This window comes from Maylandia zebra, linkage group LG5, assembly GCF_041146795.1.
Source record: "Maylandia zebra isolate NMK-2024a linkage group LG5, Mzebra_GT3a, whole genome shotgun sequence".
Classification (NCBI taxonomy): Eukaryota; Metazoa; Chordata; class Actinopteri; order Cichliformes; family Cichlidae; genus Maylandia; species Maylandia zebra.
In genome coordinates, this window is record NC_135171.1 from 9004662 (window position 1) to 9148840 (window position 144179).

The 144179-nt window shown below is 40.2% G+C and overlaps 5 protein-coding genes across 5 annotated transcripts in view; 2 read left to right on the forward strand and 3 right to left on the reverse strand.

Annotated features, from left to right (window-relative positions):
- The first annotated feature begins 51094 nt into the window (after positions 1-51094).
- On the forward strand, positions 51095-54035 carry svbp (small vasohibin binding protein). The gene is made up of 3 exons (XM_004559913.5): positions 51095-51253; positions 52255-52380; positions 52478-54035. The coding sequence occupies exons 2-3, from the start codon at positions 52267-52269 to the stop codon at positions 52562-52564; spliced, it is 201 nt and encodes a 66-aa protein (XP_004559970.1). The 5' UTR covers positions 51095-51253; positions 52255-52266; the 3' UTR covers positions 52565-54035.
- A 367-nt stretch (positions 54036-54402) lies between these two features.
- fbxo2 (F-box protein 2) lies at positions 54403-58906 on the reverse strand. The gene is made up of 6 exons (XM_004559914.4): positions 58753-58906; positions 57734-57799; positions 56774-56900; positions 56042-56134; positions 55822-55960; positions 54403-54940 (listed from the first exon to the last, which is right to left on the reverse strand). The coding sequence occupies exons 2-6, from the start codon at positions 57768-57770 to the stop codon at positions 54806-54808; spliced, it is 531 nt and encodes a 176-aa protein (XP_004559971.1). The 5' UTR covers positions 57771-57799; positions 58753-58906; the 3' UTR covers positions 54403-54805.
- Positions 58907-61544: 2638 nt separating this feature from the next.
- LOC101474604 (integrin alpha-5) lies at positions 61545-113109 on the reverse strand. Its single transcript, XM_004559917.2, has 30 exons — positions 112725-113109; positions 105051-105175; positions 103098-103198; positions 102488-102611; positions 101941-102002; positions 101730-101775; positions 101447-101572; positions 100374-100418; positions 100143-100186; positions 99971-100027; positions 96196-96248; positions 94232-94440; positions 92522-92713; positions 92384-92429; positions 92193-92306; positions 89133-89188; positions 88456-88613; positions 84254-84391; positions 78128-78195; positions 73874-74024; positions 73252-73344; positions 72882-72961; positions 70126-70206; positions 69930-70035; positions 67576-67734; positions 67371-67478; positions 63592-63705; positions 63055-63156; positions 62817-62939; positions 61545-62273 (listed from the first exon to the last, which is right to left on the reverse strand). Exons 1-30 carry the CDS (start codon positions 112922-112924, stop codon positions 62190-62192), a joined length of 3165 nt encoding a protein of 1054 aa, XP_004559974.1. The 5' UTR covers positions 112925-113109; the 3' UTR covers positions 61545-62189.
- A 9473-nt stretch (positions 113110-122582) lies between these two features.
- On the reverse strand, positions 122583-135860 carry bin2b (bridging integrator 2b). Its single transcript, XM_076883690.1, has 12 exons — positions 135488-135860; positions 133167-133247; positions 132198-132252; positions 131683-131777; positions 129639-129734; positions 129407-129514; positions 129218-129303; positions 128400-128475; positions 128232-128314; positions 125757-126378; positions 125507-125599; positions 122583-122701 (listed from the first exon to the last, which is right to left on the reverse strand). Exons 1-12 carry the CDS (start codon positions 135578-135580, stop codon positions 122588-122590), a joined length of 1602 nt encoding a protein of 533 aa, XP_076739805.1. The 5' UTR covers positions 135581-135860; the 3' UTR covers positions 122583-122587.
- Positions 135861-141929: 6069 nt separating this feature from the next.
- txnrd3 (thioredoxin reductase 3) overlaps positions 141930-144179 on the forward strand; it is an 11058-nt gene continuing 8808 nt past the window's right edge. The window contains exons 1-3 of the mRNA XM_004559918.4: positions 141930-142294; positions 142886-142946; positions 143925-144034. Coding sequence (XP_004559975.1) covers positions 142178-142294; positions 142886-142946; positions 143925-144034 — 288 coding nt within the window. The 5' untranslated portion in view covers positions 141930-142177. The remainder of the gene's footprint in view (positions 142295-142885; positions 142947-143924; positions 144035-144179) is intronic.

The following is a 144179-nucleotide window of genomic DNA, read 5'->3' on the forward strand; positions in this document are numbered from 1 at the left end:
TTTTTTCTCACTGTAATGCTGTTTTCTCTCTTTGTTGCTGCTTCCATGCCTCTTAACTATTTTTCTTGTCAACGGCCCCCACCTTCATTGCCTTGTTGTAAAATAAACTAACTAACCCCGCTTGTGAAACTCAATCCTCCACAGCACAACACGGAGAGAGGTACACCTCATAAAAGTCCGGAGGGGGGGAAGGGTTTACGCACTTCAAACAGAGGCTGGGATTAAAAGGCCATGTCTGTTTACTTACAACCCTCTCTGCAGCTCTCTAGATTCCCACCACTTCCTAATTCAATTACAGAGGCAAAGCTGTAGACAAGGCTGAATCTTCAAGGAACACTCTGACGTGGAATTTCCCTCCACCCTACTGACTCACATTTCAGGGTCGCTGTTGGTTTTGTGGGAGTCGTGAAGGGCCATGACAGGAAGATTTGGCGCCAACATCTAGAAGAGCACAATCGTGGATGTTTTAACTCCATAAATTTAGGAAATAAGCAGAATAACAGCGATTAAATCTGTATCTGCTTTACGAAGTACTTGGCTTTCCAAGCACCTGGTGTCTGGTCGACCATTCCAAGGAATAATCATCTGGTACGCAGGAGGTGATTTGTTATACATTTCTTGGTTGTATTGGAAAGACAGGGAAAGAATGGGACTGTTCATGAGCACCGACAGTTACAATAATTGAACACACGAGAAACAGACTGCCACCTACAGAAACATCTGGAAACAGAAAATCCATGGCAACGATATCGCTGTACGATACTTGAGACCTCTTTGGCTCTCTGCATATAAGCATATGTTCGTGCATGTTTGTCAGCACAGTTATAAATTTCGGGCTGCACACAGATGTTTGTAGACATTTGGACCTGAAAAGTATAAATTAGGATGACATTGCCCACCTCATCGTACAGATGAAACCCACAAGAACAATTACAGTGTTTAAGATGAGCAAATGTTTAGAGTGAAAACACCAATTCCAAAGCTGGTCCTGCAAGAGTTAAGCATAGCGTATACTGATAGATTCATCTGTATTAAATAAAATAAAGGGCCAAGGTTTTGAGTAGACACGTAGCTAAGACTCTTGGCAATATCGTGTATCTTTTATATAAAGCATTCACTATCACATGCAAATCATTGAATCCAGGTGTTCAAATCACTTCTATGGCCAAAGGTGTATAAAATCAAGTACCTAGGCATGCAGACTGCTTCTACAAGACCTTTGAAACAATGGGTTGATCTCAGGACCTGATAGGATGCCACTTATGGTGTCAGGCAGTTTTTAGGACTTGGGCTTGGCCCCTTAGTTACAGTGAAAGGAACTCCTAATGCAAGACATTTTGGACATTTTTGATGCTTCCTACTTTGTGGGAACAGATTGGGGATGGGCTTCTTCCAAATGACTGTGAACCATTGAGAACCATTTATTGAACCATGTGACAAATTTCATTGAAAAATTAATTACATTTTCACTTCCACGTATGATTTTTATTTTGTATCATATTTGCATCTGACATTTTTTCTTAGAAATTGCTTCAAAATGTACTGTGCAATTTATTTAAGTTTTCCAGGGAGGAAAAATTCACCCAGCTAGAAAATGAAAACCTGTTTATGTTCACACTGGCCAGTGACAACAGTCATGACCTATACAGTAATCTTAATCATTTTTTTTTATAATCTTTTTGACATGTGCTTTAAACGTTCACACAAAATTCACGGTCCGATATGTATCTGTGTTTCTTTAAAGTACATTTTAAAACAATAATACTGCTATTTGTGTTAATAAAACATTTGAGAGTTTACATTTCAAAATGACCTCAAATTAGCCATGACACACACTGGGTCCCCATATGGGCCGTCCCCAGTGTGGCTGGCAGGTCCCACTGATCTCTCTCTGTATAGAGATAGTGGTAACATTTTTTAAGTAGACTAAATCACCAAATTTACTGTCCCTATGAGGCCTTTTAATTAAACATCTCCATTGGCCACTGGATTTTTCAAAACGGTCATGTTTACAAGATGACCATGATTTCCCTACGAGAAAACTATTTTGCCACAGAATTTCAGCCACTCTCAAAAACATAAAAATGAGAGCAAGTCATATTTACAGCTAGATATTTTTTTTTCAGATTTGTTGCATCTTCTTTAACAAAAGAAATCAAACACCATATATCATACCAAGAAACCAACACTGAAGGAAATTTGATCTTACTTTCATCTTTTATAAAATTCTTTAGCTTGGCCACATAACAGAAAAGTGTTAAAAATAAATAAATAAATAAAAATAACATGTAAAGTAACATGGTCTCTCTTTCAGTCAATACTTCTTAACACAGTTCTATTCTGAAAATGTTAATGAAGATAAAGAAAGATCCACAAGTTACTGAAATGCTCAAACTTTTTTTCAGCAACCGGTCCAAATGCAGAGCTGTTTGCCTGCATTCAAGCTGTCCTTTGTTGTACAGCAACAGGCCAAACTGAGTGGCCACATTGTGGGTAGAATTCAGAGTCGTGGCAGCCCGCAGCAGCTGAGAAAACAGTACTCATGTAGCTTGGTAGGACGCTCATACAGAGATTAGCATAGCTGCTGTTTACTCTGTACTGCCATGGAGTCAGCCACATGCATACACACAGCAACTCTGCTGCACATCCTTTGTTATACAATATTAGAGCTAAACCCAAAAGATTTACCAGTGCATGAAAATTAGCCCACAAGCTGTTAACCTTTGAAAATGCTCATTTCACGCACACACTTACACAGCTAATTGTTCAGGTCAATCAGCAGCTCAGTGATGCATAGTTGTGACAATTGTGTAAAGTGAAACTGACGTCAACAGTAAAAGGTTAAACTAAACTAATGACCTACACACAGCTCAGGACTGTAGGTTAGCTGAAGATGGTTGAAGATAGTTAGCTTAACCTCATGATAATAGCCCATCTTACTACAGATTAATACTGCAAAACAACGAGTTCACTTTAATGCCAGAACTTGACATTTGTAGTCAAAAGATAGTGAAAAAAGGAAAATGAAAAAAATGAATCCACCCCGGCTTAAAAGTTTGGACCACCTCTTTGCAACCAACGCAATCAATGCTGTGCAGGTCCGCTAAACAAACTGTTGGCTCCACATGAGTGTGTCCATGTCAGTGAAATGAAAAAAGATTTAATGTTTGTTTAAACATGTTTTTCTTATAACAATTTATATTTTTTGACAGCTGAATATTACTCGATGAGTTAAGTGTTATGTGAGTGAATCATAAATTATTGTAAATGAATGTCTGCACAGGCTTACAGAACACCAATACTAATGCTTTTCAACTTAATTCAAATAACAGTTCAGTGACTAACTAGAACAGATAGAGTGAAAAAACTGAGCATGAACACTGTTTGTTGAGATGCCTACAACATTCTTACCTGTCAGTTTTATAAAACAGAATTACAAACACCAGTCCAAAGTCCTTCTAGAAGCAAGTCTTATGAATCAGCAACTATCTTAAAACCTGTAGGTACTTATTTGGGCAGTAACTGTTTAATGGCAAAGCAATGTAGACAATGTACTGAGGAAGATTTGAAGAAAGCGTAAAGATAGATAGATTCTAAGTTTGAGTCGTAAAACCTCTGTGGAGGCACAGAACAACAATAGTCATATAACAGAACATATCAAAGGACTTGATGTAACTTGCCATATCCACTGAATGCTGTTTGACTGGAGCTAATTTTCACAAAAATAAGGGCCAAGACCCAAAGCACAGCTCCAAACCAAGCAAGCAGTCAGTTGGTGTTCAGTCTACAATGGAGTGGTCACTCGTCTCAGCCCCATTGTGGTGTGCGGGAACAGTTTGACTTTACAGTTTGGATGACATGTCTCCAGATTACCCCAACAAACTGACAGCTAGTGCAACAAAAGGCTGCAAGGCTGTGGCTCTTTCACAACGCGTTCTCAGGCTTCAAGCTACATCCCATACTGCATTCTTAGGTGCACAACAGGATACATATTTATACGATCCCAGTTTTCTCTGGTCCAGTAATAATTCTAAAAAGCAGTAACTAACAGTAACAGTTACTGCCATTCAGTGTTGTACAGTTTTTTCAGTGTTTCATACATTTGATTTTGTATTGAAATTACTTTTTATGTGTTGAAGAACATTCATAAGCATTTGATAACTTTCAAAAGGTTTGGTAGTGGTGCCAGTGGAAGTTTTGGAAACAACTGGTTAGTCTTAGTGAGGCTCAAAATTTTGTATTATTAGGAATGGTAGCTGCAGACACAGGTGGCCATAACTGGTGGCTCTCTGGTAGGTTAACACTCTACTCACTGCCTTACTGATAATATGGCTGGTTGTGTGATTAACTGTACTAACAAACCAACCAAGAGGTCTTAGCTTTTGGTGAGGGAGTTTCTTTTATTATATGTTTATATAAGCTACAGTTGCACCTCCCATAATTTTGTTGTACATGTACTAGGGCTGTGCGATATGACCAAAATCTCATATCCCGATATAATACATTTATCGTCCTGACAACGATATAAATCACCAAAATGTAACATTTTCTGTAAATTCTGTGAATCTCGGGCAGCTCACCTTGCGTGAAGTGTTTCCAGCTGGGCGTCATGTAGCTGGAGTCGAGTGTTGTAACCGATGCATGAAACTATACATTTTTAGACATAAGTTGTAACGGCTACCATTTTCTTTCAAAGTTTGAGTCTAAGGTTTGTTTTTTAGGACCTGACGGCTCTTTTTTGCTTCTCATCCGTAAACTCTCTGCATACTCTTTCCCATGATTCAGTTTATTTTGAAAAGTCTCAACAGGATCTTGAGCTTTATTGTGAAAGGTTTACGTGGAAAACAAACAAGCGGACAGCGGAGCCACGCAATGGTTTTACCGTCGTTGTTGCTAACGACAACGCATAAAAACAGGTGCTTGTCCGTCCGTAGTGTGGTTATATTAAATATAAGAGAAAGAGAGAACTTTAAGAAATTAATTTAGCCACTACAGTGACCATCAAAACGATGAAAAAATATTGCTGTAAACTGTTTATTTTACGACACCCCGAAACAAGCATAGCGTCATAGGAAACAATAGATGTTTTTATATCGTCATCCGATATATATCGTTATATCGAACAGCCCTAGCTTGTACAATAACAATAAAGGGCTATTCTACTCTGTTCTATTCTTACTAAGTAACATAGCACTCTTCAGGCCACTAAGCCAAGTTCGGCAGATTCTGTCTAAAAGACAAACAGAAAAACATATTTTTTTGGAAACTATGGGATGAACTTATGACAGCTTTACTGATCATTAAATCGATCAAACCCAGTTGTCTACTCCATTCACAGTGGCAGTAACGTTCCGTGAAGTCCCAACCAAAATGCATTTTTGTGGCTCATTCGTAAAACCATTTATGTAATCCACTTTGTATTTTTGTGGGCCTTACGTGGTGTCGGCCATCACTGCTGTCAACAGACAGTAAAAGAGAGAGAATGCTGCTGCTGACGTCTGCGATGACCAAAAGCGCACCGAGAGACCACCGTGAATGTGCACTGGAAAACGCCAGAAATAATGGAAAAGAATGCTAATTGTTAGTTCTTCTTTGGCTTAAACTGATACGTGTGAATTACGCACCAGTTTACTGTGCAGAGCACGTGCATGCACGAGACCCAGAGAAAAGAAAGCAGCGTGAAAACATGGATTAGTTTTCAGGAGCTCAGCCTTAATTTGCCTGATGCTGCTCTTACGATGTGGTACTTGTGGCCGGCGTGTGCGTGCCGGTGCACGTGCGTCTGTGTCTGTCTGTTGATGGTGACGGTGGATATTCTTAGTTTGTCGTGCAAAAAAAACCAACTCTCACTGGAAATCTACTTACACGCATTTAAATCTTCATTCTGGTTTGTGAATAATGTTAAGATAATAGACTCGCTCACGTAGACACACAATCTCACACTCAAACTTTTAGTTACTCCGTATCCTGCTGAGATGCTGTTGCTGTCAAATATGTGTGTGTGTAACCAGTGTGTTCCACTACTGGTTAACTGTAATTTCATGTCGGTTTTAATCCAGGAGCTTCAATCTTCATTCCTGGATAATACTGACTGGAAACTCATAAAGTCAGCACATAGCTTTTTCAGTAATCACCTTCTCAATGTGTGTGTGTGTGTGTGTGTGTGTGTGTGTGTGTGTGTGTGTGTGTGTGTGTGTGTGTGTGTGTGTGTGTGTGTAGGTGGACGGGTATTAACATCTTTGTGGGGACCAAAAATTGTACGTTTGCTACAGGGCTGGACTGGGACAAAAAATTGGGCATTTTGACTAGAGACCGGCCCACCAGGTATTAAAGCCATAAAGCCTTTGAATGAAAACGAACGCTGTGGTGACAGTGATGTCTGCTGTCTTGTTGGTATATGTATGATGTCTATAGATTTTACATCAGATAAAAACTTTGGTTGTAAGATTCAGATAATTACTTAATAAAAGCGAGACATTTTAAATGAGAATAAGAAAGAAAAGTATTTCTTTGTGCCCCCCTCTCCCTGTTAATGCCCTACCTGGCCCCCTGGCAAAAGCTTTGCTAGATCCGCCCCTGCACAGTTACCAGCTGTCAGCTACCTAAAAAAGGATCCTGGTGTTATTTGTCTCTCAGAAACAGTTCATAACTTCCCTTCAACTCATTCATGTCACCTGAAAGGTAAACCTGTTTCTCCATCACCTGTTCAGCTCTGATGATTCAGTAAGGACATCTCCTGGTTTCATCTTCATGTTTCCCTCTCACCACATATCCAAACCGATACCATGACCAGCAGCTTTTACAGCTGTGGCTCCAGCAAACATCAGCTGATACTAGAAAGTAATATTAAATATATTCTAATAACAGCTGATCAAGCTTAAATGTGCTGCTGTTGTTTAGCGCAACATCTGCCGGTTTCTTCTTTCCGGTGCAAACCGATCAGCTGATCATTGATCAGTTTCATGATTGAAGTAGCAACAGGAGAGGGAGGGGGGAGAATGAGAGGAGAAGAAGAGACAGCTGCAGCGTAAAGACACAGAATAACTCCACCTTTGTGTCTTTTTCCATTCTAGCTGAAGTACAGGACAAACTGTGTTTCTTTTCAGCTCAATGCGAAACGAGTAATATTTTCTCTGAATACGGGACGATTGCGATTTTTACAGGACGGTTGGATACTCTACTAACTAACCTTATGAATAAAATAAAGTTCACTATCAGTAACATCATAGCACCCACCCAGCTGTATAGAAACTCCGTCTTGCTAGCTGGTACGCAGTACGAGTTATAGTAACTGAAGGTAAAAAGTCAGCATAACGAAAATAAACTCCAACTAAACTTGGTTTATATCTGATTCAGATAGACTGCAGGCCATAACTTCTTACCTGAAGTTCAGTTCACCTGACACTCGGACCAGCAGCTGCCTCGGGTCTCTCCTCTTGCCTCTCCTTTCCCTCATCCACCTGCTGGTCTCTGTGGAAGCTCCGCCATAGAATAATAATAATAATGGATTGGATTTATATAGCGCTTTTCAAGGCACCCAAAGTGCTTTACAATGCCACTATTCATTCACTCTCACATTCATACACTGGTGGAGGCAGCTACAGTTGTAGCCACAGCTGCCCTGGGGCAGACTGACAGAAGCGAGGCTGCCATATCGCGCCATCGGCCCCTCTGGCCAACACCAGTAGGCAAGTAGGGTAAAGTGTCTTGCCCAGGGACACAACGACCAGGACAGAGAGCCCAGGAATCGAACAGGCAACCTTCCGGTTACAGATGCGATTCCCAACCACCTGAGCCACGGTCGCCCACAAGAAACCACCAAACAACTGAGTTATTTTTACGCATCGGCCAATCCACCAGCTTTCATTGTTTATACCATTACAACAACAACGACAACAAAAAAAAAAAAAAAAAAAAACACCCATAAAAACGAAAAATCACCATCGGCCCACCCAAATGCCCGGTATGCCCAATGGCCAGTCCAGCTCTGGTTTGCTATACTTGTGGGGACAGACAGCCTTCGTGGGGACCAGAATTTGAAGGCATTTTTAAGACTCAAAATGTGGTTTTAGTGTCAGGGTCACAATAAGGTGATGGTTAGGTTTAGGCTAAGGGTCAGGGTTAGGCATTCATTTTTGATGGTTAGGGTTGGGGTAAGCGGCTAGGGAAAGCATTATGTCAATGAGATGTCCCCACAAGGATATAAATACAAGCATGTTTCCTATTGTTGCTTTAGTGTCTGACCAGAAATCTGAGGCCTTAATTAGCCTATCGCTGATTAAACTAGTGAACCTGATAGCCGATGTACACAGCATCCAGATATGAATATGATGTAAGAAGCAGCATGTTGTGAAACATGAACATTAATGAGGCTTGTCGTCTGTGGACAACATGGTATTCAAAGGTATTAGAGGGTGCTGATGAACAAGGACACACCCTGATAATTAATGTTTCATCAATGAGTATTTACTGAACGCAATGTCAAGCTGGTCGAACTGTGCATCCCGATGATTAATGGCAACTGACTCTACTAGACATTTACCGTACCTCCTAAATTTGCTTGAAGAAAATAAAACTGGACCCAGAATGAAATTACTTATCAAACTTCATGGCACATTTATTATCAAGATCCCAGGAAGCACCTGCTGCATGTATATTTACACTTTATTATGTTAGCAGTTATTGCATTATGGATGTGTTTTTTTGTGCTGGCTGCTTAGTGCACTTCTTGTCGCTGACTTATGATGAATGCAAAGTCCCTTGGTAGCACCAAGTGACAGCAAGAGGTGAGTTATTGTACTCATTTCAGGATTGCTGTTAGTGTGTGTGTGTGTGTGTGTGTGTGTGTGTGTGTGTGTGTGTGTGTGTGTGTGTGTGTGTGTGTGTGTGTGTGTGTGTGTGTGTGTGTGTGTGTGTGTGGGTGAGTGGGTGGGTGTTTGTGTGTCCATCCTGAACCTGACTCACTAAGACAAATGACCTGACGTCATCGCAGAGGTCTGAGGAGTGTCGGCTTGTCTGGTTCACATTCATCTTTTACAAGGTGAAAATGGAAACTTGTTTTCTGAGAAACAGACACACTTGTTTAAATAATGATGTCTGAGCACTCTGGTGTCAGCTGCAATGACTCTGTTCAGCAATTTAGAAAATGCTTCATCGGTTGTCTTCCTTAAACCCAATTAAGTGGAATAAAAAAGAGCCTGCTGCACTTTTTAATGTATTCTGACACGGGTTGCTTAATATCTTTTGTTCCGGCACCCAAACCTTTTTTCCAGACCTCGTCCAATAGAGGCTTTGTCTCAAAGAGCCACAACAAAATGCCCACAATGATTTGTACTTTGCTGTCACTGCTGACATTGTACTTCAGCAAAGCATGAGGTCTGCATTACGCTGCGTCCTCTCTTTTAATTATCAAGAAGGACAAAAAACAAAACAAAGGCTCCTTTTGGGCTTTTTTCGGTTCCTTCTAAGATTTGTATAATCTATCAGACCAGATCAAATATCAGATTATCTGTTATGAATTTAATTTTTAGTACTTGGGCTACCCCAATTGTTCATTTTCAATACGGTTTGATTACTTGTTCACATTAAATATATAGTGTTGAGTTAGTTGGTCCACTCCAAAAACACCTAAAACACCGATAGGCCGCCGTTACATACAGACAGTATGATGATGTTGTTGATCATCTCATTTTTCTTTTGGTAAATTTGGACTCAACTAGAGCAGAATGATACACAGTACACACAGTTATTTGCTTTAGTCCTTCAGATCAACCACTGTTTAAAACAATCTTCTGAATTGTTCATCTCTCAGCTTCTTCTTTGCTAATTTCCATCAATAATGGTGGACATTTAAATGCTGATGTGCATAAATCAGTGCATACAGATCAGTATTTAAGGTTTCACTCTCATCATCCACTGGAACACAAACTAGGTGTCATCAGGATGCCACAACACAAAGCGAACACAGACACAACAGCCAGGGAAGCATCATATCAGGATTAGGAAACAAAAGAACCTCTGGCTAAGCAGATCCCTCAACACAGAGGTGACATCTTGTCAGGAGAGGACTCTGCAGTCTATTTACACCTACAGGCCAGTGGACGCTCTTTCGGTGCATGGGGAGGAATCCTGGTTTGAGCGAGGAGTCAAGGAGGTCATTTAGAGAAGGAAATAGTATCTTTCAACTGAGAAGCGGGTACTTCGCATGTCTTGGCATAAACTGGGCGAATGGAGGATAGAGGAAGAAATGGCAGGCAGATGAACAGGGAAAGGTTGCTGCCAAGAAGCTATTCTTAAGGAACGGGGTTAAAGGCTGAGATATGCCACAAACACAAGACCTGGACTGGAAATCAGAAGAAAACTGAGAGGCAGCTCTAGTTTTGAGTTAGTTCAACTGTGGGTAACAATGTTCTAGACTGTGTGTGATACATTTTAATATGCTACTTACTGGCTTCATGGTTCACGGGTATTGCAGTATCCAAAGCTGTCTGCCAAGTCGAAATATGGAACAAAATGTTTTCAGAAATAAAAGCAGTGATTAGAGCTAGTGGCCATAACTTAGGTGATCTATAAAGACAGTTTTTCTTAGGAAGTAAATTAAGAAAGAATGAATAGGTGCAGACTTAACAGTAAAAGCACATAAAACACAAAATTTTAGTTTCTACAATACTTTGACCAACATAAATGTTACATCTGTTGAACATTTGCTTGATACCACTGTTCTTTTGAAGATATAAGCATGCTAAACTCACTAAATGTATAGAAATGCCACATTACATATTGAGTGATGTGTTTCTACGCTCTGTCAGGCACACACAAGAAGGATGCGAAGGTTGTTGCAACTTATCCCCTACTATGGCTTAAACAGTGTTCGGCTTTGTGTCTTTAAATTCAGATGAAATGAACTATAAATAAAATGGCCAAGTTTTTAAATTTAAACATGTCGCACAAGGAGTCCATGCAAGGAAACAAGATGTCACCAAAATAGAGCTGAAGGGATTCACTCTGAGGGGCTCAGTGGAACGTGTCGCTGAACATGATGTGGTGCGGAGGAATCTCATTCCCACCGTAAAGCATAAATACCTCAGCATACCACGGTTCACCAAGGCTGTTTGTCTGGCAGTGGGACAAGTGTTTATGTGTATGTGTGTGCGGAAGGTCAACACTACAAGCCGAGAAAATGGGGACTCTGTTATGACACTCGGTCCATGTTCGACTTCATTTCAAGAATGCCAAATTCACAGCAAACTAACACGTGAAACCTACTGTTTTCTACATGCAGGGAGTTAATCTAGTGCATAATTTCTTCCATATATTGAGCACATCCACACACACCAAACCAGACTGAGGGCAAAGCTGAGTGGTTCATTCATGAGGCGGTCCTGTGGGAGAGAGGTTGTGCCCTGTTACCTTATAAAGGAGGGTTTATAGAGGCCTGTAGCCTGTTTCACTCCCCTCTGACAGCACACGACCTGTCTTACATGTTTTGTCTATCTCTTTATCTCAACTCTAAATATCAGATGGAATAACTATTACTTGAAATAGTGTTTTTAGAGTAATATGCCCAACAGGAAGCCCTACTTTTTTTCTTTCTAAACAGACTTGGTTCAGCATCGATTATTTAGGTTGCACGTTTGATTTTTAATAACTCTGACTGCTGTTTGAGAGCAAATTGCTTCATTGCGCTTTAAAAGTTTCACTTATCAGCCATGCTTCCTTTAATAATATCGGTACATTTTGATTTCTTAAAGCGAAAGTGGTCATTCAAATATTTGATGTAGACAGAGAAAAAAAATAACATTTGGCAAATCTCTGTGGCAAAGCAGGAAAAGATAAAGAGTCATTTAAGTAGCTCGACCATTTTAAGCAAGTACATCAAGCTGGGTACGCTGCACACAGGTACAATGAGGTCTTGTCTAGCCAGCAATGCTGATCAGGGCTGAAAGCTTTGCAGAGATGTGGCCAACTTTCTGTTTGTGTCTCTGCTGCCAACTTCTTGACAGCCAAATGTTCTGCAGTAACTTTAATAAGTGTTTCAGGGAGAAGTGCAGGAATGTAAAAACTCCTCAGTCACCACGATGCTGTCACTGATAAGCTTTTTTTTTTTTACTGTAGTTGCCTTATGCTTAGACTCAAGAACAGATTGATTAGTAACATTTCACCTCTGTTGAGCCTGTGTTCTAATAATAATAATATCATTTTCGACCTGTAACCTGCTTTGTAAGTCGCTAACCCCAAACCCATCATCATCAACTTTTTAATGACTCATGTTTTGCTGTTAGAATAAGTCCTGAGGTCCATGCAAAGACTGGATCAATGTTGTAGAAAAATTAGAATTGGCTCCATTTACAGTAACTATAATTTAAGCTACATGCTACCAATAGCATGTTAGTATGCAACATTTTCTTAAAAACAAAAAAACCCTGATTTACAATCATGTTTTCAAAAATGTTGGGATACTGTATTAACCATTAATAAAAACAGAGAGCATTGATTTCTTTATGTAACGCATTTTTACATAAAGGCCACACTTTTTCCATCCAGCCACCAGACTGCTGAACAGTGACACTTCATAGACACCTCACTCTCACCAACACTATGCACTCCATATTGGACATATATGCTATTCCTTTTGTACGATATTCAAACTGCTGACCTCTGTGTATTTTACATATGTATACACGCCCTCACACACATATGCATATATATACATATATATGAGTCATGTGCATACATTCTTATAATTATAATTGTGCATAGGTGTATTCTTCTCACATTCCTGCTCTTATATTTCGCTTGTTTCTTATGTTCTTGTATTTTTTCACCGCTGTTGCTTATAAAACTTGCACACAAGTATCTCACTCACATGTGCTGTACCAGTGTACCAGTAATATGATGTAATAATAATAGTGATTTGAAATGAGGTTCAGGCAGCATGTTTCAAAAGAAGGCACTCTGTTAAAACCGCTTTTATTTTAATAGCCTTTGCAGTTAGCAGTTAGGAACCAAGTGGACATGTTTAGATGTCCTTGTAAATATTGTAAATAATGCACTTTGTTTTATAAGAGTTTAATAAGTTTGTGTGATCAGAGAATTTTGTAATCAATCAAACTGATTACAAAAGTTTCATGGCCTGATCACGGGAAGAGACAGTGACATATAAAATAGTGTCATCTGCAAAAAGAGGTACATCACAATTTTAAGTGGCAGAGATAACACTGTTTATGTACAGAGTGATTAAGAGAGGTTCAAATATAGAACCCAAGGAACATCCATACAAACAGATTTGACCTACAAACTTGCAAAACTACTAACTAAGAAAGGACATTCATCCAAACCAAGTGACAATATTTTTTTTAAATACAATGCCATTCTGCTGAATTAAATACTTTTAGTAGATCTATGAAAACTGCAGCACAATGCTGATAATTATCAAGGGCTTATATAATTACTGAATACAGATACAGCAGCTGTTGTTGTGATGTGACTTTAACTATAATGTGACTGTGCTGCCTGTAAACTCAGGCAAGACAGTTTTGAAATAATCACCAGAACTGTTAGAGTGTTGCCAGTTTTGGTCATCATGCAAACTGTTTATAAGGTTGGTGAAACCTGCAGTCGGCTGAGAATGAAGACGTTACATTATAGGTGACAAACGTTTCTCAGACTGGAAAAACAACGTCCAGATGAAGACGTTGCTTTTCCTTTCCTCACCTGGACAATTGAGAATGCATCATGAGACTTGTAGGTGCAGTGATCAGATTAGCTCTGTGTTGAAGGAGTGATGGGTCTAAACTGTCCACACCCTTAGATTTCTTTGGGTTTAAGGTAATTTTAGTTTAAGGGTAACTATAGACCTCCCCACAGGTCTATAGTTACCCTACAGACCTAATAAGTAATACATGAGGGGGGGTTGTTTGCTTTTGCATATTTCATAGAAAATTTATAGAATTAGGGATACTATGTTGATCAGATAACAAATTTTCAAGTCCAAGTCAAAATGAAGTGACGATGAAAGTCGCACAGACATCTGACTTACTAGTTGTTTTTCCATTTTCAAAGAAGATTTTTGAAGGAAGTGATGCATATTTGCAACCTTATTATATAAATTTAATAGTTACCACAAAACCACTTTTTATTGTAAAGTAGAGACCCTCCAATAATACAGAGAAACTCCAACACTCAGCTGGGCATCTATGAGCAAGAGCTTGGCGACAGTGGGAAGGAAAAACTCCCTTTTGCTATTTCTGCATTTAACAAATGAAGCCCCCAAAAAAGCATGTTATCCAAGAAGTTTGACTAAATAAAATTCAATAAAACATTGATTTTAATCAAAAACTGACAAAATATGCAAATACAAATATTAAAATTAATAATAATAATAAAATAAAACCATTTGCACCAGAGCATATAATAAGGGTGCTATTTTGCTTTGGTGCCTGGGCACGTAATAAGAAAAGAGTTCTTTCTTTAACACCAGCCTACTGCAGCCTGCTGTCATTACGGCATACTTATCAAAATGACACAGACTCATTACAGTGAGCAGAGACATGATGACTGATCAGCATGTGTTTGGGTCTGCATCTGTGTGCCAGTGGTCAGGTGAAAGAGGTCGCTGTGACCAACACACACTCATTATGGCACTACCTGAAAGTTTGTGTGTGTGTGTGTGTGTGTGTGTGTGTGTGTGTGTGTGTGTGTGTGTGGATGTAAGGTCACAAGGTCATGGTCTGAGTCCTGTCCTAACAACATAGCGTCTGTGTCCTCCACCTTCAATAAATAGAGACAGTCATTCATACATACCACCCATCCATCAGAGCTCTCAACATATCACCACAGAAAAAGGGAGCACTTATTGAATGAGACTGAGACACCTAAATGAAGAAAATGTATGTCCTAAATAAAAATTGGTTTTAACCCCAAGTAATTCTTTTCAAAGCCAATAGAGATTAACCAACAAAGAATTTTAAAAGTTATAAACCTTTGTAGATCACTGTGATCACACAAGAATGTGACATAGCGTCTGACTCAGACTTTTACAAGAGTCAAGATGTAAACCAAAAACTGTGTATACAGAGATAAAAACTATTTCAGATGAGGTCAGTGTAATCTGCCTGCCTGTAATGTGTCAGGATACCGCTGTTAACAAGACTGTAAGACAGACTGATTGTGATACCAATGTGCAGCCTGTAAATCACTGCATGGGAGACGAGGGAGGAGTGGACTGAGTCAAAACGAAAGACAATTAAAAATGGGAGAAGGAGAGCAGAATCACATGTTTCTGTGAATGTGCTCGTGGACATGGTGTTCACCTCACTTGGACATCTGGCCAGTGTTTTAACCCTCTGGGGTTTAATTTGTCATCAGCAAACACCTTGAAGAAGCTATTGCTGTAAATTAGCACTATTTAAATAAAACTGAATTAAATGGAACTGAGCTGTAATTGCAAACCTCAACTAATTCTGTCGACAAGACTGAGAAGGTACTCGATTAAGGATTCAAAGGCAAGTTGGAAGTTCAGAAGTACATATTATATTATTAAATGAAAAGTACAGAAGAGTAATATCAGTACATAAGCCTCAAATACTTGTATGTATAAAGTTAAATTAAGTGTAGGTAACGGTGGGAGCTTAATTCGTATCCTTTCCACTAATGCTGCCAGCTGGTCAGTAGTTGTCCAGAGGACATTGTTCCAGAAGTCTTATTGTTCCGATGCAACTTTCCAAAGCGAAGCTTTGCAGCAATTTTTTTTTTTAAGAAAAGTCTTTCTCCTGACCATTCGCAAACTGCCAGATTGAATCTGCTTTTATAGCTGTGCTCACACTTGCTGCTAATCAGTTAAACAAGTGCATGTAATTACCGGCACCTGGCTGTTACTTACCCTCTTAATTCCTGTGGAAGCAGTAACAGTGTACTCGTGTTTTCACAGAACTGTAGCTCCTAGCTACACCCCTGCACGCACTGCCATTAACCATATTACCTTAAAAAATTTTGATATGAAACTGAAAACATCTTGTGGTTATGAACTGTGCACTAGGCACTCTCTATTAAACTCTTGGAAACAGCCACACACCGTCGCATTCACACACTTGCACTCGCACAGCAGATACACACTCGGCATCTAGCAGACGGGTCATAATTCAAAAGGCTAATGTTTGTCATGGCTGCCTGCTTAGTTTAGATATATTGAGATCTGATCCCCCTGGGATGTAACAGTAAAGTTACACACAGGGACACTCACACACACACACACATGTGCCCACACACATTTGTGACGTAGCAGTGATGGAATCGATTCTTCACGACTCGAGACAGATGAATGGAAATGATCCACATGAACACCTCTGTGCTTTCTGCCCTGCTCACACACAAGGTGAAGGTTATTGGACGTGAAGGAGAATGAGAAAGGCTGAGAGAGAGCTGTTCCAAGATTGTGTGTGTGTGTGTGTGTGTGTGTGTGTGTGTGTGTGTGTGTGTGTGTGTGTGTGTGTGTGTGTGTGTGTGTGTGTGTGTGTGTGTGTGTGTGTGTGTAGGTGTGCGTGAGTAACTCCTCCAGGAGTCCCACTTTAAATCAGGGCTTATTAAAGCCGCCTTATTTCAGCCACACTGAACCACTGCTGGACTCCCAGGTTATCACAATAACAATAAATCCCATTCACTCTGGCTCTACAGGCCGCTGTGTGTGTGGGCGTGTGTGAGAGCGTGTGTGCATGTGTGTAAGTGATATAGTGTTTCTGGCCTTGGAAACTCATTAGGAGTTTCCCAATGCTGTCCACTGGAGGGAGGAGACTGGGGTTGTCACGGAAACATGTCAATCGGTTAACTCTCCCATCAACAGAGTTCCCCCACTGTACATGCATGTGTGTGTGTGTGTGTTTAAAACTGATCATCTGAGAAGAATTAGGCCTCATAACAGTGACAAGCTTCTGTGATCGGAACCAATCCTTTAGGGCTGAATGCAATAGAAAATCTTTAATAGGACGCACATTGTTAATATGTTCCCCATTGTGTAATAATTGCCACCTGAACTCCAACACAGGCACGCTAACAGGATGATACACACTTCAAAGATAAAGCAGAGTACCTGTTTGTAACAATGAAATATTAATTCAATTACATTCATCTTGAACCGGATGAAAGGATGAGGGTATCTTTTGAAACCTCCATGCAAAACGTTTACACTGATGTTTGTTTGCCAGCACTCTTCTTCACTTTTCTTGGACTGATTGCTACAACTATCCCTCATTAGAAAAGCAAGAACTGAACTTATCTGGATGTTATGTATACTATACACTATATATTTAAAAAATAAAGTTGGTTAGTAGAAACATTTAGAATAAATACCATCTATTCTTGGCTGTATTTTCATGGCAGGATGAAGAAGTCTGTCTAGACGTTCTCATGCCACTACGTCATGGCTGTGATTGCCATGCCTTAAAAGAAATGAGAGGAGCTGATTTGATTGGATGTGATTGATAACCCTTGCACATTCTCTGATAATGTATTCTGCTTGATTTATCCTCTTTCAAAACACCAGTCCCAGTGTATCTGAACTGTGCCAACACCTCTTGTCGTTACTAACTTAAAGACTGTTGGACATTGTCCACTTTATTTGCTTCTGGCACCTGCAGCATGCTAACCAATTTTTCTTGTCCCAAATGATTAATGTAGACTCACGGGTCAGGCAGCATGGCTCAGTAGCCCTCACCACATATGTCATATGTCAGCGGGTTGAAAGGTGATTTTGAGATAGAGGTGAGTACATTATCTTAGCATCAAACATGCCAAAATGACTTAACACATGCACGTGTGCCCTGTAAAATCTGGCAAGCCCAGAAGAGCCATATAATTCTTAGTTTTTATAAGTGCCTTGAGATTACAAATTCCTCATAGCTCTGCTTACATCACTCTGCCATATATTAGCTCGCTTTGACAACAACAAGTCTGGTTGGCCACAAGACTTCATCGTGTACAGAACTTTGAGTTCAAAAGGCGAGGGAGCTCTTTTTTTTAACCTCTGTGCCCATTTGAAGCCTTTCATATAATGAATAGAAGTCTCTCAATGGAACTATTTTAAGGCGAGGACTAAAGCTTTACTGCAGAATAACAAACACAAAATCTTGGGGGGGAAAAGGCAAAAAAAAGAAACAAGAAAGACTGACGAATGACCATTGACACTGTAGCTATTAGACAACCACAGTGTATTTTCATGTCCTATTGTCCTTTTGTGATCAATAAGGTGGAGGAGCTTGGTGAGCTGATTACGACCGAGAGGAAACACCCTGGGTGTAGCATGATGTGTTTCATGAAGACGTTGCTACATCCACACTTCCTGGTCCACAGTGTTACCACCATGCTTGGCTTTGTGACTGCACTAGCTGTGATCGAAAACTAATGCAATCCCAGATATTACTGCAAAGAACAAATTTTGTGGCCTGAATGTTGAAAGTCGAGCTGTGGACCACATCAGTACCATCAGCTGAGGGATTCTCTTTAATTATTGATGTTTCTGATCAGTTTGAATCAATGCAATCAAATGCAATCAAATCTATCAGCTGACATAGAAGTGATTAGGGGGACCAACCGTCCTCTTTTCCCCGGACATGTCTACTTTTCACATTTTGTCTGGGGCGCCTGGAGGATTTTCGAGATTGATGAAAATGTCCGGGTTTTCCTACAGGCCTACAGAGGACAGATACGTGGGACGTCATCCCCGAACTGCTGCTTTGTGAGTGGTTGTTCTGCGCTCACAGAAAGTCTATATGGCATTTTGTATTTCACAATTCATTAACCGCACAGAGAAGGCATTGTTTAAATATGTTAAATATGTTTATTTAAGCAAACAGTATTATTAAAGTTCTTCATGACTGGGCCAAGTGTCGTGTTTTTTGGAAATCAAAATAGGGTATTCATGATGATCATAGCTATTCAATTTTTTTCATTTTATTTATTTATTGCCAAATCACAATAACAGTTGCCTCAACGCATTTTATATTATAAGGTAAGGATCCTTCGATAAAAGCGAGAAAACCCAAACAGTCAAACAACTCATTATGAGAAAGGGCTTGGCAACAGTGGGAAAGAAAAATTCACTTTGAACAGGACAAAACCTCCAGCAGAACCAGGCTCAACAATCAGCACATCGGCAGCAATCTGCCACAACCAGTTGGGGGGTGAGGGGAGGGGGGAGACAGGACAAAGACACACCGTGGAAGAGAGCCAGAGGTTAACAGTAACTAATGATTAAATGCAGAGGGGTGTATAAACATATAATGAAAATTAAACGCTCAGTTAAGCCATAGAAATTAAAGTTACTGCACTGCAGTGGTTTGCTTCATACCTAAGACTCCAGTTTGTTCATGTAAATGGGAAGTCATTTTCACACTCCACGCTTTAATTCCACAGGATTCTATGCTAGGACCAATTCTCTTTACATTACATTTTTAAGCTGTGATGTATCGAGCTCTTCATGTTTTCTATTTTGTATTTTGCTGACCTGTTTTTGTGTAATATACCTTCTTGTGCTGTTTTATTTTGTGACATAGTGTTCATCTTATTAAGCTAGTTTGTTTTCAAGTTTTAGCTACTGTGATACAACCCTTTCCCATCTTTGGGATAAATTAAGTAATTTTATGCCAAGAGCCTACCGAGCGGACAGTATCTATGGCAACATGCCACTCAGGCACCTTCACATAAACATTGTGTAGCCTATTAGAGTTCTCTGTGGCGCCCACCTTTCAGTTGTGTTTCGGCTGGTTTTGTGATATAGACATAAACACCCTGACTGCGTGAGGAGAAAAGTAAATGTAAGAGACTTCTAACTTTCTGAGTGATCATTTTACATCCAAATCACAGCACAGCCGTTATCTCAAATGTGTGTGTGATTAAATCACACACATTTTAGCTTGTTCTTGAGATTGGATTATATTTATGGATTATTAGCTGCTATTTATGTTGGTGATGGTGTAGCTGTTCATTGGAGTTTTTGATCTGATTATAAAAACTTAATTAAATCTTTTTGTACAAGTTTTTCCACCTTAGCATACTTTGAAAAGTATTAATTGCAATGTGAGCTCTTAGCTTGTTGCAGACTTCTGCCTTTTTCTGTCATATTTACAACACTTGCAATTTTAGAGATGATTTGATAAACGACTTTTCCTAAACAGTTACAGAAAGTATAAAAACATGTGTGTGTTTATGAGTATGACATGTAGTAGTTTACTTTTACAGTATGCATGTGATGAATATGCATGTTTACATGTTTTACTTTATATGTGTGGGCGTCGATGTGTTTGATCAAGTGATTTTCCATACAATATTGTGTGTGTGTGTGTGTGTGTGTGTGTGTGTGTGTGTGTGTGTGTGTGTGTGTGTGTGTGTGTGTGTGTGTGTTGTGCCAGTGGAAACCATCAAATCTATTTTCAGAAGAGACGTTCATTTGTTCCATCTGGAGCCAATTAGATAACCTGAAAGCAGCACAGACGCTGTGTTTTGATATAGTGATGCTCCATCTTTTTGGTTTCAGTGACGAGATTGCTGAAGAATGTCCACACACACACAGACGCACACACCCACACACAAAGGCAAATGATTGCAAATTCCTCATAACTTTGTCTCTATCATTCTGTCATGCGTTAGCCCTTTTTGTCCCGTTCCACCCATCTGCACACAGACTTATAAATGTGCTGTTGGCAATATCACGGGTGATGTTATTTGACAGAGTTCTGATCAGTGTGTGCCGCACGCAAATGTCATGGTCCAAATCAAGTAATGTATCAAACATGTGTTCTTTACACAAATCACATCAGAGAACAAGGCATCGCTCTCTCTCTCACACACACACACAGAGACCAGAGTCTTCAACATAGATGATATCAATCACTTCATTGGCATTCATACTCAGTAACATGCTCTCCCACAGTAAAACTGTGTGCGGCTGACCACAGATTCTGTTGGCCAGCGACTCAGTGGAATGTGACAATATCCCAGGGAAGTAGATTCAGCACTGAAACTCTTAGTCAGCCAGCAACACCAGTTAACCCCTCTATTATGATAAGGGCCGTTTCTGCTGTTTTGAGCTGTCTGAATTACTGCATCTCTTTTTCTTTCTCATTTTATTTTACATAATGCATGTTAATTTAGTTCTATTAAAATGGCCTAAATCAGTGCAAAATGTGAACTTGTGCTGTGTCTGATTTAAAAAGATGGTGAAAGTACCACTGCATGTGTGGAAAAAAGTGTATAAACACCTTGCTAGGTTCTAAAGAACAGTGTGAAATCTGTTAGTACTTGGACCACCGTCATATGGGAATGAAGGAGGTCTGAAAAAGTTGGAATCAAGTTAGCTTTGCACCACCTTAGGGCCAATTTATTGTTTCTGTAACCACAAGGGGCCACGTGGAAACTTTGATAAGCTCCTTTGTTTTTATTCAGAATTTTAGATGCCATAGTGTTTCCTAGCTTCCTAGAGAATAAAGTTGCTGAAACTATAATCTGATCTTTTCAAGATAACACAGAAGCAGTTACATGTTTAGAAAATCTGAAGAGTTTAATATAAGATCTAAGAAGGTAAATAGATGTTTCGATAAACGCTCCAAGACTTTATACTGGGGTTCATTTTAGCTTCTTCTGTAAATGTGTGGCATAACATATTCATCCAATTAAGTTATTACTTTAGTTTGAGCCTGAAGCCTATCCAGGTCAATTGCAAATACATCCTGCTACTTTTTGAGCCCTTTTAATTCTCTCTCTTTTTTAAGGGTGTAAAGGGTTTGCGGGTGAGCAGGATTGATTTTGTGAGTATTTCTTCATTTTTTTTCTTTCCTTTAGTGTTTTCAGGATTTTTGCATAAACAGTCATGTGAAAATGAAACGGAAACAAATTCTTACTGCTTCTATAGCAATTAAAATGTTCAATAGCAGCCAGGTGCTACTAATTAAAAAGAAATTGATCTATTGATCATCAGCAAGTGTGAGCACTTCAATGAAAGCAGACGTACGCTAACAATAAAACTCAACTTGACTCGACATGACTCAGGTAGATCGTTACAGTTCAATATTGTACAGCTAGTGACGCTACAAGTATAAAAAGATTGCTTGTTCTCTTTAATGAAACATGGCTGCACAGCTTAGGTTTGTTAAATTTCATCTGAACAAACCTCAAGACTTCTGGAACAATGTCCTTCGAACAGGCAGGACCAACGTAGAGATATGTGGCCATAATACACAGAGACACCCGAGGGTCCTGTAAAAAGCTAACAACTCATGCACATAGTTAATATGGTAACCCACTTCAGGTCTGGTCACACACTTAAGGACACACAACTTACAGTTTTACATTTAAAAAATCGAGAGCTTGAATGCAGTTCAAAAGATCTTTGTTTTTTTCCTTAAATTCAAAATCAGTGTGATGTTTTTCGTTGTGCATGCAGACAGGATGTAGATAACGCTGTATGATGTTACCTGTATAATCAGAAAAGTAAACAGGAAAAGTGACCTTGCAGCAATGACGATTATTTTATTTCATTAATACATGTACAGATTTTTCAGGCTTTCCAAAATCTTAAATAATAATAATAAATAATGATAATAAATTTTATTTATAAAGCACCTTTCAAGACACCCAAGGACACTGTACAATAGGATAAAACACATAACAGAATAATGACACAAGGGAGAACAATAAAACAAAAGCACAAGATAAATAAACTGATACTGTATTTTCTTAACAATAACTGACATGGATGATAATCATTTTACCTAAATCCTTATCTCATGTGAGGCCAACAAAATGGCTAGATCCGTCCCTGGGCATGCAGAAATAAAACTGAAGGGAATAAAAGCAACCATATGTCTGGCTCTGTTGCATCTTTTTTTTTAATCTTTTTTAGTCCATCGTGGGTTACTTTTATAGGAGGGCAGTGCTGTATGGGTGGAGTGTTTTTAATAAAATTGCCATTGCAACCAAAACCATAATCTTTCCCTAATCATTTCCCAAGATTGTTTTTGTGTATAAAGTTACCTAACTTTAACCAGCATTAACTAAATCAGCACATGTCAGTACTACATGTTTAAAAACCATCTCTTATTCTTTTGAATGACTTTTTGAATCATTTTTAATCAAATGTCCTGTTACATGAGCATCAAATAACATTATGTTGAAAAGCTAAGTTATCAGTAAATATAATCATGTCTGTCATAAGTCTGCAGAAGCTCCTAATCTGAAGTTAATATCCTGTGATTACTCCATTACACTCCTCTCAAACCACTCGTGTGCACGTACATACACGTGTAATCCCGCTCACACAGATACCAGCATTTACCTCCGAGGAAAACTGTAGCTGCTTATTACGTCAGAGGTGTTTATGCTGGCATGATTGGTGCCCACAGAGCCACAAGCCCTTACTGCTGTTTCTCCACCCAATAAAACACAAATCTGTTGACAAGGATCCGGGACTTAAGTGCCTCAATGGAATGTATACAAATCCTCTCTATACGGATTACTCGTGGAAATCATAGAGGAGTTTCTGTTAATGTTGTTCCACATATGAACACACTGCACAAACTGACAGAGAGGAAAAATAATAATAGGTCATATATTGATTGATATTAAAAATCTTGCTCAAAATGTAAATAGCTTTTGTTAAGGTTTCTATGGGCACCTCACTGCATACTTGTGCTTCTGAAACTTCATAATGGACCTCAATCAGCTTTATTCTGAGTTCCCTTATTGATGACAAGAGGCGTGTCTTCAGCTGTGACTAAACAGTGCACTGTCCAAACCTCACACTGTATATCAGGTCAGGTTTGTTGCTTTTTCTTCCACGTTTACTGGGTGAGCCGACATCATATTAAACCCAATGGATTAAGAATGGTATGTCAAGTTCACGTGCGTGTGAAGGCAGACAAGCGAATACTTTTGGCAATAAAGTGTAAGTCAAATACACTGTGTATCGGCAGGGGCAGGAACTAAAGCTGCCTGCAGTCTTAACTGATGCAAGTTAATTGCTGTCTGTCTCCAGTTTCTTCAAATACAAGTTAAGGACGAGTAATCTGAATACACTTTTAACCAGCCATTGAACCTGGAGATAAGCCTTCAGAAAGTGGCAAAGTGACTGGTTTTTCCTCTTAAAACCACGAGTTATGCTTAGAGCTTATATCTTGGTTGCTTCCATTCACCAGAGGATCAATCGTTTAAACATAGACTGTCACTGCTGCTGCCTCCATTGTCCTGCTGTGTTTATAGACTTTGAGGTGTTCCAGAACTCTCTAATATCCTACTCTTAGGGAGGCCATACAGGCATTATCCTTATTCCTCATATACACCCTAAGAGTTAGTTTTATTAGCACACGGTGAAGAAGGTAAAGCCTTCCATTTCAAACATGAAAGACTGAGGAAACAAGACAAAGGCGTTTTCGGAATTTTAGGTTGTATGCTAATAAAGATGTTAGGAAGCTGCAAACGCTCAACTGTCACGATGGATTATGCAGGAATTTTGGGCTAATGTGGTTTTAAAAAAGCAAATAGAAGCTGCCCTTTTGAGAATAATCAGCATGGAGACATCACATTTTCCCTCCAAACCAACCTCTGCAATGTTTCAGCTGTCTGTTCTGCCTGGACCTCGTGACTTCACTTTGAGCTCAAGGCTAACTACTCGGCTCTTTGCAGTGACTGATTCAACTGTTTGTAAAAACGAAAATGAGCAAAACATACAAAAAAGACAATATAATGTTAGATTTAACATGCTCAAATGAATGTATGCTTGTTTTGTTTTTGGTGTTTTTTAAAGGACCCTAGCTTTGCAGTAATAGTCAGTAAGAATCAAGATTACTCAATAGCTTGTTGGATTATCCCATTTCCTATGAAGAGATGGGTTCAACTCCACTTGACGAACATCGTTATCAACATTACTGATACAGCAAAGCATTCGATAATGTTTCTTACTAACACTTAGCTTGTGCTGCAGCTTTTAGCATTAAACGTCATCCAAACTGTACTAGAAGCAAACAGTTTGAAGGAATTTTAAGAGTACCTGTTACATCCTGCTTCATTTTGGGCATCAGTTCCTTACGTGCTTGTGTTTTAACTTTTCTCTGTTGTTGTTGTTCTTTCCTCCATTATTATCTGATTGTGTTCACCTGTTCCCTGTTAGCCGTCTGTACCTGGTGTCTGTTCCTACCTTAGTCTTCCTCATTTTTGAGCTCACCTACTTTGTCTGCCTGTATTATTTTCTGTCTCCATGTAACCAGGTAATAGCAAACCCAAGTTCTAGAGGGTATCAGCCATTGATGTAGCACTGGGGGCAGGGGGTGGGGGTGGTGTCAGTGGAGAACTTTGTTCAGAGTCTTTACAAAAAAAACAATCCACTTTAGGATGACCCAAAGTCAAAACAAATAGTGCGAAAACTTGAAGGCTCTGTAAACTTTAGGAATTCACTATTTGCAAAGTATTACCTACATGGCACAACCTTATCATTTGTACTGACTTATATTCATTATTTAAAACATCTGTTCATGTTTCCCTTTTTTCTCTGTCAGAAGTTCAGCTTGAGTGCTCAAATCCATTACAAACATCAGTGGTTCTGCTATTTACTTAAATTTGTGCAATGTAAATGGAAGCTAAAATGGTCTGAAAGAAATCATTTTGCCGTGTTGTTATGTTTTCCAGGCACTGCAAAGCAGATGGGAAGTAAGGACAGAATACGAGGTACAAAAACAAGCGATGAGAGGATGGATGTTGAGAGATGCTGTGTGCGTGTCGCGGTCCCAAAGCGTGGTGAATTTAACCCAGCAGGGAGACCAAATGCTGGCTTTGGAGTACTTTGAAGGAACAGAACCAGATGTTGCAAAAGAGACATGAAGAAATTAGATTTTTTTTTTTTTTTAAAGAACCTACTGTACAGATCTGAGGGTTACAGAGGTAAATTTAAAAGTTTCAAAGACAAAGATCTGCAAGGCTGCATAACTTCATCAAGGCCACAAACAGACAGCACTAAATACTGTGTGTTTTTGTATGTGTGTGACATTCACAGCCCATTAAGCCTGTCCCCCATCCCACCTCTATCTACATATAGACGTGCAAATCATTCTCTCTGGAGCACGACCTGCTGTCACCATGGTTTGAGCAGCGTGATTGGACACAGACCAGGAAGTACTCAGAAAGGCCATTAGCATAACATCGTTCATGGGAACACTTAAAAATGAGCATGGTGTCGTGAGATCGGCAAAACCTCACTGGAACCGGTTTCCTCCCATCTGCACGACTGTTCCCAGTTAGTCTTCATAATTTGTTATTCATCCTAAATCTCTGTTGCCTTCAGTGATGACAAGAAAAGCCACAGTAAGAATAAATAATCCCAGGCGACTAGAAACAAACACAAAGGCAACACGTACACACACGCGCATACGTACTAAAGCATGAAACATCAGTTGTGTGGAAATCTGTGTAGCCATAATATAATTAGCCACTGAAAACAAGTGTCAGTGTGATATACTCATAAAGCACATTGGAGTGGTGGCTAAGACTAGAAAAACACCATATAAATGCAGCCCACTCATACACACATTTGCATTGGAGATCGCTCCCCCAAAGAAGCTGAGATACAGCTTTAAAACTGCTGTAACTTCATTTCTCCAAAAAAGCAGCTCAGTAGGAGCAGTAGCTCAGTATGGCTCACAAGTGATTAAGTTACTCATGATGTGAAACAGGACAGTTTTAAGAATTCTAAGAAGGAATCATGGTTGATGAAAATGGTATCATGAAAGGTGCCTTTCATATTTGTTTTGACATGAATGATAAACATGGAATTTTGCTGTTGAAGCTATGATATATTCCACCATACAGTTTTTAAAAAATCTTTTGAATTCAAAGGTTATGGAGTTGGAGTTAGCATTAAAGTTATTTTTTCATCCCTGAGACGTTCAAGAAACTAACTCTTGTATGTAAAAAGTATGTAATTCCAAGGGCTATAACTTGGAAATATTATTGGAAGTATTAAGGAAAAAATGTTCATAGCTTCGTTGGATATGTTGAAATTACTCGAGGAGGTCGGGTTTCAAATTCTTCTCATACATTGGATGTTTGCATGTTTTTAAATATTAAAGAATATCTTTTTCTGAATTTCTGTTGGACTCTGAATTTAATGTAAGTAATTAATAAAACTTAAGTAATTAAGTTTGTTTAAGATAAATTTCTCTGTGTGTAGAGGGAAACAGATTTGCGATTTTTTCTTTTTTATTTATTACAAGTAATTGGTGTTGTATTATCACAACAACAAAAAAAAGATTAATGTAACTGCCAATTTAACTCCATTGAAGCACAACAGAAGATTGACTCCAGCTTATTCCTGTTATATCACAGGCTTGATACAGGTGAGGTTGCAACTCAGACCTGGCTCCCATATTCAAAGCAGCCATTCCAAAGGTAATGAAACTACTAGTTCATTGCACACAGTTGCAATAATTTTGGTCGAGCCGCAGTCTTCAACCCCTTTTGTGTGACTATCGCGCTAGGTGTTCCTCAGGGAACAGGACAACCTGCCTACCAGCAGTTCAGCACACCATTAAGAAAGATTATGTGCAAACATGGGTGATTCTGCTAGATATAACTGTTATAACACAAATAATCGCTGAAGTGAAGATATGAAGTCCGCTATGACAACTTACTGAAGGAGCAAATGAGCTGCAGGGTGGCGATCTATCACAGTACCCACAGCTGACTGCAAGCTGCGGAGAGCTCTTTATCGCAGCCCAGCTGTGCAGTTGAGATGTTTTATAAACTAATAATCCTCTTATCTGGGTCATCTACTGTGCTGCTCTGCTCTCTTCACGCTACATCACACCTAGGATATACACACATCTCACCTGGGTATAACCGTGCATGGTCCACCACCTTCGTTATCTGATGCTTTCGCTCTGCCAGCAGCAGGACCAGCACAGGAGAAGCCCATATGGAGCACTTTGCCAAAATACCAAAATCTTCTCCTTTATGACTGTATTTAAAATGCAAAGCAAAGATCAAGGCTGATACCTACAATGATTATAGTGGAATTGTGATTGAAACTAACAGGAATAAAAGTATTCCCCCGCCCCTGTAGTCTGCACACATGTTGGGTAGGTGTATAGTGTTTGTTGCAATTTACCCAACAGTACCAAAACCACTGTAACCAGTACTTTGTGCAATATTGTACCAGTATCAGCCGATGATTCAAAGAAAGATAATTTTGGAAACTAATATTCAGAGCACCATCAAGGCTTCACTTTTGACTCATAGGGACTACCTTTGCCTCATTATTTGGCTATTATGAATGTAATATTAAACGGTATATATGGCGGCAAAAAGGTATAACTGAGCCAAAAAAAAAAGTTATGGGGTGATGTGCATGAACACAGTCTGGTTAGTCATGTGACTATTAAGCGAAACTTAAGACTCGAGATGGGGATATCAGATTTTCTGGGAACAATGAATTTCCAAAGCTGACTCACTCTTATGGAAAAGATTAAAAAACAATGAACATACAGAATTGGGTCAGGACACTTTATGGTAGAAAGCTATGATAAAGAAATGTCTAGGACACAAGACAGTGTTACTTCTGTGTTACAGATGGTCTTCTTCTGTAACAAACTAGTGGAGAGAGCTGCAATAACATTGATGCCTTCCATGTCTTACCTCAGTGTGCTGCTCTTAACCTGACCTGGAAGAAAATGAGTGGTGAAAGGAAAGGTGGAAAAGGCCCGAAGCTCTGTACATTATCACACTCATCAAGATTCTCTGTGATTTGTAGTGGACCTGCGCATGAGGTACGTAGCCCTTGTGATGAATATCACCTTACTGTAAACTACATGATAAATGCACAGAAGTGCAGAGGGGGTTCTGTTATTCAGAACAGGTTGCCATGCGTGCTAAGGCCAAAATGACAAACAGCTGTGGTGCTGTGCTCGTGCCAGCGCACACGTGCATTCCCACTGTTTCTCTGTACTTTTGAATTGATTAATGCGAGCCCTTTAAGCTATAACCAGTAAGGCTGACTAGTAGCAATTGGAGGACAAGTTAAAATTACATTTGATGGTACTAGAAAAAATGTTGGCATATTGAATAGCTAAAAAATGATCTTTAATTATCAGTAATTCTTTTTTGCTAGTGAGGCTAACAATAACAGGTCTACCCAAAAGGATTTTCATGTGTTGCAAAATGATTGAGACTAATGAAAATGCAAAAAATCATTCACATTAATGCCATGACCCAGTTTTTATTGTTTTGTATATTGTTATGATCAATAACATTAATATTTCTGATAGATGTTTTAAAGTTGTTGTTGATTTGTTAATGTGGAGTCAAACTATGCACAGGCTGAAGAGTTGACCTGGACACACCCTCCTGTGGACGCACATCCCACATGAAGTCTGTGTGTTGTGCCACGGGTCTCCCTGCTCGTCCAATCCCCAGCTGCTGAGGCTAGATATAGGGACATGGAACATCACCGCTTGGGTGGGATGGGGAGTAATGCCGTTTTAGTCCTGGTGTTGGAATGCTGGACAGGTCTTTATCCTCTTAAGGATATTCAAGTGTGCATGGGAATTTGCCCAATCAGTCTGCATTTGCTTTATGGGCTCGGAGCAGGTATTTGACCTCATCCCTTGAGGAATTCTGTGGGAGGTGCTTCAGGAGCATGGGGAATTTCGCCCATTGTTATGTCCTTGTACATCTGCAATAAGAGCTTGGGCCACTTTACCAGCAATAAATCTGACTTGTTCCCAGTGGGTGGTGGACTTTACTGGGGAAAAGATACAGAGCTATTGAGTTAACAAGATGCTTATTGTAACAAATCGCACAAATCTCAACAATAGTTTAGAAAATGGAAATGTATACTGAAAGAACGTTGTTTTTATGGAGGGCTGGTGTTTTTTTCTAAAGTTTCTGTTAACCATATCCTTCTTTCTAAGTAGATAAACTATGAGTGCTCTGGCAACTTTCACTGGTGTTTATGTTTATCTTCTTTTTATCTTCCTGGTATGTATTTTATAAATCTGTTAGGGTATGCTTGTATAATTTGTCTCTTAAGTGACTGACATCCCCTACTGTGAGCCAAGTAGTCATGTTGCAGTCACCTATGGTTTTTGGAGATCTGAGGGGTGTTATCTCCAATGCAGCTGGAGCATGGCACTAGGGGCTAAGGGCACGCATTGATGCCAAGTTGCTTTCTCTTGTGCCAAGTCTCTGAAGGTGTATGAGTGTTTACGATGTTCACACTGGATGAGAGGCATGCCCTCTTGCATGAAGGACCTCTGAGTGCCAGTTTCACGCTAAAGACTTTTCCAATGTCAGTTCACTTTGTCACTCAGTTTGCTTAATGGGCCTCCTAACCTTTCATGTGGAGCTTTTTATCAATCAACTCTATTGTTCTGTTTTTATTATTGTTCAGAGAGAAGCAGGCTTTTTTGCCTTTATTTAGATGGGACAGAGGAGATGAGACAAGAGCACTGATAAAAAGAGCAGGGGGAAAACATGCAGCAAATAACCTCAAAAGCTTGTGCTATACCTTTAGAGCATATAGATCACCTCTGCAAGCTAGCAAACTATGCCAACATCCCTTATTTGTATTTCAAATGAAGTTGTTATTGGTACTGAAACTGAAACAACAGGTACAAAAACTCAGCATCTGGAAGTAAACCATTCCATGGAGTGATTGAATATGTATGTAGTAAAGTAGAAACAAATAAGCCATCAGTTTTATGAATGCATGTCCAAAGACTTGATATCCGGCTGGCGTCCTAAGCGTCCACTCAGGTCCCAGCTGAAGCTGGGCCAAGAGTAACTCTCTGAGGCTGCTCTGAAGGAGCCAAGCCGTGACTAACATGAACCACCATCACCAATGCTGAACTGCCAGCCAGGAAATAAATACAGCTGGAGAAGCCTTGGACCAACACGCCTTCCAGTCATGTTTGGTCCCAGGTGAGAGCAGAGAGCTAGTAGATGGGCATAAAAAAGTCATCACAGGCTTTTTGAGCAACACATTATGTCCGTCAGTGATAATGTTAACATAACATTAAAAATTAGCATGCTGTGCTAAGATAAACTGAAGCAAATGTATATACAAGACTTGACTGTATGACAGTTTGGAGCTGCCACATGTAATCAGTCAAAATCACAGGTTCCAATCATACTGCGATAGAGTATAATTGCACCCTGTCCATCCCTAAATACCCCACATGCTGTTTTATGAGAATTAGTAGAACCAGAAGGCCTAACAAAAAATGCAAGTCAGCTGCAGTGCAGTGTCATAAGCAAAGTTTTTACCCAGATTACAGTCATGGTAAAAAGAAAGCACAGCTTCTTTCGGTTCTAGGGTTCTAGGGTTGAATGCCCACAACTTAAAGTGAGAGACTAAATGATACAGAAAAGGATTACTTCACATTATTTCGGCTAAAGGTGGTTTTACAAGCTGTGTTGTTGTTCATCTCAGGTTATATTTGTACAATTTTAAGGACATGGCCATTTTTTATTTTGTCCTAATATGTAAAACCACAGAAGTGACAGAGGGTTTGCTTTCTTTACCTTGACTCTATGTTACAAAGTTTAGCACTTGATTGTGTTGAACATGCATCTGTTTTTCTTTCCTGCCATCAGTTTACCCATTAAAGGATAAATGAAGTAGTTTTAGCAAGCAGATTCATGGTCTGAATGCCTTGTTGTGCCAAGAGGAGCACTATAGACTCTCTGTCTCCTCTTGTTAGTCTTTTTGTATTGTTTTTATTTTATTTTATTATTCACATTGTTATCAGAGTGGGTTTTATGCTGCAGTGGACATGAGGTGAAGGCCACAAACAAACATACAGTTTTGCTGTGTGTGTGTGTGTGTGTGTGTGTGTGTGTGTGTGTGTGTGTGTGTGTGTGTGTGTGTGTGTGTGTGTGTGTGTGTGTGTGTGTGTGTGTGAGGGAGAGAATTTGAGTGTCTATGTCTGAGCGTTTGTCATGAAGCTTACTTGATAATGAGGGTGAGAGATTGAAACAGGAGCCAGGGGCAGACAGGGAAAGACCCCAGGCTGTCCAAGGATGCTGAAGAACCAAAGCCACACATCTCCATCCCAACAAAGGGAACAGGAAGGCTCCGGACAAGGCACCAACAACCAAAGGCCCCACCAAGCAATGAAGAGGTCCAAGCAACTCCGACCCACAGCTTCCAGGGAGCACCCAAGCAACCACACCAAAATGCCCATCCAGGCACCAACAAGTACCCATGCCCAGGGATGGCAGCAACAACCGGTGGGGAGTGGCAGGGAGGGGAACTCCCCCACCCACAAGAACAATGTCCCACAGGGGCCATGGCTTAGCGAGCCCCCGACCCAGGCATAGCCATACACACACCCACACATACACTCACACAGAGAAATTGCATGAAGACAGACATCCATCCACATCCACCCCACACTCTGAAGTGCAGAAGAACAGATGCCCCCCAAAGCCAGCGACTTAGAAATATGGTATCCAACCAGATACAAACTCTGGATGGCATAACTTTGGCCTCCAGTAATATTACGAGAAATCTCATTTTTGACCAGGTCATGCATTTATTACTTCCAGGCTGGACGACTGTAATTCATTATTATCAGGATGTCCTAAAAACTCGCTAAAAAGCCTTCAGTTAATCCAAAATGCTGCAGCAAGAGTGCTGACAGGGACTAGAAAGAGAGAGCAGATTTCTCCTGTTTTGGCTTCCCTTCATTGGCTTCCTGTTAAGTCCAGAATTCAAAATCCTGCTCCTCACATACAAGGTCTTAAATAATCAGACCCCATCTTATCTTAATGACCTTGTAGTACCATATCACCCTATTAGAGCACTTCGCTCTCGCTCTGCAGGCCTACTTGTTGTTCCTAGAGTATTTAAAAGTAGAATGGGAGGGAGAGCCTTCAGTTTTCAGGCCCCTCTTCTGTGGAACCAGCTTCCAGTTTGGATTCAGAAGGTAGACACTATCTCTACTTTTAAGATTAAGCTTAAAACTTTCCTTTTTGATAAAGCATATAGTTAGGGCTGGACCAGGTGACCATGAATCCTTCCTTAGTTATGCTGCAATAGGTGTAGACTGCTGGGGGATTCCCATGATGCACTGGGTGTTTCTTCTTCAGTCACCTTTCTCACTCTCTATGTGTTACAGTTTTTCTCAAATGCTAAAACACATTTCACAAACGTTACCACCAGGTCCCCCAATGTCCAAACACAACACCCTTCTCTAAAGCTACATAAACACAACCACACCTTCCCACTGCAAAACTCAAACTCCCACACCAAGAGAGCAGCTCGAAGCTGTCAAAACTGTAAACACTATACACAGCATTACACACTACAGCAAAACAATTGAAAACACAATGCTCAATTTGTGAGAAGGTTCTTTGTTTCATAACTGCCAATGCATATTTTAGAAGCTATACAGTAACGGATCGTCGTAGATCCCTGCAGAGGATTAGGCATTTAGATTTGTGAGTTTCATATGAGTAGTATAAATCTATAGAAAATCCTGCATGTACGTACACTACTGTAACACAACTCAATGCAAAAACAGAATCTATTGCACACAACAGTAATCTTGAAAACATGAACAGGGTGTGAAGTGTATTTACGTTATTCACACCACACACACACCACAATCACTGTGCGGCATCATGTCGCTGAGCTGTTGCTCGCATCTCGTCAGTAATGATGGTGCGAGGTTGTCTTGCTCTCCCTCCTGGACCTTCTCCTCTCCCATGTTGGCCTTCTCCTCTTCCTCGTTGGTCGCTCCTCTTCCTCCTCTCATTTGAACTCCTCTTCCTCATTGGCCTGCTCCTCTTCTTCCAGGGCCAGCTCTTCTCCCTCCTCTGCATCAGATTCCTCTTCCCCTGACTCTGCCTTCATCCATTGTGTTTGTTTGGACTCTTCAGCATACTGTGCACTCTGAACTTGCTTTTACATGTGGGTACAGCATTAGCAACAAGTGTCTTCAATTTTGAGTCATTGTGTGTAGTGAATGACGCCAGGTGTGTTCCCTGTGTTCAAAGATTGGTGACTGTGGCAAGCATTTTGCATCACATGGGCTTTCATTTGAGGATATGAGCAGAGTTGTTTTGCAACATGTGTTTTAGCAAGGAAAAATGTGTTTAGATTTATGAGTACAGAGGGTTGTGTTTTGTGAATTGTGTCTTCATGTGACATGTGTTTATGGTACTGGAATATGGTGGCTACATTTGGTAAATGTGTTTAGACTACTGGTCATTTGGGTTACAGGATTGGCTTTTGTGTTTTAACATTTGAGAAAAACTGTAATAGACCTCTCTGCATTTAATCATTAGTTATTATTAATCTCTGTCTCTCTTCCACAGCATGTCTTTTGTCCTGTCTTCCTTCTCTCACCCCAACATATCCCCAAATTTTTGTTCCCCAAAGTACAAATTATTCATGCCCAAAAGCAACAGGCATCTAACAACAGCATTATTGAACATTCTTTCTTGGAGAACAGTCAAAGAATGAAATCAAAGAATGTTTATTTAGAAAACCTGCAAAAAACGTGTAAAGGTTAAGGACAGATGTAAACGTTCTGCAGGACATTTACAATATACAATCCATGGCAGCATCTGTAGTTGGGAAGGAGCCCCTCTGATCCACGGCCCATTAGACCTGCCTGGTGGAACTGTGCTGCCTGGGCCTGTGTAGCCATAGTGTTGGTGTGACCCATGTCCTGTTCTCTGTGGGCAGAGCGCAGGCATTCCAGCAGCTGTCACGCTCCCATCCCTAAGTAAACCCTGCTGGCGTAGTCGTCCAAGGGAAGCAGCCAGAGGAGTTGCTAAAACACTGGAATCACGCACTAACTTAACAGTGCCCGTATTGAACATGGCTGGGAGAGCGAGGCAGGCCAGAGTAGAACTGCAACACCTGCAGCACCTGCCCCGTTTAATGCACCATTCGTTTCATGTGGGAGAGCCGGCAGGTATTGTAGAGTTCGGCTTGTAGGAGCTGTTCACATCAGATTATAGCCAAGAAAAATCTTTGAAGTCCATTTTCTGTTTGTGACTACTGCAAGTTGGATTTGGCAACAGGCCCGGACCTCTTTGATTTGACTGAATGTGACAAGACTTAGTGAAAACGTGGAAGGAAATATTCAGTTTAAAAAAGGAAATCGTATGTTTGTTTCAAATAAGAGCAACAAAAGTGGAGATCTTTCACACATATGTATTATTATAGCAAGATTTTATTGGGGTTCTCATAGTAATGTTTAATTTGCTGTGGAATATATGAGCATGCAATGTGACACTGACTGAAGAACACAAGTAAATAGTATATGCGCCTTCACAAAATATATTGATTAACTTCATAACATCCAACCAGTTATCACTGACGTGTGAACTGCTCTTTAAATTGTTTTATTAGCAAATCTTTTTCTATATTTATTATAAAACTGAAAAAATCTGAATACAGGTGCAAGTTCAAGTTAAGTTAACAAATATATACTCACAACCGTATCAATTATTTTCAGGGATGATGGGGCTTTCCTAGTATTTGCAAACAAATACTCCAGCTTATATTTGAGTATATTCATTGATTTTGTATTCCATTCTGTTCTTGCTTTGTCTTTTGTCCTATTGGGAACAAAATCACTTTAATAAGGAGGAATCATCTGGAACAATTGAACATGATTTATTGAAATACAGAATTCAGTCAAGCTGTTTGTTAATTAGAATCTGATGACCCATCATAGCATAATGGAATTTCAAGCAAGGAGACGGAAAGGCAGAATTACAGAAGAGTACTGGGTTTCAAAGTACATAGGATGGAGGTTGATTGGCTTAGAGAGGGCAAGCAAGAGGATGATTGGACTAGAGCAATGATGCCAGCATTGAGGTTGACAGCATGGGAAAGTGGATGTAACTATAAAAAAAGACTAGCAGCTGAACATCCATGAAACTGTGCAGATGTGTGATTACAGATCTTTGTTTTTCAATGTTTGTATGAGATTCTAAGTCTATGGGTGTTATGATTCATTGCAGAAAAATGTAGCTGCGATGATCCAGGTAGTTTGGTCACATTTGTATCTTTCTTTTTTATACAACAATAAAGTTGTATATACAAGGTTTACTGCAAGGTCCACACAGCACATTATAGAGTGTTGAGAGGCTTTTCTGTTCGTCTGTGTGCCTCTACAACAAATAGACGTAGCCAGATTGCTGGTGACCTATGTAAGAGTTAGAGGTATGGTTAGCTTGGCATCAACCCATTTATACAGAAAACTGCCTGAAGAATACCAGTTTAATCTCTAAGGCCAAAATGGATGTAAGAGATTCGATTTGAAAGGTTTATAATTTTGGACACTATGCTGTGCACGTGGTTCACCCTAATTCTTCTCTAAGTGGCTCGGGTGGATGTTATGATGTTAACATGTATTTATGTCTTCATGAATCTCTGCAGAATTATGATTCTAGCTTAAGCGGGGTCAGACAGCAAATGGGGATAGATGAGAACAAAAGACTTTGTCATTTGAGCTTGGATTTCCATTCTAAACCTTTTTGGAAAAATAAGAAAAGCTTGTTTCAGGCTCAGGGCCGGGAGCTGAGATTTGACTGAAAGCCTTGTATGTAATAAGTAGACATCCAAGTTGAGAATGCTTTGCTGCATAAATGAAGACACACGCACACACATATTCATTTAAATGTCAGTAAATTTGTGATACAATGTCATCTGCAGGCTGTCATCGAGAACACTGCATACACACAGCTCATTTGGCTACTAGACATCAGCACATTGTCAACCAAAGGGCAGAAAGGGCCACTGACACATTTGCCCCTGCCTTATTTACCACAGCAAGACTCCTGTGTTCTTGTCATTCCATACTTTCTTGTCTAACTCTCCAACACACACACAGAGGAGGGCCTGTAAGCGTCGTCCTCAATTAGGCATGTTTAGCTTTAACAGTGTGCCGGCGTCGGCTAAGCCACTACTCCCTCGGGACCCAGCCGCCAATCTCACTGAGTAAACACATGTATACATGGAGTACCCTGACTGCCCCACAAAATGAGTCAGACACAATCATACACACAATTTGCAGGCCACTGCAGTAGATTTACCTTGTAGTGGGTACCATGCATAATACTGCTCTGACATACAGAACTGAAGTACAGTTCAGGTAATCAGTCTCCTCTATGTGAGCTGTGGTTATATGCTCAATTAGGGTGATAGAGTGAGATAGTGTTGTGCAGGTGGGAGACACTACACTTATTCATACTAAAACACCTGGCTGCCGTGTGTGTGTGTGTGTGTGTGTGTGTACATATTTAGACAGCTGTTATCCCCAAGAAACCTTAACCCTCTGACCTACCACCTTTGTTGTCACCATGCCGCTACAGTCAAGTTCAGGTTTCCTGATTAAACATAATGAAGCAGTATCATTATCTTATTTAAAGATTTGTGTGTTTCTTAATTATTTTTCATCGAGTCTCTTGAGTTGGCTTTTCTAATTGTTCACTGTACCACTCTTAGCTTTTTATCAGAAGTAACAAAAGCACAGCTGATTAAACTGAACAGGACTTTTACTTCAAGACCTCAATTATTTCAATAAAGAGAAACCACGTGGAGAAACTGAATGTGATTTATCGAGGTGGAGAAATTAATTAATGTATTTGGGCTCCAGTAACACATCCCAGCAGTTTTTACTGTGACATGATTTGTGATAATGTCAAGTTGTTACTGTTCTTATGCATGACTTGCATAAATGCTGCGTTTGCCCACAGTTTTGGTTTGTTTTTGTTTTTGTAACACAGTGTGAGATGGGGGTTTTCATAGAATGGCTCAGATCCAACATCATTTAGTAACATCTTGACCACGCGGCTGCAGTGCGTCTGGACCGTAGTGGGAACCTCAGTGTGCTGGAGAAGCCTCACTGATTTGGGTGTGTGGTCATAGTCCAGCTGTGTGTGACAGAGAGACCATGACATTTTTATGTCTGTTCAATAGTTTTAAAACTACCAGACACATATGTCTCTGTGTGTGTGTAAGAGTGAGAGAGAGTGAGAACATATTTGTGCCATACTGCATGGATGTCTGCCTGCACATGTGTGTGTGTGCCAGGTCCTAAGAATGCTTGTATTGTTTATCATATTCCTGCAGTGTGTAGGGAAACCTTAACCTAACAGTGCTTGCTGCTCTCCACAGCCCGCCTGTCCCAGACAGAAAATTGGGAGGGTTGGGGTCCAAATTATACTCGGTGAGAGAGGAGAACGCTGCGTTTGTTTCCTGCACTATGTGTGCAGCGTGTGTACAGTGTGTTGTGGAGTGTAATAGCTGTGTATCATATGTTTTTCTCTGGTTTGGCCACAGGGCATAAAGCAATAGCAGCCTTACTGTGACAGGCTCTTTAAGGGGTATTATCAGCTCTATCTACATTAAACCAGTGTCAGAGTTCTACACAACATAAACACAAGAAACACTGGCACTGTGTGGATGAAACCCACAATTCTTTCCAATGCATTTGCTATATGGGTTAAATATAACTAAAATCTCTGCTGTTTAATGCTCGATCATCACTGGAACAGAGCAATGCTTTACAGTTTTAGCTCTCAGCCTCAAAATACACCTCTTAAGCAAAACTCAGTTGGCACAGGGGTGCAAAGTGCTTGAAATTTAATCAATCATCTCACCACATTTTAGACAAAAATGTTTAGACCTGTGCAGCCACACTTCAGGTGAAAAGCATCTTTCTGGTCTCTTCACACTGCATTTTCTGGCTAAATCACACCACAGATATGACTTTAGACTCAAATTACAGTCTCCAGTGTGAGTCTCAAACAATTCTGTAAATAAAGTTTTGGATATGTATTTAGTCAAATGGGTTAAATAAAGACAATGCATGAAAAAAGTACAGTGATTTTCTGATAGACATATTAGCTTGTTTCAAGGTCAGTATTATAGTATGCAAATATTTCAATGAAAGGACAGAATAAATGTTAAATAACTAAAACCTTAATTTCTGTAATACATTTGTACAACGGGGAGTGTGTGTGTGTGTCCATACTCTGCAAAAATAAACATGATGGTGTGTTCGGCTGATCACTGGTGTTTAGAGGCTCTACTAAGTGGCACCTGGCCACTGCCAAAACAAACAAAACTGCGCATGCATGTGTTCTTGAGGTGCACGTGTGTTTGTGCGCACACACGTGGGTGAGCGTGTTGCTGCTAAGTGCCACTATGTGTCAGCCAAAACAAACAGGCTTAATGAGAAGCAGCTCCTGGGAGAGAGAGCAAGAGAGTTGTGGAGAGAGAGAGGGAGAGAGAGAGAGAGAGAGAGAGGGAGGGAGAGAGAGAGAGAGAGAGAGAGAGAGGGGAGACCCGGCCAGGCCAAACACACTGATCCTGCTGTCTTTCTCGCATGGACAAGGATCCACTGTTTCCCTCTGTCCACCTATAGCACGACCATCACCTCCATCAGCCTCACTCTACTCCACGCTCCTTCCTGCACCCGGCTCTCGCCACTCCATTTACCAGTGAGGTGTAAGGGTGAAAGGAGTGGAGGGGGTGTATGAGGTGAGTGATGGCAATTAGAGGTACATTTGTAGCTGTGTGTGGGAAATGCAGGGTAGTTATGCCAAAATGTTTGTCCACATAAATACACCGGCATAGCATCTGCGAGAAGGAAAAATTGCAGATCAGATTAAACCCTCACACACCCTTTAACAAACATCTTTCACAATTAACTGTCAGCCTCTCTGATCTCTCATCTCATCAGAGAGGCAGATTATTCCACACGTTTTTTTGAATCCTTCCTATTTTGAGGTTGTAATTCAATTCAATTTAATTCAGTTCAGTTCAATTACATTCAGTTCAACTGAATTCAGTTCAATTACACCTGGTGGAAGACTCTAAGAAGACCCATCTTGGATGAATTGTAAAGTTTCCGAAAGGACAACAAAAACTTTTTAGCTTTTAACAAACAGAAATGTCTAACAAATTACTGATTGACCATGTGCTCATCGTCAACAGTGCCTCCAAACTCAGAGGGTAATACATGTACATAATGTCAAGCTAGCTTAGCTAAATATTATTTTCATTTAAAGACTTTTCGTTGCAATTTAGTTGTTTATATTGTACTAGTATTTTTTTTTTCACTTGAGTAAAGAAGTATTTTACCCACCACTTACTCCACTTACTCCAGTTTGAAATGGACTGATATCTACAGTGTTGGGGAGTAATGGAATACATGTACCGCCGTTACTTATTTAAAATACAAAATATGAGTAACTGTATTCCGTTACAGTTACCGTTTAAAAGGGTGGTATTCAGAATACAGTTACTTTGTTGAAATAAATAGATTACACTGCGGTCTTTTCCTGTTTCATATGTTAGGCTATGCCCTCTCTATTTCTGGTAATTCCACGCAGGTGAAAACCCAAACAAAACACGCATTAAGAGGCTCTATGTCATGTTAACAGCAACTGGCGAGACTGAACATAGGAACCTGAAACATGGTACAGAAAGGCACAGTAGACACAACATGGAACACAGTGAAGCCATATTACAAGAACTAAGACCATGATAATCATAACTGAAACCTAGGGAAATAATAACTATAAAGATCAAAACAGCACAACCCACATGAACATAATGAACTCGCAGGGAAAGAGTAAAACTAAACACGGTGAACACAGGAACACAAGATCTCTTCAAAATAAAACAGGAAACGTAAGTCGCAGACATGACAACCTGAACTTGACAACGTAAGACACAGACATGAAACACATGAAGGGCACGGGAGACTTAACAGGGGTGGAAGACACAAGGGGAATCTAATAACAAACTATAACAACCTAGGCATGATAAAAAATGAACTAGAAAACCTGAAGGGCTTAAACGTAAACCATAAACTAAAACTCAAAACGCAGGGTCTCATAATGACATGAAGAAATATTAAAAAAAAATTATTTAATATGAAGGCAGAGTGTTACAGGAATGTAAAGAATGTAGCCTCATGGGCAGCGTAGTCCGTGCTGCATGGACTGCCATACCCGTTATGTGTCTGTGAGCGAGGGAGGGAGAAAAAGGAGAGTCGAAAAGTATGACCACCGACTAGAAATGGGAGCTGGAAGCATGTAAATATAATAATAACCACTGCAGCCAAGAAGAGTGCCTGACGAGCCCAGTGGTAAATACGCTATTAAGACTCGACTGTACGCTGTGTTCGTGTTTTCCTCCGAAACAATAAGTTCCGTTGGAGCAGTCTTTCAACGCCTCTCTCTGTCTCTGGCTAGCAAAGTTGACCCAGACAACAAAGTAAAGCTATTTTTCGGCTACGAGCCCGACATGAACCCAACGCATTAGCCAGAGGTCCCTTTACGGTTCACGGTTCGGAGCCGCGGACCTGTTTTATATACGCGCGGAATAGTTTTCTATAGGAGATCGCTGAAAAGTGTTGAGTAACGTAATGGAATACACTACAAAATACATGTTGGGGCATGCATTCTGTAATCTGTAGTGGAATACATTTTAACCTTCCCAACACTGGATATCTACATAATACTTATCTACTCTTACTCCTCTTACCTTCAACCATGCACGCACTTTCTTGTAGCATTTTCTGTTTTACGTTTAACCACTTTGTAAACAGTGCAGCCAAACTCCCTCTCCAGTGCTTCAGGTTTGATGTATTCCCCGAGGACAATTTGACACGTGCAGGAATCGGGGATCAAACCAACCAGAGAGAGGCTGAGAGGGATATTTGGAGATAAATATGTATTTGTACATTTGAAAGAGAAAACAGAAGCCATTCGAATAAATATAATGCAGTTTTGCTTGCATGGGAACACATGCAGGACAAACACAAAACAGAGTCTGTTTTGATATTTGAGAGACTAGGAGAGGAGACAGGAGATTAAGATTTAAAGTCCCTCAGTCTCCAGGAGGATCGGGTTGGGGGTCGGGGTCAGTTTTTCCCCACAGATGTTTTTTGGGCGGTTTAACATCAGTGTTTGCTAAGTGTTGCCTTATTTATGTTATTCAATATACCAAAGCACCAATGACCGTTTTTAAAGTCCTCAATCTGATCACTTTTGATCAGTTTTGTTTTTTAAAAAAATCTCATCCTATTTATAACAATGCATTGAGTAAGACTGTGGTTAAAAGGTTTGCCAATCACAGCTTGATATGTTATGCCTGTGGAAGATCAGAGCTGTAGCTGAAAACTAAAACTTGGGCTTGACTTGAGGTCATGAAAATGAAAATGTTACTGCTTTGTGAATCCCCCAGTCCCAGACTTAACAGGATCAAATGTGCTGGCTAGTTAAAAGTAAACTCTCAGAACAAAAACAAAAAAAAACATAACTTGAAGGCAGAAAGTTTGAACATTTTAATATCTCGTTTGTAAATTTGAAGGATTTTAGAATTAAGTACTCAACGATATGCTTGTTGACTTGGCTTTGGGAACTAGAGACTTGAAGCAGGTCTTGATCTGATAAATCTGTCATTTGAGTTGAACCTGACCTTACGTAGATTTTTTGGACCTTTTCTTTGACTTGAAATGTGCTCTGAGATTATTTTGATGTCATGAAACTACATTTTGACTCAACCTAAAGGAATTTACACGGATGCGATGGCGAGGTCTTACCATCAAGGACTTTAGAACTGCTTTGGTTCTTGCTCTGGCCAGTTTGAGACTTGATCTCAAAGGATTTTGACGTATTTCTAGGACTGAGGTTCAAGGTCTTAAAACTTGACTTGGCTTTGACCTCAGACATGGTTAGTCCACTTGACGTCCTATTTACTCTGATATGCTAAAGAAGTGACTGAACAAAAACTCACCTGAGATTTGATCTGGATCAGATTTTGTGGATCTTACTGTGCAACGTGACAGGTTCTTGCAGTTAAGTTCAAGTAATGTTCAAGTCAAGTCTCCACCTACCCCTATCCTTGCAACACAACTCTGCAGACAACTTTTAAAGTGCTCATGAGCAAGTTACTCACCTTTCTGCTGCACACAGAGCTACACCTCTAGCTGTGAAAGTGATGCAGAGCAGTGTTAAGAAGGCATGAAATCTGAAAACCTTTCCTGGCTTCAAAAAAATTAACCTCAAATACTAACTGACAGGAGTGTGCGCATATTGTCATGTTTGTGTGTCTGCCCAAGTGTGCGTGTGTGTGTGCTCCATCATTTAACTGACCCCTGCTTGTCAGGTCACATCCTGTTCATATCTTTTTTGCTGGTTACCACTTGCTGTTTGCTTTGGCGGCTTTAGGTCTGTTGGGGTTCAGGTGTAAAGAGAGCAACCGAGTATGTTCGCACATTTGTGTGTAGCATGGCGCGCAGGCCTTTGTGTATGTGTGTACAATAACTGTATGTATGTGTGTGCTCCCAGTTATTTTAGGCACAGTCGCCATGGCCGTTTATTTTTAGGCCTGAAAGACTGTGTGTATGCATATGTGCATGTCTACAGGGATTTGTACACACTGTGCTAAGGTGTGTGTGTGTGTGTGTGTGTGTGTGTGTGTGTGTGTGTGTGTGTGTGTGTGTGTGTGTGTGTGTGTGTGTGTGTGTGTGTTTTGGCAGAGGAGCTTAGGAGGTTGTGGTGAGTTTGTGTGTTCAGGGCCGCTGGTGTGAAAGAGCAGTCAGAGCAGCGCTTCCCCCTGGAGAGAGGGTTTAATTTAGAAGAACAAGGCTCCTAACACACTCTTGTGCTGTTGCCGTCTCCTTGGCCTATCACTCCACACCTCATCCCTCCCCTTCCCCAGCTCTCTCTGCCACTCTATAAACCTTTAAGCATCTCTCCATCTTTTCTTCCCTTACTTGTTAACCTTTTTATAGATTTTATCTCACATCTGTTTCTTTGATTGTATAATCACATATTACTGGGTAAAAGGTTGCCAATAGTAGGTCAGCAATCTCTCCATTACTTTATTGTCTGCTATGATTTTGATTAATGCTATAAAGTTTTCTCTGAGGTTTTTTGTTTGTTTGTTTTTTCAAGCATTTGCATGTCTGGTTTCTTAGTAATAAATCACAAGTCTGGATGCTCATCAGGCAGGACTGTCAGAAATCCTGAAGCAGAGCAGGAAGGCTCAGACTAGGGTCATCATTCAAAAAATTAAAGACCAGTACGGTGCTTATTTGTGCTCTGACTCAGTGCAAGAATAAGTCTACAAACAGTATGGAACATAATAAGTAAGCAAGCAAAACTTTACAGATATAGCACAATTAGTTCCAGGTGAGAACACAATGCACTGCAGAAAGCAGGAGCTACCACAGACTGCTATGATCCTGGGTTTTCACCCAGGACTTTCAATTTCTGTCCGTTCCCTGTTTGTCATGGTTTGTGGTAGCTTTGCAGTTGAAAGTTTGGTCTAATATCATGTTTTTGTCTAGGCTGTGTTCTTGTTCATATTAGGTATTTCTGGTTTTCCCTGGGAGTTTAATTCAATTCAGTTTTATTTATACAGCGCCAAATCACAATCACTATTGTAAGGTAGGCCCTACAATAATACATAACAATCTCTGTTCCTAATATCATGATTAGCTGGGTTATGTTCTTAACTTTAGTTGGTTTGTATTAGTTCCCTTATTTTCAGTTATCTACCTTTACGTTTTGGGACTCCACACAGCATTGCACATTGATGTTTAAGCTATATATAGATATTTATATATATATATATCAACAACTTGGTCAATAAAATAGTTAAAAACAGACATACTGTAACTAGTAGATACAAATAAAAGGCAACAGTGGGATAGGAAACAATGATAAAACTGCTAAATCAATAAAAATGATTAAGAATATTATGAAATAGTAATGAAGATCAGCAGCAGCCCAGTATAACTGTAAAAAAAACCTTTTAAAAAAATGAAATGGATAAAACAAGCAGATGTTTAATAAAACCGAGTGATTATTAACATCAGACTGAGATTACCGATCATGACTGCTGATAGGTCTGGGTTTTTAGTTTGGCTTTAAATATGGATGATCTTGGAGAATGCCAAATATAAATTGGCAGATTTTTCCAGTGTCTTCCAGGGAAGAAATCAGGCAGTCTGCTCTGCTTGACCTGAAGGGCAAAGCCTGTTTGTAGCTTCCTAGCATTTCTTGATGTCATAGTCCATGAAGGACCTTCAAAAATAAGCATTTAAATTTGAAAATTAATGCTAAAACTAAGAAAGTTTTCACTGATTTCATACAAAAGTTCATATTAAATATAGCCAAAGTTTCACATGAAGTCAGTCTGCATACAAGTAATCCCTGTAAGTTAAAAATTAATGGGGGACAAGCAAGCTAGATAAGCTGTCTGCTCTACTGAACTCTACTTTCACTGCTCTGAGATCAGTCACCTCTTCCACTTTGTGTGGAAACAGAGCAGACAGCTCGAACATAAGCTCCGCTTTGTCATCGTAACAGATACATTTTCTGTTACTGACCACATTAGCCAGCTTATGTAATGTACGGTACTTAGACGGCAGTGAAATAACCCCTTTAACCACGTTAGCAAAGAAATTCTCTAATCAAGCTGAACAGGCACAGACGCCACCAGCGCGTTCAGATCAGCCTTTCTGAGAAATCACTTGATTGAGTGAAGGGATACGTTTAACCAGCTGTTTTGTTGATACACCTTCATTTCCCATGAATGTATTTCGTCCCCTCTGTAGATATCGACAGTTAACCACGTCACATAGTGTTGAAGCTTTTGTGTAGGCATCTCTGTAGTTTTGCTAAAAGAATGGTTCATAAAACAAATCCAACCACCACTTGTCATTGTCAGCTAATAGTACATTTTCAGATTATATCTACAAATGTAATAATATTTCATAATTCTTTACCATAAAGCAAAGATGGAGCAAATGAAGATAAAACAAGAGAGGATCATAATATCTGATTATGTTGTCCCTACCTAAAAGTCAAAGTGATGATAATGACTTGTTTTTGTTAGATCAAGTGTTATCACCACTTGTGTACTCCCCTCTTGTTTATAAACTTATGTGAATGGGACTATATTCTGTTAAAGCTCCTTCCAAGCAAACCTAGCAGCTGCACAATATGAAGGATTTCTCAGCATGTTATTTAAGGTACCATGCAGCTACTAACCAACCCTGCACCACCTTTTCCCTCTGATCTTTTGCTAAGTCTGGTCCCGTCATCGCTGTGGGTGTTTGTGCTTGGCTCTTCCCTGAAATCACCTGTCCATCAAACAGCGTGGTCAGCTCTGTGACGTCTTTCCCCTTGCATTTTCTGTAGGTGGCAGACATGATGACTGTCCTAACTGCCCAGTTTGTCTATGTTGTCAGTTAAATGACCATTGCTACACAAGACACATCCCCTACTGAGGATTTTTCCCTCAGCTCTTCCAAACCAGCCCAGGTTCCTGCACACAGGAGCAAAGCAGGCAAAGAGTTTAACATTTACACTTCAGCTGCTTTAAATGAACTCTTAGTTGTGCTATATGACCAAAGTCCAGAGACTACTTTTTAACCCCTGTAGCTGATTGCCAAGCTTCATGTGAGTGTTTTTCATTTGCACTGCTGTGCATATGGAGTAGCCGGTCTGGCCGTCGTCTGCAGCTTTGAGCTGAAGTTGTTCTTGGCAGGATATTATTCTGAGGGAGAGCGCTCTCCCATAGTTGGAGGATAAATCCAGGTAAACCATTGGTATGCCGTGCGATAAATCTCTGTGGCATATAGCACTGCCAGAGGGCACACATGCGCACGATCAGACATCAAGTTCACAACAGCAGAGACCTGCAGTGCTGTCAGGTATATTTGGTGTGAGGAGACGGTTTCCTTGCTTCATATGTGAGAGTGTTTAGTAATTCTGTCGCTTCGTAATGACTGTTTTTGTTTCTGCGGTGATGAATGTGTTGTGGACCACCCTTTGGCCGGTGTCAGCCTCACTCCTCACCTAGTTGATTTATGCACTGAAGAGGTGCCCCGAGGGGAGTCTGCTCAGTATGTGTACGGTGTGAGCAGTGCTTATCAGTTACAGTGGACAACACTTAAAAACTGTTTATCTAAAGATTCCTTTTTTGGCCACATATGCAGGTGTAAGATGATGAGGTTCCAACGGGAACAATTTGATGAAGTTTCTCTTGTGAGACGTCTATGTTTCTAATGTCACGCACTCCAATGATCTGTGCTAATGGAAACTGACAGAAATTTACTGCTGGACTGTGGCGACATCTAGTGGCCAGACCTGACTAGAGAACAGCCAGCGCTACACACCATGCAGTTCCACTTTATCTTGTTGCAGTCTTTATTAGAAACCTCTTAAAATTAGCCTCAACTTAGTTGATACACAGCACATGGTACACAGCAGATGGTAATCGACTTCAGGAGAACAAAGCGATCTGAGCACTCGACCCTCTACATTGATGGGGAGGAGGTAGAAAGGGTAGAAAGCTTTAAGTTCTTCGGAGTCCACATCTCAGCCGACCTTACCTGGTCCACAAACATCTCCCACCAGGTAGGGAAAGCACAACAAAGGCTTTACTTCCTCAGGAAACTACGTCAGGCCCAATTACCCCAAAGACTGCTAGTAAACTTCTACCGCTCCATCAGCGAGAGCCTTCTGACTTACTGCTGCACACTCTGGTTCAACTGCTGCACCGCGGAGGACAAGAGGAAACTGCAGCGGGTGGTGATGGCAGCAGAGCGGGCAATCGGCACCTCACTAACCCCCCTCAGAGACATCTATACTGGCAGACTTCAGCAGAAAGCCAGCATCATCATCAAAGACCCCTCGCACACTGGACATTCACTTTTTCCCCCCCTTCCCTCTGGTAAACGTTACAGGTCCATTAGGTCGAAGGCAAACAGACTCAAGTTTTTACCCACAGGCTGTCAAACATTATCCACCCTGATTGGAGGATGACTGCACTGCCAACACTCATGGACATTACACCTTATTTATAAATCGTATTTCTATTTATACTTCAATGCAACCAACATCCCTACCTCTTTAAACTGTATTTATTATAACCTTATTTAGTATAGTTGCAACAGCACCCCCCCCACTCAATGTGCAATATCACCCACACACACACTCACACTCAATATCACTGATCACACTGCACTTCTCAATGCACCTGCTAGTTAGATGGCATGTATGTAGATGTAAGCGTGTGTGTGGAAATATATGTGTGTATGTATGTACGGATGCATACATGTGTATATATATATATATGTATGTATGTGTGTGTAAGTTTGCAGTTGTGTGTGTATAACTTGTACATATCTTTCTTGTGTAAATGTAAATTTGTCTGTTATTGTGTAAATACTTACGCTATTGTGTACTTCACACACATGGAGAAATGCCAAACTGCCTTTCATTATTCTTGTAACGGTGACAATAAAAAGCTATTCTATTCTATTCTATTCTATTCTATTCTATTCTATTCATATTACAGCTATATGTGTAGCAAACCGGGGCTGGTGGTTTAGGAAAGTCCCCAGGAAAAGGTGGTTCTCATATAGTTTGATTCCATGTGTGCCCTCACAGGGAACAGTTACTGCAAATCATTAATAAGTTGTTCTGGTGATGAAATATTTTGGTCCCGATGGGTTTGGTCTTTTCCAGGATTTCACGCGACATTAGAGATCACTGATGGCAGTTAAATCCAGGGACCTTTGTTGTGACCAAATGTCAGTCTCTCTGAAGACATATAAGAGATTTGTGACCAACTTCTTGCTCTTGTCCAAGTCATTTCTCAATGAGGTCATAAATCAAGAAATTCTTTTACTTTTATATTGTTCTTTTTTAACCATAAATAACACAGGTTTAAAGAATTTCTGCATTGGCTACACGTATCTTTTTACGTGAAATCTATGAACTATTAAAGGTCATTACAGATTATTCACTAAAAGCACCAACAAGGTGTTCCCCTATTAGCTGAGAACTTGGTGTACCTTGGCATGGTGTGCAGTGTGTGCTTAAAAAATTGGAGGGAAATGCTCGAGTGAATGAAAAAGAACTGGTAAGCCTAAAAAGAAAAATCCAGTAAAGACCTGACACAGAACCTGAGAGATGCATCTGAACCATCTACTGTTCACTGAAGTCAAAACAGAAATGGACTCAGAAGAAAGGTGGCTGTCAGGAAGTTATTCTTAAGGAAAGGGAACAAGGAAAAAGCCTCATGTATGCCAAATTACAGAAATGAAATATAAAAACTGACTAAAAATCAGTGTAAATAGGTCTTATGGAGTTGTGAACCTAAATTTTTAATTGTTGTTCCAAATCAACGTCAATAAAGGAGGTGAGTAGAGAGGTACAACAGTGTCCACAGCCATCTGTAAAACATGGTGGAGGCTCTGTCATGGTGTGGGGCTTCATTTCAACCAGTGTTGTTGGCAACCTTGTCAGAATTGATGGAATTATGAACACAGAACAGTGCTGATTATTGGCAATGGTTTCATTATTAAGTTTGAGTGTGTTTGTATTGTTGGAAGATCAGCCTTCACCCCATTCCGAGGTCCATAGTTGTTCTGATGCAGGTTATCATGAAGGATGTTCTGTACATTGCTGCATTCATCTTTCCCTCGACACTCACTAATCTCCCAGTTCCTGCTGCTGAAAAACAGCCCCACAGCATGAAGCTGATAGCCCCATGCTTCACCGTAGGACTCATATTGGCCTGGTGATGAGCGGTGCATGGTTTCCTCCAGATATAACTCTTGGCGTTCAAGACAAAGAGGTCAATCTTGTTTTATCAAAGACTGAACAAAAAAAAACTAAAAAATTTGATAAAGGCAGCATTGTGTTAACGAATCTTGAGGCAAGTATCTGCAACAAGTCTGTACTGCTGTTCAACTCATAGCCAGCAGAGGGAGCACAATTGATTTGTGTCTGCAAACTCTTTCTCTGTAAAGCTACAGGTTACAGATCACAGCTGATGGGAAACCTCTGTCCTTTGGACTAAGCATCAGACATGACCTCAGTCAAAGAAAAACTTAAAAATCTATTGGGTTAAATGCCACAAAATCATTTATGAATATCTTCTTCTTCTTCTTTTGTCACACTTCCTTTTTGGATCACCACAGTGGATCATCTGGCTCCATCTCACACCATCCCTATCATCCTCTATCATAACAACCATCTGCATGTCCTTATGAATCATGTTTGCATATGATTTTACACCAAATGCCCTTCCTACCACACCCTCACTCTCTCTGTGGCTGGGTTCATTTATGAATATCTAACAGTTATAATTCATTCTCAAAGACAGTTAGACTCACACTAATAAATGTAAAGTATTCATAACCTAAACAGCATTTCCTCAGTAAATATATAATAAATTTGATAGTTTGGTGCAGGTCTGTAAAGCAGAACAGGAAATTGCTTGGGTTAAGTCATATTCATGAATCTGAACATGTATATGTTTACACATCTATCAGTGAATATTTTCTTCTTTTTTTCATGAATACAGACATAAACATGTCACAGTACACATACAAGCAAAAAAGGATCAGCATTTGGTAACAGTTTTTTTTAATGATGCAGACATATTCTGAAACAATTTGCCAAATCTACCAAAATTCATGGAGTTTGCCTTAATGTGGGATCCAGAATTATTGGTTTTGTTTTTGTTTTTTATTAGATTTTATTTTATTTTATTTTAACTTTTTATTTTTAATTCAGTTTCAGTTAGTTTCCAAAATGTGTTTGCGCATTTCAGTTTAGTTTTTGTTATTTGAATATCTTTGATTCTAGTTTAGCTTTTATTAGTTTCAGTGTTAGTTTTAGTATATTTTTTTTTTAATTATTACGCCAGAGAAACGATTAAGGAATATCAGTATATTTTATTATATTTCAACAGAAACAGTTGGAAGAAGTTGACTCAGTCTTGTAGACATACAAAGTCTCAATAAACATGTCCATAAAAGCCTGATCAGGAAGTTTGTGACAACTTTTTTTTTATTATTTTTTATCAGATTAACAAATACAAAACTAAGACTATTTTCTCCACATTTTTTTTCTTTGTTTGTTTGTTTGTTTATTGTTTGTTTTTTAGTTTTCCAAGTTCACAAACTACATAAGACCTATCGAGGGCACCAATGTGGTTTTGTTGCCTCTAGCTGACCGCAAATTTGAATAGAAAAAGAAGGAAAAATATCCGGAACCTTCCACAAATGCCCGCAGACTAAACACGGACTTGTTTGTTGGTAGCACTAGTGATCGTCTAGTAGCTAGCTGCAGTCAGTTTACAAGCTGATTAAGGGTGGTCAAAGCACGTTATAACGCCTTTTCTACTTGTTGTCTTTACTTTGTCAACTGTAGGGTAAGTGTACCATTATCAGAATCTAAAATGCTGCTGGCGATTGAAATGTTACTCTATTAAAACCAAACTCTTAGCTCGCTAATATTAGCTACATGTACAGAGACGATCTTGGCGATAAAGGATTAGAGCTGCACATTTAGGACGTTTAGATTTCTCTTTTTGTGGAGCACTTGACTTGTGTCGGCACAGTTGTTTTCGCTCTTGTTGCTGTTGCAGCTTTACAGCCAAAGCTAACGCTCATTTATCATCCATTAACTCCGTTAATGGTTTTTGTTCGAAAATAAGGGGGAAAGATCGTTAAAACTTCCCGCTGTCCAGGGAATGAAAATGTAAGGTCCTAACTAAACTCCTAAAACTGTGTAAATGTGGAACGCATTCATCATAAAGCTGGTTATGACACTGCCTAAAATACTTGTTTAATTTCCTAAACATACAGATGAGAGAAGGAGCAAAATCACAAGTTATAAAAGGCCTACATATACAAACACACACTGGATAATTGGAGGGAAAGGGGAGGGGTGATGTGATGCATTTAAATAAGTATTTAAATGTATAAAATCCACAATTAGTTAAGTAAACTTGATATATTTCTCATTTTGTGGGTCATTTTTGTTAAAAGTTGCGCTTTTTGTGTCTTAATCTTCTACATCAAAGGGTTTAGTTCTCTTGTTTCCTTTTTTATTTAAATGTTCTCAAATTTCTGTATTGTGAATAGTTGCCACCTTGATGTCACGGCTGTATAATTGGGCAGTGGATTGTAAACCTTGAAACTACAGCTTCTCTCACCCACTCGTTTTTGTTGTTTTCCTCATTTGTTTGTTTCACTAGCTGTTCATTAGGTTTAGCTAGTTATGTGTTACTGAACTCTTCTTGATCACATTAGACAATCCATCATGATTTGCTCTCATATTGACTCTATTTTTAGCCACAATATATGGTTTTCTTTTTAATGTTTTGTCACTATGAGACCATTTGACGCTCGTCTCTTGTTACATTTCTAGTGGACCATCACCATGGAGCCTGCGTGTCGTAAAGACAAACCAAAGCTGAACTCAACCCCGACCAGAGGAGACAGAGCCAAGCAGAAGTCTGCACAGCAAGAGCTCAAGCAGCGGCAGAGAGCAGAGGTGGCCATCATCCCCTTTTGTTATTAAACCTAGCACACATACCCCAACCTAAAATCATAAACAGACATTAAATTTGATTGCTTTCTTTCATTTGCAGATCTATGCTTTGAACAAGGTGATGACAGAGTTGGAGCAGCAGCAGTTTGAGGCCTTTTGTAAACAGATGCAGTCACAAGGAGAATGATGCTCTGTCCTCCTATTTTACACACCCTCCAAAAACACCATGGAGAGACACACACACAGACTGCTCTCTTATATTCAGCTGCATCTCTGTTGTTGCCACCTGCTGGAAACAATTTAAAAAGTATTTGTTTCTGGTGTTGAATCAGGCAACATGTGACATTTAACAGACTCCAGTTCCTGGCCCTGCAGCGGACTTGAAAATGCCACACATTAGTTGTTGTAAGCTGATGTTGAGGCGCATCAGGTTACTGATGTTTCCTTTCCCCGAGGTGTGCATGTGAAAGGTGTCCAGGTCAAACATACATAGTGATATTTTTACCTGCTTTCTTAACCCAGGAAGTCTCTCAGCCAACCGGAAATGGGTTTAAGGCTGATATCCATGAGAGGAGAGATGTTTTTGGACCTCTCCTCTAACAACTCATTGTCACTTTGCAACAGTGAGTTGTTAAGAGCCTGTTTTGACAGAGTGCTTTATTTTTAACTTCTTAATATTTAAAGCTTGCTGCAGGCGTTAAAGTACCATAGTAATGAGGAAAAATCACAGCTTTACTGAAGAAATCATCAGTTTTGGCACAGCTCCGGTCATAAACATTGCTAGTCTGTACATTATGCTCTCCTGACTTGTTGTCACCTGCCTACGTTTTTATTAGGAGTATTTTAATATCCTGCTATCACTCCTCCACTCCACTGTGTTTTTCAGCCAGTACCTTACAGTGATGTCTCACTCTGACCCAATCACAGACTGTAGAAGGTCACATTTTTATGTCCTACTGCGAGTGAAGTCTATTCTATCTGTCCTTGTGATTTCCAGTGATGGTATGTGTTCTGTCAGTCTGTCTGTTAGTTATCCGGATGAATTTGCCATCGTGTGTGAATTTTGGCCCAGCTTTGAACTGTTTCAGCTGATCTGGATTCACGTACCTTTGGAAGCCTTCTTTACCATTACTACATATGTAGTGTCATACATTCTTAAATACATACCCTGTTGTATAAGAACAGCTGTCCTGATGTTTTGAAGAGAATATCACAAACTAATTCAGAGGCACACATCCTTTTGGATTCAGGGACTTCTAGGTGGAGGTAGTGGAGCTGCAGACTGGTGGAAGTCTTGGAGAAACAAAGTTCTTTGGTCCATGTTAGCTCTTCAGATTTTGTCTGAAAGTTTTCATTCTCTTACCAGCATACTTAATGCAACACTACGCTCCGCTCTGGCCATGAGGCTGTGTTTCAGTGATTCATGAACACAAACTAATAGTAACTTTAAAATCCATTGTCCTTAATATCTGTGTGTTACCACAGCTCATATAGACTCGTCAGAGTCTCACTGATCTGTTCACGAGCTACTCCTGCATGTTTTTGCCACAGTCACTAATTTTGTAACCTATAAATATTTGTATTGTTTGTTACCCTATGGCATCTACTCTGACCTGAGTATGATTTATAAAAAAAAATAAAAAGTGAGTTTTTTTGAATATGTGCTTTCATTTCTTTGTGTTTTGACAAAACTTTATCTGTCAGATGAATTAACACAAAAAGCCATCAACAGCAGCTACTTCCTGAGTCCTTCATCTCCAAAGACACCAACAGATCAGCAGCTCTTATATTTAACACCCCACCTTTTTTGTAAGGGTGTGGTGGTTCTGCTCTGTAGCAGAACAGAAGTATTAAAAGAAAAATATTTGAATAAATTACCGAACATTTGTATATGATGTATTGATTCATGGTCCATCGAGAAAGCCTTTGTGACCACATATAGTCAGCAGTAGCAGAGGAAGTACGTCCATCTTGATATTCTCAACCCCCTACAAGCAGTCTTCTTATAAATGAGGACAAGTCATAATCCATTGAATTCTTTATTAACTTTTTGGTTTATATCCTAATTATAATTCCAGGTTAACTGATAAAATGTGGTCACTTTCAGAACCCCACTCATCAAGTCAGTCCCTTAGTTCAACCCACAGTGTAGTTCCACAGAGGTAGTAGTTAACAGATTATGTAGTAGATAATAACTGGTGCAGGCAGCAGTTTAAGGATTTTCAGGTTAGTAAAGCCAAGATGACACGATGGTAGGGTTTTGTTGTGTCATTTTACAAATGTGAAGCAGTGTTTTCACAGCATGAAAAGCAAAAAGCAGGATAAGGCAAAGCTGGCCATCAATCGAAAGCTCTGACAATAATATTCTAGTTCTTTATTCTCCACCTTTCACTATTATGTGGTTCCCTTTTTCTGTTGTCAGTGCTGCTTAAACCTCAATAGTAACGGAGCTTCCAGTGACACGGACTCCAAACCAGCCATCCCAGAACTTAGTGTCTTGTCCTCCATGTTCAAAGGAAATGAAACGCATCCCAGGGCCATAGTCAGAAAACGTGTGGTTAACCTGCAGTACAGACAGAAAACCACTGTGAGCTGTAATGCAGGATACAGAGCACTGTGTTTGTCACACATTTATAAGAATCTGATTTTTAACTGAACCCTTGGTAGAACCTGGGACCATTTCGTGGCCTTTGCGTTTTTTAATTCCACGCCATTTCCACTGTGTTTAATGGAGTATAGCCAAATTTTCAAACATGTATTTTTTTTCCCATTTTATTTTAAAATTTCAGTCTGAGTTTTTTAAATGAGCGTAAATGGCTGAATAAAAGGCATACATCCACTATCGAACCTCGTGGCCGATTTCTGCCCCTTGAAACCCATTATAAACGCGATTTTTCACTGCAAATTAATTACGTCAAAGGGATCGTCGATGTTTTTAAGTTTCATTTTCATTTTTGAGGAGGCCTTAGAGTTGTAATTTTTTTTTATTTGTCCACCGGGTGGCGCCCTTGCTTCACATTTGACCGATAGTGTGTGCATTTTATGAAATGCGCTCCTGCAAAAAAAATAAAAGTGGATCGAAATGAATGTTGGTGCCAATCTTTGGTCCATCTAAAGGCCTAATTATAATAACAAACAAATATTACTTCAAATGGTTTTTTTGGAAAATATTTAGTTTTTTTTGTTTTTTGGGGCTAAAAAAACAGGGCGCTCATGTAATAAAACTGGGATTTAAAGGGTTAAAACAATGAAAATATAATTAAAACTTGACATGGATATTTTAAGCAGAAGTAGTTTTAAAAGATTGACTAATTTAAAGTAGAAAAAAATATTGATATATAACATTTTTAGAGCACTTTTGGGGCGGGACAATTTTTGGTCCCGAGGTTCACGAAAGGATGGGATTTTGAGGTTCTACCAACAGTTAAAGGGGCTTTCAAAAACCTCTTTCCATGAGCAGTCATCACAGTCGGGGTCCAGAGTCACCGAATCTGGTCTGAACTCCTGTATGACTTCGTGGTTCTCATCTAGCAGACACACGGTCATCTGGTAGGTGCAGCCACAGTCCGTCCTCCCACAGTACCTGCAGGATGAGCTTCCCTTTAATCACTGAGTCTGTTCTCTGACACAAAGGAAATAACGTGTCTGTTCAGACGTGTCCTACCAGTCTTGTACTGTGACAGGAGGCTGTGCATCCAGCTGTTCAGATGAGAATCCCTCTGCCAGCAGGTCAATCACCTGCCTCTTCAGACACAGCCTGGGACACACAGGATATATTTGCACACTGAACTAATTTTGGGAAGAAAACAAAAAAAGCATTCTGCCACATATATGATGTTTAAATTGAACTTAATATGTTTCATGTGAATAACAAAGTTGTAGTTTAGTAAAACCTTATGCATGTACATATGTTGTTGAGACAGACTCAATAATACTGTTAGAACTATGCGCTGTATTATAGAGTATCATAACTATCTGTCCAAACATTTTAACGTCTTATGGGGCGATCGTGGCTCAAGAGTTGGGAGTTCGCCTTGTAATCGGAAGGTTGCCGGTTCGAGCCCGACTTGGACAGTCTCAGTCTCATTGTGTCCTTGGGCAAGACACTTCACCCGTTGCCTACTGGTGGTGGTCAGAGGGCCCAGTGGCGCCAGTGTCCGGCAGCCTTGCTTCTGTCAGTGCGCCCCAGGGTGGCTGCGGCTACAATGTAGCTGCCATCACCGGTGTGTGAATGTGTGGATGACTGGTTGTGTAAAGTGCTTTGGGGTCCTTAGGGACTAGTAAAAGCGCTATACAAATACTTACCATTTAAACCTTTTCCAGTGACCCTAAAAGAAGCCTGACAGAATGTAGTGGTGTGACCAATACTCATATGTTGTATGTGATAACTACTCACTCAAAGGAGGTTGCAAAGTATTTAGTCACTCCTTCACTGCAAAAGTCATGACCACAGTCTCCCGGCATGTCCTCCACCTTCCACTGGCTCCCACCATTCTCTATCAGCTCCCAGAATTTCAGCTCATCTGGGAGGGAAATCCACAGTCTCAAGCTTCCAGTCACAGTATTATGTTTCGTTTTGTTTTGTTTTTTACATGAGCTTTATTGGGTCAAATACAAGAGCACAATTAGTTGCATTTGAGTGCTGGCCAGCACGAAACGGCCTCAAAAACAAGACCAGAACTAATAGTTTTTAAAAAGAAATCTAATTTAGTCTTGATCTGGTGAGTAACTTGTTAGCTATGCAACTTCTGTTATGAAATAGTTATGAGTAAGTTATGAGAAACAAAAGTGAACAAAGCTGACAGCTGTTCTCAGTGTCACATCCTAAAATATCACGGTAAAAGGCAGAAATCATTAGCAAGTTATTGAACACACTCGACGGCAAACCAGTCAGATACCCCCCCTCAGAACTTGGTGAAGACCAAAAGCAGAGCCAAGAAGAAAAGTGGACACTGGACTACCATTCACCGGGTGCCTAGAAACATGTTTCTAAATGAATAACACTACTTCTTGTGTGTATGTCCTGTTCGTTATTGTTTCTCCCTGTGCCCCATTTCCAGTCTACCCAAAGCATCTTGTGCTCCCTCTTTCGGATCAGTGGCCTCCCCGTGAACCTCCTTATGTGTGCACTGCTCCCTGTCTCATCTTTGACTGCTTGGATTCTGCCTTGCTTTGTAACTTTGGAGGTATCCTGTATCCTACACTAGGCTCTTGTGTACATGTAAGGTTCATACAAGAGGTAAGCTCTGCAAAAAGTAAAAGTTATAAACAAAATGTCAAAACTACTACTTTAAAAAGCATCTGATGAAATGCTCATCATGCTCTCTAATCCACTGAGGGAAAAATAATATCTTACCTTCTCCGCTGGGGTTCTTCAGCAGGTTTCTGGCCATGATTACAGCTCACTCAGAGAAGGCACGACCTGCACAGGAAAAACAGGAAATTGCTACTTGGACCAGTATTACAATTTAAACCAGATCCTTCATGTAGGTATTGGCTTAGCTGCAGGAGAGGTACTCATACAGGTCTCTTCTATATTACACAGTAGTGTGCTGGAACAGTAGTGTGTGTGTGTGTCATGCCAGCTGGAAGACTGCTGAACTCCACTCAATGGGGAACGTCCAATAAGGCAAAGGCTTGTGCTCGGGAAGCACATGTAAATAAACATCCAAGGAGAATCATAGTGACTTTGGGACTCTTAGTGGTCACATGGTGCTAGAGTTTCCTTTACAGCAAAAGGCTGTTTTAAATTGACTGAAATCTTTGTGACATTTGGTGCAATCAATGATCAGCATATGTGGTTTAGGTGGGCTCAGGAGCATATGAGGTGAGACCTATAGTCTCAAAAACATCCCAACCCAAACACTAATACCCTGTCTGCTGACTCACAGCACAGCAGAGAGGGTGAAAGCCTCACGCTTTACATGCTGAATAGGAGGCATCACAGAGGATCAAGCAGTCATCAGACAGACATCAGTCAGCAGGAAAACAACCAGGGATAGCAACACTTTTAAACTCTAGCAGCTCGAATACAGTGTATGTACAGTGCCTGGTCATTAGCTTTCTCTTTATATGCCTGGTGTTTGTGTGCTTCAGCACTGGTACCAACAATGTTTTTTAAGATGAGCTAATCATTTTTGCATTAAGGCCCAAAACGATAACTTGTCATTTTAGTCTCACAGAGTTTTGTGCATCAGACACTGTGCAAGATACTGGATCTACATTTTGCTGTTCACTGAGACTGAGAAAAAACTACTGAGTCATTTCCCCCTGCAAAGCATAACAGCTACATGACACGCATGCTAATGACATGCTCTGCTTTAAATAAAACACTGAGCTAAATGCATAAAGCAGCATATTGTGTATGTTACTCACAGACAAGAAGGTGGCCAGGTGCAGTCTTTTGTTTCCTCTGGCTGTTTCTCTGCCTGCACTTGAGTTCCTCTGCAGAGTTGCACCCCCACAATAGAGAGGCTTTTATAGACTGTGACGCACACACACACACACACACACACACACACACACACACACACACACACACACACACACACACACACACACACACACACACACACGAGAAGGAGTGAGAGCGAAGAGAGGAGGAGGAGAGACACAGAACACTCTGGTTGGAGGCAGGGTGCATCCATCCAGCATAACTCAGCAGAACACACATGGACTCAGCACAAATGTCAGAGGAAACACTTCAACAGCAGCTGTGGGAGAAAAGCATTCAGTAAGTCACGTTGCATATACTAATAGGGTCACTTTAGTTGATCGTGAGGTTTTATGTAGCATTCAAATACAAGAAGAGCCAAACAATAACCAAGAAAGTTAAGAAATAACAAGAATTAAATACCAAACTTTGCGAATTAGTTAAAATCAGAAAATGATCTATGACATATGAAAGGACACCAGATTGTAGAAGGTAAGTTATTCCAGAAGTGAACAGACCCAGTGAAAATAAACTCAAAACCAGGAAACACATCTTAAACTGATGGGAAAGGGGACCAAGTAGAATTTGCCATACAGTAACATGCATTACAATCAAACAGCTGACTTATAGACCGGCTGATAGAGCAGTACACCAGGACTCTAAGCTGTAACACCAGGCAGACTGACCTGAGTGGGACTGTACAAGACTAATGGTCCACTCATAACATCCATTGGGAACTCACTGGGACTGTGGAGTCCAGCTGCAGTCACCATCAAGTGGACAATATAACAGGGTGATGCAGCACATGTCCGTGCTGCTGTTCTGCATAGGCCTCACACATCACACATAAAATATCTGTCCAAAATATTGTCTAGTGGACCTTTCCTCGTGCCTGGGCCTTAGTTTTGAGTAGATATTAAATATTTTATCAATCTTGACTTCACGCATCTTTTATGCTGTCAATGTGTAGCACAGTCCTCTGCAGCGGCAGCAAGGTTGTGGATGGCAGTAACATATATCACCTGCAGAGGGAGATGTGGTATCATATGATGGTTCTGCCAAAAACCAAAAGCGAGCTTATGCCCTTAATGTAAAACACTTGTTCACATGTTAGACAAAGATTTGCTCTGTGGTTTGTCTGATGAGCACTCCCAGGAAAAGTGTGTGACTTATGATGGAAACACAACTTAGATGACTGGTAAGTTTTTAATTTAAACGAAAGTAAACGAACCAAACAATATTAATGAAGCCGGTGTTCTGACAAAACGTCCTGCTTTGGCAAAACGTCCTATTGTAAGTAGTTTATGCACATTTCTGCTGTCACAGAGTCATTCCAGCACAAATGTAAGTAGGTATGACGGTTTGCCACTTAATTTTAGCTGTTAAAGTATGCTTGTACGTCACATTTACAAAGGTAGGACGGTTTGGCACTTAATTGTACCCATCAGAGTATGTTAGTAGCTTATATTCACATAGGTAGGATGGTTCGCCACTGAATTTCGTGTTGCGTAGAAACAACGGGTAGGATGGTTTGTCAGGTAGGATGGATTCCCAGAACACCCTGCACCATCATTATGGCCCATTTTGTCAAAGCTGTAGGGCTAAATAGATCATAAAAGAGTAATAGCATATCAACTTCTTCTTATTTTATTTATTTACAAACTTAAATCAGTCATACACCCAAACTAAGGGACGGTCATACCCACAAGCCACAAAGGAATTACTGGTGACACACTTTAACAGCAGAGTCGTTAAATTATTCTTATCTTGCAAGCTTATTCGGCGATTTAAAAATAATAATTTTAGAAATTTTTGCTTCTTAGCATTTTGACAGCACATTTTGATGTAGTTTACGCCTTTTGATGCAATGTAATGTAAAATGTAAAGCCTACCTTTGCTGTGTTTTTACTGCAGTTGCTCCTTTGGTTTACAAAGGGTCTTATCTTCAATAACATCAGATGGGAAATGTGTCCATATGTCTTCTGGTCCTCCCAAGTGTTGACATTTTGTCCCATTTTCATGAGAAAATGTGAGGGTCTAAACTTACTGCACAAGGATATTACTCCTGATCAGAAGGATATTACTTCTAATTGGATCACTTCCAAACTTTCATCTTGCTTTTATTGGTTGATGAAAGCATCAATACATTTCATCACAGTTTTTGTCCTCCGTGTCCCAGGTGTAAACTATAAGAAAGTCTAAAATACTCTGCAAATAAAAACAGCACTTCAGGGATTTATGATGCAGTGCTGGATTGAATTATTTTTATTCTAAAAATACAAAAGAAATCATTATTTGATAATTTAATGGAAAATAAAGGGAGTAATTATAAATCAATGTTTCTAAATGAGTAGCTTTTTCTTGTGTGTGGTGGTGTCAAAAATGGAGTTTAAGTTGGAGGACTTCACGTTCAGTCCAACTAAAGAAAAGGTGAATAGACGTCAGAAGAATGACCTATTACATATAGCATTTTTTTCCATGTGCCAGTGCCCCTAAATGCAAAAAGAAAGAAAGAAAGAAAAGAAAAATAGCTGAAGGAGCTCTTGGGGATTAAGTTGGGTGAAAGGGGTTTAATTTGGTGAGCAGGTTCCTGCAGAAGAAGTTGAGCGAGGTGATGTTGCTGGTGTTCCTACTCCACTGCAAAATCTCCTTCCTCGAGCAGGCAGCTCCTACAACAGTGCTAACCAGCTCCCTACCAGGCAGCCCAATCTAGCTGTAAAAGGCTGATCATAGCTTCTTGTGTGGGTATACAAAATTAGGCTTTATTCTGTGCCACAACATCAATATAACACAATGAATACATTACATCATACACAAAGTACCTCCCAATATGGGAGAGAAAAATTCAAGTTAAACATTGCAGATTTGGCAAGTTGCTTTTTTGATTTTTTTCTTCCTGTGGACAGTACAGTACAACATTCAACAATCAATAGGAAATCATTGTGCCATAAATAACAAGTGGTTTAGGCATCATTCATAAGCAGGAATTTTCAAAATCATCAACACCAAGCTTACAAACATGGCTTGAATCACACTTTTTTTCATTCATGAACTACCGACGTTTTGGTGCCTTTTGTTGGATGTCCATTTGTTTCTTTATTGTCAATGCAGGAGTATAATATGACAGGATGAGCTTCTAGAAAAGTCTCTGACTGCACAGAGGAATGTCCAACAAACAGCAGTGCATATCCAACTGCGTGACCCCTGTAATGTTTTAGTGCAGCACCAGACATTTTTATCTTCCAGTGATACAGCACCCATAACTGTCCCTTCATGAATGGGTGGCCTGCTTATAATTAGGAATTTCCGTTATTTTTTTGGGAATGCGACAATACTTCCAGTTCTTTGGAACAGCTGCAGGTGGAGGCTCCGTTCAGATCTAAGCTTCAGAGGACGCCTGGGGTTTGAGTTTGGCCTTTTCCATGGTCGTACCGTATGGGTCTGATCTTTTAAAGAAGCCCATCTAAAGCAAAGGATGAAGAGATTAGATGCAAAACAATAATAACGTGTGAGCTTCACAACTGATACGTGTAAAAAAATACACTGTTCCCTGATAACTTACCCAAAATGCAACTCACAACTCTTAAAGAATAGTCACTTTTACAATATCTGGTCAATCCACAAACACTATCTAATGACAGCCATACTGATTTTTCTACAACACATTGTTTTTCTTGCTTCTGTAATGGTTTTTGTTGGGTTTTTGTTCCCGCAGTAACAACTGAAAGACAATCTTACAATTTCCGTGTCCTGCAAGCACAGCTTTAGTTCAGATCACAGCTTTCAGCAGTTATAAGTAAACAAACTGACTAAAGAAACAAAAATCTGTTTTTGGGGTCTTTGGCTCAGGCTGTAACTCAGTAGAGCAGAAAAGCCCGAAGGTTAGTGCTGTCAATCTCATATTTATCAAGAATATTACAAAAACTGCAATGTGTAACAACCAAGTTATTCCAGAGCTGTTTTTCTGTGATCATGCTAAAAGTAGGGTATTTGAACACCTTGTTACCTTGTAAAGTAAGTATATGAGCAAGGCCAGCAACAGCAACCCAGCTAGAACAGCCAGGATGATGATCCACACAGGAACCGAGTACTGACTGTTGGGTTTATTCCACATCACAGCAGTCGCCACCTGAACAACAGGAAACCGCAGAACTGATCCACCGTGCACTGATTTTCATTTGTAAATGAAAAATCTAAAGAGCTTGTGAAATTGTAAAAACACAGAAAAAAGCTGTTGATGTTACCTTTTTGGATCCTGATGGCTTTAATGTGGGAGAAACAGAATACGGCATCCTGTCCACGCTGAAGTGAACGGAGCACTCCAGCGTGTACTGCTTATAGGCTCGCTGTGGACGATCGATAAACAAAAGTTTAATGAGGAAACTTTTTTGTATCTAAGGAAAATCAAAAGCCTCTGTGATTTCTGCGAAATCAGTTTCGTACTATTTCTTTAAATATTAGTTTATCGTTCCATACATCATCTACTCTGTACTGTGGGTTATAGTAGGCTCAAAATTTAATTATAAAATGTCACAATTAACAGTAGAAAGCCTATTAAGTTCATTAGGAAAACTGTTAGGTATGAATAATGATCTAATGTGGATGAGACACACTGTCTGTTTTTGTCGGTCGACAGAGGGCAGCATGAGCACAGACTCCTGCAGGTTCTCGCCTTCATCCGCTCTAGTCTGTTCCTTAGTTGAGTTTCTTCTTCTCAAACTTGAAAGACATGACTGACACTACAGAGCAGTAATGCAGAGTTCAAAGACCTGTAGTCTCACCTCCATGAACGTTTCAGCCCAGACTCTTGAGCGTACAGTCAGGATGACACTTCGTCCTCTCTGCAGCAGCCCCACATTACACTGCAGCTGCCAGCACTCCACTGTACTGCATGTCTACAGAGGGACAGAGCAGGCACAGCACATTCCAGTTAACCATTCACCGTCATTTCTTTCATTACTAATGACTAATTACTGCCCTCACAACAGCAATTTAAACAAAAAAAAAAACCATGCAAGGATTTTTCTACTACATGATGCATTTGCATACATGTGCTTTACTTTCCTTAGTTTGATAAAAAGTTTTCCATTTGTCAATTTCACTGTTAAGCGTTAATTCTCACAGCCTCAGGGACTGAGAAGCCTGCAAAAGTCTTTTAAACGTTCCTGATTTGTAGGATGATTTGTTGAGTGTACTTCCGTACTTTGTGAGCTTTGGCACTTCAATGCATCATCTGGCAGTCAATATTCGGAGTGGCAGTGACTCTAAGCTCAAGACAAATTTCCTGTAAGAACTATACAGAAACAGCCCCATCTTCGATATAGAAGAGAATACCTCACATGCTGTGATATAACTGCATAACCATAAACCCTAACAGTCGTTTTTGTAGCAATATAAACACATGGATAAACAGAGATTATGTTTCTTTGTATTATGCTTAGCATTAGTATTGTCAGTTATTATGACTTTGAATTAAGCTAAAATGTTGAAACATGTTCTAAAAATAAGACGGGTCCTCTGGAAAGGCTCACACAGTTAAATGGTTTTGGCAGCACAGTGACAGAGTAAGAGCAGATTACAGTGCAGTGATGATATAAGATGTCAAAGTCACCGGTGCTCTATACAGAGTTGATATGAACCAGTTTGAGCGCCAAGAAAACTTCATTCAAAATCCCACTGACTAAAAACTGAACTTCATTCTTTGGATATAATCAAAAGAAGATTGCTGGCAATTCACATGCCTCTGTTCTCAGATCCCCACAGCACACACTGAAACTCCTGTGATGTGTGTAAATGAGTAAAGTCGTGTATTGAACAAAGTAATGTTGTTGTTTATTTAATATTTCAGCTTTCAGTTTAACCCTGTGAGGTGTAAGTCATTGTCAGTGAAACCCCAGCCCTAAACCCAAACCCTATATATTTTTAAAAAGCCAAGAGGGTCTAAAGTGTCCCTTTGAAATCAACAATTACCAACTGAGTAGGGTTCACATCGTGAATACAGCCTGTCCTAACCCTACCTACACCAACAAGATGTGCCTCCCATAAGCCCCAAAAGAGAGAAATCCATAAATGATTCCAGGGGTCATGAACGGTTCATATGTGTAGAAATATGATATATAACCAACAGTGTTGGTGTGTTTTATGATTATGAATGAACCACACTGTCTGGGTTTCTAGTTTCCTCATGGAAGCGTTAGTCTCCCTGTGCCTGTCCATGAAGCCAGATAACACACACCAATGAGTTAAATTGCAGGAATGTCTTAAAGACATAAAGACCTGGATGGCCGCTAACTTTCTGCTTCTTAATTCAGATAAAACTGAGGTTATTGTACTCGGCCCTGGAAAGCTTAGAAATATGGTATCTAACCAGATTCTTACTCTGGATGGCATTACCTTGGCCTCCAGTAACGCTGTGAGGAACCTTGGAGTCATTTTTGACCAGGACATGTCCTTCAACGCACATATTAAACAAATATGTAAGACTGCTTTCTTCCATTTGTGCATCATCTCTAAAATTAGAAATATCCTGTCTCAGAGTGACGCTGAAAAACTAGTTCATGCATTTATTACTTCCAGGCTGGACTACTGTAATTCATTATTATCAGGATGTCCAAAAAACTCACTGAAAAGCCTTCAGCTAATCCAAAATGCTGCAGCAAGAGTCCTGACAGGGACTAGAAAGAGAGAGCATATTTCTCCTGTTTTGGCTTCCCTTCATTGGCTTCCTGTTAAATCCAGAATTGAATTCAAAATCCTGCTCCTCACATACAAGGTCTTAAATAATCAGGCCCCATCTTATCTTAATGACCTTGTAGTACCATATCACCCTGTTAGAGCACTTCGCTCTCGCTCTGCAGGCCTACTTGTTGTTCCTAGAGTATTTAAAAGTAGAATGGGAGGCAGAGCCTTCAGTTTTCAGGCCCCTCTTCTGTGGAACCAGCTTCCAGTTTGGATTTGGGAGACAGACACTATCTCTACTTTCAAGATTAGGCTTAAAACTTTCCTTTTTGCTAAAGCATATAGTTAGGGCTGGACCAGGTGACCCTGAATCCTCCCTTAGTTATGCTGCAATAGACGTAGGCTGCCGGGGGATTCCCATGATGCATTGAGTTTTTCCTTTCCAGTCACCTTTCTCACTCACTATGTGTTAACAGACCTCTCTGCATTGAATCATATCTGTTATTAACCTCTGTCTCTCTTCCACAGCACGTCTTTATCCTGTCTTCCTTCTCTCACCCCAACCAATCACAGCAGATGGCCCCGCCCCTCCCTGAGCCTGGTTCTGCCGGAGGTTTCTTCCTGTTAAAAGGGAGTTTTTCCTTCCCACTGTCGCCAAAGTGCTTGCTCATAGGGGGTCATATGATTGTTGGGTTTTTCTCTGTATCTATGAAGCGCCTTGAGGCGACTTATGTTGTGATTTGGCGCTATATAAATAAAATTGAATTGAATTGAATTGCCTACAACAATCGTGCATTGCATGGCAGACTGTGTGATATGTTGGAAACAAAACTAGTGACTGTCACATACCACAGCAAGTCACTGAAGCTACAAGTTATCAAAATTAAAGCTTTTTATCTCTTAAAAATAACCCAACAATGCACATGTACAGTATTCTGCAGCCCTAACTTTCTTCTGGGAGTGTGTAACTGTTGTTCACACTGACCTGTGAACTTCTATTAAGTTAGCACCAATTCATTAATACTAAAAATACTTTAGTTTTTAGAATTCCCACTGTGCAGCACGGTTTATTCGAAACATTTCTGTGTGCTAAGGTTGTTTGGTTTCATCCGAGTGCCATTAGAGATGAGCTGTCAAATGTCAGCCGCACAAAAATAACTCAGTAAATCACAAACGTAATTAACTTCTTCTCACAAACAATTACAGCAAGCAGCTGTCGATGTTGACCAGAGCTCATCATCTTTATTTCCATTTCCTCTGTTGAAACAAACAATCGAATCAGAACAAGAAAAGGCAGAGCTACTCCTTTCTGCAGTCTCATTTGCATCTTTTGGTTTCAGTGCATTGCATACATGTGTAAATACCACTGAACACTACAGTAAACACAGTCCCGTAGAAACTCAGAGAGACTCGACACCCAACAAAAGAGCTTTTGTTTTAAAGTGTTTGGGATCTGCAAGCTAATCTCGCCACTACTCTCCACCCACGTGTCAGACACTGAGGACAGAGACAAACATGACCCGTGTCTTTAAGGGACACATGACGTCCACTGATGAGGAGCAAATGTTGTCACAAGGTTGCAGAAGAAGGAATAAAGTTGGATATTCAGTTTAAACTTGAATTTAGCTAGGTTTGCTACGAACTTACCCTGCTGTGTGTGTTTGTGCTAAGCTAGGCTATACATAGGTTATGGTGCTACAGTGAAGGTTTGGCATGAAGTGCACAGAGATGTCAGACTCTGCTTAGCTCCTGATGGCTTTAAGCTGAGTTAGCTGCAGCTAGAATCTGTAATCAAGCATTTCCATTCATTAATCAAAGAACAGTACATGTTCTCTGTAAAACTCCTTCACAGGTTGAATTTCTATATTCTGTAATGTCTCACCAGGTTTCCTTGTTCAGCCAGAGGATCTCTGTGCACGTCCCTCTTCTGGATGCGGTGCTCAACATTGGACTTCAGTGATGCTGGACCCTCTACTGCCCCAGGCTGAAGCTGTAAACATAAATACATTAGGAGTCATTAGCAAACACAAGCCAGTGTTCACAGTCAAGAATAGACTAACAACAAAGGTGTAAGTGTGTGTCCTCACCTTAAGTTTCAGTGCATTTAAGGTTGTTTTGGAGAAGCAGCTGAGTGGACCCTCAGTGACCACCTCCAGAGGGTAGAGCAGCCAGTGACCATGAGCCTTCAGGGGACATTTCACCACTAAAGATGTCTGGCTCACCACACTGGGACCGTTATTCACCAACTGAGAAAGAGTTTAACATGTTATACTGTGTCTTCTTTTAGTACACTGTACATTGTGTACTGCACTTTACAAACAAACTCCCTTGCATTGTGATTTTAGTAAAAGGAAACAAGTCCTACGCGTGAAATGACATTAGCAATGTTTGACTGTATCAAGCGCGCCAGCACAGCCATCCACGTCATGATAGTCTTGAGAGCTTAATAAAAGAAGCCGACTGGACTGGTTTGTGAACGTTTCACCTCTCTTCAGTTCTAAAACAAGTGGTCCAGTTGTTCAACAGATGTAGCCCGGATAAAATGAACCGGCTTTTTCCTTTCCATGGATCACGTCATCCAGTTCACTTTTGTCCTGGTTGTTCAAAAGAAGAAATGAACAAGACAAACTGGAGGTTTGATCTAGATTTTTTTTAAAAACCCAAAAACTATTGGATTATCTGATCTTATCCAATCAGGTAATCCTGTTTTCCCTTTGAACAGGTTTCAGGATCCGTTCTGACTGGATTTATCCTACCAGATTACTTGTGAACAAACGCACCCAGGTTATTATCCACTAGTGGAGGAGACCCACTTTGAAACCCCTTGTAGCCACATTTTTAAGGAAAAGAAGACTATCGCACATCTTAGTTAAGACCGACGCATCTCAATATTACCAGCTGACAAGGGGAGGTGCAGTGCTGTTCTCAATTCATCTGATTATCACTCCAAAATGACCACACTTTTCAACAATTTAAGGAGTGTGGTAATATTTTACAGCAACACTTATGAGTTCTTAATGTAAGACACAAGCAGCTACTAGATGAAAGACATGAATTGCATACAACAGCTTAAAAGGGAAAAAGCTACTGACCACCATACATACTGATGCCTACACCGAGATGTTACACCCTGCATATGCATGACTTTCTTCTTGTATCTGCTTATGGGGGTCTCATAAGTGTTAGTGTCACTGAGGAGTGTGGTAATTTTGCAGTGATAATCAGTTGACGATTGATGCTTCGGTCTTTACACAGGAATGTTACTCAGGACGCCTCCTTTTTCTGGATGGTGACGTTAGAAGGAGGAATTCCCTCACTAGAGTTTAATCACCTGCCAGTTTGTTTTAGAACTGAACTCCTCAGATCTTCACAGATCTGAAAAAGTCCAGGATCTTTCAGGCTCTCAAGTTTGAAGATTTGCAACTTTTTGTAATGACACATAATAGTAAAAATAAAACAAAATGAAGAATAAGATCATTTAAAACACATAAACATACAGAAAGAGCATAAGAAAAACTAATGATTATGGCTTATGAACAGCTCCCTATTTACCTTGTAGAACAACCTTAAGCAGTATTAACTTTTAGTCTCTCACATAGCTGTGGAGGCATTTTGACCCACTCTTCTTTACGTTGCTGGAGGTTTACAGGCTTTGGTTTATGCACAGCAGTTCATTCAGGTTGGGGTCTGGATTTTGTCTCAGCCATTGCAACACCTTGATTCTTTTTTCAACTACTCTATTGTAGATTTGCTGCTATGCTTGTTATCATTTTCCTGTTGTTGATCTGTCTGTTAGGCAGATGGCCTGAGATTTTATTCTGGAATATTTATACAGAGGAGTTCATGCCTGACTTGGTGACTCCAATATTCCAAAAAACAAGCCCAAATCATCAACCCTCCACCACCGTGTTTGACATCTGGTCTGAGGTATTTTCCAAATATGCCACTGCGCATTATGGCAAAATGTCACCACCTTGTTTCAGAAGTCTTTTGGTTCGTTTAGATGCAACATTACAAAACTGTAACCATTCTATTTTCTTGCTGGAGAGAAGAGACAATTTGTTTTTTAAAAGACGTTCAGTCTTTTCCTAATTGTACTGTCATGAATTTCAATATTTAACATGCTAACTGAGGCCTGTAGAGTCTGAGATGCAGCTCTTGGACAGTCATTCCTGTGAACACTGGCACCTATGTGTACTTTTTTTGTAACCACAGCTGACGTTTTAAGCCTCAGAAGATAATGTTAGCTTCTTTTTCACAGTGCAAAATGTTTTAGTGAAATAGCCGAGCTCCTATTTTACACGACTATTAATTTAAGCTCACCAACACTACTATACTCACATTAAAAGTTGGTGAATATTTTGAATGTATTACTCTTCTATGTTTCAGTGTGCAAACGTGATAGGACTAGCTTCTTGTGTATCGTAGATGTTATTTTTACCTCGAAGACCTGCTGAAGCTCAGGGCCGATCTCCTGCTCCTCCCCCAGACCCTGTCGCACAGTCCAGTTGGGAGGAGGAAAGATGACTTTGTCTGGCCGAGAAACACTGCAAACGGCACAGTCACACTTTTATCTTGGCAAGAATGAAGGTTAAGAAAAATGATGTCATAGTTATGTGTCTAAAGTGAAGCCTCACCCCTGGAGAATGATGTCAGCCATGGCAGAGACCTTCAGCTCATAAAACACCACTTCGCTCTCAGAGTTATTTGCATTTTTACTAGAACAAACCACAAAAACGTAATGTTACTGAAACAGCCCTGATCACCTGATCAAGAAGCATTAAACAGCTTTACAAACCTGAATTTTGTAGACTTTTAGTGAAGCGAGCTGAGAAGTTATTAAACATATATATATATATATAAAACTAACTTTGCAAATGCTACCAAAAAACCCTACAAGATAAAATGAATCAAAAATATTTGGATAACACAGTAGGAACATGTATTTTCACATGAGGTATTATTTAACCAGTGGGAGTTTAAGTTATTTTGCACGCTAATAGAGACTTCCATCTGCCGCTGAAGGTGCTCAAGAACTTCTACTCCTGCACCATCGAGAGCGTCCTGACGTTAAACATCTGCACCTGGTTTGGGAACAGCACCAATCAGGACAGACGAGATCTGCAAAGGGTGGTGCGCTCGGCAGAACGCATCATTCAATCAGAGCTCCCTGACCTGCTGTCCATCTACACCAAGCGGTGCAAGTCCAAAGCTAGGAAGATTATGATGGACCTCTCCCATCCCAACAATGGACTCTTCTCACTGTTGAGGTCTGGGAAGCGCTTCCGCTCCCTTAAGGCCAAAACAGAGAGAATGAGGAGGAGCTTCTTCCCCCAGGCTATTCGGGGCCTGAACCAGGTGTAGGACTGGACTCTCCCAAACACGTCACCACACGCACCACCACACATTTCCTATAATCCTATAATTCCTATAATTTATAATCCTTATCTTTATAATCTCTTCTGCTATTTGCACATTCTTTACTGTAAATTCCTAAGTTAATTTGTAAATTTTTGTAGTAAATTGTAAATATTGTAAAACTTTTCTTCTGTCATTTAATGGTCGGGCATTGTACAGCTACAAGCATTTCACCCCCATGTCATACTGTGTATGGTTGTGTGTGTGTGACAAATAAAATTTGAATTTGAATTTGAATTTAATATTCAAACACACAACATAAAGACCCCACATTAGTAGATGCATTGCTGGTTTGGAGGAAGTAATTACTGAAGTTATTACAGAAAGTTCAATCAGAGAGAATGAGTCTAAATAAATATCAGTAGTACTGGAAGTAGCTGCTCATTATGAATCTTTTTTTTTTCTTTAATGGTTAAAATTTTACTTGTGAACAAAGTCATTTTAATTCAGATTCAAAGAGTATTTGGCTCAACGAAGCTCTGACTAAATAAACCTGGGGTTGTTCTTGTTTTCAGCACTGAATCAGTGACAAATCGTAAGATGTTCTAACTTTACAAAAGGTGTTTTCTAGTTGCTGGAGAAAATCTTGTTCACTTTCCACAGAAATAGAGCAACAAACTCTTTTTCCAAGCTAAAAAAAAAGATCTTTTAAATTAGCAGGATGCCATTTCCTCTCCAGCTTACAGGTTAACTGCTTTAAGGTACGCGTTGCTGAGTATTTCTCATATGGAGCCTTTATTTTTAGAGGAGCCAGAGTATCCAGGTCACTTTCCAGGTCCACAGTCCCTTTTTTTGGTAGGATGAGTAACATTTTTTTCTTGGCGTTCTTCCTCTTGTCTCAATGAAGCGTGTTTTGTCAATTTCAGTTTGTTCAGGTTAAGAATTTCCAAACTTAGTACAACTTTCAGTTTGGAAGACTAGATGTGGATCACCATCACCTTCTCAACATCAAAATGTTTGCTGGTGTGATATCACTACAACGCAGCCACATTAACCGCGGTTCAGTCAGGATCACTAAAACAGGCTGTTTCCATCTGCAGCAACTTAAATGCTACTCAAAAAATGAAGGGATCACTTAACTCAGACATCAAGTCTTCATGAATGAAATATTCAGGTTGAAAGTCTTTATTGACACATTGTGTAATTTGTTTTGGTTTCAATGGAAATCCAAATTTCAACCCTTCCAAAAAAATCCTAGGAAGAACAGAGCAGGCATCGTGACAGCAGCCTGTTAAAGGGGAGTTTTTCCTTCCCACTGTCACCAAAGTGCTTGCTCATAGGGGGTCATATGACTGTTGGGTTTTCTCTGTATGTATTATTGTAGGGTCCACCTTACAATATAAAGCATCTTGAGGTGACTGATGTTGTGCTGTATAAATAAAACTGAACTGAATAGACCAAGGAGCTGGGGTTGAGGTGCAGCAACGTTGAAAGCAGCTAAAGCAGCCTAATAGCATGCCCTATATGGGATTTACCATGTGTAGAAAGAAGTCAGCTGGTGTGGACTGGCAATGACATCAGCTGAGGTTGACTTCAGCATGAGTTAGCACTAGTAGTATGTATGTTTAACTGCTCTGTTATTTCCTGAGGGGGTTCAGATGGATGTGCATATTTGATTTGGCACAGATTTTACACTGGATACCATTCCCAGCATAACCCTCCTATTTATCTGAGCTTCAGAGCAGCACTAAGAGTACACTAATCCCTGAAGTGGCTTTGTGACTCCTGTTCGTCCTACCAGAATCAAACCGAGGATCATTATGCAAATGTGTTAACCACTACACCACAGAATCACAATAACAGTGATGATTACAGATTTACTTGGTTGCCCTAAAGAATTTTTTGTTAAAAAAAACTGTATGTAGCTTATAATAAGAATTAAGAGAATACTTTGGATTAAAATCTGCTCCACTGGTATGCAGTTGCCAAAGATACCCCATCCCACTTGAACTGGAATCCCTAAAAAGTGGCCTACCTTCGTATCTGGAGCTCAAACTGAACAGTATTGTAAGTATCACTGAGTCTGGGGATGGTGAAGCGAAGACCGGCCCACAGCTACAAAAACAGCCACAGAAAATTCACGCAGTTATTTCAGGGAACATGAGAAAGGAAATAAATGTGTTAAATAGAGTCTGGGTTCTTTTTCTTAGAGACGCCCACTTTGGAAACAAGGAATGAAAACTCTTTCAACACAAAAGCAATGTTTGTCAGGTTTTATCAGGTCGGTGAGAAAACATGTCGAGTTTGCTTATGTATGAATTAGGCAAGTCAACTTGGCTTAATTGTACTGAGACACAAAGAGTGGGAAAGGCCAAAAATAACATGTGGGTCTTATTGGCTCTTACACTGGTACCAGACTTCATGGGGTTTCCCAGATCACACACGAGATAGCGGGTCTGGTTTTCTGCCTCGTAGCTGCAGGTCAGCTGAGTCAAGCTCTGGAAAGGACACAAAGAAATAAAACTCCATCATGTATTTAACTTTATTAAGTGTACTGCTGTAAAAGCTAAAGAGCTGTTGTCTTGATGCATGCTCAGCTATCCAGGTAAGGAAAGAAGATTCATCTGGACGTAGCGTTTTCAGTGTGAGAAACGTTTCGTCACTCAGCCAAGTGACTTCTTCAGTCTCACGAGTTGTTAGAATAATAAATCAAAACTCTGACTAGAGTTAGAGTGTGACTCTACCAACCAGCTGCATTTCAGGGCTTTCAAAAAATGTATTCAAAACGTAGTAAGTGTATTCACGTTCTTTCACGGCTTTAACTCAACAAGGAGGGCGTCAGGTTGAGAAAACTCTTTTAGCGTAACATTACGATGGCAAAGTGACCTTTGACTTTATGCAAAGTCAAAATAATTTCCACATTTTATTTGCATTAAAGCATTTTTATGCATAATTATCATTTGAATGAAAAAACACGGTGCTTCTGACCGTGATACTTAAACCTCCTTTTAAACGCCACCGACTCACCACGTTGTTGCGTGCTATCCCGCTGTAGTCAGCCTCTGGGGGAAGCGCCACATAGAGCTCAGCCTCGTACGCACCTCCCTCTCCCTCGTTCCTGGCATTGAAGGTCAGGCTCACGGAGTTTTCGCCTCCCAAGTAAACCTCTGTCTTGTCACTGGGCAAAGAGAAGCGCAACATCATCACTACGTTTTCACTGAGCCTTACCTTTTTGAAAGCTGTTGAAAGCTGTTAAAAGAACAGTTTATGCAGACTTCCTGTTGCACATAAAACCATAAGTTCCATGTAACACTGAGAATTGAATCGATTTATCAGAGAAAAACAGTTTTTGAACCAGATTTTTATTTTTTATTAACCTAAAGTGATATACTATAACCAACCGTAACCAAAGTACCCATCATCAACAATGACTCCAACCCTAAACTAGTGCTGTCAGGCTAACATTGAAAACACTCTTCTCCAAAACACAGGGACTGGGTTGGGTCATTACCAGTGATGAGACGTCAGGGTCAGAAGGTTAATATATCACAATCCTAATGATTACGTAATGCACAAAAAGTGTCTGATTGTGCAAGAGTTACACAGTCAACAAACAATCATTTGCAGTCTGCTTTAAGCCACACGATTAAAATAAGCACTATAATCTCCCTCCTGTAGATCTGTTCTGTTCTTCAGCAGCCCCTGAGGAAGCTACTCATCTGTGACTCTTTAGCTGCTTAATTCTCCATAGTGTTTCTCACTCATGTTCGGTTCTGCCAATCGAAGTTTTCAAGTTTTCATACTACAAGTAATTAAGTAATATATGAATAATTAAATTCATCAAAACCTCCTGTTTTATTAACTATCTACTACAGAAATGTTTTTTTAATATATAAAAAAATATATATATATTCAAAGTGAAAAGAAATCAGTGAATTCACAAGAACTTTCTGTTTTATAAATTCAGGACAGTCTCGGGAATGAGCTACCAAAACTTCTTCTGTAATTTGACATATTTATTTTTTTAATAAAAGCCCAGCATGTCATAGTAATAGATTACAGCAGCATTTCTTTATCATGCGGAGAAACTGAGATGTACTGTTGAAATTATCACAGGGATTTAAAATTAAGATCAAAGTGGGCTGTGTGTGGTCCACAGTGAATTTGACATGCCTTTTTTAAATACACAGATATCATATATGATAGATGATTGTATAATAATGCCATCTTACCATAGTATAGTGAAGTCCTAAGTACATCCTTATACAGCCACTTGCATGGTGTCAGACTCATTTTCTGGCTTTTGGTTCCCTTGACTGTCACAGGCCATTTATTATTCCGTCTTGAAAAGCTAGTTTATTTACTGTAATCAAAATGACTGAAAACAGCAGCTTTCACACACAGCTTCTACGCCAGCAGAGTTCACTTTTCCTTCATTTCCAGATCTATGTCAAGTCACTGGGTGCAGGACATGACCAACGTGGCCCAAAAGAAGGTAAAACGTAATGAAAAGCAGGGACATAAAGTCTTTCCACACAATGAATCTTTGTTTCAGTCTGTCCCCAAAGGCCATTTTCTCCGACATATCATGTCATGAGTGACATGGGAAATGACCCAAATCTGATCACTGTGATTTGTCTCAGGAAACCGACCCCCACCTTATTCTTCGACTTCATAGTGACACCCCTGTGTGCAAACACATTTTCAGAGAAGTGATAAATCCACTCGACACCCTTCAACTCTGGCCCTCCCCCATCAGCTACACTTGGCAGTAGTAAATTCACGTTTCTATTGAGCAGGAAAGGAAGAAAGGAGCGTGGCTGAAGGTTGGAACCGGGGTTCATCTTTCACTCCATTCCCCCCCGCCCCCAAAAAAGGGGTCTGGACACAGTGACCCCAAACTAGGTAAGACGACACCCAGATGATTTTAATTAACCTTGGGCAAATTTAGCAAATGCAGAGGAAGCAACTCTGATCCCACAAACAGCAGACTCTCACCGATGCCAGGAATGGGCAGGAATCAGCAGCTCACAGCTGACACGTTATACTACACTGACTTCGCTGGGAAAAATATAACAGTGGATCATGAAGCTCATAAAAGCATAATTAAAGCCAGAGGATACAACTAAAACACCAGCGACAGACCTTTAGGTTATGAATCTTAAACATCCCACTGTTTGCAAATTCTTGGCAAAGAAGGGAAATCGCTGTGTGCAACAGTCAGTGAAGGGAAACTGTGTTTTAGTGGAAGTGCTGAATCATTCCAAGTTTGGTCCTGTGGCAGCTCCAAATGCAGATCTTTGACTTTTCATGAGAAACTTTTAGCACTGATTGTATTTCTACAGCTAAGAGAAATCACATGGCCATGTAATGCAAAACAGTCCACATATCAGAGCTGGCAGGCTGGGAGGAGAAAGTCTGGAGTGTGTGTTCGCTTTGTGAATGGGCTGAGGCACAGCCAACTATCTGGCTGGAGCCTATTCAGCAACAAGGATTCAGGATTAATATACAATGATATGTTATTGTGCCAAGAGCTAGGAGTCATTAGTCTAGATCTTTACCCCAGTGCACGCATGTTCTGAGCTGTAAACAACCTCCTATTCTTCCTCAGTGAGGGAGAGGGGGATGTGATCATGTCTGACAGCGAAAAAGACTGACAAGCTGGAGTTCGTGAAACATGTAAGCTCATTCAGTTCTGCAGTGGATCCAGATCACATTCTTTAACCCTCCGAGGTCTGAGTCATCGATGACACTAACCTGCCTAACCTGAACCCTGCATGGTTTTATATGTAAATATATACTGATTGTGCCGGGTTAGGGTTGAGCTCAGGTTTAGGGTCATCGCCAAGATACCCAGACCTCAGATACTGGTGGAGGATTCACTCTGTGTGTATCAGGCTTATATCTTCATATGTTTTTCCTTAACTTCTTTAAATAAATGACTATTTTATAAAGAACTATAGAATTAGAATTATAGAAATTCAACCCAGACCCTAATCTGCATCAAAATATGTTGTTTTTTTAAATTTTACAAAATTATTTTTCCCCAAGTCTTGACAATCAGGAAACAGAGAAACAAACAAAGAAATGATTCTAAGTGAAACACTTTCTGAAAAACGTAGGGAGGGTCGGGGTTAGGGTGTTAGGGTTATCACCTGTGACGAGTAAGACCTCAGAGTTAATTGATGGCTAAAGTCTTTATTTTATGTTTTGCTAAGAATTTGTGATTTCATTAGATAAATAACTTCGAAATTTGCATGAAGTTTAATTCTGTTACCACTTTTTTTCCTGTGTGTCCAGTTATTTAGTACTTAGTAACATAAAACCAGAGGACCTCCATTCCACGTTTTCTGTTTTTCTACACTGAAACTTTCAAAGTAAATTAAATAAAATAATTCAAACAAATATAACTGTTGAGCTTTTAACATGCACCAAACAACCAATCTATGGCTTGGTTATCATTTAAGTCACAGGTTAAAATGACGGTTTGTCAGCAACAGTGTTACTTTTTAAATGAAGACTGAAACATTTAGGCGTTACAGTCTTCCTATTAATAGATTTCCATTTGGGGATTTATTTCAGATGAGTCAAAGTAAAAGAAAAACGGGTGGAACCACATCTACACCTGTCCCAAACCCTTCGCCAATAACAGGGGTTTTTCTTCTTTGCTCGTTTGCTTGCTGGGAATTGTGTGACTGTATAAATGGATATTGCTATTATAGTTTTGTTCATGTAAAACAGTTTAAAAAGAAACAAGCCTTTAAAACTGCAGTATTTATATGTATTTAGTTCATATGCAAACTAGTCATGATACTACAGAAAATGAGCAAATGATCATTTTCCCCAAGTTCACTATTTTAGCATCTTTCAGCTCCTTGTTTTGGTTTTAAGGCCTGAAAACTGTGTCGAATTCTGTGATTCACTCTCACCACTCTTATCTACTTTGTATTACGTTACAACTGGAAGTGTTTTATTCTTTGCTTAATTCCCATCGCCGCATGGATAGTGTTAGTAAGTTAACATAACGGAGCTAAAAGACGAGTGAATGCTGGATTTGCATTAGCTACACAGCCAGGAGCAAGATTACTAACAGCTTAGCAATATTGACTTCATCAAATGACAACATGTCGACTTCTGTTGGTCTTCCTGGCTGCAAAAAGTCGAAGCTTTTCTTGGAATAATTAGAATTGTTGTTGCGTGAGGGACAAAACTATGGCAGTTTAGCTTCAGGTGGCTAGCAGTTTTAACTTGTGTTTATTGGATCAGGTGGTTTCCTCTCACCCATAAACAGCCAGCTTTAGATCTGGGACACAGATGTTGTCATCTCCACAATCGAGCTGAATCTGGGCCTGAAAAAAAAAGACCGAGATAAATGGAATAAATAGGAGCAGTAAGTTAGATTTGGTTCCTTGTAAAATCAAAAGGTACAGGGAGAGAAAAGCTCTGGAGGAAGTGGGTGTTGACAGAAGCCAGAACAACAGATTTGTGATTTAATGAAAGGATAAGAGAGGATACAGACTATACATATCCTCTATATACACACAAAAAACTGTAACAATATTTGCATCTACCAGATGCTGGGAAGTTGTGAGAAAACATGACCCTTTAATGTCTGCAGAGTAAAAGTAATACGTGCCTTACACGTATGTGGGAAGGAAGAAAAGGGAGAAAATATGGTGGTGGAAGGTTTAAGAGAATCAAAGGATGGTAATTCCATCTTAACAAGTATTACATTTTTGTGGGAAAGTCTTTTTCAAAAACAGAGAAAAGCTCATATTTTAAAGGCAGTAGGGATTAATCTGCCCTTTAGTCTTACGTGACAGATGACCACAGTACAAGATAAATGTTATTTGATTTAGAAGTATAGTTTTTCTTTAACGTGCCCTTGAGCGTTTTGCTTTATTCCCTCCTTTCTCCCTTTTTTCTGTCTTCTCTTCTCTGTTCTTCCTTGTAGCTTTACTGTCATCGTAGCTGTGGCATGTCTCTCCAACATATGGGAATCATTAGATTCCCAAAGAATGCAACAGAGAGCAAAGAATCAGCCTGGCAATGGTTAACAGTGTCTCAGTGGAGATCCCTGCTTCAAGTTCCTAGTTTTACATTTATTTAGGACCCAAGATGCTATCGGCCATTTAATAACAAACATGCTTGAGTCTAAATGCTATGCAGGTATACACTGTACACTTCTAAGCGTGAAGTCTCTTCCTGTTAAAACTCGCCCACAGTCACCTGTGTTTGCTAATATGAGTTCATTTCGACCGGCACTGGATTTATGTGCACAGACATAGAATTGGAGGATGGATGCAGAGCATAACAGAACTTCCCCTTCATCTGTTTTGGTTTCAGCTGTAATAAAATTTAGCCAAGACCATGTAGTCAAAGTTCTTCCCATCTGCAGTATTTTATACTTGGCAGCATGGCTCTGCTCTGGGAGATTCCTGACTCAATGACAACAGATATGACACTGATAGAGGAGAAGCTGAGGTGGAGGTGGGTGGTAAAGCAGCTTGCAGATGTGCAGAACATTACAATGGCAAAGTGATCTTTGACCTTATGCAACTCAGTTCTTATGTGGGTAAGAACTGAGTTTAACTGAGCTGCTGTAATTATAGTTGCCTAAAATAAGTTACCATCCACGTGCATTGATAAAATTCATTCATGTAGTCCATCCATCCATTTGCTTTGGCTTATCCAGGTTGCAGAAGCCTAAGCAGACACCTCCCTCACATTCTGATAGTCTACACTCTTTGAGATCTTTGAGTTTGGCCACTTACAACTAAACACAGCTGCTTGACGGCCCAGTACTATATTGCGATTCTTTATTGTTTTCTACATAAGTACTCTGGGCCAGCCTTATATACTGGGAGTCATGAGAGGTAAGACGTAGGGTCAGAGAATTAGGTCAATATCAGCCAACATGTGTGAATGTGGTTAAAAAAAAAGAGTGGAATCATTGTCTGATTTGGCCTGTTGACTGTTTGTGTTGGTGAGTGCAGTGCTGCTTATGGGGCGTCGCTGTGACTGCACCACTGAGAATAACATGCTCTGTGATACACTTACTAAGATCAAGTGATGAGCTCTAACCTATAATCTCTTCCTTCTAAAAACTCTTCATCTGTCGTTCACTTTCATCTCTTGATCCTCACAAATGTAAAGCATGTTTCCCTCCAGATCTTAAAGGAGCAGGCTATTCTACTGCCATCAACTTCATGTTACAGTGAAAACTCCAAACAGCATCACAATTAGATCTGGCATAAGTTCAGTTTCAAAACAATTTACTGGAAATTAATGACATGTGTCATAACCATTGACCCAAGCGACATTATACAAAAGAGAAGATCTTAACCTCCTGAAGTCCTCATCGTCAACAACCCTAACCTTAACGCTCATCCCAGATAAAAAGTTTTTATGAAATTCATTTCCCAAGTCTTGGTAATCAAGGACAAAGAGATATAATCATTTTCACAAACACTGTTTTTCTCCAAAATATAGGGTTAGGCTTAGACCTCAGAGGGCTAAAACTATATGCCGTCAACCCTTCTTTAAATGCAAATACAATATACATGTTTCATTTTTTGAACTGCAAGACCTTTAAGAGCACATCAACAGCTTGGAAATGTACTGAAGAGACACATTCATCTGGACCCAGACACAAAGTCTCATAATGGTTTGGATAGAAGGTCTTTCCAGCTACGACAGCAGACGAGAGACTAATTCTGCTCCAATGGACGTCTGACTCTTTCCCCAACACAAAAACAATGATGATAAAATGAACTCATTAACTGGACTAGTCATTGACAGCTCAGCAGACTGTGTCATTCTCACTAAACATTGTAATATAACAAAGCAATTACAGAACAGAAATTAATTAACTGGATATTAGTGAAAAGCCATTAATACAGTGAATAATGAGCTCTGACATCATTTCAATTTTCTGCAGTATCCCTGTAGTTGCTGGTGTGGTTGTTGTGGGCTATTGTACTGTCACCACACCCAGCAATGTTCTAACGTGAAATGCATGGCAACATCACTGAAGCATTATCAAGTTTATCAATGGCCTTTACGCTCTGATTAAGTGTCCTGTAGTCCTGCAGTTTACTATATATAAGCCTGTCTGGACGCAGTAAAAAGCAGTGAAACTGATTTTGTCTAGAAAGGCGTAGCAGCAAATCTGTCCACAGCATTAGTGTCTATGGGTACACAGCTCATGGCAATTACTGACAGCTGACTGAGGAAATTTTCACTGGTGCTAATTTGGCATTATGTGAACACAGAGAGTGAAAATAACAGGGCTCAAACTGTAGTTCACAATGTAAAGCATTATGGGACTTGTAGTTCTAAACCCTGTCTCACAAAAAGTATGGCGAAGAAAAATAACAAGGGTTAAACCCCACAAACCCTCAGTGGGGTTACTTTACTATGGAGGAAAGTTTGTGACTTGGTCTTCTGTCATCAGGTAGTTTTTAAAGCTTTGACGTATGTTGGGGCAAATTATCATGTTGGAGTACGCATCCTTCACAGCAAAGGAGCAAAGAAAATAAAAGCAATCAGGGGGCAACTCTGTGCTGAATTTACTTGCAGTCTGATGCAGGTAACCAAAGCCACCATAGGAAAAACACAGCTGATGAGGTGTGACTTTGCTAACACACAGTAAGCATGGTTTAGGTTGCTTACTCATTAAAGCTGTGTTGGAAACTAAAGGAAGAGTGATATTTCTAATTGATTAAGAAGTCTGCAGCTTTATCTAATTATATCATAATGCCAATAAATCTTACTCCGTGTCACAAATCTGCTTCAGTGGAAGCATACAACTCAACAAAATCTTAGCTTTTATGCAAAGGACGGCTAAAACGGGAGATCAACAGATGAACCTGGTAATTTTTCCTTTAAGGATTCCGAACTCAAAAAAGTTTGGTGCACTCAATATTACAAAACTCCAATTACAAGCACATGTAGTGCACACTTACACACCCACATCACACACTCACTTCAGCTTATATACCTCACATAAACATGTGCACATTTGCAGGCCCTGGCTCTTGCCTGGTGGAGGAGACCACTGGCAACATACATAAACAAACCACAACCAGATGTCTGTGAGCTGAGCACCACCCCGCCCAAACGGAGCTGTCAGTCCCCCCTCTGTGTTTTTGCAGAGCCATGACTCGCAAGTCCTCCATAAACCTTCCAACTCTTCGTATATGAAACGCACGCAAAGGAATTGCCAACAGAGACCAGAGAGCAGAACGCAGCTCTTGATTTAACAGTGCCGACCCGCAACCTCTAACCATATGGGCTTCGCTACTATAGAAGGGCCAATGCTAGCCTCTGTCCTTGCCAATCAAGTCATGTTCCTATATGAAAAGTAAGAGTGAGCCGTGACTTCACCATGTATGGAACAAACATGACTTTAGGTTGCTTGGTAGAGCATCCTCACTCCCCTTGCTCTCCCTTCATCTGGTAACATTTGTGGCGACCATCTGGTTAAACCCTAAGAAGCACGGCGTGTGGCCATATAAGTGGTGTGGTCTAGGATTTTGGTGTGGTAATGTGATATACAGTACAGACAGACTCTACACTTTTACAGAAGCACACACTTCTTATCCTCAGAGACTTTAGACTTCAAAGACAGTTTTCAAAGGGTTACGTTAAAAATGCATCCAAGACACAGCAGAAAAGGGAAATGTTATGAACCCCTGGGATGCATCACATGGTTGAGTTTGTATCCATAGTTAATACACCTGAGTTTGGGGTTTTGTTTATTCTAGTATTTGAAGTTTCTTGCATTGCCTTTATTTTGGGTCCCGGCCTTGTTTATTCTTATTCTTGTAGTGCCTTTCAGTTTTGTGATGTACTTATAGTTTGCTTGTTCTCTTTAAGTTAGCCTTCATGTCTTCCTACTGATAGTTTCCTTGTCTCTGTATTTAGCTGAGTTCTTTTTCCTAATTTACTTGATAACTAGTCGTCTCGTGTGTCTTGCTTTCAGTTTAACTTCCTCCCCTGTGATTGTCTTGATTACTTTTTGTCTTGTTTTCAATTCCCAGTTAGTCCTCAGTGTGTATATATAGTTCTGTCCTTCCCCACAGACAGACACATAGTCCCTCTAAGCATCTGTCTATCTTCCCTCTTGCTCTTTCAGTTTTTCCTGGAACTCTTGGATTTCTGCTGTGTGCTAAATTTGGTGTTTTTGCTTTTAAGCCAGACTTCAAGGTTAATTTTTTCTTATCAGTCTGCTTTGCATCCTTCCTTTGGGTCGTTCACTCTACAAAGCTGACAGAAAAAGAGGAGAAAATAGGTGGGACAGATGCCATGTTCACAAAAACAAAGTGCAAAAAACAGACTTTGCAAGTAAATATGCGGCACACATGAAGCATACGATCTCCACTGAAGCTTTCATTGCAAGATTTAAATAAATGTGCACAGGTGAGGCTCGACCATCATGTTTGGGAAGGTTTTGGTAAGGTTAAATTAGGAAGGAGGGTGCTGGTAGTGCATTTGTTTATCCATAAGTAAATGATATACTTTTTGTATCGTGCTGTTAATGGCAGGAGCACATACAATCCTCTGCACAATGGCTAGTTAACTCAGGAAGTGGTCCTAGTAACCAACACCACATGCTAGAAAGTCCGGGAAAGGTGTCCAGCAGACAGTCAGATAACTTCCAGACCACAACACGGGTTTCATTTTAGAAAGATGGTTGAATTGTAAGGCAATGTCTTTGCTGAAGTAATCATTAAAAATCCAGTGTTTTCAAAGAAACTGCACTAAAATTATTGTCACCAATAATTTTGGGTAAGCTGAGGCTCCTCTCGCCTTTTTAATAGTGCAGGATATGGAGAAACTGTAATCCGCCATAAAATTGCTCCACAGCTTGCTGTAGAAGCATCCAGCTGCAGCCTTGCAAACCAAGTTCATGACACCACCACCCTCACCATTACACTAACTTTAACCCTATGCATGACACACCCACTTCCCTACAGCACAGCTGCAATCAGATATATGTGGTTTGTGTTGCCCACTTTCTTCTGAAGTGGTTTAATGAGACCTGAAGAAATACTTTATCTCAATGACCAATTCCTAATACTCGCATTAGCAACAGAGGGTTTAAACAGGTTTTGATTTGTATTTGCTGTTTTGCTTAAAATGCCTGATGTTGTGCTTTACAGGCGCTACTGGCACCACCAAACTGTAGCATTTCGGCTTTTAATTGCGAGAATAACATTATTATTATTATTATTATTATTATTATTATTATTATTATTATTATTATTATTATTAGTAATAATAATAGGCAACATCTTCAAACTGCTTGTTTAACTCTACCATCCCTGCATCTGTTTCTACATGCATACAACAGTGTATTGTCACAGCGTTTTGCATTATCCTATCATTAGATGATGTACATACCTTCTGCTTTATGAGCTGTTCTGTCTCGTAATTGAGGATGGGTCTGAGGCCATGTTGGTCTAGCGGGGCCTGTGGATCCAAACTGAAATTAAGGCTGATGTAAATGGGGGACAGTTTATCCCGAAATTCTTCCTCAGGCTGAAAGAGAGAAAGAAACAACTGCATTAGAAGCTGAGAAATCTGTATATTTAAATAAAAGAAAGCTACCAAGTGCGATTTCTGAAAATAAGAACAGATTTTACAGCAAAAACTGGCCTACATTACTTTTTCATTGTAGTAACTAATGTCTGGTGTGGCTCACTCTGACTTCTTAGCACACCCGTCTCCTTAGTGAACCAGTCCCATGGATCTGATGACTGAACCATCCCTTAATTATACTGCTACAGGCTCAAGTTCTTTTGCTCTCAGTCTTGCTATTCTCTCATTTTTTCCTCTTTCCCTTGACCCCCAAACATTTGCCTCAAACAGCCGACCTTCCCTGAACCTGGTTATGCCGAAGTGTCTTTTCCTGTTGAATGGGAGTTCTTCTTTCCCACCATCACCAAGTTCTTGCTCATAAGGGATTGTCAGTCGGACTGTTGGTTATCTTATACTATAAGACTTATAGTATAAAGCACTTTGAGGCAACTGTTGTTCTGAATTGGCACTATGCAAAAACATAAATTGTGTGAGTGAAATCAGTTTTAGTAGATGCAGATTGATTGTTTTTTTTACTTCTTTTAGAGTATTTATAGGATATATGTAAGTTAAGGATCTTTACCTGACATTTACAATAACTCCCTGCAAGCTAAACTCCACAAAACTTGTGCTGAGAAGGAAAAAAATACCAGTGCTACTGCTAGCTAGCTTTTAGGTTAGCTAACAAAATACCAGTGATACTGTTAGCTAGCTTTTAGTTTGGCTAATGGGGGATTCAAACCTGTATTCGCTTATTGTGAAGGATTCTGGGTATACAACATATGCAGTCATTCAAATGACCAACAGCTTGATGTGGTTGATGGTGTCTATAAGTGGATGATTTTAATTTTGATTTTGAAAGGTGGATGAAGCAAGAAGCATGAAAAACCCCCACAAAGAATTAAAATTAAAACAGCATGAAACACACAGAAAAGTGGCTTTCAGTGCACCTATTTTTATCACTTGGTTTCACTTCAGCTCTTTGTATGAAAAATCAGTCAGCAAAGCTATGTGTAGGACAAAGGTACAACTGTGATTGAGCCCCAAAACTGTTGATCAGAGAACAACAAATTGGTTTGTTTCTGGTTAAGGGGTTAAAGGAGAGGCTGGCAATATCAACTTATTATGCACTGAGGTAAAGTCAATAAAACCAGAGGTTATAATGCACACAACTGATGAACTGACCCAAATTGCTAAGCTAAATTGAAAGGGATTTTGATATTATAACAGCAGTGATATAACAAGTTAGTTTTTAAAGTAATATTACCTTTAAAATGGCCTGAGTGTGTTTAAAGTTAATAACATGTTGCCTGAATTCCCTTTGCATAAACACAATGATGTGGCTCTTTTAAAGAAAGAGTACAGAGTACACAGACAGATAAGTGCTGACTGACATGAGTGCATGTTTGTCAGTTTCTACTCTGGTCTCTTATCCTGTCAGAGACCAAAGTGCTCTGCTCATTATATCTAACAGTGAACATCCACACGTATGACATAAGCGCCTTTGTCAGGCACAATCTTTGATCAGGTCACCACTAAGTGATGAGAGGATTGGTACTGAAGCAGTTTCACCTCACGTAGCACTTCAAACAGCAATTTCAAACCCTGTTATTAGGAAATGACTTCAACCTCGGTATTAGCCGAAAGTTAAGTGCATTCACCTGGTTCTGCAGGTGCAAACCAGTCTCTGATTAGACGGCTCCAATGAAAAGCAGCAGGGCTGGAGTCGTTTCCAAACATTAAGAAGTAGAAAATTTGCAAAAATTATTAAAAGCATACTTATGAAATGGTTGGTCTGAAGAATAAGGGCTGTTTGCACAATTACTTTCATGTTTGTAAATGATGTGTGCTTGTTCTCCTGCCCAGATGACAGCATGAAATATGAGCGACTATTTGCAGGCTTATTATCATAGTTCTGCCTGAAAGTACATTTCTGTCCCTGCGTGTGTTTATATCTGAAAATTGCTGGGTGTACTTATCATTATAGCCAATATCTCCTCACCAAAATGCAATTTACATATCTTTTAGCCTTTAAATTATTAAATGTTTTTCATTCCTTACAAAAGATCTGCAAAGCTCATGAATGATTCAGATTCACTGTTTATGTTAACTTTTGTTAGATATGTTGTCCTTTTTTAATGTTTTTTATATGTTAACTATGGTACCAACTTTCAGTACGTACATGCATAAGAAATACTGATCAGTAATCTTACTAGTGGTTGTCATAAAACACGTGTCATTTTTTTCTCTCCCTCTTTTTTTGTGGTACAAATTGACAGGAAATGTGGTGAAAGAGATCAGGGGAACGGCATGCGCCAAAGCTCCAGATGACCATCTGAACTAGTTGTATTTGATGAGAAACTAGAATGAGACTCAAGAGAAAGATTCAGAAAGGTAAGAGAAAGAGCTTGAGGTCTTTCTTGCTTTATATTGTTGTCACAGAATAAAAATTAAGTTTTTGTTGCTGAATTATTCGGTTCATGGATGTATTTCACTGCATTTTTGTACTTTTCAGAGGCTCCAAATCAAGTTATGAATGCTTTATAAGCAATCATGCTAATTATTTAGCTTCATTCATTTCTTATTCATTGAGGAGCACCTCATGTTACAGTCACACAGTGGCTGGACACAGCAGCACAACCAAAACTATTGTGACAGAGTACAAAGAACTTGCAGTCTTGTTGCTGATGAACAGCAGCTCTGTGAACATTAGCAATCAGTTGTGCTACGGTGATAAAACAGTTTTAAGATTGAGTAAGTCGGTTATCAGTTTGCAACTGAAGTTGGCGTTTACTCACAAACTGTGATAATATGATGAGTTACAGTTATTTATATTCCCAAAATCGATCGTGTTTCTCTTTCACGGCAGGGAAAAGGCTCGTTGCTACCACCTTTTTACCCCTCCTGGATAACATGATATAATTTACATGATATCATGATATCACGGGGCACTAAGATTTCTAACTGGTTGTAAACCTTTAACACATCACTGTACTTTCTGTTCTCTGGCTGACTGCTTCCCACTGGCCTTACACAGGATGGCTCATTAGTATAATTTTATCTATAAATCTATTTGTGGTTTACTCCCCTCTTATTTATCAGACTCTTACAGAACTTGGAAAGAAGGCATTCTCGTTTTCTGCCCAGTCCTCATTGGATGCATTACAGAAGGACTCGCAGCTCTCTCAGTTGCAGATTTAAAAAAATGAAAAAATTACCTTGTAAAATCATCACTATGGGAACTTGTTCCTCTTTTTGAAATGACTGTGTAAACATTAGGCTATTCTTTGTTGTCGTAATTTTAATATGTTTGTCTGAAACAGGTCTCTCTTGTAAATGAGACCTTGAGTCTCAGTGGGACTGCCTGTATAAATAAAGGTCAAATAAAAAAAATAAATACAAATATGGTAAAAATCAGAAATACTTTCCCATCTTGTAAATCTGTTATCATCTACATATACAGAAATTCATATTAAGCAGAACTTCACATTAACTACTTTGAAACAGAAATGAAGACTTTTCTCCAGAAATAATGACATGGGCGCTCAGAAACGTCTCTTTTATACAGGAATGTAACCAGTTAAGTGAAGTACCCTATTACAAAGAGATCTGTGCAGTGCAGACTGCAACTGCAACATGTTATTTGCAAGCCTTTGCCAATGGAGAACCTGAACGTGATTGCAATCAGACCACAACAGTTTGGAGACAGGTTGCTTCCTGTGCAATTCCTTTGACATGAAAAGTGGCTACCCAGTAACTGAGGGTATTGTATGTTCAACCTCTAGGCGACCAGTTGGTTTGCAGCTATTTCCCCTCAAAAGCATTCAGTGGAATCATTGGGCAATTTTTCCTAGTCACAAGGGGGACTAGGAAAAAAAATAGGAGAAGTCCTATATCTTCTCTAGTTTGACTAGATAAATAAATTCTACCTGACCAAAACAAAAGGTTTGCTAAAAAAAATCAAATGGAAAACATTCGCTCAAACTGCTTGACCTCAAGGTGCAAACACAGCTTGTGTGACTGACCCGCAGATAGATATTGCTGTTGTGACACAGGGGCTTTCTGTTGGTGAGGTTAAAGGTCTTCACTAGGCTGGGCTGCTGGCTGTCCAGGAACAGAGTCCTCCTGATAGACTCCTTCTGCTTCTGCTTCCCACTGTCCAACTGCACCTCTGCCACGAAGCCTTAAAAAAATGTATGACACACACATCTATGTTTCACACAAATATGCCAATTGGTGCAAAGCACATACACGAACGCATATGTGCTCAGCCGTCTGTGTTTGCCTGGCCACATGCAAACACACACATATGCAGGAGTAAATATTATTATGGCAAACAGCCTTTGTGTGCTATTTTGTTCTATGTACAGAAACATAGAGAGCATTGCTGCAGACCACATGACAACAACTATGCAGAGAACAGAGACAATACACACCCACTCACTTCAAATAAACACACACGCACTTTTCTAAACTGCCGGAGCCCACCAAGTTACCCCGTGTTTACACGATTGTTCTTTTATCTTGATCTTAACTGCCAAATTGACCACAGTGAGGGCTAGCATACTTGTGGCTGCACAAAGAAAGCAAGGTAATGGGGACCATCTGTGCGTTTGTGTGTGCATGTGTGCGTGTGTGTGTGTGTGTGTGTGTGTGTGTGTGTGTGTGTGTGTGTGTGTGTGTGTGTGTGTGTGTGCCTCACCTAGATGAGAGGGGAGGTGCTTCCCATTAGCCAGCAGGCAGAAAGTGATGCTGACGCTGGAGGTTTAAGACAGACACAAATATTTTTTAAAAATTAGCATGCAGAGCTAGCAGGGATGTCTTGACTTTATTTGAGCCGTAGCTCTGTCTTCCTCAGAAAATATCCCCTATTCATAGATTTATTGTTTTGGGGTTTTTTCCCTGCACTAAGACAGTGTGCATTAAGCATCTACAGTATGCCTCTATCAGGCAGCTGTTCAGTAAATAAAGTGAATAATTATGGTTCTTCTCTTACGGAGACCAAATAAAAGGGTCCTTTGATGCTACCTGTGCTTATCCTAAGTCAAAATCAAACTGTATCATTTTTAATTGTTAATAATTCATTAAAAAAATCTAGTATTGTGCTTCTTAAATGAGAAATAGCAGAAAAAGTGTGAGAACCAGTGTATCTAAATTGATGCTGTGCAATAAATTCAGATACAGATTAGAAGGGCCAAATTCAGTCTAAGACTGTTTGCAACCTTCTGAAGACCAAATTCTGCAGAAAGTAATCTGATGACAGAAAGTACTCCCTCTCTTAAAGTTTAGGATTGTATGTATTAAGCAATAATTTAAAAAAACTTATCTGATTCTTAGCAGGTCTTAAAATTAGGAAAATTCAACCTCAGATGAACCATGAGAAGATGTTTGGTCATAATGCACAGCACCACATTTATAGAGAACATCTCATAGAACTGCAGCACCACCAAGCACATTGTTGAGTTGAGCATGAACTAGTCTGTACACCAAAGTATTCTAGAGTCAAATGTGAGGCCGTCTGTCTGACAACCAAAGTCTGGCCAAAATCGGGTCATGGAACGATCAACGATCGCAAGCACAGCAGCAAATCTACAACAGAACGGCTGAAAAAGAAGAGAGTCAAGGTGTTACAGTGATCCACTCAAAGTCCAGACCTCAAACTGGCCAAGATGGTGTGGTAGGACCTTAAGAGAACTGCACATAAACAGATGCCCGCAAACCTCAATGAACTGAAGCAACATTGTAAAGTAGAGTGGGCAAAGATTCCACCACAATGATGCGAAACTAGGTCATACGGAAAATGATTACCTAAAGTTATTGCTGCTAAAGGTGGCTCTAGACACAGGTGGATTTAAGTTTTTACACACTGCATTTGAGCTTTTTTTTAAAAAAAAATAATAATAAAATAGTTTAGTGTTGTTGTTTTGCTTTTATATTTGCCTAACTTTAGAACCTGCTAAGTACAAGATGTTTGTTATTATTACCTCACTATATAACCGTAGAACTGAAATACAGTAGATTTTCTGTGTACCGTGACTGTAACATTATACTGGACAAAGCAGAAGGTGTGATGGGAAACGATGCTCACAGAGGGAAATGGATGGTTGGATTAACCAGTTAAAACAAGAAGATCCACTGCTCCGCTCCTGCAGTCAGCAGGGGTGGCAGATTGGTAGAGATCAGAATAAAACACTGGAATGCTCCAGTCTATGTTTATGCAACATCCCCAGACAGCTTTCAATTAGATACGAAAATGTTGTCAGTTTGATCTGATTCTAAATTAATTCCAGCCATCCTTGGCCATTTACTTGCATTTAAACCAAAGTAAACACTGACTCTAAATGTGCTGGAATAATAACACAAAGTCAGCACTTAACAATTACACTATGTGCTTGAATGGTGCACATAAAAGCACAGGAAACAAGCTGTGTAAATCTGTTTGGCGACACCTGGGAGCTGCTTGGCATCTCGCTGGATCACGTTCTTCAGATGTTTTCAGGAGTTTTGTCATTTCGTGAGATCTACTTCTCCTCTGATTGTACACAGATTTATTTATCCTCTCTAGGCAAACTTGTGATTTGTAAGTTTGGGTTATGTTTGAATTCACCCTCACAGACATGGTTAGGCACAATTCATCTCAGCTGGACACATGACCAGCTGATATGCAACATCACCACGTTCTACAATCCTACTCCCACTGCTTACTCTAAAGTCTTTCACTGCAACCCCCAACCAGTCGCAGCAGATGGCCCCGCTCCTCCCTGAGCCTAGTTCTGCTGAAGGTTTCTTCCTGTTAAAAAGGAGTTTTTCCTTCCCACTGTCACCATGTGTTTGCTCATAGGGGATTGTCTGATTGTTGGGGTTGTCTCTGTATTATCGTAGGGTCCTTACCTTAAAATATAAAATGCCTTGTGCAGAACCAAGAGCAAAAAGAGCTACAGTCTAACACCTCAGACACCTGAGCTTTATTCCTCAGAATTATAACACATAAAAGTGAGGGAATTTAAGTGAAAAGTAAAAATTCTTGTCATGTTTAATATTAGCTGTTGTAACTATGGAAACACATGAAAGGTCCCTTTTAGGAGCTCTAGCTTTGAAATGCACACACGTACATGAATGAACATCGTGTTCATTCATTCCATAAAACTTACAAGCCTTTTCCAACCTTTTCAAAGCCTCCGTCTCCTTCCCAACTCTCTTTTCATTCCTCCATGTAGCTACTCCACCTTTCTCCCACCTCCCCATCTTCTCCTCTCTCCCTCTGTTTCCGTTTTGTTTCCACGGCAGCAAAAAATACAGCAATAAGCATGAAAACAAGACTCGCTTGTATCAACATCAGAGTCAGATACAAAGACACCAGGCAGCTTGGCAAACACCCCACAACAGCATTTAAAGGTTCCACACTGAATCCGATGGTTAAAGTGAACTTGTGGAAAGAGCTTTATTGGGACTGAAAGCTGGGAGAATTTTACTCCTTGTTTTTCCACTGATTCTAAGAATACTCTGTGTTCAGAGGAGGAAACTGGCAAACATGAAGTCATTTGACATTCTCTTGAGGTAAAGTACTGACTAAGATGTGTGTTACATAATTTAGGAGATGCTCCATAACCTCAGAGAACTCTTGAGTTGCTCTTAAACTTTTTTGGTAGACCATTAAAGAAACTTCCACTACAGCGGTGAGTGCCAAAGGCTCGATCACACTGTGTATAATCCACCTATTAATAAGCATATGTTTCGAACTCTGAACAGGAAAATACCTTACCAAGACACAGAAAGACTTTTATTCCCTGTGGTCAGCATGCAGTGCTTCTCCTCCTGGTTGAACATGGTCGGCTGTACTGTGAGAGACGCGCTGGCGTTCACTATTGGCCGAGCTCTGATTGCAGACACGAGACAAGAATGAGTAGAATGGTCTGCATGATTGTGATTACGTTACTAAAAGTTTAAACATACCTGTAGAGGACAGCTTTATCTACCCCAAAAGCACCGACAATCAGGTCTGCGAGAAGAGGAAAGTGACTTAAATCAATAAATGAAATGAAACAAAGAAGAAGCGTTGATAGAGATCTGTTGGAGCCTTTTCTGCAATACCTGGGTACCCGTTTTGATCTAGATCTCTGTTGCCTCGCACAGTAAAGCCAAAACTGGCCGGGAAAGAGCTGAAAGCCCACTGGCCCGAGAGCATCTGAGTGGGGGTGTCCTTCAGTCCTCCAACATGACCGTTGTAGATGAAAACCGACCCCTGCTGGTCATCTCCTCCGTACGGACAGCCGATAGCCACGTCTGATCGTAAACAGCAACAAGACTTTGTTAACTACATGTATATTATTATGCAAGGCAGCACAACGCACTTATATTCCTTCAACAACAAAATAATGAAGAACAATTGTTCTAGGACTGACAGTTGTTTTTCAAGGAGCAGACTTCAGTCATTTGCTGTGTTTATTGGTTATTTACATTGTTAGACTTTGGCTGAATCTTGAATGAATGAAGTGTAGACTCTGTCAGTGTGTCTGTTAGCTCAGCCAAGTTATCATTCACATTTGGAAAAGCATCTGAGGCCGTTTAAACGAGTGCTGAAACATGAAATCAGTCACTACACCCTTTCCCTTATACTGACTCAGTCATGTAGGAAATAAACAAACAAAACATTTGGCTCTTTATGCTGCGCAAATGTGAGGATTTGCTTTTCCCTGTTTATATGATTGGCACTTTTCACCCTTTTCTCTATCTTTTTATAGCATGAAACAACCAAAGAAGAAACTCATTAGACAAATGGACACTTGAATGCAGATCTGTATGAAAGAAACTACTTCATGGGACAGAAACCAAATCTAAAAAAACAAACTGAGTGCAGTATTATTTCTGGTAGGCAACAAAGTTCACCTCAGCCAGCACTCCCAACAGATCTGCTAATCTGCCAGCCCACAGACAGTTGAGCTGGTACACTTCTTAATTGCACACAAGAGGGCCACTTTTGGCTAAAGGCTTCACCACAGCAAGTAGCTCTGCAGGTTTTGTTTCAGAAACATTTTCATTTATATTTGACAACGCCAAAGGCTTTTGTGTCTCTAGTTAGAACTGAACCAGGAACCTTCTGCTTGCCAAGAAAACCACTACACTACACTCTCATGTCATATTGCCAAAATCTCATATAGTGGCTCCTTTAAGGGTGCTTTAGTATTGATCCTGTTTCCTTTGCAACCCACCTTTACCCCAGATTATCAATTTCATGCTATTTCTGACTTAATCAAGGTTATGTCTTTTGTCAGTTAGGCCTTTTCTGTTTCTGCAGCTCTCCCATCACGTATGCCTGGAATTTCAGGGAGGAACAAGAACAGAGCCATGCATCTGAAAATAAATGACTCCAGATGGAAAAATAATCTTACTTTAACTAACGTGGTCTCAAAAGAAAAGGTGGCATGGTGGTGAATGATGCCTCAAATTTAAAAAAAGCCTTCCTTTTTCTCCAGATGCACTAGTTTCCTCCCACAGTCCAAAGACGTGCATGTTAGGTTCAACAATGCGCCTGTGAGGCTGTCTGTATCTACTGTATGTGTTAATGGTATAATGAACTGGAAACTTGTCAAGGGTTTAACTCTCCCTCTACACCAGGCTCCAGTTTCCCTGCACCCCTAAGCTGTGTAAGTGGTTAAGACAATGGGTGGATTTTCCAATAGAATTACATAAGTTATAGTAAAGTATGTTCAGAAATGGGGTTATGACCTATAGTGTAACAACTGAGTTATTTTTGTCTCGTTCTGGTCTATGTTCAGCACATTCTCTATGATGCAAATTTACCATTGAAACCATCTTGGTTGAGGTCACCCAACGGGGCCAGAGAGGTGCCAAACCGGCTGAAGGCCTGAAGACCCAGGAGGTGAGACTGACTTGGTTCCAGCTCCAGAGGACCCCTCTGTAGATACACATACACTTTTCCCAACTCCTCCAGACGCCCGTTAGACCCCCGATGCATGAACAGCGGCGCTCCCACCACCAGGTCATCCAGACTGGAGTTATGGGCAAAAAGCAAATTAAGAAGCTTTATTCTTTCCCCATGAAGACAACAGGAAGACCCTGTACCCTCAATGACACCTCAATATACAGGGTGGGCCATTTATATGGATACATTTATATGGGAATGGTTGGTGATATTAAAGTCCTGTTTGTGGCACATTAGTATATGTGAGGGGGCAAACTCCTCAAGATGGGTGGTGACCATGGTGGCCATTTAGAAGTCGGCCATCTTGGATACAACTTTTGTTTTTTCAATTGGAAGAGGGCCATGTGACACATCAAACTTATTGGTAATGTCACAAGAAAAACAATGGTGTGCTTGGTTTCAACATAACTTTATTCTTTCATGAGTTATTTACAAGTTTCTGACCACTTATAAAATGTGTTCAATGTGCTGCCCATTGTGTTGGATTGTCAATGCAACCCTCTTCTCCACCCTGTATATCAATAAAGAGTTGTTTTGATGACCAGTAAACTGTATAGGCAGAGATCACCCTGATTAACGTCTGATGCACCCCAATAATTTTGTTCTGGAAGCAGGTCTGACAGAAACCACTCAGTTTAGAAAAGAGTAACAATAGTTACCCTTGTACATAAATTAATTACCAGAAAATCCATTGTTTTTTTAAATTTAAAGAAAGAAACTTGTTGTAATGTATGAGTTTTAATTTGCATCATATTTGCTACATCCGATATTTTTTGTAATTGCAGTTGTTTAAAAGATGTTGTGGAATTTGGGGGGTTTTCAGAGGAAAAGCACACTTGGCTTCACAGGGTTAAATGAGGACAGGATGAGAAAATTAGGACATTAACACAGACAATAAGATACAAAGAGTTTAATTTGAGTCAAAGCCACATAATCAGAGAATGATTTTAGGTGCTCCCCTTTTAGTATTTGCTTTTAACACACAATGAAATGAAAAAATGCATTTTTTCATTTCAAAATGTAATCCTCTTTTTCCCTCTTATGTAAATTTAGGAGTTTGCAGCATTGTGACTCAGCTTGAGATTAACGTAATCAAATGTGATTTGCGGTGACTAGCTAAAAGGGCAACTCATATAAAACTGCACTGACTGTTAGCTAGCGCAGATAGCTGATTTTTGCGTGTGTGGATTTCATCTGGAAATAATAAAGTCTGCCACTACATTTACATTTGAGCTTTCTCGCTAAGCCACGACTACTTCTCTCACAGTCCAACCATAGATTTGATTTAAATGCCTGTTGTATTCAGTTTCATTTAGCACTATGTCACACTACAGTTGCTAAATATGGCCTAACTGCCCTTTCACTGTGACTTCCAGTAACATTAACATTCTGGAAAAGCCTCTTATTCTACACAGATACTGTACAGTGTGTTGAGTCCTTTGAGTGAGGTTAACACTGTATGTGACATCATGACTGAAAGTGTAGAGCGGAACAAAGAAGGGTGTGAGCTTTAGAACGTTCTCAGGGTTTAACTTGCTACATTGTGACTCTTCTACTAGTAAATGTTGAAATTCTAAAAGAAGAAGGGAGTGAGGAAGTGAGAATGGCAAAAAAACTCATTGCACAGAACAAGAATACTCTCGGGGGGAAATTTTAATGACACATTAGAAAGCATGAGTAATTGAACCACTGTGGGAAATGTCCAAAAGTCACACTGTTGACCTCTGTTTCAATTGTTTTTAGTTTCTTGTTTTAGCTGATCGTATCTCTCCCATTTCATCACTCACTGCTGATATTTTGTGCCACCATGACAGTCGCTTACCCGTCGCTGTTGATGTCAGTGGTTGCCACTGCGTAGCCAAAGTAGGACCCCATCTGGAATGCATTACAAACAAGACCCAGTTAGCCTGTAATCATACCACAGCGCACAGATCCCTTTCTTTTCTTTCATTTTCTCTCTCTACGTTTCCTTTTTATCTTTCCACCACCACCCCCAGAAGCTTTCTTTTTCTCTCTCAATCCCACAATCCCCTGGGGTCTCCTCTTCTCTCTTTTCATGGGGTTCAGTGTTGACGCTCCTGTAAGTTCGAGTTGAGGTAGGGGGTCTGAGGATTGATAACTACAACTCCTTTAAAGCACACCCAAAGAAAATGCTTGTGGGACTTGGGCTTTCCGGTTTAATTTCATGCCATGTATGAGCATGTATGATAAATAAGGGTCACGTTACATCCTCGTTTGACTCTGATTTCAAAGTGATTTGTAGTATAGCGTCACTGAAGGGTTTCCAACACTTGAAACCTTTGTGAAAAACAACACTGAATACTAGGATTGCTTTCCCGTTGTGCACATGCAAAGCAGCTCTTAACATAAATCACTGAGGCTCAGGATAAAGTTCTAATGCAGCAATGTAAAACTCTGGCATTACTGTTTTGCCCTACACTTAAAGTCCAAGAAAACAAAATCAAGTGCTCTGGTAATGTTCTTCTGAGGTCTGGTGAGCTGTGGTGAGAACAGCAAGCTAGGAAAAGTCAACCACTGATGGCTTTTCAGTCATCAGCCACAACGTCTGGGGTTCCTTTAATAGCTCTACAAACTGCGTCAGGTTTGTAGAGATGAGGACCAGGCCACAAAGTTCTGTAACAAAGTGGCAAAAATCAAACCAATACAGCAGTGCCAAACATGTTAAAATATTCACACATTTGTGCTGCTCGTGCCTTTTGCAGTATTTTTTAAATTGAAATCAGCTAAAAAACAAACAAACTGTGAAACAGTCCAAAATGTTTGATCTCCAGTCTTGGTGAGAAAAATTCGACACACCAGTGTCTGTGTGCATTGCAACCCTACATCCAAAAAGTTTGATTCTGTTCATCTGGATGTAGCTACATCCAGATGAACAGAATCAACCTTTTGGGATTTGCCTACCTGGATGCATGCATTGAGACATTGCAACCCTACAGTTTATGGGCACAGCTTGCTAACCAGCTTGGTAGGGTTTGCCATAAAGCTGAAGCAAAAGCTTTTAAATATGAAGTCCACAAACAAATGATGGTGATGTAAATGTAGCATTGTCTGTCTTTAATTAAGAGCCTTTTTTTTTTACCCATTCATTAAAGCTGCCCTAACCTGAATGCTAATGGTAGTTTATAATTGCCCTTCACCAAAGAAGCTGTGGCTGATGAACAAAGTGGAACACCAAAAGCAGACAAGGTTAGTGACCAAAGGTTAGTGAGCAACGCAGTCAAACTGCTAACTCTGAAGTTTAATTTAAACTTCTTCATTGAATCTACGTATGTAGAGCCTACAATTTAACCTACACCCACTTTGCATTTGTACATGTGACGCTGTACCGCTCTGCAACTTTGCGTCCAAGCGACCGACACTGTCGTTTTCAACAGCAAAGCAACACGACCTCTTGGAGAAAGGCTTTCTGGTGTGTTTTCACAGCTGATCTCTACATCACAGTCTGAGCACCCATAGAGAGACCAGCAACAGAGAGAGGAGCCTCATTAGCCGGGAGTTTACACCAGATCACTCTCACTATGACCTGACAGTTTATCCGGCGCCCTCCACCCTCAGATGGACACCTCTGAGCACTTACTGATGACCTCCCAGGCTGCGCCGCACAAACATAAATGCACGATTAGCCATATGCTTTACCATGAGTCCAGGTGTCTCATGCTCTCGCATCAGCAAAGCCTAATGACGTAACTGGTATGTCACAACTCAAGCAATACCGTTACCTTTGTGTCACACGACAGTTTGTACAGGGAAAGAGTTTTTCGTTTCTGTTCCCCTTCTACAGTTTGTCTGTGACCCAACCCTAAAGTCAATTCAGTGTCAGAGTTCAGGGACAAGATTCAAATTTAGCTAAATTAATAAAACCAAAATGTGTGACAAAAATTGTCCTTTTCATTTACTGGTTTTAACCTACATTTTTAAGCAAATACAATAAACACAGAAGGAAAATTTATTCTGGATGTAAATGAAACATGTACTCATATTTACATTCGAGGTCAAAGGAAGGGGCTTCTGAATGCCCTCTACAAATGACTCATCACCACCCTTCAGCTTTTTCACCACTAGAGAATTGATAAATAGTATTTTAATGATAGTAAAGGGTAACGTTGTAATCTAGCACTTACATTTTCACAGGAAATTAAGTAGGTGGTTAACAGATGACATTTCACACCTTCAGCTGCACAGCGTTGAAAGTTAACATGTCAAAAATAAAGCTCAATGAGTAGCTGAGCTAAATATACCAACGTGATTAATCTGCAGAGATGGGCAGTAACGCGTTACTGTAATCTGATTACTTTTTCAAGTAACAAGGAAAGTAAGGGATTACTATTGCAAAAACGGTAATTAGATTACCGTTACTTTCCCGTAGGAACGCTGCGTTACTGCGTTACTAAAACCGTGATTTTTTTTGCGAGAATGTCTCATGACAGTGACGTAAGCGAGTGCGCCGTTAGTGACAACAGCTGTGTGCAGGTCAACAATGGATCACATATCGAGTGCGGGAGAGAGCATGAGCGTGCAGCGTTTAAAGCGTGGAAGTACTGACCTTACTTTGAGTTTGATTCCATAAAAAGTGACAAAAACATTAGTGTCCGTTGTGCGTAGGAAGAAAACTTTTTACAGTGAAAAAAACGCCCCTAAACTTCCAAGCAAGCACCGAGTGCACAACGACGTAATGGGAAACTCACAGAGAAACTCGCGGATTCATCAACTGACCGCGGCACACCTGCACCAGGGTAAACCTCCGCCTACCGCAGTCCTGCTTTACAGGTGAAAATAGAGCAACAGGACCGCTGAGTCTTTGACTTTATTTATTTTCTGCTGTGTTTTACTTGCATCTATTTGAAAGAGTGAGTGTAAACACAAAAAATATTTTATTTTATGAGCTGGAATGTGCAGAAAATAGGTTTAAATGTTAAACTAATTTATTCAAGTCAGAGAATGTTGCAGATAATTACATTTTTGCTTGATGCATAAAGTTAAAAGATTAAAACTGATAAAACAAGTTTTAAAAAGAGACTTTTCCATTTGATTACATTTTGTATGATGGATTATGCAGAAAAAGTAGAATTGGGCTGAAAGATCTATCGCTTTATCACCTCTTCAGGTTGTAAATCGTGTTTTTAAAAAGTAACTAAGTAACTAAGTAATTAATTACTTTTGAAAATAAGTAATCAGTAAAGTAATGGAATTACTTTTTGGGGAAGTAATCAGTAATTAGTTACTGATGACTTTTTTCAAGTAACTTGACCAACACTGTTAATCTGTGGGCTTTATTTAAAGGAATTCTGTTCAGCACTGGTGCTCTTCAGCTCTGACTGACTTTAAAAATGCACATCCTGAATCAATATGCTGACCACTGTCTTGGTGTCTGCTAACTCTGGGTTTGATTAACAGCTTTTAGAAACCACGAGCTGTGCGTACTGTGACCTGCAGCTCTGACCCTGGCGTAGGCCTCTTCTCCACAGGGCAAATTCCTTCATCTCCAACCCTCCATTGCACATGCCACTTTAAATATAGGACCATACATGAAAACAGCAGTCAGGCAAAAAAAAACATCCAGTCACACTTGTACGTACCTGCTCCCCTGTCAGGTTTAGCAGAGATTTCAGATCACTTCCATTTAATATGGACACCTATATCAGAACAGCAGAGAGTTAGCTATTAAAACCTGTGCGCTGAGAACCTTCATGTTGCCTCACGTTTCCTATTTGTACTGCAAAAATCAAGAAGAACATAGGAACTCCTTACTAAACCATACAGCATGAGTCCTTTTGGAACTCCTGTGACAAAATCTGTGAAAAGAAAAGTAACAACATAATTATCAGATTTATTTTGGGAGGGGGGGTCTGAATGTTTTGGCTTCCTGAAAGGCTAATAACACCTTTCTGTTACTACACAAACACGTTTATCGAAACAAAGCAGCAATCCCCACACTCAGCCATGCATTTTGGTTCTCAGTACTGTAAATATGACCCTCACCTTCCTCACCATCCCCGCTGAACTCGCCACTAGCCACAGAGTAACCTGCAGGAGAGAGGACAGAAACAGCTTGAAGTGGTGGATACAATAAAAGTATATTTTTGCCTACATGCCTTAACCCTGTGAGGTGGAAATCATCATGACACCAACGCTAACGCTGCCCCATCAGAATATGTTGTTTTTGTGTTTTGAATTGTTCTTGTAAGTCTTGGTAACCATGGGACAAAAAAAATCATCATTCTGACTGTCGCTCATCAAAACCTTATTTCCATTTTTCTATAAGCATTAATCCGAAAAAATAATGTAACCCTTTTTATTAATCTTTGAGGTCTAAGTCGGTGGTGACCTCAGCTGTAACCCTAACTCTAACCATCAGACTAAGTCATTTTTTTAAAATACATTTTTTCACAAGCCCTGGCAGTCAGGAAACAAAGAAAATAATCCTTCTTACTTTCATACTATTTGTTCCATGCAAGCAGAACCACAGGGCTATCTGCTGGCCAATTATACACTACTTATACCACACTACACCTGTACTTAGGCAATGCTATGAATACTGTGAGGTATTATACACAGAATGACAGCAAATAAATAATAAAAATAAATGTATTCTTGGGAAAAAAAACTGCAAATAGTTTGTGATGCATTGACAAGACGTAAGCATACATGCAACATAAGGGCCCTCAAAAATTGATATGTCTTTTGAAAAATTGATTTTAAATCCCAGTTGTTTGGATTTTTGTATATATCATGTTGATTTGGCCCCCCAGAGTGTGATCTTCCGTTTGCATGTGTTTGTTTCACATCACGTTCAACGCACGGCAGGTCTTAAACATCACAGGCATTCAACTTAACTGACGACAATTCATTCCAGTAAAGCTGAAAATGTTTTTTTATTTTGTCAAACTTCATTGTAAATTTTCAGTGTTTTGTGGGCATTGTTGATCATTCTTCTGTTACTCAAAGAATAGATATAATTATATATAGATAACAAAGACTTAAGAAAACAGACATAAAACAAAAACTGCCCATAGGTCGGGTTTATGCTGGGAATGGTAAAGGTGCTTCCTTACCCAGGTAACTGTCATCATAGCTTCCCTGCACCTGTCGGGTTTGAATCTGCCCGGCGACCGACAGCAGAAAGTAGGCAGGATAGTAGGCCTTAACAATCTCCTCTGTAGTGGCAGAGATCAGCTGACCTTCAGAACAGACCAGTAACAAAGGGTCGTGACTCGTGAGGCATGTGTATCTTGAACTTTGGTTCCCAATTATTTATCCATTCTCCATGAAGAAGAAAACAACACTGGAGGATGTGTTCTAAAACAGCCATACGGCATCACATTCCTCTCAGCTCACCTTGCCAGTAAAAGCTGCCTGGTCCTCCAAGCACAACCCTCCCATCCTGAAAAAAACACACACACAACTGAGCTGAGGAATCTGTGTGTCACCAGTTTCAAATAAACTGTGCATGTTTGGTGCACACAGTGTAATCGCCACTGCTTTGATCAGCCAAAAGAGAGAAACACTGACCATGTTCCTGCATAAAACTAGCAAACATTTCTCTTACCTTGGTGAAGTCAGCACTGAATCCCCCCTGACAATAGCCCTGTCCAGCAGGTCCATGTCTTTCTGCAGTGAGCAGCAACAAAACATATTAAATATCAATACATTTATTGAACAACAACTTCACGTTGTTCATAACATCTCTGCCAATAATGGAGTTGCAACCTTTGACATCTGTAGTTAGGGGTAGGGTGTCAATTAGATTAACTCTCTAAGGTTTAAGTTGTCATAAGAGAACCCAAACCCTGTGTAATCCAAATATATAGCTTTGTTACCAAATTGTTATCCTGAAGCTTTTCAGAAATAATCACTCTGACATGCATCAAACACAAACATAGAGTTGGAGTGGGGTTACGGTTATGGTTAGCACCTGTGATGACTTATATCATAAGGTACAATGCTAAAGTGAGTGTGTAAGACTTCATTTGAAAGGTTTAACCAACATTTTAGTACAAATCCAACGCTAACCCTAATTGTGGGTGAGCTGCTGGTCACCTGGTGGATTAAGATGTGGAATCCCCTGAAAGGTAGCTGTTGCTGCTCTAGCTTACCTGTTCGGCATGGTGCAAACTCCACAAATCTTTTGAGGTTGTCTACAGCGAGGTAGCAGGTTCCTGTAACATCGGAGAAGGGTATGTCGTGTTCAGTCCTCCAGTAGTATCTGGGAGCACAAGCCTGGAGACCAGAGAAAGAAGACTCAATAAAAAAATGTAAACTTTACTCTTAAACTTCCTTACAGTTGTTAAGCTACTAGTGCATCGAGTGTGTAACGAGACAAAAATCTGTTAAGACTCTGGACTTGCTGCCTACAGTAAGAAACTTCAATGGCCAAGTCATAGTATAGCATAAGCTGACTAGTCACTTAGCCAAACCAAATCGCCAAACAAACCAAGACGATTGTGAAGAAGTAGAAAAAAAGAGTCACTTGGCTTGTCCTGAGGTTTTGCTCCTGGTCTCTTAAGCTATTGAGTTAGCTGTTGTGTTAAAATGCAATGATAAAGTGTGCTGACCAAGCTTTACTGTTGGGTGTGAGAATGTGTTTCCGAAACCCCATATTAAAGAATTACTGACAACAAAGTCTGCACTATATGTTAACAGCTTTTCAATTAAACAAATATGCCACAGGTCACTTCAGCAATCTAGCCAATGAGCTATTCTTACCAGGACGCTGCTACCATGGGCACGCACAGTAGCTCCGAACCACTGATGAGACTTGAACTCAACCTGAGTGTTCACGTCATTTATATAAAAATACCGGTCACCTGTGAAAACACAGAAGAAAACCCAAAAGATTTATAGTCACCACACAGTTTGGTTCTCAGAAAGCAGGACTAGAAGGAAACTTCAGTGATGTCAGGAGTTGCTATTTGAACTCTGATCACCGTGTTGTGTTTGACTTTTGTGCTGTCTGGGCTTCATTTGAGAGAGTTCCCCACATGTTCTTGGCTTTTTACATGGATATTTTATGGCCTTCTTCCCGGGGTCTGCAGTCTTAATCCATCCTCCATGCTATGGCAGACATCAAACAGCTCAAAAGGACTTGGACCTTGTTGTTACTGTAACCCAAACGGTCGTATTTGATTGTCAAGATGTGTTTTAAGAAGAGGCCCTGGCAATACTAAGGCACCGATGAGGAAAGGTTTGGTGGAGTGTAAGGAGAATGTGCCAAAGAGTTTTAATCTTGCAACTTCAGCAACATTACACCTCCAGATTTTTTGCTTTTTCAGGGACATTCTGTTAAAATAATTAATTTGGGAAACTAAGACAGTTTTCCAAGTTCAACTGCTTTTCCTGGTCCACAAAACTTGACTCAGCTGAGCCAAGTTGCCTTTATGTCCTTTGGAGCACAGTTAAAACAAGAACCACTTCACTAAGTGGCAAATAAAAGTTGTAGAGATTTGCTATCGGACAATTTCTTGCACACGCATGCTTTTTGTCTCACACGCATAAAAAGGAACATTCAGGATCCCTGATCGCTTAACAAACCCTAACGCCTTCTGCATGCCTGAATGAGAACACTTGTCTTCAGTCCCTGTTTAAGCACTCAAATAATGTAAATTATACTTATAATGTGGCTTTAACTGTAACCTTAACCGTGGTGATTTTCTTGATATATGTTCCTGCTGTCTCTACTAGAGTGGTGACATTAAACTCTCCTGGCTGCAGTTCAGTGTGCCTGTTTGGTTAATGGAGTCTGGCCTACGTCCTCCAACACACCATTAATCCTGAGGCCTGAAATGGGAAAAGCGAGACTACTGAATGTAAATGTATGTGGTGTGCGACTGTAAGCGTGGTTTTAAGTGTTTTCTAATACACTATATCAAGTTTCCGAGACCATTTGTGTTTGTAAACATCTTGCGAGTGTATATTTATGTGCGCAGAGTTTGCACAGCCACATTTCTCGGTCTGTGCAAACCACAATTTGATATCAGCACGCAGTCGGTCGTGATAAGTTACACCCTCTGATCCTCAAACGGTGGTCCTTATCGTTTCCTGCATTTCTGATGGAGGTGATTGTTTTCCTGGCAGGGCCGGGGGAAGGCCGGGTCCTCTGGGGTCCTTGTCCCCGTAATGACTCTGCGCTAATTAAAGAGCACTCACAACACTGGGCCCCGAGTCGAGGAGAAAAATCAAAGCTCTGTGAAAACACTGCAAACGCAGCTCATTGCCCAAAATGGAAACCTTAGAGAGGGGTGGGGTTGAGGAAAGACTCAGTCACCATTAAAACTCAGGAAAGACATCAAAGGCTAGTTTCAATCAAAACACATGGCCCCTAGATCGGGCGATGGAAGATGGCAGGGAGCCGCACTCCTGACCTCAAGGTCAAGCACAGCGGCGCTTAACTGGGGGAAGCTACCCATAGCTTCTCTCAGCCACTTTAATGGCGAGGTAAAGACAGCTGTGCGTTTACTACACATTCTGTTTCAACTATTTCACGGTACCTTTGGGGAAAGTGACATTTTAATACTGTGGAACAATATGACCTACGAGCCACTGCTGTGATTATGATGTAGGGAGAATCGTCTCCCTTGGATTTTAAATATTGAGCATGATTTTTATCTGTGCCAGTGCAAAGAAGACAACCGTTAATTTAGATTTAACGAGACACCCTACCTTGCTTGTCAAAGCTGATAATGGTGCAGTTATTTTGGCTCCACGGGCACATGTACACAGCTCCTCCTTCAGTGACGTTGGGCTGGCTGGTGTTGGCTTTCGGGGCACCGATCAAAATGTTGATGCTAGAGCAGCAGAAAAGAAAATATGACCAATTTCTGTACAGAAGCGTAATTCCAAAACTATATCTACATACATTTTTTGGTGATCTCAAGACAGTAAGAAAGTCATGAACCCTTCCTGGCTGTAGCTTCTAGACATGAACACAGAAATTATCCTTTCACTTGAGCAAGAAATCAAATATGTCCATTTCCCCAAATGCTGCACAATTCCTTTAATCAGAACTCAAATGATGACAAAGAGGAAACCAGACTCTGACAGTCTGTACTGCCGGCTATGAAAACACAGCCATAAAGATTTGAGAAGTTAGATCACATTGTTTTGTTTATAGAAGTTTGTAAAGTTCAGCACAACTGTTTCATAGAGGTATGTTAAGAACATTTAAAGAGCAATTTGTAGCTATTACCTCAGCATTCCCACCGATCCCTGCCATTACCAGTTACTTTTACACCAGATGTTAGATACAGTTACAGGACGTTGTCTGGCACTGCTAAACATAAATCTACAGACAACACCAAGACTTATAGTCATTTATCCTGCCCTCCATTTTAATGCTCTGACCCCAATCTGAATCCTAACTTTAACTCCAGGCCAAGGAAATAAAGATATGCAATTTTTTTTTCTCCCAAGTCTTTGCAACCAGGGGTGAAATTAACTGATATACATAAAAAAATGTAAATTTTTTTCCCAAATAAGTCCAGTTTGCCTCCAAAATTAGTAGTTTCGCCTTCTACACATTAGTCCCCATCACTGAAGGTTCACTTTATACCCCTCTGTGGTTTCTATTGGCAAACTTAAAAGGCAGTTTTTTCTGCACCTGCAATCTGCTTTGCAACCCACTTTAACCCAACTCTTCCTTTCATCCTGTGTCTGACTTAATGTCATGTATGTTGTCTGCTAAAAGCTCAGAGTGCTGCATAAGTCCCAGTCCAGCTTTGTCTATTCTGGGCTGCAGTCTTGTTTTGCTCTGCCCACCTCCAGCTTCATGTTCTCACATGAAAGGTAGAAAAAAATCCCAGAACAGAGCCTTTTTCTCCAAATATAAATTGGACCTTGGACCTATCCTGGTTATAGTTAAATTTCTGTTCTTATATTTTGTCCTACGTAGGTGACTGTGACCTGTTTGGAAATTATAGACTCAAAGTGTTGCGATGACAACACGTTGGTCCCAGAGTATTGTAGCTCTTTTTCACTTTAATGAATGGCAATCATCTTTCTCAAAGCCTTGTTTAGGTATGGTTTTAGCCTTTGATTTGTTTAGAAAGACAAAGACGTGGTCATTTGCTTTTTTGTCTTACAATGACGAGAAGCTATTTATGCAAATACAGTAACTCAGTGTTTTCACTTAGCGCACAACCATGTGGCAGCTCCTTTAGGTTAAAGAGATATAGATTTCTATCTCTCAGTTATTACTTTCGTGCTGAACGTACTTTTGCTTTGTAGCTAGAAAATTAAACAAACATTGGTGGAAAAAATGGGAGAGTAGACAAGAAGTATCCTGAGATGGTTGTGCATATTTTCATGATATACTCTGGAAATCAACAAAGCAATAACACACATTAATGTGACCTATCAAAAGCTGTTCTAAACATTTGCTTGCATGGATATAGATAAATATCATGCAAATATATACCTACACCTGTTATTCATGCAGCCTTGCTAAAAAAAAAAAAACCCAGAGCCAATGGCACAGCTTAAGACAGTGGTGACTGATGACATTAGCAGATATCAGACAGACTCTGTACTCTCCCCATCCCCCAAAATGTCTTAGGAATATTTACACGGCTGGATGAGCTTTCCTTATAAACCATTCACTCCACAGCCACTAAGGAGTGCAGAGTACAGGCTTTCAGTGGCTCACTTTTTCAAATCAGTATATAACTTTTATTCACTCTCTGAGGTGACTAAAAACACTAGAGCTACAAATCCTGAACAATAGGATGTTTATCAGTAGAATGACACTATTGAGCCCCAAAATTACAGGATTCCTTTCCTTGAACTCATGTTCAACAGGAACAGCTGCGAACAGGAAAGAAGCTCAGGAGCAGTACAACGTATAATTTTTAGTGAAAGATTTATGACCTCCATTGAATTTACTCACAGTCACATTATTCCAAAATAGGTTGTGTCCTAATGGTGGCATATTTATACACAAAATTATATTTATTTGTGTAGTTTCACCACATCGGGTCTGTAAAATGATCCAAACAAAGAACTGGTAGAACTGCTCATGACCTACAGGCCTATTGATCCCGTGATAGGGATCAGTACTGTCTGTAAACACAACCTGATTAGCATGGTTGGGAACTGCTGACGTGCATCACAGTGCTGTCACTGTTCAGATTTTTTAAGATTTTATCAGGGTTCTTATAATAAACAGGATATGGTGTTTACATGAACTGGACCCCCATACCAAAAATCTGCTGTATTTGGTTAACATGTAAATATACTCACTGAACTCACACATCTGCGTGTGGCCCAGAATTCCCTGAAATACTGCTCCCTTAGTGTCTTTACACTTGTGACCATGAGATCATTACTGAACCTCTATGAGTAATCAGAGCAAAAGGCAAGTGTAATAACCGAATCTCCAAAACTGCACCAAAGTAGTGGAAAAAAAGAATATTTTGGTGGCGGTAATAGACTACAGGAAGTTATAAATCTTGGTATTCTAAACGTCTGTAAGAAATTTCATTTCAACACTGCAGACTGTAGCCTAGATGTAGCCACATTACATTGGTTATTAGTTTTCCTTAAAAAGCCTCAATACAGCATTTTGTTCACCAACACGTACGTTTTTCTGGAGCCAGTTTTCAGCTGCTGATATAGATATCTGCTAATCAGTGTTAAGTAACAAACCAATACAGTGTTAGAAATTCCCTCATGACCTCTGAAGCACTGCGTACTGTAATACTGGAAGGACCATTAGAAATGAAAAAGAATCAATTTATTATGCAGTATTTATGAACAGGGAAACTATCCAAACAAATTGTAAACCGGCTTTATAATAACGTTTAGTTGTGTGTTTTAACAAGCAAGACAAAAGCAAAACAGTCCACTACAGTATCTCACTAAGATGAACACATATAATTAGTATGTAATATATAATTTTTTATACATCCTTCAGTCCATGAATAGCCATATAGTCAGTGACACCTTAAAGGCAATCGCACATAAAGCATCTTAGGTGTTAGGCAGCTTTATTGTTCTCTAGATCCTCCTGGTGTCGAAAACTTTACAGTCATGGCAAAAAGAAAGTACATGCTGTGTCTGTTCTAAGATTTTATATATCAAGACATAATCAGAAATGATCAGTGTCATAACATTAGGCAAATATTACCTGACACATGCCATATTACACTGTGTCAGTATTTGCAAAATAGCTGTATGTAAAAAACTAAGGACACCCCATGTTTCAGTAGCTTGGAGACCCACTTTTGGCAGCAATAACTTGAAGTAATAAATAATTGTTTGCTGTATGATTTCATTGGTCTCATATTGTGGACCTGCTCTTCTTTACAACACAGTTTCAGTTCACTGAAGTTTGCATCACACCATTTCAGGGTCACTGCAAAAAATACTGATTTGCTTTTTAAACCATTAAGTTAAACACTTGCTGCTTTGTTTAGGAGCATTGTTACATTGCACGATCAAAATTGGGTCAAGCTTTAGCTGTTAGACCGACGGCCTCATATTTCACTCGTGAATGCTTTGGTATACTGAGCGGTTCATGGTTGAGTCCAGCTGCTGTAGCTGCAAAACAAGCCAAGATCATCACGCCTCCACCACCGTGCTTGTAGTTGGCATGGTGTGCATGTTTGTGCTGATATGCTGTGTTTGGTTTTCTCCAAATATACACTCCACTCAATTCAATTTTATTTATATAGCGCCAAATCACAACAAAGGTCGCCTCAAGGCGCTTTATATAGAGAATGTTAGAAGAACACTGTTAAAGAAGCCTTGTGGTTGCCATGTTCTTTTTGGGGGAAAGGGGGCTTTCTCCTGGCAACCCTGCCCAACAACCCATACTTGTTCATTCTTTTTCTAATGTTACTGTCATTAACTTTGACATTTAACATGCTAACTGATGCCTGTAGTGAGTGAGCTCAACTTTGTGAATAATCTTCCGCACTGTAGAATAACGAACTACAAATGGTTTGGAAAATACCTTATAACCCTTCCCATTTATCTCTAAGATTAGTGCTGATGTCTTTTTTCCTTAGCAACATGTTAACACCTGAATGCTCCGGCACAGCAAACTGCCAAACCTTCTGCTGCATAATTCCTGTTAAATAAATAATGACCTGATATGTGATATGCCATGTTTTGTACTTCTGTCACATTCCAGGTAGGACAGAATTCTTTCAGCACATGAGAAGGATTTAACTGTTTGTCTACAGCTCCGAAAGCTGTAGTAAACATTAGATGACTTTGTTCTCCAAACCAAGTCACTCGTCTGCATATTCCTAGCCTAATTAAGAAATGCTCCAAACCTCTCTAATTTTTGCATAGTTTTGATTTCCTCAAAAAGCCACAAGACTGTCATCCCAAAATGCTTCTCATTACTAAGTGAATACATGCACTGTCCTAACAGAAAACCTAACGTATAATTATTCACCACAGCACCTGATATGAGCTAGAGAAAGCTTCCCAAGGCTCCCAACAGACAGACAGCGAAGCAACTGCCAGAATGCATGACAGCCTGCAGAAACTATCCCATCAGCAGAATGAAAATTCAGCAGTTGCATCCCTTTCCTGTGTTGTTTACTCATCGCAACAAGCACTAGATTCACAGGAAGACATTCAGCTGCATTTCTCTGCTGTCAGTACGCTTGAATTCGGTGGAAGACAAAATGTGGTATTGTTCAGCATAGGCAGAAAAAAAAGATGTGTGTAAACCAACATCTCAGGAACCACTCCACAATATTCCCTCTGACTGCCACAAGCTTAGTTGAGCAAACTCACGTAATCTTAACCGACCTCCTTAAATGAAAATATCTACATTCATTAAACCAACATTGACTTTAGTCTGTGAGCCCCCAGGGATGACAATGGTGTAAGTGAACTCCAGCAAAAGTAGCTTTACATTTGACTTCCAATGGCTGCCAGCTACCAGCTGCTCTCCGGTGTGGTAACATAAAGCAGATTAAACCTGCAGCAAAACTGAACTACAACCCTGTCATCATCGAGGCTTGCAAACATAAAGTGCTTTTAGGTGATGTAACATATCTTCCAGAGGCTGTCAGCAGCTGTGAACAGCTGGCTAAAACAGGGCGTTTTGACTGGACAAACCAACATGGATTTGTTTGTCTCCAGGGAAAAATAGAAAAATGTGGTTGAGAACTTTGAGGGTATTTGTTTCTGTCAGCTTGTTAGCAGTTCAGTTGTAACTGGTAAACTACCAGCACTAGAAGACTGTGTAGGGGGGTAATGCAGTACAATTTACTGTTAGTTGTAGATAATCAAGGTCGCTCCATCCGCCCTCTATAACACTAACTGCTGACTCTGTTGCAGCACTGACTGAACAGCTTTATCGCTGTCTTGATGCACCCTAGTCAATCTGAGAACTGACTGTGAACGGTCACAAGGGCAACAAGATCGCAGGTTCATTGAACAAAGTTGCATTCATTTTGGTCCTGCCCTGTCTCTTTCTCTAGTGTGACTCTAGCATTCATCTGATGTACTGACCAGAGACAGCACAATATAAAAGATGGATATAATCACTATGACGTCACCCACAGTTTGTGATGTTCCATTTTGAAGGCTGGATATGAGTCGGTTTGTTTGTTTTATCATTTTTGTTGTTTAGAAATCAGATGTGACACATAAGGGGCGGGCCTGGCTTGGAAACCACATGTTCATTCGCTTGTCAATCACAATATGTCAGCAAATGAGCATCTGCTGAAATATTTTCCTTTCTAAAATTTGGAATAACCAAAATTTTCAAAATGATTGGCTGAGACCATAAACTGAGCAGGGAAGTGTTATACAGAGGACCAAGTTTGTTTGTTTGTTTGTACTGTTTGTACTGTGACGCGGTTTTGTTTAGAGCCATTGACAGAACATTGTACAAAAGACTAAGTATTGGTGATTTATACATCTGGCTACACTGACCTCCACAAACAGTACAGTTCATGACTCAGTAGTACATTAATGTAAAATAAATACTTTTCTGAAAGAAAAAAACTTTAAACAAATCCATAAATTACTGCTGCTCACTTAAAAATATATATGAAGGAGGAGGGGAGGACGTAGCTCAATAGGTAGAGCATTCGCCCCATGATTGGAAGGTCAGGGGCTCAAATCCACCAAAGAGCTACCCTGAGGTAGCCCTGAGCAAGGCACCATCCCTACACACTGCTCCCCAGGCGCTGGATTGGTGGCTGCCCACTGCCAGAAAGTAATTTCCCTACAGGGGATTAATAAAGTATACAAAAAAAAGAACAAGGCTTTTTTATGTGATATTTCCATACCAGCTATAAAACATAGCAGTTTAGCCAAACCTGATCACAGTTTGTTGTGTGACAATTTAAAACACACGTGTACACGACATCGCTATAACAGCAGATTGTAACATTTTCTATTTGGCTTATGTTGTTTAAAGAAAAGTAGTTTTTTCTTTTCTATTTACAGCTACTGTGGATTCAAACTGGGAAAACCAGGTTTTTCTTTTCTAGCACTACACTGAATATGTTTTCACTGACTGAGTCCCTGAAGTATTGCAGTCTACTATAAACGTTTTAGTTTTTCATGGCACTGGCCTCTCAAACAAATCTGATGCAGAACTGTAACTAAGGCTGGTTTTGCTTGATAAACTTCACACATTCTTCAAAATCACTGTGTGTGCTTTTTCCACTAGTGCCCAGAAGAGAGGAGATATAGGTGATGCTAAAGGCTGTCTGTAGGGGAAGGTTTGATCTTTAACTTCATCTCACCTGGCAGTTCCTCATCTGTCAGTAAAGAACATCGGGAAACCCTTAATGCCCCTTCAGTCTTCATTCAGAATAAGACTTGCATTTTTCTTACTTTGCTGTAGGTTAACCCCCTGCTCCCTCAATCACACACAGACACACACTTGTGTGTCTGTTTCCAATCAGAGTTCGGCCTATATCCAGTGTGTGTGTGTGTGTGTGTGTGTGTGTGTGGTGGAGGGGGAGAGAGATGTATGTGTATATGCATGTGAGCTTCATTTCATACATTTCCCCCCAGCCCATGCTGTTTAAACCTTTAAAGAGCTGGGACAATGGCCAATAACACAAGTAAACACACATTTAGGCTGTGATCCAAACACAGAGATGCGTTTTTAAAATCTAAAATCTGTTTCTCATGTCAGGATTGGTGGCTCTACCAGAAAATACTGCTCTGTGTCTCAGGGTGATGTTATAGGGGCGCCAAAAGAGAAGTGGGTTACTGCGTAAAGTAACCACAAGGACAAGATTTTAATCTTACACTAGAAATAAAAAGAAACTTTACAAACTGTAAGGAGAGCCGGAAAACTTCCCCTCGCTGACCTGGAGAAAGAATCCAGCTCTGTGGCCGTTCCTGGCACTTTACCTGGATGAGTTCTTGAAAAATTCCACAGAATAGCCGAAGTAACTCCCCGGGGGTCCAGTGAAGACGACGCGGTTCTCCGTGTCCAAGTTAAAAGCGGCGCCAAGCTGAAACCAAAGCACCACTACAGGTAGAGCCAGCACGGCGCACTCACAACATTTTCCCCAAGACCGGGTAGGTGAAAGTCCAGGAACGGTACCCATCTCTTGTGCTGCGCGTCTCTTCTTTCATTGAACAGCCGCAGCGCCGCAAACGCATCATGCGTGCTGTTCCTTCCGCGGGACGCCTTTGGAGTCGTAATCATAAACTGGTGTCCTGAATATCCTCTCCTTCAGATGCAACAGGTCCGGTGTAGAGTCCCACAGTGAACGATGAACTGTAAAGGAAGAGGGTCAGAGTGAGAGGGAGGGGAAGAGTGCGGCCAGATATGGGGGTGGAGTTTTTAAATATTACCAGACAGTCTGGTTCCCAAAGAAAAAAAATGCTGTAAAAAGCTAAAAGGCACGAAATCTGAAATATCACAGCAGAACTTCAAGTGTGGGCTAAAGCTCTTTACCTCAAGGCACCGAAGAGAGAAGTGGTTATTTCAGCATTGCACATTGTAAATAAACAGGCCACTACTGTAAGTTACAGTGACTCCAAGCTGCAGTATCAAAACTGTATTTCACTTCTACAGCAAGAGAAGATGTATTTTTGCAGTACAATAATCATACTATAAAAACTTTGCATTTTACAATACTGTAATTCAGTAAATTTGTTTTTTAATTTGATGCACATAAATATATATTAACATTTCCACTATATTATTATATAGACAAACAAAACTGCAACACATTTTAGCTAAATGCATATAAATGCTAAATGCAGTCATTTTATTAACGTTTGGATTAATGTTAGCTGAACTTTTTATTTATTCAAATGTAGCCCTGTTAAATCAATTAAACTCTCTTGTTGCCTCATTTCGATTTACATGTCAATGCTTATCTTAAACCAGAGGATTGCACAGGGTTAGAATTAGGACTATGGCTCTTACCAAAGATGGTTTAGACCTCGTAGTTAGATGCAGAAAGATGCCGTGGATTCAAAAATGACAGTAAAGTGCTGTATTTAGAGTGTGACTTACTAGAAGAAATGTGTACAGTACAAAGTACAGTTAATATCTGTAATGTATACATAAATGTAAGGTTTCAGCATTCAGTGTATCCCATTCATCCATTCACTTCTGCTTATCCATTCAGCATTACAGGAGGCTGGAGCCTATCCCAGCTGTCATAGCAGGAGAAGCAGGGTACAACCTGGGCAGGTCACCAGGCTAACACAGGACAGTTGGCAACCACTTGCTGTAACTTTTACGGCTCCCCAACTGTTAAATATTTTACATTTAGCATAATAAGACTATTCTCTAAATGTCATTCCAATCATGTAACAGGATTTGTGACTTGGCAACAAGTTTGGAAGTCTAGCTTTTGCGAAGAGTTCATGATTGAACGATTAGGGAAAAGTGAATCCCATTACTTAACAGAAAGGAGGAAATTTAAAATGGAAACATAGACATCAGGTAGTGAAGAGCGGGGTTTTAAGCTTCTTCTTTTTTTATTGCTGCTGCAGTGGAAAATAAGACTATGTGACGTCTAAGAGTAAGCCAACAACTGACATTTACTTGTCAGACATCTAAAGTTCTTATGAAGGTTCCAGATTTACCTTCATGTTTTTGCAAGAGTCGACTCCTTTATGCAGTGCTACCAAATCACAGCTGATGCACTTCCAAATTTTACATTAGGTTTCAGCAGAAATACATTCCCAACGCTGCTACACTAATAAATAAAAGAACCGAACGTCGGTATAAAGCTCTGTATTGCTGAAAGGAGCTGCAGATTGACGTGACAGTTCACTGGAACATTGTTACTTTGTTTTCATATTGTCATTTAACACCTCATCATTGTACCAACACTGATTATAGCTGCTCTTAGCATTTACAAAGATCTTCCTGGAAAACATACAAAGAAGAAATTAACTCTTTTATCTTTGTTCTTGCTGTTTTCTACACACTCATCCGTGTGTAGAAAAGAGGCTGTATGTTTTCAAAGTCAGACTTACTGTCAGAGTTGTGCTTTTCCTCTACCATGCAGACATGTCAAGGCAATTCGGCATGACTAAACTGGGAAAGCCCACAGAGTTCCACCTTCAGCTCAGTCTCTCGTCACTCTGCTGGGAATAAACTTTCTGCTATCATTGCAGACGTGCAGGCGAGTATACACTGTGTGATTATTAGTCTCCTTTGGTCATGGTTATGTGTATGTAAATGTGCAGCCTATAGTAATAGAGGGCCCCAGATTTGAAAAACAGTGAGTCAAAATGCATTACCTGCCAAAGGCAACAGCACTTGGACAAAGACTGTTTTCACTCGGTAAAAACACATTTTCACATGGCACAGTGGTCCTCGTAGCAACTCATAATACAACGCTTAGTTCCCCTTATAAAGTCACAAATGCCAGCTGATGTGGTAATGTGCTGGGTTTTACGTATTTCCTTGTCCAAGAATGTATTTCAGTAACAGATTTAAATAGCACATCCATGAGACTGAAGGTCTATTCATTAACTTTAATGAGTTTAAAACATTTGTGTTTCCTCACAAGTGCCTGTCTCCACCACTCAAAACCTATTATTTAGCAATATACTATAAGTGGAGATGGTTAAAATTCAAAAGGAGTTGCGGCTGTGAGGTGAAGACCTGGCTTAAATCGAGTATATACATTACCATGTGTTGTACAAACTGCCTGGATAACTCAAGCAACCTGTGACCTTTGTTGACCTCTGTTGGCCTGAGGTATGAACTGCAAACTAGCACCAAATACAATGATAAGGGTTTAGTGGCACTGCTAAACACACAGTGCTATGTATTTGGCTTGAGAGCCATCTGGTGCTGAAACTACAATGTAATATGCAATGAGGCAATAAATTATTGCAGCACCTCCCCAAGTTTCTCTCTACTGACGACAAATCACACGCACTTAGTGTTGTTGCAAACAGTTCCACTGACCCATGAAGGTATTTGTCTTTTTGGCTGACTCTTTATTTTATTTCATTTTGTTCATTTAGACATATATTTTTGTAGATATATAAATAAATTATTCAACTTGTTTTGTAGCAGTTGTACAATTTGATGCAGGGGACAAATGTGAAGACCACAAGCAACATTTTCTGTTGGTGCATTCAAGTGCCCACTGACACCCTCGATATCTGTAACATGGTACTCATATTTATATTCAGTTCAATTCATTTCAATTGAATTTGATTCAGTTTTATTTATAGAGCACCTAATTATAACAACAGTTGCCTTTGTAAGGTAAAGACCCTACAACAGTAATAATACAGAGAAAACCCCAACAAGCAGATGACCCCCTATGAACAGGCACTGGGAACAACAGGGAGGAAAAACTCCCTTTCAACAGGAAGAAAATCTGACAGAACCAGGCTCAGGGAGGCCCGATTTTATTTCATTAATTAAAATGTTAAATTTGGTCGTAACATTTTTAAGACTGCAGCATAGCTGTAACTCTGCTTCTGGAAAACAGTTATTCTAAAGGATTTCTCTGTTCACTGTGGTAAGTTAATTACAGAAGCTGAATACCAAGCAAGTGCTTCAAAACGACAGCTGTGCGTTTAGTTTATATTAGCAGTACCCAGTGCTTGAGATCAGAAGTGGAGACCCCCTATAGCAGAGGTGGGGGGACTCCAGGCCTCAAGTGCTGGTGTCCTGCAGGGTTTAGATGTGCCCTTGATCCAACACAGCTGATTTAAAGGTTAACTGACCTCCTCAACATGTCTTGAAGTTCTCCAGAGGCCTGGTAATAAACTAATCATGTGATTCAGGTGTGTTGACCCAGGGTGAGCCTCAAGCTTATCTGTGACTCTATGGGGTCATGCTAGGCGAGTTTGCTGGCCAATCAAATACATTAAACCCATTTTGACACTGTGGGCCGACCACCACCAACACCAGCAGAGGACATAATACCACAATCATCAGATTGCACTTCACACTGGACTACAAACACCTTGGATTCTGTGCATCAAACTGACTCTAGGGCCTTGATTTCAAAATAAAATACAACATTTACTTTCATGTGAAAACAAGGCCACCGAGCAACAGTGCAGTTCTTTGTCTCCTCAGCCCCGGTAAGGTCTTGTGATGTTGCCTCTGGTTCTGAAGTGGTTCGATATGAGGAACCTAACAGCTGCGACCCCTTTGCTAAACATGTCTGTGTGGGATGGATCTGAAGCCTCAGTCAACTCCTTATGAAACTCGCTAAAGTTCTTGAAGCAACATTTATTGACAATCCTCCCAAGTCGGGGTTCATCCCCGTTGCACTTTTCCTACTAAAAGGGACTCAAAATAATTCTAATAATTTGAGAGGATTGACAGAATTTCTGATTTTCACGAGCTGGTCACCACAAACATCGAAAATAAAGTAACATTTTACAGATAACGAATGTAGAATATATGAGAGTTTTCCTTTTTTAGTTCAATTACAAAATTAAATAAATGCATACATACACAGATGCATTCATAAAGTTATTCCTGCTGGTGACTGGTGACCTGTCCAGGGCCTACTCCACCTCTCACCCTATGGCAGCTGGGATAGGCTCCAGCACCCTCGCGATCCTCAATTTGATAAGGTGAAGAAAATGGAGGGATGGACAGAATAATATCTTTTTAGATACACCATTACTTTACTGAAAATTGGCTTATTAAACAAAGCAATCATCACATCAATCACACTCTCTGCATCTGTGCTTACTATGTGTTTCTAACCTTAGTTTCAAAGCAGAAATAAGCAGAGGGAAGTGCACAGAGGTGACCTTTACTGATTTGGCTCGTTGCTGTGGAAAAAAAGACGACGCTCTGAGCTACAAGGAGCATGCTGAAACTGCAAAAGCTCAAATGCCTGCTGTGCCGGCTCTATCTGCAGTCGCTAATTGGAAAGGCCTGAGAACAGAAGCACACACTGAAACAACCTTTTCAGCATTTCTGCAATCGTTTGCAATCGTATGTGCTTGCAGAGTTTAAAGGGTCTCATTTTCCACTGGTCCACTCACCAGCCATGTGTGGGGACATTATTTATGCCTTTTTACAGCCAAAATTACCTTCAGCTTCACCCCCACACAGGACTGTCTGCATCATGTCAGGGCGAAGGTGATAAGAGACATGATGCAGACAGTTGCTAGGAGTGTCTGCATGTTGTCTTGAGCACTGAACAATGAAGGTAAGGGCACTCTTACCTTTACACACAGAGCAACAGAATTACTGCAATTAAAACAACAACATGTCTGCTAATGTAGGTGTTTGGAAATGTTTTTCTAAGGTTATTAGTTAGGTATTTGCCAAGCCTGAAATAAGCTGCCTCAGGACAATCAGACTTTTTGCAACTGTCATTAGGTGCCAATCGATGTGTGCTTATCCTAATTCTGCACACTACTTTAAAAAGATGATGAACTGAAAAGAGTTTCAACTTATTTTGTAATTAAATCTCTCTATTTGAGGTCTTACTACTGTTCATAGGTCTCTTTTTGCAAGTGGTTCTTTTCTGTTTCCCAGTTTGTTGGACGTTGCATGTTTAGCACGAGCACTTGTAGCTAGGTGGATCAGTAAAAGCTGCAACCATCAATATTGTTGTATCTCCGTGCTTGTCACTTTCCTCTCCCCTCATTACATCAGGTGGATGACCCTTCCTGAGCTTAGTTCTGCAGAAGGTCTCATCCTGTTAAATGGGAGTTCTTTAACCCTTTGGTGCTTGTTCATTAATAAAGTGTCTACATTGTGTCTATAACAGCAAAACATTTGCTTTTATAGAGGTGCTCACAGTGGGGTATTAATCAGGTGCATTTGATTACTTATCCTCTTATGTCCTGTGGAAGCAGTAAGGGTATACTTTTTTTCACAGCTTCCTGTTCCAATAAAAGCTAAAATTCCCTGCTGTCACGTGTCTGTTTGATGCATTTTTATTATAAAATACTTCTTTATAAAGAATATACAGTATGAACAGTGGTGTTCTAATGTTTTTTCTACTCTGCTGTATCACAGAGCAGCAATCTCACCGATTCCTTGAATGGTTGAGCCTGACCTTTGACCTTTCTCTGCTTGCTGACTAAGCAGTAGAGGAAAAAGAATAGTCTTACAGGAAGAAATAGAGATTAGAGATTTCCCATTCGTTTCCACAGAGACTAACTTCTTCAGTCATGGCCTGCTATGAAAAGCCACCACTTCCGTTTAAGTGTTTGATTAGCGTTGATTAGCATTAGTTCTCCATTTATACAGTAATGAATGAGGTACGTGTATGTGGGGGCAGGAGGGAAACATATTTATGAATGAGATCCAGAGGTGTGTGAGCTAGTTTTCCCACATCTCATTTCCATCACTTTCATCCACAATGAACTGATGAAGCCGTGCACGGCACTCCACAGCCTTCCAGAGAACTCAATCCAAGCGAATCTATCATCTGCCTTGTCAACACAAAACTGCTTCTTAATGAACCTGAGCTAATGCAGCTCTTACCCAAGTTGAACCTACTTGCCAACTGCTCAAGGGGAGCAGCAAGGAAAACTCACACTGCAAACAAGCAGATCAGCACGAGGCCAGCGGAGAAGAAACAGGCCTCTGATACTGTCTTACCCGGATGAAGGCCCCTCATTGAGAAAAAGACAAGTAACAATAAATTATATTCATACTGGAGCAAATCCCAGAGTCTTCCGCTGTGAATATCACCTTTCAATATTAACCTCTTGGTGACGAAGCAGCTCTATTAATAACAGAAATCCATCAGTGACCAAGATTCAATCTATGAGGGACACTTGGGAGCATGGTTGCCTGCGGCCTAAACTGTTAGCGTGTATTCCCACAGGTAGCTTGAAAAATATTCTGAACTGAGGCAGCCAGGTTTCTCTGTCAGTCCTTAAATCAGTGGAAACATTTCACTGCAACACAAAGACAGGAAGAAAACTAAAACTTAGAGCAGCTTTTTTTGTTTGTTTTTTAAGGAAGTAAAGAATGGAGCATGCTCAAAAAGGAAATAAAGCATTCGTTATATTGTGTTTGTTATGAAGTACAGAGGACCTGTAATAACCCCAACCAGGCCTTCTCCACCTCCAAAAGGCTTCAGGCAGGTTAACTACGCTAACGCTGAGCCAGTGCAACATACTTGGATTCCTGCCTCCTTGCTTTGAACTGCATCTCTGCAAGGCCACATTACAGAAGCTAGTTTTGCTAAACACCTGAAGTAAATGTACATTAACTTTCTGTAGCATTCAGTTTGTTGGCATTGGATAGCGTCTACGACAGCATAACAAAAGATTTGTTCGTCTTTATGGCAGTTCTACAAAACTCAAAGCCATCAACAGTAGGGAAAACGTGAGCAGGCAACTATGCTTCTCCTGTGTTGGTTGAAAAGTTGTAACTCTGATATCAGTGACAGATATTTAGCTATGCTAGCCAGATGTTGGGTCCTGAGTCAGCACTGAAATATCCACAGATATTCGTGCTGGCAGGAGCATGAACTGATATAACTCTCTGTAATTCCCTGACACTTGGGTCCAGTGCCACAAGGTCGTTTGCCTTGAACAGCTGCATTTCCAGTGATTTTAAATGTGGTTTCACAGAGGAAACCAAGGGCCAGTGACCATGAGAAACACCAAATCAAACCACTTGGAAACCAAAAATTCAGCAACTGGTGATTTTAGGTTAGAACAGAGGCCGGCAACCTATGGCTCATGAACCACGGATTAGATTTATGGTTAACTGTAACCCTATTAATCCATGTCCTATATTTATCAATTTATCATCTCCCAACTACATCTGCCCATCTGTCCCCGTCACCCCCTGCCACCAGCGTGTGCTGCTCCTTTTTTTCCTGTTGTTTGGTAGGAGGAGCTAAAATGGCTCTTTTGATGTTGAAGGTTGCCCACGCCTGGACTAGGAAATGATAGGCAGTGGATCAAACCACTATGAGACGCAATGCTTTGGTGCTTAACCAATTTTGCCATCGCATGGCGACTCTGGTCCCCATTACATAGTAGTAGTGTTCATGTTGCCATTTGTTTTCCTCTTTTGTGGAATTTGAGCGTGCTAGTGAGTCAGCCAAGGCAGAACTGAGACAATGGCATAAAAGGCTAAAGGGAAATATTGTGTATTATTATAAGTGGCAGTGGTAGGAAGCTAACATTAGCATGTTTTGCAATCACTGTACCACAGTACAGTGATGCACACTGCTAACAATGCACTGTAAAAACTCTGAATCTCAAGTTGTTTTTCATTTTGTTTTCTTTGTTCTGTTTAAATGTACGTTATGAGGCTAATGCATTAAAAACAGGCTTTTGTTATTGGGCCTGTTGAAACCCATTTTAATACATGTGACACTCTGAATGTAACTATTATTTATGTGGCTATAAGACATCAGAAGCATTCATTACTTTAATTTAATTAAGTTTGTTTACATTTTTAGTGATAAATATCACAAAAAGACTTCTTCAGTCTCAGCTGACTGCAGGTTTCCCCAACCTTATAAACAGTACATGTGCATAATGACCAAAACTAGCACCACTGACAAGGTTAGGGAAGATGACCGGGACTGATGAAGGTCGCTTCAGGGACTGAGAAGTGAAGCAAATACAGAAGACCGCTCAGGTTGCAAGAAGTCACAACCTCTCACATGTTCTTGGCGAGTTATCGGTCTTGTGGCTAGTTTCAAGGTTTACTGGCTAGAATGTGGGGCTCATTTTGTAGACAGCGGTCCCAATTAGATTAAAAATGGAGGGTAAAGCAGACTACGCTTTGGCACAGACCTACCTTGTCACTGATGAGCGATGTTCCATCACCACAGAACACCAGCCAGGGTGGGAGTTTGGGAAAGTGCAGTAGCCCCATCACCTATGTTCACACTTAGAGTTACAATATAGAGAACTAAATATGTAATGACACCAACACCCTGCACATAATTCAAAATGAACAATAATCCAGGGGTGTAAATTTCTCTTTATTGCTTCGTTTTTCAAACTAAAAGTGTGATAGGAACTCATGTTTGTTTTGGAAACTGGGAGTTCCAACTTGCAATGTTGCACAGGGGAAGCCCCAGCAAATTACATTTCTACTTTAATGTCTCAAAACCTTATGTGACCAACAAATCACATCAGGCTGTGTCGTCACACAGAGCTGCCTCGTCTGGTGATAGACTTTCTCATTCAAACGACAGAGCTGCCAGGCTGAGGGTAGTCTGCCCCAGCTTTTTGTTTGTTTTTATATTTGACAGATCCCACTTCCAAAAAGCTCTCACAGTCGATCAGTCAATGTGTCTCGAGTTTCAAGTCCTGACAATATTTTCACATTCCTTTCGAGTGAATCACTGCAGCTCTTTCTCGGGCTCAGGCTGTTTATCAGCGGCCCTGCAGCGACATTATGCTTTATTTAAAAAACATACAGCAAATGAAACCTACTTTGTTAAAATCTTACATCAGAACAACAACTTTTTTTTTCTTACAACTTTATTAGGAAACATTACACAGGATAATAACATGGGCTTAAAAACTTTTTTTTTTTTTCACAGTGTCTCATAGAGCAAAATGCCTTAAGATTTCCAAATGTCTTTTACAAAATGTTCTTCGGCTCGTTCGCTTTTGTTCCACAAGTTGGAACATCATAGCATGAGGGAAACCACGTGGGAATTGTGCTCATTTGTTTGGACAGCTTCTGCACCCATAACATATGGGTTCACTCCCTCTCAGTGTGTGTGTGTGTGTGTGTGTGTGTGTGTGTGTGTCACACCAGAAGTGCCTGATGGAAGAAGAAACAGATTACAGACCGAGCAGTGACTATTGCCTCACTCTTCTTTAATGGGTCGGATAAGTTTTTCTGAGAAGATCCCGGAGTGATTTTCTGCATCCTGGTGCTCGTTCCAGCTCTGCTCCCTGACCCCCCTCACCACACCTTCCTCCTGCAAGACACAGTAAACACATGTGAGGACTCAGGGAAACAAATCCACCCTCTGATTAGATACTCGGGACATGACAGTAAGATTTACTAACAGGGTGAAATGGTGCTTCTGAATTCATTTCCACACTGTGTACACAGTGACTGGGAGACCAGTCCGTGAAAGTAAACTCAAACTCAGCCGTGACCAGAAAAGGAGTGTGAAAAGATGCTAGATAACCTCGACATGGAAGTTGAAAGATAATATAAAATTATGAACAACTTAGAAGGTTAACAGTTGTCACTATGGGAAGCCAAATGTGCATTTCCATCTTTTTTTCGGGACTCGTTGAATGCCATTATTATTTAAATATCCTGATCAGAGCAGCTCTTAATATGAATTAATTCTGTTTTTTCTGGAAAACAGGCCTGTGTGTCTCCTGTGTACATTGTTTTGTTGTTGTTGTTCTTAATCATTGTAAGTAAGCTTTTTCTCACAGCATCTGATTACAGACTCCATTCATGCATTTTCTCCCATCCGGGTCTGGGTCATGGGGTAGCATAAGCAGACATTCCCAGATGTTCCTTGATCCCAAGGCAATCTTTCCGGTACATCCTGGGTGGACATATCTGAAACGCCTCATCTAGGAGGTGCACAGGATGCATCGCTGTCAGATGACCCAACCACCTCGACTAGCTCCTTTTAATGCCTGGGAATCAGTAACACTAGTCTGAGCAGCTCCTTAATAAAAGAGGTCTGGGTGAGCCCAGACATCATTCAGACACAGCTCATTTCTGCCACGTGTCTTACTTGTTGTGTGACAACAACAACAAGGCATTCTTTATACTTTATTCTAGCTGCTCCATGCTTCTTCGCCATGGAACTACTTCCACAGTTTTTGTGCAATTTTCACCATTCAAATCTTTAAAAAAAAAAAAAATCTGCTATTTCTGCTAATGCCAGCTATGACTTTTGGTGCTCAGAACTTCTATACTTTTTGAAATACTAAATTTTTTATGCAATTTTTTTGTCCCATTGAAATGAATGGACCACATTATCAGTGTTGTCACTGATTTTGCTTGCCGGGGTGAGCTGTGCTCAGTGAGATGAACAGCCGTTCTCAGAGCGGGAGGCCCGGGTTCAAATCCCGCTTATGGCAACATTTTTTTTTTCAGTTAACACTTTAGCTTTTTAAACTCTTTTCAACACAAATTTCAGCTTCTTCACCCCTTTTCAGCAAAAATACCAGATTCTGCAGCTGTTTTCAGCACAAACTGTTTTCAATGGAATTTTTTCACCAGTTTTGAGCACAAATTTCAGTTTCTTCACCTCTTTTCAGCAGAATTTTCAGCTTTTCCACCTCTTTCAGTTACCTGAGAACTAGTTTGGCTCAGTGAGATGAGTAGCCGCCTTGAGACCACAAGGTCTGGATTCAAACCCTGCTCATGGCAACATTTCTTTTCAGCTGACAGTTCAACTTTTTCACCTCTTTTCAGTACAAATTTCAGCTTCTTCACCCCCTTTTCAGCAGAATTTTTGGCTTTTCACCTCTTTTCAGCAAACATGTCTGCTTCTTCACTGGATTTCAGCACAGTTTTACTTCTTCAGCTGTTTTCAGCAGATTCCACTACATGGCATTCACACTGCATTTTCGCAGGAAATGCAACTTTTTCTAGTTTTCTTTCAGTCACTACTCGCAGCCATAGGTGAAAGCAGGAATGTAAACAGAACGTACAAAAAAGTACCGAACTGGAAGAGCAGTATCCCCACCCCTGTACTGTACATGGCCTCTCACTCAGAGCAGCTCCATAGGGGAAGCAGAACCTTTCACACTAGTTTGTGCCCTTTTCCCACCAGAGAGGTGAAGTTTCATGTCTCTTTGACCAGATTTGGCAACCAGGGATCAGACCATTAAGGCCTCTTCATCTTACAGCTGCTCAATCCAATTTTTGTTACGGCTGTGACAAAAAGTTAAAGCTCTCTCCAATCCCATGCTTCCAACACCTTGTCATTTTAGTGCACAAGTACATTCACAGTTTTATTTATCCCACCATTTAGTGCAGAAGAGTTAAATGTGGAACACTGTGCATGCCTTGCCCTCAATAGTGGCAACAACTGGCTTTGTAATAGAAACAAATAAATTTAGCATCCATGATGATGCTAACTATAAATGGCTAAAAGCAGATTTTTTTGTTGTGGGCTTGTTTAGTGTAGTAAATGTTAAAATATCACCTTGTCATTTTAGTGCACATTCACAGTATTGTTTATGCTAACCATTTACTGCAAAAAAGTGAAGTTAGGTTTAGGGTCATCCTCACTACTGAAGAATTTGGTACCTTGTGTTATCAGAGGCGCAAAATGATGCAAAAGTTCAAAAACATGCAATAAGTAGAACAACAGAAGTGAAATTTTGCTGTGTTGTCATTTGATGTACATCCATAACACGTCAGGTGCCATTTCAGACACTCTGCTGTGGATATTCAGAATGCTGAACATAGTCTACTACATCAAACTACAGTGTAGTGTAAACTGCAGTGAATTTTGGTTTGATTATAGATTCTGACGACTATTCCAAGTTGATCAGCACAGCAAACTATGTACAAACTATCACCTCCCTGCAAACGACTGGACTATTTTGATTTGCTGGTGGGTTGAAATACGCAGGCATGTGATAAAATGCACGTTAGCAAGTACCTACACAGAAAGGCCAGAAACAAACACAGTGGCCTAAATGACATGTCCAGGTCCAGAATGTACAGGATGTGTGTAATCTCTAGAGTGCAATGGGAAGTAAGATATGGTTTACAAGTACACACTACACAAACACACCTGTTGAGTGTCAGCAAGAACCATGATGACATCGCCCTCTTCAAACTGGAGCAGGCCTTCTTCAGATGCTGCGTGACTCTCTAGTGCCACCCCCTGGTGTAAAACAAAGCTGTTTTATTCCACATTACCACACGGCTGTGACGTTTAAAGGCTTAGCTCACGCAAATTATTAAGACTCTCCAGGTTATTTTAGGGGGACTTTACTGTTATAGAAATGTCAGCTGTAGCTGCTTTAAGATTAAGCGTGTACCTTATAGAGGAAGCCTGGTGGACTGGGGGAACCCGAGTCATCTCCTGACTCTAACCCTTCGTCCAAATCCTCCTGCTCCTTAGCAGGTAAGAGGGGGCTTTCATTGGAGCGGAAGGATACACGAGGGGCTGGAACTGGTGCCGGTTTGGTATTGGCCTCCTCTGATGTTGGATCGCTCTCAGCATCCTTATGTGGGGCATCGCCACCAGCAGAATCCGAGGGATCAGTGATCTCCTGGCTTGCTGCTGCCTCTGACTTTGGTTCTCCCTCCTTGCTGTCTTCTGACTGGCTTTCAGCGGGCTCCGACGCAACTGCTGCCTCTGGATTTTGACTGCTCGTGTCGCTGTTGTCATTGTCACATAGCGACTGCCTCTTCGGTGAGCCGGTGCCACTCGAGCTGAGATCGGAATCTGATGAGCTAACACTTTTCGAAGGGATGCTGCTCTCTTCTGCTGGGATGCTTTCTTCAGCGATGTTTTGAGTCTTTGGGACAGGGGAAGAGGGTGCAGCACCTTTGCCGTTTTGGGAATGCACGGAGACGTGGTCAGCTGGGAAAGCGGTGTTGCAGGGTATGGGATTGGATATAACCAGGGACTTTCTCTTCTTTGACTTGCTGCTTGTGCTATTTAAAGAACAAAAGCACATTATTTGTGACAGAGTTATCATTAACACCCCAGCATACAGGAAAGAAAAGAATAAGTGTCCAAAAGTAGCAGAACCCTTTAAATTTAAAGATCTAGAATTTTCTGTGAAATCAGTGGACTTTGTTGCAGTCAAGTATCAGTTTGCTATTCTTGACGCTGAAGCAAACTCCACGTCATTTGCCAAGTGTGGCTTCCTCCCATCTACAAGTTACATTTCTACCCAAAGTTGCACTGAATTCGGTGATGAATGCAGGCAAAAATCAACAGACAACAGTCCTACAGTGTTTTAGCCAACCTCAGTACTTGTAGAGTTCTGTTTTAGGTTATTTTCCTGTTAAAGGAGCAATGACCTGCAACTGCAACTGCAACAGAGTTCTTGAACACTCTTGACAAGTTTTTTGCCTCAGAACACCTTTATAATTTGATCCAATTCAACTAATACTGCACAGCATCAAGCAGACACATCTGGGCCTATAGTATACCTGACATTTAGCCCTAATGAGAATGAGCTGTGGCTAAGATGTGTCAGCAGCACTGTGAGAAATAGCCAAAAGTGCATCAAAGAAAAGTGAACGCATGGGCCAAATATTATTGCATAACATATCTTAGACTCCTCTGTGTTTCATAGTGAAAGATTTTTACTCGTAATACCTAACATGCCTCACCAAAAAGCTTTAAATGGTTTAATCGAAGGTGCAAATTTGTTGTTTTTTCCCCCCATACAAAAATAATTAATAAACCAAAGCAGTACTATATATTCTGAAGCCTGTGGTTGACACACTGGAGAAATACTTTAGGACACTTTTAGGATTTTTGAGATTCTCAAAATGCTTTGAATTTAATTTGTCTTTAATTTAAATGATGGTAGTTTTCACACTGAAAAAGCAAGGCCTTCCGGCTTAATGAAGAGCTAAAATGGATCCACATCATCCCCCTCTACAAAGTTTCATTGTCTACAACAGGGGTGGGGAACTGCAGGCTTCAAGGGCCGGTGTCCTGCAGGTTTTAGACCCTGGGTCAACACATCTGAATCAAATGATTAGTTCATTACCAGGCCTCTGGAGAACTTCAAGACAAGTCGAGGAAGTAATTTAGCCATTTAAATCAGCTGTGTTGGATACATCTAAAACCTGCAGGACACCGGCCCTTGAGGCCTGGAGTTCCCCAATCCTCAGTCTACAAGATAGGAAGCACTGAAAGTGAATGCTAGTTTGAGATTTTGTTGTTTGTTGAGTTACAGCCCATTTAAAGATCCAGTAAGGGCAAAAATCGCAACCTGGTTTACGAAAAACACGAAGAACAATCTCCCAGAAGCATCAGTACAGGATGCAAGTTAGAAAAAATTGTGGTCAGAGACAAAAAAAAAAAAAAAGTGGTTAGAGTATTTCATTTAATTTGGTTTCATGAAGAACTGAGCGTTCTTATACGAATACAAACACTTTTGTGCCAAACCCTTGCATGTCTGTGTCATTTATTTCAAAGATAAAACTTTTGCAAGGCTATGTATGCAACACCTTCCACTCGCCTATGTGGCCATCTTATCGCTTCCGACACAGAAACAAACAACTCTAAAAACAAGTGTCCACATTTGGGCAACACAATGAGAGCAATGGAGGTCTCTACTGTGCACGCAAACCCACATTATCTCCCATTGTTTTCATCTCCTCTCAGCTGTAAGAACCATTTTAGCATCTTTCAGTTATTATTTTGGTTTCACGGGAGACTATTTTAAGCCTGAGAGACAGAGTTTGTATGCGTTTCAAGACAAGACATTTCTTAATGCGCACACAGCTGCCACAAATGATGCAACATGTGCAGCAGAACACCCTACCTGTTCAGGCCCTTGATGATGAAAGCTTTGCCCGAGTGTTGAGTCTCCAGTTTCTTCATCACATTGTACAGCTCACGGTTCAACTGTAAACACAAGCACACCGTCCACCTTCAATTCACATTGCCGGTGAGAGAGTGAGGAAGTTGAAGGCGATGTGTGACATCTTACCCCGCTCATTTCTTTATAGAAAACATCCCTCAGGTTGGAAATGTTTTCGAAGACCGTCACATAGCAACCTATCCGACTGCACAGACAAAAAGACAAAGTTGAACTTTCAGTTTGTCCACATGACACTTTTCTTAGGTTCAGTTATACTGGCTGACGTACCTTTAAACATATAAGCCACGTAAATATTGGTTCACATCTTTCTCTTTTAATTCAGCTGTTCTTAGTCTCTTTGCTACATGTGTATAAAATCAAGCACCTAACTATGCAGTCTACCCTTTATAAACATGTGAAATAATGGATTGTTCTAAAAGGTTAACTGAATGCCAGTGTGGTACCGTAATAGGGTGCTACCACTGCAAAAAGTCCATTTGTGGAATGTCTTCCCTCTTAAATATTCCACAATCAAGTAGTATTATTGCAGTGTGCAAGCCTTTAGGAGTCACCGCAACTCAGCCACCAAGTGGCAAACCACATGAAGTATTAACATCAGCACAGAAACTCCACACTGGGAGTTTCATGGCATGGGTTTCCACGGCCGAGCAGCTCCTGTAGGTGTAACGTGAAGGTGACCCGGGACTTGTCAATATAGTGTATACCCTGTCATCTCAACTTTGTATCCAATACAAACACAAAAGCTCCCAAAATAATACAAATCTGTATAAATTTAATCTGAAAGGTGATTTCATATAAGAATGGTCGAAATATGCAAGTCTTAAAAACCTACATCCATATTCTACTTTTATTTATCCACTCATGATCCAGATTCCCACTGAGATTCCACTGAGCTAGTTCTGTGTCTACTTGCTGCTGAATCATACCTCTGATGGAGAACAGGCAGCTCCTCGCGCAGCTCGTTATTTATTTCTTCAAAGACATTCTGAGCTTTGTTGAATTCCTCTTCTGCCTGTTAAGGAGGATTTAAAAGAAGAAAATACAGTCGAGATCAGACGTCTTTGTCAGCGGCACACTGCACGTCTGTGCTGCGCAGGCTTTAACAGTAATGTTACCTTGGCTATTTTAGCTTCATCCTTTTTCTTTGCACCCTGCAGCGCCTCCAGGTGGTGTCGTGCTGAGTCATAGTCCACCAGTTTCCGTCCACGCTTGGCAACTCGTTCCTGAAAAAAACAGTTTTTCAAAGTGAACACAGAAATTCAAAGACCTCTTAGCACCTGAGAGACCAAAGTAGCTGTTTTAGCATCGCCTCGCAGTTCTGCAGGACTCATTTGAGCGTCCGCTTACCTTGACTTCAGGAAACTGGCTTGTATAGTTCTCCATGGTGCGGACAAGCTGGTCATTTATCTTCTCTTCGTAGTCGTTCCACAGCAAGTCTTCACTCTAAGAAAAACAGATGGTGCCACATTAGAGTTAAAAACTCTTGTTCCCATTGCACTAAGCCACAAATATAGGCAAGCATACAAACAGTGTTGCACATTATGGAAAGCTTCAGTCGCAGTTTGTCCAATGTGAGAGCTGACTTACTAATGGAAACCATCCCATCCACAAAATAATTAGTGACAAGGCCCTCGCTTTATAGTTGACAGTTAGTCAACAGTGGACATTCCAGGCTTTGGTGTGTAATTTAACCCAGTACTCGCCCAATGCTCTCCATCCATTGTTATTTCATCCTTACAAAGATATTTTTATTGACATTCCATGGTCTGTGTTTGACATATTGCTGCTTAACTAGCATTAGTCTAATTTTGAATGTCTCATATAAATATTTAAGACAACTATAAAATTTGCATTTCCTGCAAAAATGCTGTGTGAAGCTGTACGGCTGAAGCTGTCTGCTGAAACTAGCTGAAAAAGCTGAAAAGTTGTGAAAACTGTAATAACTTTGCAGAAGCATAACAACTTAGCAAAGATGTAATTACTTAGCAGAACTGCAATAACTTAGAAGAAACATAATACTTGGCAGAAACACTATAACATAGCAAAACTTAGCAGAAATATTGTAACTTAGCACAAACATGATAACTTCTCAGAAATACAGGAATTTAGGAGAATTATTATATTTAGCAGAAATACTATAATATAATATAATATCTGTATTCAATGGGTATAACTTGCTTGACTCTTTGACTCTAGATGACGGTACTTTTAGCTGCTCCTTTATTTCCCATGAGGTCACCACACCAAACAGAACCACATGTTTGATTTGGCAGAAATTTTACACTGGATACCCGTCCTTACTCACACTCCCATTTATCTGGGATTGGGACCAGCACTAGCAGTACTCTAGCTTGTGACCCGTTCCTTTCTCCTCCCAGAACCAGGGATATTTCATTTGTAAGGCGAATTTCTTCACAACTACATCACAGCACAGTTGAGTTCAGCTGTGCAGTGGCAGATATACCTGCTCACTGTAGCAACGATGTAGGTAAACATAATTATTGAATTTCAGACTGTTTGTTTTAGCCAGAGACTCCGTGTCAACTCTTTGCATTGAGCAGCTGGAGAGAACTGCATCTAGAAGGACTTTGGAATTAAGCAGCTCAAGACAGAAAAATAATATCCAAACTCTCCTCATGAGTTTCTGGACCTCACACCAGAGAGTGAACTTGCATTTAAATGTGGGTATTTGTTAGTACATGTTGCATGAAGGTCACTAATATTTTAAAGAAGTGTGTGATTCCAGCCAGTGAAACATATTGATGACATGATCCACAGTAGTCCTAAGTAAAAACTGTATCAGTAGGATTCAGTTCAATTCTATTCTATTCTATTTATGAATCGCCAAATCACAGTCAACATCACCTAAATCAACAATCACCTCAAGGTGCTTTAAACTGCAAGCTAAAGACTCCGCAATAATGCACAGAAAACTATCTATCAGATGACCCCCTGTCAGTAAGCTCTTAGCGACAGTGGGAAGGAAAAACTCCCTTTTAACAGGAAGAAACCTCTGCCACTAGCATTCTTAATAATGGCCAGCAGGGGGCAAATCCTTTATAGTCTGGTTGTACAGAAATCTATGGAAAAATTAGCCTTCTTCTCAATTAATCCATGCCCTTAGTAAACAATTTTCGTATCAGTTTATTGCCCCATTTGCTCGTTTGTAGTCATGGCGAAGACAAATAATGCCCAAATTGTAAATTAGAGTTAGTAGATTGACGACAAAGAAGGGCTGGCCTAACTTGTGACTGATAAGTGTTCAAACAGTCAGATCCCAATCTGTGCTTGTGGCATTTAGCTACCATGCCACAAGGGGGGGGGGGGGGGGGGGGGGACACAACCAAAGTGGGACTTCCCAAATAAAACAGTGGCTGCATCATAATCCTACTTCTGTTATAACAGCGAGATCTTTCACTCCATCCCAGTCCGATTCATAGATGTCGCTCAGCGTCTGGGATAGCCGCTTAGATGTCTCATGCATGCCTGTAAAAAGGAAGAAAAAAAAAAAAGAAATTTAAAATGTAGTCATGACTCCATGGGAATGAGCCCATCTACCTTCTGGCAGCACAAACAGCACCACAGTGGTATTGTTTTTAATGTTTCTGGTGCTGCTGCTGCACCCACATTACAAAGGCCAAAACAACACTAGTTTCCTGACTGGAGCTCACAATGCAGGCGCAAAAGCTGACAACATGAAAAACAACGGTTTCTCATACATGACTCACATATGCGATGCTGCGTCTGATTTTTTTTTTTAAGGCGGGATCAGGGATCTTTACAACTTGGTAGCGCAGACAGGATTGCAAAAGTCTCCCACAAAAAAATAGAAGACTTTCACTTCCCTAGTTTTCAACTTCTCCCCTCAGTAAGACTGGGGATTCAATCCATGCTTTGCAAACCCACCTTTCACTGCTGCATAGTAGGCTTTGACATCTTTAAACAACCTGCTTCCGTCGATCTGCGTGCAGGAAGAAAGAAGAAAAGTTCAATTCAGTGACACCCAGTAACAGTTGGACAATATAAGAAAATTGTGCTGCATCATTTCCTTGACATCAGTGTGCTTCAGCTGGACTGCAGGCTGTTAGTTTGCTGTGAAACTCTCTCTGCATCAGTTTGCTTGACATCGCAGCTCCTTGCAGTCTCACCACAACTTGGAGCTTAAATTAAATAACAATCACAATATCTTATGTGGTTTTTGTGAAGTGAAAGCAGCATGGAGTGTCAGTGGGTAGACTTCCTTCCTGTTGCTCTTCGGCAACTTCCCTGCAGTATGTAGTGTAGTTGTTTGCCACTCGGTGAACTTAAAACCTGAGCAACAGAAGCCCAACAGTGGCAGCGATTACAGTATTAATACAGTAACATGGAATACAGATCACCAGTACGCAACAATAAATGAAGGCATTTTGTTACTTTTAAAATGAAAGTGGTTTTGCTTCCTCTTTTCTAAATTTTAAATAGTCTACATTTAGAGCTGTTCAGAAAGGCCAGTCTGAGGCTTTCAGTTCGTCAGCCTGTAAAAACCTTTCTTAAATGACAGCTCTTTCACAATTTAGGGTAATGCTGCACACAGATCTCTAGGGGAGACATAGTAAGTCGTATTTACACAGAACAGATAAGAAAATAGGCAGGAGCTCTGTCTTGCATTTCCTGTTTTCAAGGCCAGGATGATTGCCTGAACTTGTGAGTTGGCACGTCAGTGCAGGGAAAAAAGACACAAAACACTTTTTGGCCCTGTTGCAATTATGTGAAGAATTTTGGTAAAAGGAAACAAATGAGCTTCGAGATTAAAGATGTTAAAGGGGTTTTATCAAGGTTGTAGAGCAGAAAGCAGAAGACTACCATTTAGAAACTGTGGTTACGCTGTTGGAGTACCTGCTGTTTGTTGAGGTTCTGGGAACAGAGCTCAAACTGCTCATCTTTGGTTTCCATAGTTTTGCCCAGTTTCTGAAGGACCTGAAAGCATTAAAAAAAAAATCAGATTGAGTAAATTTTAACAATATGCCACGAGAGGTTTCTACAGATTGTGCTCATACAGATTAAAGTTAAACTATATCAAAGCCTGCCTACAGGTGTTGTAGAGTACATGCAAGTGCAACTAAATAATATCGCCTAAAGTTGGAATTTGAAGAAAGCAAATAGAAAAATTAGGAACTGCAAGTAGTAAGTTCATCAGACCTCACCTAATTTTACCAATATTTAGCAGGTATAACACACCTGAATCTCCCACAGAACTGTTGAGTTACTTTATTGGTGATTGTTTGTGTTGTGTAGTTCAGCTCCACCATTTGTAACGCCTTTTTTTTTTTTTTTTTTACACTATATAAATGCAATAACATTAAACCTAATTCATTGAGTTTTCCTTCACATGATGTTTTTGCAGATACTGTATATTAGGTCCACAATGATGCGTAGGCAGTCCAACATGTAGTAAAAAAAACATTTCAGCTTGGTCCTCTAGTTATTTAGTAGCTCTGCTTCAAGGGCGCCCACAACAGGAGAGCTCCGACATTCCCTCACATTCAAGTGGTCTGTTTAGTGCATAGACTGTAAACAAAAAACGGCTCCCATCACATCACCAGTGGTTTACAGACTTTCATTCTGAAAGTTCAAGATTGGCATTTTGGCTGCCGCCAACTTGATGTTTTGAAACGAGACAAGATGAGCTAAGAAACCAAAGGATCCTGAATGCTCATACTGCAGCACCTTGCTAATCACATGGTAGGCCCACCCTAAATCACACCCTGCATTGTCATCTGTTCTGAACCTAAGAAAGACCGTAATTTACAAGATTAACATCATGCTTTTTTCACTAAGACTTGAAACCAGCATCTGTGTCCAGACGTTTACTGAGGTCACAGACATGTAGGATATGTTCAACATGTCTGATCTGCAACCAGCCATGTTGCCCCCTGACAGCCATTAGAAAGTTTACACCACTTTGTCACCACCTTTAAAATACAATCTATGACCAAATTACATATTTTTTAAAACTATATATTAAACTCTGCCTCCAGCATCTGGCTGCTGAATCACTGAATGATGAATTTTTGAGGCTCAAATTGAAAAAAACAACAACTTAAAAATAGGTTTTGCAAACACAGAAAATACAGATGACTGTTGATTCTTTAAAGGTTTGTGACTACGACATGCAGTGATACACACACTTTCAACATAACAAAATAAACCTGTGTAATGTAAAGTGGATCTATCTGACAGTGTGGATATACTGACCTAACCAGACTAACACTCTACATAGAGCACCATTTACACCCGTCCCAAAACTTAACCAGACACATGTGGCTAACTTTTTCTGAGCCCTTCACAGCCCAACGAGTGCAGCTGTTTGAAACCTTTGACTTGAAATCTGCATATAAAAGCTCATCATCATGCCCATTCTTTAATTTACCACCACAGAAATCACAGAGTCGCCCCAAAACAGCCATTTAGTCTTCACTGTACCGAAAAAGCAAGCCTTTGTAGCTGCTGCTTTTAGGTGGAGTGGTGAATTCAAGTTTGTTGACCACAAACCGAGAAAGACACAGCTAGTGAGAGGAAGTGCACAGTCAGGAAGTAGCAGCATTTCTGTGTCCGCACACAGCTGCATAGCAGTGAACAACAGCATGTTGCTCAGACGGGGGAAATCTAAGCTACCGTTTTATTAGTGGTTAAAAAAAGGGGCCAGTTTAGTGAGGTTAACGGTGAACCCACACGCATGAACTGGAGTAAGTGGCTCAGTCTGGTACAGCACAGTGTGCAGACTGCTTTGAATGCTGTCTTGTGGTCAGGATCACAGTGCGTAAACGCGTCCAGATTGATTGATGCCCTTACAAACCATGCAACGAAACACAGCTGAAAAGACGGCAGTGATGAAGTCGAGCAGTTCTCTCTCACACACACACACACACACACTGATTACAAAAGTGAAATCAGTGGGGGATTTTTTTCAACCAATCACCCTGCTTAGAAGCGAAACACGATTTCAGAAGCCTGTCATCGTGGGAACATGATGCCAAGGTCTCTCTCCCTCTCTCATACTGGCTTTTCCAGCCCTCAACACCGAGCAGCTTAATAAAACAAGCTCAATATGTCCGTCTCATAGTTTAACAGAGCCGTGGCAGTGACTTTCGGGCACTGTCAAGAAGTTGCGTGGGCTCAGTGAAACTTTTTTAAAAAGTGGATCTCCTCTGGCTCACCTTCTCCTGGGCTCGATTCAAGGACTTCTGGACCCGTTTCGCGAAGATTCCGGCTCCAGCCTGGAGGTTCGGGCCCATCTTATTCTCCGCCATCGTCAGCTGTCGCGCTGTCTCTCTCTCCTCCCTGACTGCTGTGCGCTTCCTCCGTGCGATTCAACTGCGACTTCAGCTGTTGTAGGCGGAGGTGGAGCAACACAATGTCAAAACGCGCGCGCGCAGCCAGAGACCAGTCAGCTCGTCCTGTTGCGACTTGTCAAAGAAATTAGGCCATTTGGAAACGTTCCTGCGTGTTTTCATCTGCTGAAAACACGTCACGTAAGAGTTGAGAAATCCACTCCTGCGGCCAGGTAAACTCTTCCAGCGAAAACTCACCTGAAAATTATGTGCGTAAATTACGCTTCTGTGGTGCAGCGCAGCTGATTCAGCGACGTGACGTAGGCGGGCAGGGTGAGGGTTAGCGGCAGCAGATGATGCTGCCAATTATTTTTATTTTTTCAAAGAGAATTACACAAGACCTCACGTATCAGCCTTTCATATTATATATATATGTCTGACCGGAGATTTCTTTACGGTCGAATATTGTTATTCATATATAAAGGAATAATCGGATCTGTACGCTTACTGGCCACTTCATTAGGTACTTTTTATAATGTTCAAATAATTATAAAAAGCTAATGGTGGTTCGATTCCATCGGAGTATGAATGTGTGTGAATGTTAGTAAGCACTAGAAGCATAGAAGACAGTGCTTGTGTGAATGGGTGAATGTGGCATGTTGTATAAACTGCTTTGATACTCCGGGAGAGTAGAAAAACGCTATATAAGAAACAGTCCATTACCATTAGCTGTTCAATCACATGTTCAATCACTTGAATAGCTTTTCATACATAAAATGTGATTAGGTGGAACTGCAATGTCTATCTTGGCCACTGTATTCAAGATGATGAGTCAACATGGCGGCTTACACAAACTGGCGCCTGCTCCTATGTATTTTTAAGATGTAATTACACCCTAATCAGTGTGTCAACATTGTACAACATAATCAATGTACAATGTTTTTAAATAACCTAATAAAATTATTTATTGCTTCCTTATGAGCACAGCAGTTACTTAAAAGTTATTTAAAACAACAAGATTATATCCATTTAAAAGAAGGCGTCACTAACAGCAGCTAACAGCAGCGCTCCCCAGCAGCAAGCTTCACGGACCATCTCCAGTCAGACTCTTTCACAAAGTTTTACAGCCTCCTCCAGAGTAAACAAACACGGACACATATTGACACATGACGTGAGCTTCCTGACAGCCTACACTCGCTACAGATGAATGGCTGCCAGAGCTTTTTGTTCTACAGTGGCTACTGTAGCTAGGACTAAGGTATACTTGCCATATTGGTTGCTTTGCTCAACACCCACACAGGGGGCACACAGCTAGCATAAAAACATCATTGTACGCTTGAATTGGGAAGTGGTAAAACAGAATTCAGCTGCAATCTGCTGACATCTAGTGGTGATATTTTAGACATTGTAACTTTAAATCTTTTTAAAATGACAATACTTTGAATATTTTCCATAATTACATGTTTCATCCAGCTGGTGTTTTCACATTTCTACTTAAATGCGAATAAGTTGTTCTGTTTTCACAAACTTCTTTGTTATTAGCTTACATACAATGCAGTAAAAAAATATTCACCTCCTTCCTTTTTTGCATATTAGTCACACTTACATGCTCCAGATTATCAAATACATTTTAAGATTAGACAAAGATAACCCAAGTTAAAATACAGTTCTTAAATGATTTTATTTATTAAGGGGAAAAAGTTATCCAAACTTACCTGATCCTATGGGAAAAAGAAATTCCTCCTAAACCTAATGACGGTCTTGAAGTCCAGTCAAGTTTTTGCATTAACTGGCAATTAGTTGTCCACAATGCTCTTTTTTGCAGAACTGGTTTCAGCCACATTTGAGATTTTGCAAGCATGAACGGTCTGTTTAAGTTTATGGCAAAGCATCTCAGTCAGATTTATATTTAACTGCTTATTATTTTGCACCTTTTAAAAATATAAATCCTCTATATCTACATTATAACATGGTACATAAGTAATCAATAAACCCAATCCAGTACTATGTATTTTTATTTCAGCAAAGAACATCAATGCCTGTTTAAACACTTTGCACGACAGTTATTCCAGGCAATCAACTCTCCCTATTAAAAAAAAAAGGATTCCTGGAAACTGCTCTGACTTCCTAACACGTTTTCTGATAGGAAGCTATTGACACATCTCCTTCTTGACACTATGACTAATATGTTATGATACATCCTACAGCATAATAACAGAACAAGGTCAGACAATCATGGCTGATTGTTAAATTCAGCTAATATTCACAGAAGGCTGTTTAATTAGACCTTTAGGGAACTTTAAAGCTATTTGGGAACTATTGTTAACCCTGCTGTCCTCATTTATTTCTTATTCTGTTTGTGATGAAGATTATGAAGAAAGTACAAATTCTGGGAAACTCTGTGAACACATGAAGTGTGGGCAGTAGATCAAGTTTTACTGGCTCCATATTTTGCTATCTTGATGGGGGTGGTGATAGGCTCATTTTAGTTACTTTGTATAATATTTTAGCTTCATCTAGCTGTAACTTAACATATCTAATTATTAATTAATTAATATTATATGAATATCTCACATGTACAAAAATAAATGTAATAGTGTATGAATAAATGTCACCAAAACTTGTTATACATTCGTCCTACTATCCAGTATCTGGATGTTACATGTTAATGGTTTATTGCCATGCTTTAACAAAGGTGTGGTCGTACTGGGGAAATACAGTCGTAACCACATACCAGTGCAGCAACTTATAGGTGTGTGTGTGTACTTGTATTACTCATTCATTTTGTTGGGACAGACCTCAGTGAAAAACATGTATCAATCATGTAAAGTTAGTTTTAGGTTAAGATGAGGACAAGTAGCTATAGTGTGCATTAGAGTGAGGAGGTGATTTATTTCACTGCTAAGTGATTAAAAGTTCCTTCTAACTTCATGTGGACAGAAGGTTTGTTTAGAGTTATTGTAGGGTGGATGTTTCTGCCTTTTGGGGACATTTTGGCAGGTCCTGGAGAAACAAAAACATCTGTTGTTGGGTTAGTGACTCACAGGTAAACACCATAAGCCTTAAAATATTTCTTAAAAATCCATCACTTGATCCAACTATCCCAGCTATAGGCCAATCTCCAAACTTCCTTTTATCTCAAAAATTCTTGAAAGAGTAGTTGTAAAACTACTGTGGACTATTAGGGCCAAATTAAGAGAAATAAATATATTATTGATCATTTTGAGAAAAATGTGGAGATTATACTTATTTCAAAGCAAACTGGTGTGGTTGCTGTACCCTCTAAAAATGCCTTCTATAGATGAATTAGTAAGATTGTATTTCAGAATAGTTTTAGTTACAAGGAAATGATTTCTCTTTTAGCACATAAACATAGTGTTGTAATCAGTATGGGGACTGGAAAGATGCTCCAGAAAGCTGCATCGGATCAGATGTGGAAGAGCTGATTTGTACAAAATGAAATGTCTGACAGTGGAGAGATGCAAGGATATCGATGGTTACACCCTCATACACTAAAGAGGATGTATGCTGTGTCACAAGACAACTGATCAAATTGTTTCAGTAACTCATCTACACAAACCATTCTGTAGATTGTATAGCAGACAGTTTTGGCTTGAAGCAACTGTAACCTCCACACTTTTTTGACTTTTTTCTCAAAATGATCAATAATATGTATATTTTTTCTTAATGTAGCCCTAATTTGTATAAAACCGCTAACTGATCATCTGCAGATGAATGGTTTATTTAAAAAGTTTCAGTTCTTCACAGCACAGAAACAGCATTAGTGAAGGTTATAAGTGATCTTCTTATGGCCTCTGACAGTGGACTCATCTATGTGCTTCTCTTTTTAGACCTCAGTGCAGCTTTCCACATTATTGAGGTGCTGCACTGTAGTGGTTTGACTCATATCGATCGAAAAGATTCTGATTTGTTCATGTAAATGAAGAGTTTTCTTCACACAGAAAAATTATCCTGCGCTAGGTCCAATTCTGTTTACATAATACATGCCTCCCTTAGACCACAGGTGTCAAACTCCAGTCCCCGAGGGCCGGTGTCCTGAAACTTTTCTTTATGTCCCTGCCGCAACACACCTGAATAAAATTAGTAGGTCATTAGCAAGACTCTATACACTTGATTGTATGCTATTGACTTTCTATAGAGTCTTGCTAATGACCTACTAATTTTATTCAGGTGTTGCGGCAGGGACACATGTAAAAATTTCAGGACACCGGCCCTCGGGGACTGGAGTTTGACATCTGTGCCTTAGACCAGCAGTCTCCAACCTTTTTTGCGCCACAGACTGGTTTATGTCCGACAATATTATAAATACATAAATACAACAAAATAAAACCATTACCGGTACCAAAAAAAAATAAGATTCCTTCAATGCAAGGCATCTGCTATGCAAATGATACCCGACTTTATCTATGCATGAAGCCAAATGACACACACTAATTAGTTAAAAGCAGGAATGTCTTAAAGACATAAGGACCTGGATGACCTCTAATTTCCTGCCCCTAAATTTAGATTAAACTGAGGTCCTTGTACTCTGTCCTAAAAATCTTATAAATACGGTCTCTAACTAGATACTTGGTCTAAATGGCATTACTTTAGCCTCCAGTAACACTATACTATAAATGGTAAATGGCCTGCATTTGTATAGCACTTTACTTAGTCCCTAAGGACCCCAAAGCGCTTTACACTACATTCAGTCATTCACACACAGGTGATGGCAAGCTATGTTGTAGCCACAGCTGCCCTGGGGTGCACTGACAGAGGACACTGGCGCCACCAGGCCCTCTGACCACCACCAGCAGCAAACATGGGGTTAGTATCTTGCCCAAGGATATTTGCCATGCAGCCAGGAGGCAGCCTGGGATCGAACCACTGACCTTCTGATTAGTGGCTGATCTGCAGCCACCCCCTATAAAAAATAACATGAAGTCATTTTTGACCAGCTTATGACTTTTATTGTGAATGTTAAACAAAAATGACACAATGGGCTTATTTGAAAGTGAATTCACAGGCAGAGGCTTCAGCTTCCAGGCTCCCATTTTGCCTTTATGAGTTAGATAGTCTCTCTACTTTTAAGATTAGGCTTAACACTTTCCTTTTTGCTAAAGCATATAGTTAGGGGTGGATCAGGTGACACCGAATCCTCCCTTAGTTATGCTGCAATAGTCTTGGCCTGCTGCTATTATCAATCTCTGGTTCTCTTATACAGTGTGTCTTCTTTCCTGTCTTCCTCTCATCACTCCCAACCAATCACAGCAGATGCCCACCCCTCCCTGAGTCTGTTTCTAATTGAGGTTTCTTCCTGTTAAAATGATTTTTTCCTTCCCACTGTCACCAAGTGCTTGCTCATAGAGGGCCATTTGATTGTTGAGGTTTTCTATGTTGCTTCTATACTATTGTAGGATCTTAACCTTACAGTATAAAACACCCTGAGCCGACTGTTGTTATGGTTTGGTGAATACCATATATGAATAATACAAAATTGAAATATTGGTTTATGCATGTCTTTATCAATCTATCATCTTGTCTATGTTCTTTCTTCAGAAACCAAAAAAATCGAGAGAAAAACATTTGTATTAATATTGGTTTACGTAGTTTTTATTATTTTAAATTAAAGTGTATTTAAGACATGACGTTTTATTATTAGGGTTACTGAACTTTTAACAGAAATTGTGCTACAGAGTGGACATCTGGAGTTTGCCATAGGAAGTTGTGACAAAAGGAAGGAATAGCCCGTTTAAGAAGGAAGAACCTGGAAAATTATTACGGCGAAAATGTACCTGTGACACACTTACCAGCAGATGGCGGTAGACACCAGCCTGTAAGCGTTACAGGACCCACAATTAGACAAGTAATATTCACAATAATGCTGAAATACTCAGGGGCTAGGGGCTCACACGGTTGTCAACTTAGCTTTCTGTTGCTGTCAAACGTCAACAATACATCAGTACATTCCTGTACAGCTCCTCTTCAATTCACTCCTGTCTTGAATTAGGATTAGCTGTCTTCCGGAGACGCCTGTAGGCCCCCAACTTGTGTTAGCGTCCCCTTAACTGACAGTTGCTACTTATTTTTTACGTAGATGCGCGTTTAATTCTAAAATACTTTATTTTAAGCGGAATATTTTTGATTGCATAACAGTTCTTGTACTTTACGGCAGGTAATTAGCCGACCCTGTGACGTTTATAGTTAGATGCGTGTTTTATAGCACGAGGTTTCCCGAGCGGGAGGGGTTCTTCCTGCCCGTAGTGATTACCAAGGGAGCTCACGGTGAGCGCGGTGACTCAGATCGAGCGCACCCACCGTAACGAGACAAGAAATAGTAAAAGACGTTTGGCGCGGTTGGTAGACTAGCTGCTGACAGCAAAGGGAGTAGATCCGGGATAGACCCGCGGCTCGAGTATATTTTTTAGAAGTACGTTCTCTGGGAAACAGACTCAAGAGATTTAGATCTGTTCTCGAGTTTGTACAGAGAGAGGCGGTTTGTTCGGTTTTTTTCACCAGCCGTAGCCAGCCGTCTACCTAAGCTTGCCCTGCTCAGGCAGACGGAAATATCCGAAAATGCCTCCCGTCGAAAATGACAGTGGGAAGAAGGAACTCAAATCTCAGATACAAGCGCTTATCGACTCCAATCAAGTGATTGTGTTCAGCAAAAGCTACTGCCCATTTTGTGTAAAGGTAAGGCGTTTAGTTTGTCGTAGGCGGTAGAGGCTCCGCGCCGGTCAGAAACTTCCACCTTCTCCCGCGAAGTACACGGGCTTGGTCTAATTGCTGGTTTGGCCTTGCTGCGTTAGTACAGTCATCAACTTTGGTGGCTAGAACTTTACTATTACGCATAAGCTCGCTAAATGACAAAAACAAAACCGAACAGCATAGCCTTTAATGTAATTTACGTTAGGTCAACAATGGCGGAAGATAAATATCCAGTGTTTATATATTTAAGCCTGGGACGCTTTAGTCGCCTCTGAACGAGCTCCTTGAAAAGTCAGCTTTACATATCGTATTGTTCTTAGTTAACTCTGCTAGTGATTCGCTACAATGTGCTGTAAATTCTGAACGCACTGTATTTAAAAAGCTGCGCTAATTCATTTAAAACTCATACTTTTCTCCCATTTTTAAAATGCTGCCTTCTGCCGCCATAACCTGGACACAAAGGCTTACCTGACAGTTACAAGATGACATATTTGTTAGCATGAAATGTTCTAACGTGTGGACAAGTTTGTGTGCGTTTGATGTAGGATTAATCTTTTACCTTATTTGTGTTTTCAGGTGAAAGACTTGTTCAAAGAACTGCAAGTCGAGTGCAATGTGGTGGAGCTGGATCTTATGGGTAAGACGAGCATTGTGAGGTAACTGATAGCCGCTGTGAGGGATATTTAATGTGTTTGTCAGCAGCTGTTACACTCCGTGGCTGCCCATAAGTAGCTTTATGTGTATTATTCAGATCGCGAATGACTATATAAAAAAACAGCTGGGAGTATTGTAAAGTAAGTGCTTTATAGTTAGCTATAGTGTTGTATCAAGTTTTCCATTTAAAGGCTTAAAACTGCAGATTACTTTGAGCAAAACAAATGTTTCACTTCTTACAGCAAATAAGTTACAAAGAGGCAGGTATAAACAGGGGAGTGACCATCTTTGTCTGTGACCTGGTATAACTAAAGCAATACATGTTTATTGTTTGCTTTATTAGCTATGCTAACATTTTAGTGTAGGTTTTTAATAATTCACTCATGACAGTCCAGCTGCTTGTTTAAGGCCCATGTTTCTAGTTTGTCTGTTGAAAGCCTCTTCCTGTTTAATGTACATTTTGCTTTGTGCTGTCAGTTTCAAAGCCCCTAATTTAATATAAAATTTTTACAGTAGTTAATTCGGTTTTCTGTTCACATATCGGAAACGTTGTCCTATACTGGTTCACGGTCTGGGCTGTCTTTGCAAAAGCACAAAATGTGCTGAGTCATTCACCGAAGATGGCCCTGTGCCATTATCTCAGTGCACTCGTACCTCACTGCTCCTGTCTTGCTGAGTTAATTACCAAGGTTTAATGCTAGAGGTGGTTTGCACGTGGTGGATGTTAAACGTTAGTCAGTGGAAAACCTAACAAACTTAATTACCAGAGGCTATAATTGATCATAACGTGCAGTAAAAGTCAGCACAGGATCAGCTAAGGAAAGTGTTTATTACAGCAGTACACATTCCAGGGTTACCCTTCCCTTTTGTTATTTGTATTTCATTTGCACATCAAAGATGGTATAAACGCACAATGCATGGCTAAGTTTCAGCATGTGAAAAACTTGCCCCCCCCCTTCAGATAATGGGACAAGCTACCAGGAGATGCTGCTTGAGATGACCGGACAGAAAACGGTTCCTAACGTTTTCATCAACAAGAAGCACATCGGTGGCTGTGACAAAACATTACAGGTAAGCAATGAAAGTCGTCTTGCAGCTCAGATGTAACTTGTTTTTTCTTGTAACTTGCCTCTTCTCATAACAGAAATGGGTTGGTTGTTTTTGTCACAACTGGAAAGAGGTGAAAACAAACCATGTGGTTGTCAGTGTATGATGC

Bases quoted from the DNA above. Each gene is read 5' to 3' on its own strand.
- fbxo2 (XM_004559914.4), bottom strand. From the start codon at position 57,770: ATGGCCAGAAACCTGCTGAAGAACCCCAGCGGAGAAG. The intron at 56,135-56,773 runs GTGAGTAGTTAT...TGTGTGTCCCAG, and splicing joins TACTTTGCAACCTCCTTTGA to GCTGTGTCTGAAGAGGCAGG. The intron at 54,941-55,821 runs GTTTTTGAAAGC...TCTGTACTGCAG, and splicing joins ATGACTGCTCATGGAAAGAG to GTTAACCACACGTTTTCTGA.
- LOC101474604 (XM_004559917.2), bottom strand. From the start codon at position 112,924: ATGGGTACCGTTCCTGGACTTTCACCTACCCGGTCTTGGGGAAAATGT. The intron at 103,199-105,050 runs GTAGGGTGTCTC...GTGTTTTCACAG, and splicing joins TATCAGCTTTGACAAGCAAG to GTGACCGGTATTTTTATATA. The intron at 73,345-73,873 runs GTGAGTCGGTGG...TGTCCTTTCCAG, and splicing joins GGATAGCACGCAACAACGTG to AGCTTGACTCAGCTGACCTG.
- bin2b (XM_076883690.1), bottom strand. From the start codon at position 135,580: ATGGCGGAGAATAAGATGGGCCCGAACCTCCAGGCTGGAGCCGGAATC. The intron at 131,778-132,197 runs GTGGGTTTGCAA...TCCTTTTTACAG, and splicing joins CTACTATGCAGCAGTGAAAG to GCATGCATGAGACATCTAAG. The intron at 122,702-125,506 runs GTGTGTTTGTGT...TGTGTCTTGCAG, and splicing joins TTCTTGCTGACACTCAACAG to GAGGAAGGTGTGGTGAGGGG.
- svbp (XM_004559913.5), top strand. From the start codon at position 52,267: ATGGAGCCTGCGTGTCGTAAAGACAAACCAAAGCTGAACTCAACCCCG. The intron at 52,381-52,477 runs GTGGCCATCATC...TTTCATTTGCAG, and splicing joins AGCAGCGGCAGAGAGCAGAG to ATCTATGCTTTGAACAAGGT.